At 43.3% G+C, this 119,981-nt stretch overlaps 4 protein-coding genes across 5 annotated transcripts; 2 read left to right on the plus strand and 2 right to left on the minus strand.

Annotated features, from left to right (window-relative positions):
* Positions 1-1,317: 1,317 nt before the first annotated feature.
* On the minus strand, positions 1,318-31,182 carry OSGEP (O-sialoglycoprotein endopeptidase). 2 transcript variants are annotated; one of them, XM_066603727.1, is made up of 12 exons: positions 31,079-31,182; positions 28,837-28,960; positions 26,529-26,648; positions 25,419-25,594; positions 23,572-23,667; positions 23,370-23,419; positions 19,300-19,378; positions 14,211-14,276; positions 13,067-13,157; positions 5,708-5,783; positions 5,094-5,192; positions 1,318-1,652 (listed from the first exon to the last, which is right to left on the minus strand). In XM_066603727.1, exons 2-12 carry the CDS (start codon positions 28,949-28,951, stop codon positions 1,613-1,615), a joined length of 1,008 nt encoding a protein of 335 aa, XP_066459824.1. In that variant the 5' UTR covers positions 28,952-28,960; positions 31,079-31,182; the 3' UTR covers positions 1,318-1,612. The 2 variants fall into 2 exon arrangements, with proteins under 2 accessions (XP_066459824.1, XP_066459825.1); XM_066603728.1 differs by having other exon boundaries at positions 30,991-31,089.
* APEX1 (apurinic/apyrimidinic endodeoxyribonuclease 1) lies at positions 31,073-39,523 on the plus strand. The gene is made up of 5 exons (XM_066603730.1): positions 31,073-31,213; positions 35,923-36,048; positions 36,128-36,297; positions 36,463-36,655; positions 38,683-39,523. Exons 2-5 carry the CDS (start codon positions 35,985-35,987, stop codon positions 39,195-39,197), a joined length of 942 nt encoding a protein of 313 aa, XP_066459827.1. The 5' UTR covers positions 31,073-31,213; positions 35,923-35,984; the 3' UTR covers positions 39,198-39,523.
* Positions 39,524-49,875: 10,352 nt separating this feature from the next.
* Positions 49,876-66,782, minus strand: LOC136626997 (solute carrier family 12 member 3-like). Its single transcript, XM_066601952.1, has 26 exons — positions 66,372-66,782; positions 66,120-66,263; positions 64,311-64,386; positions 63,776-63,871; positions 63,065-63,204; positions 62,829-62,939; positions 62,612-62,723; positions 62,071-62,201; positions 61,858-61,942; positions 61,570-61,724; positions 60,188-60,295; positions 59,956-60,079; positions 57,739-57,840; positions 57,382-57,537; positions 57,169-57,268; positions 56,969-57,080; positions 56,150-56,266; positions 55,062-55,168; positions 54,772-54,854; positions 53,757-53,816; positions 53,547-53,651; positions 53,330-53,441; positions 53,123-53,209; positions 52,537-52,654; positions 50,642-50,709; positions 49,876-50,017 (listed from the first exon to the last, which is right to left on the minus strand). The coding sequence occupies exons 1-26, from the start codon at positions 66,780-66,782 to the stop codon at positions 49,876-49,878; spliced, it is 3,162 nt and encodes a 1,053-aa protein (XP_066458049.1).
* Positions 66,783-105,079: 38,297 nt separating this feature from the next.
* Positions 105,080-106,090, plus strand: LOC136628841 (olfactory receptor 6N1-like). Its single transcript, XM_066604934.1, has one exon. The coding sequence runs from the start codon at positions 105,080-105,082 to the stop codon at positions 106,088-106,090; it is 1,011 nt and encodes a 336-aa protein (XP_066461031.1).
* Positions 106,091-119,981: the final 13,891 nt, after the last annotated feature.

The raw sequence follows: 119,981 nt of genomic DNA on the forward strand, positions 1-119,981 counted from the left end.
TTAGACTGTAACACTCACACTATATTTTAATTATGTACCCAAGCAGAAATGTATGATATGGTGCATTAATGATTAGCGGTAAGACCAAACACCTTTGCTTTACTAGTGCTATCTTAAAACCTATGATGCTGGTGAAGGGGTATGTTAAAGGGTCTATGCCAAGATATAAAGTTATCCTCGATCCTGTTGCTATTGTAACCCTTATTGTAGAAGTACCAGCATGGGTTATAAAAAGCATAAATTTTATTAGAAGTAAAAAAAAAAACCCAAAACATGCAACTTTACAACTGTATATGTTACATATATCTACAAACCGCAGTGTACAGCATAAACTAGCCAACATCTACCTCCCAATGGCATCTCTCTGTTGGGCATAAACTCAGAAACATAGCAACTGGGATGATTAAACATATACATGGCTGCAATTACCAAGTCCATCTTGTATTTTATAGCTACTGTTGGCAAAACAAAAATATACAATTACTCTGAAACTCTCGACCAGCCAGCATTAATGGGTATTGATTTGCAATATCCCATACCACCATTGCCGTTTTGTTAAATATAGAAACGGGTACAAGGCTTCATCACTCCAGTTCAAGAACATTAATCAAACTTTGTCCTATTTTGACATGACTGTTCCTATCGCTCCTCCTGTTAGTGTCCCGTCCATCTGATATCACAAGCCAAACAAGTTTACCATCTTATAAGAGTGTGTCTGCGCAAGATCTATAAGCCTTACCAGAGTTCTGTCACTTCAAACGATCCTCATTTGTTTTTGATTGGTGGTGCCAGATATTAACATATTACAATAAAATACATTGTAGAGACACAGCAATGGTTAAGACATATGCCAGCTTCCCTGCTAAAAGTGGGCAAAGGAAAAAGTACAGAAAACAATAAAAAGTTTAGCATCTATATAAATCTTATATAAGGGCATGCTATAACTAAGGCTGCATTCACACGAACGTATATCGGCTCGGTTTTCATGCCGAGCCGATATATGTCGTTCTCATCTGCAGGAAGGGGGGGGGGGGGGGAATGGAAGAGCCAGGAGCAGGAACTAAGCTCCTGCCCCTCTGCACTATTTGCAATGGGGAGAGGCAGGATGGAGGCGAGGCTAATTCTTGGAACTTGGCCCCGCCCCCGTCCAGCCTCCTTTCATTGCAAATAGTGCAGAGGGGCGGAGAGGAGGCAGAGAGGGGGCGGGAGCTTAGTTCCTGCTCCTGGCTCTTCCATCCTCCCCCCCCCCCCCCTGCAGATGAGGACGACGTATATCGGCTCGGCGTGAAAACCGAGCTGATATACGTTCGTGTGAATGCAGCGCAGGGGCGACAGAGCCTGAGACACGTAACTGGTGGTCTGTATGTGTCTTATGGCTTTTTAAAAAGTAATTAATAAAGCCCTATATGAAGTTTACATGGATGCTGGACTTTTTATTGTTTTCTGCATGCTTGAAGTGCTCCGGCGCCTCCTGTGCATCCAGTAGGTATACAATGAGCTAGTGGCTTGCATAATAAGAAAAGATCCAGGCTTCTAAAGTCTCATACTAAATTATTCAAACCCAGGTTCCCATATAAACATATGGTTTGGATATATTACAGTTGGCTTCATTTCAGTCTCTCCACGTCACCTCTACTTCGTCGGTCCGGTATCTGTGGAAACCATAAGAGAGGGTTAGACGGTGCCCTCTGAATAGGGCATACAGTTGTAGGCGTTTCCCATTATAACAATGCTTTAAGCTAGCATGTTGTAGGTGTCCTTCAAAACAAACAGCTTCCACCAATGACTATAAGGCCGGGTTCACACGGTGCGGATTTACTGCGGTTTGCTGTTACATATCTGCACTGCGGCAAAACTGCTACGTTTGTAGTGCAAATGTGTTTGGCCAAAAAGCTGTTTTCACAGGGCGCAATTCTTCCGCACTGCCGCAGTGCAGAAATGCAGGTGCGGCGCGTTTTAGAAGATGCAGTATGTCAATTCTTTTGGATTTTCCGCAGTGCTTTTTTGCCCATAGCCTCCATGGACGCAGCAAAATCTGCACTTAAATACGCTGCAAAAGTAAAAAAGCACTGCAGAAAAAAACGCTTGCGGACTTTCGGAGGTGGAAAAGCAGCCAAAATTCGCGAGCCATAAAGAGCCTTTGAAGCAGTTTTGCCGCAGAAGCGCAACGAAAAAACTGCAGCAAAGCCACCCCGTGTGAACCTAGCCTAACAGCTAGTTCTGGACAGAAATCAGGAAGAGTTAGGGCGAAACACATGTACTGGAATGAAAATGCAGATTTTACTGCAAATTTCATGGTGAATCCATGTTTTAGGCCTCATTCAAAAGTCATTATTTAATCAGCTTTGATAAGCCAAAATCAGGAATGGAACACCGATAGAGAAAAAGTATAATGGAGAGTTTGAATCTCTTCTGTACTGTGGAGCCACTCCTGGTTTTGGCTTACAAATACTAATGCTAAATACTGACCAAACGCTACAGTCTGAACGGGGCCTTATACTGATTTCACCCTATATATTGTTGTTGTTGTATGTCCAAATGAAAAACCTGCAGCATATCTGCTATGTGTGAACATACCCTTAGAGTAACCCTACAATGGGACTGCTCCATTTTCATAAGGCTCTGTGCACTCTGTATCAGAGCCCTATGTCTAGCGCAGCAGTGCACAACCTGTGGTTCATGGGGCAAATGCGGCCTGCAATGCCATTTTGTTTGGCCCCCAACCATCTAGACACGGAAATACTTGCTTGTGTGTGGCTACTTACATGTAGTTTCCGTGTCAGAGAGGAGAGGCATATAGTTCAGATGCAGGGAAGGGCATGTATTAATGGTGCATTGTGTAGTCATATGTGGATCCCCCATACTGTATATTAGTAGAATATGTTCCCTTGACCCCCCATTTGGCATTTCAGAAATGATTATATGAGTTCTCATGTGGAAATGCAAATCCAGCACATCTGATCTGAACACACCCTAAGGCCTCATGTCCACAGGCGGATCGGATTTTGTGGGCAGGAGCTCCGCAGCGGAATCCCACCCGGCCCGCAGCATAAGAACATTAATTACCATTCCAGATGCGTGGCCGTGCGGGTCGTCCGTCTTCTCTTCCATGGATGTGGGCCGTGCCCCCCTCACATGTGCAGTGGAGATTTTTTAAAAATCTCCTGCGGGATCCACGGCACGCCTGCAATGACATTTGCGGGTGTGCCGCAGATTGGAAGGCTTCAATTGACTTCAATCGAAGCCATCCCTGCAGGATCCGCGGCAAAATAGAGTATGCTGCGATTTGTTTTCTGGACCAGAAGGTCTGCAAAACAGATCTGCATGCTTTAATTAAGCTGCGGGCCCCAATGATTGTCTACAGGCGACTTGAACTGTGGATCATCTGCGTTGTTTACCCGCAATTCAAACCCGTCAGTGGATATGAGCCCTAACTCTAGCGAATTTCAGTGGAGACATGTCTACATGCATACATCTGTCCTTTAGAATCAGTGTAGGAACTGGGTTGATATGGACATTGGTGAATACATTCTGGCAGAGTACTGGATTTACACAGTTAAACGTGTTATAAAACAAAACGACTACAAGCTAGATTCACTAATGCAGTTTTTGGAGCCAAACACAGGAGTGGATACACCAAAAAATGTTTGCCCATAGCTGGTCAAAGGTTTACCAGGTGCAGCAAACCAAGAGCTTCTTAAATCTCTTTCAATCAGTAGTCCTACAGAATGTGCTTCACCGGAAACCAGAGAATGAAATGTCAGTTGAGAAGTGATCGTTGCATCAAGAACCTGCATGGAAGATTAACCCTTTGCAATCCAATTTTGGATTCAGGGTTTCCTAGGGGGCCTTTCTCTTTCTGCCATTATACAATGGCACCATCTGCTGGCTAGAGTCAGTACTGCAGTATGGGACATGCTGGAGAGGCCCCCGACAACAGAACGGCCAGTAATCTACAGTAAGAATACCCTGCTGGACGTCTTCGACATCGGAGCTGTATAGCCTTCAATCAGAATGTCTTTAGACGTCAGACAGTGGATTCGAAAGGGTTAATACTTGTGTGCCGGATTCTTGGAGGAGCGATCACTTCTCAACTGACATTTCATTCTTTCGTTTCCGGTGAAGCGCATTCCGTAATGTATGACAGCAGAGGATACAAAAAGGCCCTCACCGATCTGAAGAACAGTGCTCCCAAATGTTCCCGCATGAATGAAGAAGTCGTGCATGCGTGCCACTACTCCGTTTATTTCAATGAGAGTGTTGGAAAATGCCAAGTACAAATGCTAGGCAATCGGAGCGGCGGAGCACTTGCAGTCAGACCCCACTTATCATAAAGCTTTCCCCTATTCTGTGGATAGGGTATACCTTTATAGCTTGGCACAACCACTTTAAAGGAGCACTCTGATTTAAAAAAAACAACTAAACAACAGTCACTGACTTCTGCTGTGAAAAATCCAGTTCTATAGCTCATCCCCTCCAGGCTGTGTGTTCTGCACTTTTCTCCTGGATGCTAGGTCACATGACTAGCACTCTAACAAAGCTGTGTGTCCTGCAGTAATTAACTGGAGGACACAGAGCACTGCCAAAGTGCTAGTCATGTGACCTCAAGGCAACAAAAATGCAGAATACAAAGCTATAAAACTGGATTCCTCACAGCAGAGGCCAGTGACATGTAATGGATTTATCAAAAGAAAAAAAAAACAGAGTGCTTCTTATAGGCCGCCTGCAGAGGGACGGGTCGGATCCTGCTGCGAGAATTCTTGCAGCGGGATGCAGACCTGTGCCCCTGCAGAGACCTGCGGGTCACCCACTCCCGGCGTCTCCTCTTCTCTGTGCTGTGACGGCTGCCGCTCAGCATGCGCAGAGCAGAGCCGGCTGGACTCTACGAGACCCGCACAGAAGTAGGACATGCAGTGATTTGTTTTCCACGTGTTTTGACGCGGACAAATCGTGGCTGAGTGCATAGGACTGCGTGCATGCATGCAATCCTATGGCAGTGGGCACAGTCGGAGATTTTGCCGGAAAATCCCGACACTGAATTTCCGCCCATGTGCAGGGGGCCTAAGTCAAATGATACTGTTACTGAAACTGACCGTTGAGTTATCCAAGAATCTTGCAATGCTGTGGCTTGACCTGAACGGAACATTTCCCATCCTGCTTGGGCAATCATTGCACCATTATCAATACAGAATCTGTTAGATACAAAAAATGACCATATTAAAAAAAAATAATTTTTATATAATGGCAACATATTTCACGGCGCTTTACAGCTAGAAAAATAATGTAGTGCAGATATAAGAAACAAACAATAATGGTGACTGGCTTATCTGAATGTTAGAGAATTGGCTGTAAAAGTTGTGATTGAGTGATATGATTATTGTAAAGCTGGTGATATGCATGAAATAACTATCAGCTGAAGGCCAATGCCTGAAGTGACATTACATAAATGTGCCTAAATCCTGGCCAAGCAGCAAGTCATTCCCACTTTTCACTCTAGTTTAAAAAATGGACACACATGCCATGAAGTAATACAGAAAAGACAAAATGTTGGAATAAAATGAGCCAAAAAGCAGGCACAAATACAGTGCTAAATGTGGACTTCTGTTCTGACTGAACATTACGGGCGAAAGACATGATTATTTTATTACATTAAAATGGTACTTTAATTTAATTTGATTATCGAAATTAATATATCTATTCCTCTTACGTCTCATCTGTGGCAAAAAGTTTGGCACTTCGTTCTTTGCACATTATTCCCATCATTTCTTGCAGTCGTATGTTACCTAAGTGTTAGAAGTCAGTAGTGGGAAGCATTAATAGTCTATTTTCTTGCAGGACAATATATATTGTTTAGCAAAATTTGCAGTTACACAAGTTAGCGAAAACAGGATTTTTGTTACTTATTGTAAAATTCATTTCTCGTCGCATTTGTTGGGGGACACTGTGACCTTAGGTATAGCTGCTGCCACTAAGAGGCAAAACGAAGTACGAAAAAGTTTTAGTTCCTCCCACCAGCCATGCCCCTCCTGCAGGCAGTGAGCCAAATCAGTTTGTACACAAGCAGTAGGAGAGAAGAAATTAGCATAGAAGTAAATGGATATAGACCGTAACAGGTAAAAAACCAAAAAACACTTTGTCACAACCAAAAAAGTTTTGAGACAGGAGATGCAAACCAGTCACCTAAAGAACAAACAATAGGGTGGGTGCTGTGTCCCCCAATATATGCAAAAAGAAACAGATTTTACTGTAAGTAGCAAAAATCCTGTTTTCTCATAGAATGGTAGAGTTGGGAGGGACCTCCAGGGTCATTGGGTCCAACCCCCTGCTCAGTGCAGGATCACGAAATCATCCCAGACAGATATTTGTCCAGCCTCTGTTTGAACACTTCCATTGAAGGAGAACTCACCACCTCCTAGTCTATCATTTAGGGACACAAAGACCTTGGGACATCCTAAAGCACTAGCCAAGAGGTGGGAAAGGAAAGATGGTGAGCGCAGTCGGTGTACCGCAACCAGATTATACCAGGGTGTATTCTTGGGGAAGGTAGGCGAAATGAAAACAAATAGTAGACAGTCTTGGCAAGGCCCAATGAAGAATTCTCAGGAAGCATCTATCGCTCTGACAGTGTCAGCCTCTGACTAGGAAGATAGAAGCTCTGTCCTTCAACTTTAACACCCTGCCAAAAAATAATGTATTGACATAGCTGAGAGGAAACGGGTAAGGTCCACTGTAGAGTGGAAAGAGGGAGCAAGATCAAGCACCTTGTCCTGGTGGATCCCTTGTAATATATCCGGGATCAAAACCAGTTCCCATTGAAGGCCTAGACTGACTAAAGGTATGTACAGCATGGAAGAACTGATGCCTGAGAGGTAGAGAGAGTCCGCCCTAATAGAAGGTCAGAGAACAGCGGCAAAAGAAAAAGAAACGGCATCCAAACACATTTCAATTGCAAGACAACGTGAGACAGAAAAAAAAAAATAATACCACCTGCCAGGCGGCAGTGGGGCTTGAGAAGGAATAAGGAGGATTTCCCAGAATCGCACCATTGTCAACATATAAAAGGTACCCGGACAAGTGTTGAATGTTTCAGCTGAGGTTTAATGGGATATAATGCTTAGTTATGAGGGTAAAAAGTGATGTGCTCTGTACCGGTTATAAGTTGGCCCCAGACAAATATTCAACCTGTGAGAAAGGTCATAGTGGGAGACATACACCACTTGACGATGACAGTCGACCATATAAGAAGAGGACAAGAACTCTCTTTGGACTAGAAAGAAATGAGAATTTGCAACTAGCGTGAGTCTGACCCCCGTCCCAGGCCTCTCACTAGCAAAAAGCCAGACTCCTACTGTACACTGATGAAGGGCAATAACCTGGAAACAGCTGTATGTACATGGGGTCTGGCTTTGCTTTTAATTCCCAGTCATTGTAACAACGCTTGTATAAAAAGTCTGACTTTGACTTGAAGGAATGCTGCCTTTCAATAGGTGGCGCTGTGGAGGATTTATTCCATCTCCCTTATTTGCATATTACCCAGAGGAGCGTGCTTGGCCATTTGACTCTCCTCACTTAGTTTATAGTATATAGTTGCTCTCCCTAAGGAGAAAAGAGTGTTTCTGACCCCTGTCCCAGGCCTCTCACTAGCAAAAAGCCAGACTCCTACTGTACACTGATGAAGGGCAATAACCCGGAAACAGCTGTATGTACATGGAGTCTGGCTTTGCTTTTAATTCCCAGTCATTGTAACAAGGCTTGTATAAAAAGTCTGACTTTGACTTGAAGGAATGCTGCCTTTCAATAGGTGGTGCTGTGGAGGATTTATTCCATCTCCCTTATCTGACATTTTTGTTTAGTAGTGTCCGGAGAATGCTATTCAAGAGGAGAGAATATCGGCAACAACTGTATTAACCGAATTTTGATTCTGTAGATCCCAGACAACTAGAGTTCCCTTGATCACCGGGTTACCAAAGAGACTTCACAATCTAGTAATAGAAGGATAATTTGCATGAAACTGAAAAAGTGGCCAAAGATGTTTAGCCTAATGCAAGTAGCTGTGCATGGTGAGCGACCTGCTGTCCAACCCTCCACATTCCTGGGAACATACTCATGTAGCTATGTAAAGTACTGAGGAAGGGGCACCACAGCCCTGAAAATGAATTTATGTAAAGCTAAATTTAAGGTCTCGTGTTCTTTAAAAAAGGTTGCGCCTACACCCATCTTTTAAAATTTTATTTACTAATCCGAATCAACGTCCAATGTACCAAATCATGTGAGGTGTATAAAGAAGCCGGAAAAACACTGTTCCCCCTAAGGAGGGCGTTAGCAAGGCATCAGAACCAGGGTCAGGCAAAACACCCCAAAAAGTTCCTATAAGAAAGGAAGAAGGCATGTGGCTTGGTATTTGCCACTACTGTGTAAATCAACCAAGACATAAGATATAGCAGTTACCGACAGTAACTAAAAAACCATGACCTCCTGGAAGAGGGTAAGGAGCAAGAGTGTGCTTGCAATAGTAGTCTAACCATGTCCTGATATTTGCAGTAACTATGCAGTCACATCGGAATCAGGATCTAGCTACAATAATTACTCCTCCATGGATGAAGTAAGGCGGATGTCTGTTGTTTGCGATCCGCCAGTCATTCTGATAATGAATAAATAAATAATGAGTCTGCCTGAAAAAACTCTTGTATAGCTATGTCGATATGTGTACTGGCAGTAATGGATTACTCCTCGCATGGAAGTAAGAAAAAAGACTTGATTAATAAACCTACTCCAGTTGTTGAGTAGTTCTATTGGATTTCTAGCTTAAATAGATGCAATCGGTCTATCGGAAATGATGCGGTGACTTATAGTCAAGTTGGCTACCGAGAAAAACGTACCCCCTCTCCCAACAGGGAGTTGTGAGGTGGCATATACTAACTAACAGCACAGGCATGTGAAAACCAGCAAATAAGAAAAATACACCTACCCTCCGATGAACAAGAGGGGGGATAAGTAAGTCGATGTTAACCCTCATAGCGTAGTCACATCAGATACAGTGTCTAGCCCTAGTGCTCTTACCACCCCATGGAAGAAGGCAATAAGGCGGCCGATACCTGCCATAACTTGCAGCTATCACAAAGTACAGAAGTAGTCCTAAGATGATTATCTTTAAATGAGATGGCTGAGGCTCTTTGACCTGTAGGATGTCAGGTATAGAGTATGGTGGTACTACACTTCCTCTCCATGAAAAAAGCAATGAAACCATTGGATTTAGGTGTAACTGTGTAGTCGTGTCCGATATAGGTTCTAGCAGTACTCTTATGGGAAAGGGAATGCGGTGGTCTAAGCTCCTTATAACCTGTAAGGCTGTCAAGTAAACATTCTAGCTGTAGTAGCCTTACCCACTATGTAAATAAATTCAAGCTGTAGTACACTTACCCTCCTGTGGGATGGGACATAAGGCGGCTGACGTTTCGTATGGCTTGCTGGCAGGTGAGCTACCGGTTCCAAACATTCTACACTTACCCTCCTATGTAAAGAGTAACTGGAATCTGTAACTGTGTAGATGTGTCTAGATAACGGATTTAGCTTAGTGCTTGCAGGAGGAGCATAGCTTGTGGGAGAACTAACCCTTTTTTTGTACTTAGTGTCACCTGCTAGTGGCACCAGCTATACCCAAGGTCTCCGTGTCCCCTAATGACAAGGATGAAAAATTCTCAAAACAGGCTAGGAGATAACTTGCTGTTCGGTGGGGTGAATACTGGAACCCATACTAATCCTGAGCATACAGCCCCGGCACATCTCGAAGTGTGTGCGGCTGGGCTCAAGGATGTGGTCTCCGTTGGACTTCCATGGAATGTTGGTTGCAAAATCTGCAACCTATATTTTCACAATTGCATCATGCACCAATTATCTGTTGTTGATTTATACTACTGATTTCGCCTTCTGCAAAACACTGTGTGAAATTCCTGGTCAAGTCTGAGGCAAATTCTGATTGTAACAAAAATGGGTTTTCATCGTGGATTTTAATGCTAGTTCCATAGTGTACATTTTGTGCTGCCAAAGAATTCAGACCTAAACACTATTAAAGGGGTATCTGGGGACCACAACCCCCATCTCCCACAAATATCTGTATACACAGAAAAGGAGTTATCCAATATGTAAAGGGACACTGGCAAAAACACATTTTTCCATGCCTCCCCCCACCACCCCCTAATTGCCTGTCACACTCTGGAAGTCTCGTCTATGTATTGCAGCCAATTCCATGCAGTGCAGCCCCCTGTCTGATGCTTATCAGGCACCATCTTGAGAACAGGAGTTTTTCCTTTCACTTACAAATTAATCCCATGATGCATCAGCACAGCATTAGTTAGGGGCTGTATCATTTCTGCCTCTACCATTACCATTTATATAAATAAATGGATAAACTGTGATCCCTCTATTATAACCTTGTGACAGAAGTAACTGTGATAGGAGATTCAGTGTCCCCCTCAATGCAGTTTCTGTGGTAGGATTTATGTAACAGCATAATACAAACTAAGAAACTGACTAGTTTCAGGCAGTATAAACCCAAGTAGATCTGAGCTGGTAAGAATTGAGATCACATGACCATATGAGGAAAAAAGATGATAATGAATGAAAAATGTAAAAAAATCACCAGTGTGGCTCTTAAAAATTGATAGCCTAGTACGAAATAAACATAATTATATAATTTAAGATTTCCCCAGCATAATTCATTTTCTGTGTAACAACAGTGTAATGGTTGTGCTCCAGTTGCTTCCTTTGGTCCAAATAGCAGAATCGGAGGGCCCCAGGAACCCTAGACCTATTAGGTTATGACACCCTTGTTTAGTAATGATATATTGCTAAATTTATATACTGAAATATAACGGTCATAGTTTCTCCATAGGAGCTTCCTACGTGGAAGTATGACCAAAATAAGAATTATGGCTGAAGTATGTAATCCTGCATGTACACTGCCTGCCCCTATTAGGTGGACTGGAGGAAGATTATGGGGGTGTAGCTATGAATGTTAAAAGTCTTGTCCAGACCAAGGGACCTGGTTAGACTCCAGGTGATTGCATACATCTACAAGCCATAAGCAGCACGTCTCCTTGCATCCACCACATTCCACCGATCTAATCAGTGAAGGTCTGGTTTACACTTTTATTTCCTTTTATTTTAGCAACTATTTTTGCTTCGTACTGTATGTTCTTTTTTATATTATCCTTTTGTAACTTTTTATAACCATTGCACCTTTCTGTATTAAAGCTTTAACCCCTTAAGGACCAGGTTGTTTTGTACCTTAAAGGGGTTGTCCCGCGAAAGCAAGTGGGGTTATACACTTCTGTATGGCCATATTAATGCACTTTGTAATGTACATCGTGCATTAATTATGAGCCAAACAGAAGTTATTCACTTACCTGTTCCGTTGCTAGCGTCCCCGTCTCCATGGTGCCGTCTAATTTTCAGCGTCTAATCGCCCGATTAGACGCGCTTGCGCAGTCCGGTCTTCTTCTTTTCTGAATGGGGCCGCTCGTGCCGGAGAGCGGCTCCTCGTAGCTCCGCCCCGTCACGTGCCGATTCCAGCCAATCAGGAGGCTGGAATCGGCAATGGAGCGCACAGAAGCCCTGCGGTCCACCGAGGGAGAAGATCCCGGCGGCCATCTTCACAAGGTAAGTAAGAAGTCACCGGAGCGCGGGGATTCAGGTAAGCACTCTCCGGGTTTTTTTTTTAACCCCTGCATCGGGTTTGTCTCGCGCCGAACGGGGGGGCTATTGAAAAAAAAAAACCCCGTTTCGGCGCGGGACAACCCCTTTAAGGACCAGACACTTTTTAGGGATTTTACCCATGTGGCGGTTTTACTGCTCCATTTTTTTTCTTTTAGCTACCAAAATTATTTTTGCAGCGTTTTTTTTCTGTGACATATAGAACTATTTTTCGAATATCTTTTTCACTGACTTTTTTTTCCGTTTTTTAGTTTTATTGGGGGTAAAATGCTAAAAAAATTGATTTTTTTTAACATTTATAGTTTTTTTTAAAATTATTTTTATATTTACACTAAAATAAAGTATGGGAATGGGTTCCTCTATTTATTTCGGACGTTTTGATATATAGTTTGTATGGTTTTGGTTTACAGGGCGCATACGGCGACAGTTTTTGTTGGCGTCTGCTTTGTGTTATTCTCTTTCTTATGTATGTATTGTTGTTTTATTGTGCTATTTTGTCTTACTGATGTATGTAATTGTGTTTTTTACTATCTGTGTCCCTCATGACGTCATACAAGACCTCTGGGGGACATTCACCTTTTTTTTTTTTTTTTTTTTTTACTTTATTTGACACTTTCCCACTATAGCTAGGGCATTCATAGGAGCCCTAGTTATAGGGGAAAGCAACCCCTGTAGTGACATTAGTCACCTGCAGAGCTGCCAGGGTCTAAGTCTGACCCTCCAGCTCTGCAGTAGCAGGGAATCCCGGGAGGTCACATGACCCCCCGAGGCTGCGCACTGTATATCGGGGAAGCAGAAGGCAGGGAGGGTTAAAAACCCCTCCTGCCTTCTGCTCCGGGTTATCAGCTGTCACTAACAGCTGATAACCGGTTCAGTGCCTCTGACTGATTGCAGAGACAGGAGACTTGAAGCACCGCCGTAATTTTACTATTGGTGGTGCTCTAAGCCCAGGACCAGCCGCCGTAAATTTACTGTGGCTGGTCCTAAACGGGTTAAACTTTAGTAAGTTCAGTCCTTGCTGCTCTATAAAAACCTATAGTCCCTGGTAAAGTGTTAACTTTGAACGGTACATTACCACAGCTTAGCGATCTGATCTGCCTTACAATAAAATGATCAGTGGCGGCTGTGTGCATTTTTGGGGTTGTGATCTATGCTCCATCTTGCAAAGTGCGCGGGATTTATGAACTAGAAGTAGATCAACCCCTTGCGGTCGCACCCATGTCGCATGCTGAAAAGGACCAGTTCATGACATTGTGTAATATACACATTAGAATTTCCTTTTTTTATGCTGGATAACCCCTTTGAACTAACCATAGAGAGCAGGATAGATTTACTTTTACAGTCAGTTACTTACATCCAACTCCACCCACTATTAAAACTTCTTGTGAACCGCAATGAGCCATAGCACGCTCAGTTATCTCCACAAGCATAGCGAAGAGGGTTTCCTGTCAGGAAAAAAATATGTCCTTGTATTACACTAAACTGGAAAGACAGGCAAGTATCAAGGGGAATCAATTATACTTATTTTTACTAATTGTATATATTAATCATTCTACCACCTGTACATGATTTATGGGGGCAGTCATCTTGCCGGAGGTACACACAATAGCTTACAGATTCCCTTTTACAGCAGCTACATGAACATAGGGAACCTTGGGCAGAAGATAACTATGGGAGAGTATTGTGTGTAGGCTCTGTGTTATGTGCCAAGGTCATTGTGCAGGGAAGTGGAGGAGGTGAGCTATGACCATCACCTATGGTGTATCCTGTGTTATCTACCTCCAGCTCTACAATAAAGGTGTTACCTTTCATTATAATCCTGCATGTGATCATAATGGAATGACTACTGAGAAGTCTTCTCTACAGAACAGCGAGTGCCAGCCTAGTGTGAGGGCTATTAGTACAGTGTGAATACAAAAAGATTTAAACATTTTTAAAAAGTTTAAAAATCTATGTTTACATTAAAAAGTTTATTTACATAAACCTTAAAAAAAACCAACTTGACATGTCATAGGGAAATGTCATAAATACTGATCAGTTGGGGTCCAGGTGTCAAGACCCCATCAATCGCTAAAAGGAATAGGCGGAAGCTCTCAGCAGAGTACTGCGCCTGTTCCTTCTTGATAATAGCTGAATGAATGGGCACAGTGCTCAGCTGATTGCTTCTGCTTGTTTCTTTTAGTTATCAGTGGGGGTCTCAGCACCTTGATTCCCACCGATCAGTACATCCGACAAGCCAATTTTAGTTACACTTTAAAATATAAGTAATTTTCTGATTTGCAAATTATATTCAAGATCATGATATCTACCACATTTAGAGATCACGTATGCTATAGGAGAAAGTTAGTTTATAGATATAGGGTGTATAACGGAACCACTATGACAATACCATGTGCAACTATATACCTTCATCTAAGCATAAATAGACATAGTAACTGTAAAAACTATAGGTAGGTTTGTTCTTAATACGGGTATTACAGATATATCGCAGCATTAACCTGCAGAGAGAAGCAGAGATCTTCAGGTGTACAGTCTCCGGATGAGAGCATCTTGTGTGTAACATCCTGCCAAGAAAATGGGAAAAACATACTAGAACATTAATCTTTCAGTTACAAATAATGCTGTATGGTGGATCTGTCATTTTAACAAACATATACTGAAACTAGTATAAAGGTCCTCATAGACATTAGTCATCCAAACCAATTAATAACGGCGGGGCCAGATGACTACCTAATGTATATAGGGGTGGCTCAACTTCTCTATGACAGATGATGGTCACCGGGAGATAAGCCAGAGCTGTCTGACTGGGGTTTACCTCCCTAAAAACATGAACTTTCATCGGAATGTTGATGCAATTAAGACCCTCACTGATATGTTATTTTTCTGATATACACTCATTATCAAAAAAATGGCAGTCCCATTGAAAGGAATGGCAGAACGGATTAATGCATTTTCCATTTATTTCAATGGGGAAACTGGTTTTGACATACGAGTGTCTTGGGTTAAGAGCTTCGTCACGGAACGAATTAAACTCTTAACCTAAGGCACCACTGTATGAGAAAATGAACAGCTCAACATATAATCTACCCCTGTATCTAATCAGGACGTTGGTCCATTAGCTCTCAAATGTTTATCTGCATCTGGATCATGCAGATATTTACTGTCTTCAGTTGTGTTGATTACAAGGAGATACGTGCATATGTGGTATGTGATATGTATGAACTCTGCACATGATGTCTTCTTTCAGAAAATATATGAATATGGGGTATAATATGATTATGGTCGCCTGCAGACAGCCGGGTCGGATCCAGCTGCGAGAATTCTCGCAGCAGGATGCGGACCCGTGCCCCTGCAGAGACTTGCGGCTCACCCGCTCCCGATGTCTCCTCTCTGCGCTGTGTGCCAGCTGCCGCCCCAGCCGGCGCGTGCGCAGAGTAGAGCCGGCGGGTCACTAGTGACGTTTCTGTGCAGACCTCTGCGAGACACGCATAGAAATAGAACATGCCAGGATGTTTTCACGCGAACAAATAGCGGCTGTGTGCATAGGATTGCGTTATCTAATGCAATCCTATGGCAGCGGGCATGGGCGGTAATTCTGTGGGAAATCCCGCCCGTGTGCAGGGGGCCTATATAAATGTCAAAATTGTACACGCTGTCAGCAAAAGGGTTCCACGAAGGTACAGAGCTTCTCATTACTGAGGTCATACAAATCAGCAAGCAACGTTTAGAAATATTAATTTTGTAGTGTTTCAACAGACATGATTCTTGTTTCATCGCCCTTGCAATACCCTTAACAAAGGTATGAACAGAAATAGAGCAATCAATAAGAGCGGCAGTGGCGGGATATTATATGCTGTGGTTAATAATAAAGCAGTGCAATCTGTACATTTCCAATACAGGATCCAGTCAGACTACGAAGAATAACGTTAGCATTTTTCATTGCTCCGCAGACGAAGCTAAGTGCGAAACGTGTGCTTCGGGGCGCAGGGATTTCCAGATCCTCGGTTACGTGGTAACACTTTACTATATGCCTGACATTGAGATTGGTTGCGCCTATGGTATGTTTATATAAGCATTAGAGGCAAGCTACTCGAGCGAGTAGTGCCTTATGCGAGTACCTGCCCGCTCGTCTCAAAAGATTCGGGTGCCGTTGGGGAGAGCGGTGAGTTGCGGGAGTGAGCAGGGCGGAGAGAGTGAGATCCCCCCCGCCCCCGTTTCTCCCCGCCGGCACCCAAATCTTTTGAGACGAGCGGGCAGGTACTCCCATAAGGCACTACTCGCTCGAGCAGTTTGCCTTAGCGAGTATGCTCGCTCATCTCTAATAAGCATGATTTTCTTTGGGAACCTCCTATATGTGTGACCTAGGGGGATGGATCTCCTTGTATTGATGCTGCATTTCCTTTATGTTCTGTTTTTTAAATGCTTTTATTATATTTGTAATTCTCAATAAACTATTTTTAATGATAAATTTCTGCAGGCGTGTCTTGGACATTAATTTTTGGGTTTTCTAATACAGGATCCAGTCAGACTATGAAGAATAAAGTTAGCATTTTTCATTGCTTTGCAGACTGACTGAATCTTCTAGATAAAATGTCTGGAGTACATAGCCAAGGTAAGATTGACATGTACTAAATGAGAAAAAGTTCTATATATACTCAGTCCTCGCTGGAAATGAAACACACTCTTTCATTAAATTACTATTATGCAGCGCTCACGCTGACAGTTATAAGTACCACATCATATACTATACAAGCTGTCTATTAAAGTTATGGCTCCATTTCCTTAAATGTTAACATCTTCCTTAACCATTTTCTGATTGTCCAGGGCTGCTCGCACCCGTAGCTCTGGCTAAGCAGAGCAGTAAATCGATTTAGGAAATAGATGCGGGTGTCCCGCACGCGTGATCCGCGCCCATAGGGATGTATTGGACACCCGCAGGTGAGTAAATACCTATGGTATTTGCTCTATTTTCTGTGGGTCTCCCGCAGGCTTCCATAGAAGCCTATGGAAGCAGTCCATATTCGCGGCACACCCGCAGCTGAATTTCTGCTCTCCGATGCGGGAGCGTGGGAGAGCAGGAGTTAAAAAAAAAAAAGTGCACGGCGCATGCGCTCGGAACGCTGCCAGCCCGAAGAAAGAAGATCCGGCTGTGATGGACGGCAGATCCGCAGCGTCTGGACAGGTAAGTAAAAATCAATTTTGAGGCCTCATGTCCACGGGGAAAATCAGGCCCGCCGCGGATTCTCCATTAAGAATCTGCAGCGGGTCCCTCCTTTCCCGGGGACATGAGGCTGAAAATAAGATTATACTCACCTGTCCGGACGCTGCGGATCTTCCCTCCGTCGCGGCCGGATCTTCTTTCTTCGGCCCGGCGGATGTTCTCGGCACGCCGCACGCATGTACCTGGCACATCCGCAGGGCCGAAGAAAGAAGATACGGCCGCGACAAAGGAAAGATCCACAGTGTCCGGACAGGTAAGCTTAATTCAGGTACGGGTGTTCCGCGGATTTGGACGGCTTCCATAGGCTTCAATAGACGCCTGCGGGACCGTCCCCGCGGGAGACCCGCACGAAAATGGAGCATGTTGTGTTTTTTTTCCCCGCCACGCAATCCGCGCCTGAAGGGGAAAATGACATCCGCAGGTATTTAACTACCTGCGGGTGTCCAATGCATCCCTACGGGGCGCGGATCCGCGTGCGGGAAAAACTCTGCGGATTTAAAATGACAATTATCCCGTGGCCATGAGGCTTTACAGTGGACAACTGTTGGGTATGTAAGCACCTGACAGCTGTCCTACGGATTACCACCTAACATCGCTCCTGTCTTTTACTGTGATATTCGTTCTGGAGGAGGTAGGGGAGTGGGGCCTCAAATATAAGCCCTCCCCCATAAATAAGCCCTAGCTACACTACATGAAAAAAAAAAAAACAATACTTACCTAGCAGGCACCGTCTGGGTCACTCCCACCGTGCACTGCACTGCGATGGGCTTCTGTGCAGTTACCAGCCGCAAACAGAACATCACTTGCTGGTAACGGTGTTTGTAAACCCCGCTTCCAGCAAGCAATTGCTCTAATTGGTTCTCGAGCGCCACGGCTCAGCCAATCACTGCGGCGCTCGATGAAGCAATCACAGCCATCTCATTGAATGGCTGTGATTGGTTCATCAAGTGGCACAGTGATTGGCTGAGCCACAGTGCTCGAGAACCAATTAGAGCAATTGCTTGCTGGAAGCGGGGTTTACAAACACCGTTACCAGCAAGCGATGTTCTGTCGGCGCTGAGAACTGCACAGAAGCCTGCCGGAACTGCGGGAAACAGCGGGAGGGACCTGGACAGCGCCTGCCGGAACTGCGGGAGACAGCGGGAGGGACCTGGACAGCGCCTGCTAGGTAAGTATTATAAGACATTCCCCGAAAATAAGACCATGTGCCTCTTTTGGGGCAAAAAGTAATATAAGACAGGGACGTCTTTTCGGGGCAACACAGTAGTTGAATGCCTGCCTATTTACAAGGCCTGACAGTCGTTTTGTTTTCAGTTCTGCTAAAAGCCAAGCAACTCTGACAAGTGAGCAATGTTTTGCTCAATGCCCTGTCGGAGGCCTGGGTTTGCAGTTTCCAGCGATAACGGTGCCGTGTGAAGTTACCTTTACACATTCTGACTTGATCTACAAGTGAAATACTTGTCATCTGACCTATATAAACATTTCCCTGATGAGATTGTCTGGTAAACATTATCACAGCATGTTAAAGGTGACTGGAAGACAGTCCTCTACTTCCTAAGATGTTACAAATCACAGAAAAAGGGGTAAATCTATTAAAAAATCCCAGATGGCGGCCATACGTACTGATCCAGAGATACCAGAGCGGGTATGAGCACCACTTAGCAGCAGCATATAGAGCAGGTAAAATGCTATTAGCAGGAGGCTGCATGGGTGCAAAATACTGATCAACTACTACTCACAACATGTTAAAGCCAGACTGCTTCCTGCAAAGATTATGATAAATGCCAGGCATTAGGATAGTATTTGGCCAAAATATACCAGCTCACAACCCACCTCAAAAGTCCAGGTAGATCTGCAAGTTGCTGTTCATCAGTAGTTTGCGCATCTGCAAGCTCCTCCGCATTTTGCCTATTCTACAATGCTAGTGTAGGGACTTGCAAGACAAGGACCCTAAACGTGGCTCTTCTCAGGCTGTAACATCACTTTCATTGGTCACACGGCCTGAGAGCAGCTAAGTCCGAGCGCCTGCACAGCTGCTATGAAATGCACAGCGTTATGCCTGGCATGCAGTGAAGGAATAGCAATGCTCACACCAACTCCGTGGCCGCTTTAAATAGCTGTTTGGCGGTGATCCTGAGTGGCAGACCCCCCACCCCAAGGATATGTCATCAATATGTTAGTCCTGGAATATCCCTTTAATGAAATACAGTTTTGTTAAATCCCTTGAATTAAAAGCTAAAAGTCAACGCCTCAATCCCATACAGATAGCTTTGTATCAATGATGGTGTACAGAGGCAAAATTATGGCCTAATGCTGTTGACACAAATGTATGTTCATTTCTCAGAAAATATGGAAACATGTTTTACCTCAATATACGACAGAATCCCGGAGAAGGACACGTCCATTCCTTTCACAGTGTAAGGCAACTCCACAAACTTTTTGCCCCTAAGACGAAAATGAAGCGAAACCTTTACATTTACATAAGTAGGTAATCTTAAACTGGTCACACACAGTTACAAAGCTATTGGCTGCAGCAATTCCTCCAGACCCCCCCATACAAATATATGCTTGGCTCAGCCGAGCTTCTATGTGTTCTGGATAGGGAGAGGCAACTAACTTACCGTCACACTCCTCTGACAACACGCCAGACCCATTCCAATGATGGCAGAAAGTCAAGACAACCCAATACTCATTAGATGATCATCCAATAGTCATCTAAGTGTATGGCCAATTTAAAGGGCTTCTCTGCTTTAGACAATTTTTTTTTTACAGAAGGGTGCCTTGACAATAAGCTGAACACAAAGTGTCCCCCTATTGAAACCCCCCAAAATCACCTGCAACCTGTGGGTAAACCTAGCATTAGATGTTCAATTTATCTGCAGCGCCACCACAGGGAAAAGAAAGCATTACACAGTTCTCATTCAAATCAATGGGCTGTCTGTGTAATGCAGGAGAGGACAGGTCCTCCAGAGCGAGAGACACTCTTTGTAACCGCTCTCCACTCTGGCCAAAAGCCGAGGATTCCCAGCTCTATTCTATTAAGGCCCGATGTCCACGGGTGGATTTGAATTGCGAAATCCACGCGGACGATCTGCAGTTCAAGCCACCCATAGGGAAGCATGTGAGTCCGCACTTCAATTAACACCGGTGGATTTGATTTGCGGATGACCCATGCGGAAAAGAAATCGCAGCATGCTCCATTTTATTGCGGATTCCGCGCAGATGGGCTCCATAGATCTCTATGAAAGCAAGCGATCCGAAATGCATCTGCAAACCAAATGCGGATTTGTAGGTAGATACCTCTCTGGTTGATTGGAGACCAAGAAAGGAGGTGGGAAGGAAGGGGAAGGCAAACACTTGGGCTTGTGATTCCCCCCCCCCCCCCCGCAGACGATTTGGAGTTCATCTGCGTACATCCGCGCAAGAAAAAAATGAAATAAAAATCGCATCTGCGATCGCTGGCAAGCATTTAAAAATAATTTTCGCACTGACACGCAGGTCCTACGCTGTGGAAATCCGCGTGCCGTGGGCATGAGGCCTTACTCAGAATTATCTAATAAGGTATGTGAAGATGTGTTTTCTAAGCTGGACAACCCCTATACGTTTCTAGCTCGGGGGTCAGTTTTAAAGGTCAGATGATATGAGACTGTATAGAAAGGAAGCCGCCTCTAACGATAATATTTCGGCTCACAGGGCAGAGTCTAAAGGTTACATTTATACGGGCCAATGACTTGGAAAGCACATCAGTAGGCACATTCATTTGCTCAGTCGCCGGGCCCTGTGAAGCTGTACCAGATCAGCTAATGAACAAGCTAATGACCTTTCACAGGCTGATGACAGCACATCTCCCTGTGTGCCAACAACGATAATATTGCATTGGGGTACAACGACTGCATTAACAATTATTCCATCACAATATAAAGCCCAACGGCCTGGGTAAAGGCCTTTTAAATTAGCGCTGATCTCATCAGTGCTTGTTATGCAGCTCTGGTATAATCGTGTAAAAAGACCTTTACTAGAGATGAGCGAGCACGCTCGGATACAGCAGTTAATCGAGCAAGCATCACTCTTCTCGAGTAACTGCTTACTGGTCCAAGCAGGCTCGGAGGGGCGGTGGGTGGTGGGGGATAGCGGGGAGGAGAGAGATCTCTCTCACTCACCCCCCCCACCACCCCTTGCTGCCTGCCGCTCACCCCCACCCCCCGCCGAGCCTCAGACCAGTAAGCAGTTACTCGAGAAGAGCGATGCTCGCTCGAGTAACTGCTGTATCCGAACGTGCTCGCTCATCTCTAACCTTTACTTTTTTTTACCCTGAGGTGAAAAGTAAAATGGCATCCTATTCCAAAACTGCAGGTAGGAAAGAGGAACTAGTAAATGCAATGCACACGGATGGGGGAATTGATTAGTGGTTGTACACCTCAGAAATGGAATACAGGAGTGGCAGGAGCCTTATTTTTGCAAAAATTTGTAATTTTTGGGTGTTTTGCATTTCTCTTGTCACTGACAAAAAATGACGAGAAAAGTGTGTAGGATTTAGCGGGAAGGGTGGACCTCTGTGGGCCGACAAACTTAATTCCCACCAGAAATACGCTGAACTGGATGGACGTGTGTCTTTTTTTTGGCATTACATACTATCTTACTATGTTACTATATGTATGTTACAAATTAACAATGGCCCATAGCAGGCATAGACTTTTTTTCACATATACAAATAACCAGAGGTGCGACAATTTTATTAACAAGCCAGTACCTCTTGATAAATAAATCTGCTACAATTTTCCAATCTTGCGATAACTTGATTTCTTGTACTACAATATTGCAGTAATAAAGTAAATAGTAATTTTCATTGTTTCCTAGGCATCCACGTTATTTAATGCTGTAATAGTGGTCTACACATGAAGGCCCTGGGAGCTTTCACTAGGCTCCGAGCTGCCATGCTAAACCCATCAGCACCTGAGAGTGCATCCTGTGGGAGTCAATAGAATTCTGGAGGCCACCCTGGCTGGCTGTTTAGATGCGAGATCGTTTGACCACGGCATCTAAATAGTTAAAGGGGTATTCCAGGCTTTTTGATCTAATAACCTATCCTCTGGATGAGTCATCAATAGTTGGTGGATGGGGGTCTGCTGCTCGGGACCCTCGTGAGTCAACTGTACGTCCAGGCCAGATGTTGTCATCAGCAGTCAGCACAGGAAGTGGAAGTGCTGGCTTCATTCCCATTAAGCTTCAATCCCCTTTAACTTCTGCAATTGGAGCCAACTTTGATTACAGCGGTTGCCTGAGGCTATCAACAACAGCGAATAACCAGGTATCGAGTGCGGTTTGTTCCAGAACTAGTTTCATACACCCCTTCACGACTGCGTGATGTAGTCAGGAAGTGGTTAAAGGAAGGGACAATAGACTATTTCATTTCAGTGATCCTGATCCACTGCAAGAGCACCAATGTCGTTAGGTTGTTAGCGCTCATGCAGAACGTTTAGACAGGCAGATCACTGCTGACTTCTCGCTCAGCGCTTCACATTCTTCATTTTTTATGCTGGTTCAAAGTGGGTAATAACGAAAAGTAAACGAATAGTAAGCAACATTTTTGCATTTAGACGTAACGATTATCGCAAATTTTTGGTCGTTTGAATGTATATTTGTGTGATAATCGTCCCGTGTAAATGGCCCTTTAGCTACTGGTGAGTGATCCTCAGTATTAGGGTGCGTTCACACGAGCGCATAAACGGCGCGTTTTTGCGCCCAATCGTATAAACGTGACCATCTGAGGCATTGGTTTCCAATGTATTCATTCGCACGGGCGATTTTACGGCGCGTAAAAACGGCAACCCGAAAAAAACACGGAACATATGCGACCGAAATACGCGCCAACGCATATTCGATGGCCGAAAAGACCGTTGGAAAAGTAGGAACAAACGAAAATACGCTTTCTAGCTCTGGTCGTGATAGGCGAAAAACGTTCTTTCCGGCGATTATACACTGCGCTCGTGCGAACGTAAATACGCCTACGCTCGTGTGAACGCACCCTTAAGGTCATTAGTAGTTGATCAGCGGGGTTCCACTATTTGAGACCCCTGGCAATCAACTGTTATCGGACCCACTGTCAATTCGGATGGAGACAAAATCTGACAACTCCGGATCCACCTTGTTATGGAATTCAATGGGAGGTGTGCCTGAATTACCAACCCGGACAGTTGCAAAGTGGACAGAGCCATCAGTGTCTGCACTGGCAATGTCCCCATCACAGCTGATCACTGAGGGTTCCAAGCGGTACATCTCTGCCAATCAACTATTGATGTCCTATTCTGAATCAACAGGTTATTAACAGCAAAGTCTCGGAAAGCCCCTTTAAACTACAAGAAAATAGTTCCCTCATTACAGAGGGCAGTGAACAATTATAGTACCAATGTGCCTATACAGCTCAGTGCATACTCACTTCTTAGCCATCTGCTCAATGTTATAGCCAGGGCTCGGGTCATTGGAAATCTTGGACAAAACCAGAAATATAAAACAATTTAGTATTAATTCTAATAAATATTTTCATTAGGCAATTAGTAAATAGTGTGCATTTTAAAGGGTTAAATGATTGTTCATCCTAACAGTAAGACGTTCTGTATGAGATGTTCTCATTATCATACCTTGAGAACCCTGGCAAAGCGGTCCAGACAGTTTCCTACAGCAATATCTATGGTCTCTCCAAAAATCCGGTAGCGGCGCTCCGAATATGCAATGACCTGTGACGACATTGAGTTTGACAGATGTAATAATGACTTTTATGTTAATGTTACATAATTCCTATTTATCAGTACCAACTTTATATACACACTAACTTCTACAATCAAATGCATATAGATTCTTCTTTTTGGCAAAATATAGTTAATAATGGCAGTAAGAAACAGTAAAGAAGCGTTTCAATCCTCCCAAGTCTCACTGAACCTTCTCTGCCCTTAGTTTGGTAATAAAATCTGTCTTTTGAATTATCTGAGAAACACTGGTTGTTAGAGATAGCAGCAGCTCAAAAAGCACTCTGTCATGAATAGATATAAAAACTATTCTTTATTCCAACACCCAAAACATTAAAAGTATGCAGCCATCTTCAAGTTTATCCTTCTCATTTCTGACAGCACTCCCGTCCTTAGTTATGATTGCTAGAGATACGCTGCCTGAAAACTGAATTAAGGTGCATTTACACACAAAGATGATCACTCAAAAGAGGGCTTTGGAGCGATCATTTTGCATAATCTACTAATTGGAACTAATGCCTATTAGTACCAATTAGTAGCCTGTGAGCCACCCGAAGCTGAATCTATTCAGAGCACCACCCACTGTTCTCTGAATAAATTCTCATTGATTTGCCACAGGGCTGACAGCTGAAAACAGCTGAGACAATGCAATCAGCTGTAATCAGCGCTCCCCGGGCAGAACACGGCGTGCGGTCTGTCTTATCAGCTGTTCTGCTGAATGACTGATTTCAAGCCGAACTGAAATTTATCGTTCGGCAGAAAACTGAAAGATGGGCAATTTTACACGCAACAATTATCACTCAAAAGCTGTCTTTTGAGCGAATTTTGAGTGATAATCGTTGTGTCTAAATGGGTGTTAAGACTATAGTTGTTAAAGGGACAATGTCATCATCTTTGAGCCCCATAGACTACGTTATGGGGCTCAAAAGGTGAGGGAATGAGGAGTTCAGGGCGGTAGCTTTCACACTCACTGAGCGCACCCTGAAATGCAGGCACAGAAGGAGGCAAGCTGCTAGAACATAGAGCTGGAATGGGGCACTTGGTGAGCATGAAAGAAACCTCTGCAAACTTCTCATTCAATCCCCTTTATGCCCCAAAATTAGGTTATGGGGGTTCAAAAGTGATGACATTGACCCTAAAATAGGAGGAAACAGCTTATTAGCAGTCAAGCCATGCAGCCATTTATGTTCCCCTAGATCACACCTCATTTTTTGCTTATCATCTGTTTATATACTGGGAAATACTCTGATGTATGCCACACAGCTGTAAGGATCGCACATTGATTCCCATCGTATGGGAGGTATGACTGCTGGTACCACCTGAACGGATGCCAAAAGGGGCACTCTTGACATGTTAGACCCATTATATCTTATGGACACTTTCTAAAGCATTTTCTGAAACAATATGTGCATTTAGCCAAGCATGGGGAAAGGATAACAAAGGTCACCAACTTAAAGGGCTTGTGTCATGGAGATATCTGCCCATAAATGCCCTATATGCCCATTCATGAACACCCTTTATGGTGGACTCAAGCCATCCATGTATTACATTTTTCACCATGTAATTCTTCACTATGGCTGTTGCAGATGAATTGTCTGTTGTTCTCCAGCTAATATGGAAGAGGTGGCTTCTGACAAGACAACTCATTTATATGCACTTTTTGCAATATTGTTTATGATGAGGTATATACGTTTGACATCTGTAAGAAAGCCCTGTGCGTTACTCTGCCTTCAAGGACTTACCTGCGTATTGCCTCCACTTACATACAGCACAGTGGGATTTAGGGCTCCTGTAATTAATCGCCCCATTTCTATGTGCCCAATGCAATGATTCACGCCAAGCAGTGGCTTCTTCCAGAGTTGAGCGACTGTACGTGCCACTATGGCTACTGACAACAGAGGAGCTCCCATGCCGGGCCCTGCATAGTAGGAAAAGTTAGAAGTTATTGTAGAACTTATTAAACATTGCTTAGCAGCTATTATTTCTATTTACTCAAGACTAAAATGCTGGCTACTTTAACATGCTGGTACTCTGGTGAATCTCATCCCCTCCGCGACACAGCCAGGGGGGGCCGCAGCACTTTTCTGATCCTCAGCTTCCAAGAGGATATAGCCAATTGAGGGCCTGTTTGTTTTGCAACACGGTGATTTTCAATGGCAGCATTAATATACTACATAACGTACTGAAAAACTTTAAAAAGCCCCAAAACGATTGCACCATTGTTTCTGGGGTTCCGCTTTTACAACGTGCAGTATTGTGTGAAGAGAAGCTCACACAACTTTTTATGTAGATTAATTCCGCATGTAAACTTTAAAATAGTGTTCAAAGGTGAGCAGAAACTGTAAGATTGGCTTAGCCCATATAATTGTTATAAATACTATCCGGCTGCACAAGAACAAGTCGGATTCCACATGACCCCAGCTGGCGACCCCGCGTACCTTCTCTCTCTGCCTTGCGGATGACCATGGACGCTCGCCGTCGGTCATGCGCAGTACAGTTTTTAATATTTTTAATTTTTCCCGTGCCGTCGCTAGGCAATAACGCTGGTACCAGCAGCCTATCCACTAGATCAATTGCTGATGGGCTGCAGGTCGGATGGCTTCCATTGACTTCAATTGATGCCGCCCCTGTGGACTCCACACAAGAATAGAACATGCTGCAATTTTAAATCCGCTCGCGGAAATCGCACTCACTGTCCACTCATCTGAACATGCTGCGAATATTCTATTTTTTCAATAGGTGTGGAATACCGTGTATCATCCGCACGGGTGACAATCGCGGATTCCACAAGTGAAATCCGGTCGTGTGAAGCCGAGTATACACCTTTGGACACACAGCTACTGCCACTTTACCTTTTGTGTAAGCCACGCAGTCTATTTCCTTGGGTTGTATATTCGCCTCTTCAAGAGCCTCCTTGAGTACATCTAGAATACAGGAGCGATGGTGGCGGGCCGTGTCACCGGGCAGGAAACCTTCAGTATTGTACAGAAACGTAGTGTTATGCAAAGATTCCGAAAAATGTTTCAGCATATAATGCAAAACAACGTTTTTCTACTGAGAAAATGGTTCAGACAGTTAAAAATATTAGCGATCGGCAATGCTCCACATAGATGTTTCTGAAAGATAACTGATTAATAGTAGTGATTAATTGAGAAAAAGACCTAAACCAGTTAGGCTAATTTCACACGGGCGAGTGTGATATCGCGCAGTGATTCCTGGCCAGATATTGCGCCCGCTACTATACGATTTCCCTGCAGATGCAAGGCGTTTTTAAATCAAAACCATCTCATATCACTTCGGGGAAGTAGCGACCCTCTGCCATGGCTGTCAGCCGCGGCGGAAGATCGCAGAGTGTCTCGTTTTTTTTTTTTTAATGCGTAAACCTTGTATCGCCTCGCGTGCATCTAGCATGTGGTGCGATGCTGTTGCTGGCCCCATTGAAAACAATGGGTGATGCGAGGGCGCGCGCAAAGATAGGATGGGCCGCGATTTGTTTTCCACATCACGGTGTGATGTGGGAAAAAAGAAGAATCACTCGTGTGTATGACCCCATTCAAAAGAATGGGGTTCATAGTCGTGCGAGATTTGCAACACACAAATCTCCCCGATTTGCTCGTGTGAAAACGGCCTTAAAATCAACACATAATTTTTTGGTATTCTTCAGACTTTTCAGCGATTTTTAAGACAACAGAATAGAAAAAAAAGAGACATTGGAAGGGGTCAACGCCAATATTGCTGGTGTAGAGAACTGTGCGGGAAGTTTAATAGCCACAGCGTTTTATGAGTGCTGTCTGATAAATAAGGGAGTGGTCGGGGGGACGCAGAAGAGCTGGATGGTAATTTCATAAACATTTCAGATTTTGGCCAGAATTTCAGAAATGATTTAGCTGCCTCCCCTCCCCAGCAATGCTTCTCATTATACATGGGAGCGGGTGCTCCTGGGAGACGCGTCTAGCTACCAAACTCCTTGAATAGGCAGAGTGCACAGAAAGGCTGTACTCGCTAGAGCTGCTAGCTTGTCTTTTCAATAGGTGAGTGAAGTCCAAAGCAGCAGTGAAAGGGTTACCTTGAGAGCGGCCCCGCCCCTCCTGTGTACACAGACTCATCTACCTGTACAGGTGTGTATGGCTGTAGCTGTGTATAAAGGTTATCAGCATGATATTAGCTGCACAGGAGGGTGAAATAGGGTGTCTGCTGCTACACACTGGAGTGTCTATAGAGATATGTAGACTGCACAATGCCCAGGTGTACCCCTCACCTGATGACGGATCTCTTGCTGACTGGGCACAGAATGGGCAACAGATTCTGACTTGATACACAGAGATCTGATAGACGTAGCAGTTTTTAATACTACTGCTGCCAGCTTACTCGTTGGCATCTCATCCCACATTGGACCCTTGCCAGTCTGTCTCGTTTTTACATGAAAGTATAACTGTCATTTTTTTTCTAATGTGAGGATCAGGCAATTGGATGACATTTTTACCACATGCTTTTATGTGAAAATCCCACATCAGGTTTTGGCTTGCCCCCATGGCAAGTATTCAGGATCTATGCAGCTGAATATGGGCAGTAGGTGCATCACTCAACAGGATAGGTGCAGCGATTCAGGAAGGATATTCGGAAAAAAAGAAGTCCCTCAATGTGCGATTTAAGGGGTTTTCTGAGATTAAAAAAGTGGAAAGAGGCGGATAAGGGTGGAAAGTAAAGTAAAAAAATCCACACTCACCTGTCCAATGTCCTTCCCTGTCCAGTGCCACCACTCTGATCCCCACCAGTCTCATCCCAGAAGTGACTCAACCGGTCAGGTGCGGTTCATCACTTTCCGGCCTCCGTGGACAACTGTGCATACCGCTGAGGCCAGGGATGAATGGCACACGACCGCTGCAGTCATTTTGGAGATGGAAGCAGCTGGACAGGAGAGCACACAGACCCATTACAGCTAATTACGCTATTCACACGGCCTTTTTTCTATACGGACAAATTGTCCATGTGCAAACAGTTGCTGCATGTCCTATTCTCATCTGTTTTCACAGACAAGCGTATGGCTAGTGAAGCAATAAATCAGACCGCTCACGGGTGGCGATCACGCACTGTCTGGATCCTCAGATGGATCACAACGGCTGGGTACATAAGGACGTGACTACTTTCAGTCCCTCTCACCTTGCCCCGGAGGAGTGATGTAGGTTCTTCGTGGATTGCTTAGAACCTTCCCATCCTGAACAATGCCCACTCCAATCTTGTTGGCACTTCCTTCAAACCCCAGGACAATGGTCATTGTGGCCGCCTAAAACACACAAGGTGGAACATTACAGTTATTTTAACTACAATGTAATTCCCTGTAAAGATACCACTAGGGCTTTATACACTAGTAATAATAGGCAATACTAATACTGGATCTGAACACCTTCAAGAAGCGCTCTGGTTATTTGTTTTATGCCCCTATATGCAAACTCCATTAAAGTGATTGCCCAGGACTTTTCCTTAGGATAGATCAACAGATGATCGGCGAGGGTCCACTGCTGATCAGCTGACTCTCTTCACCTCTGTCAGTAATGCGGTGGCCGGGGTTGGTATTGCAGGTAAAGCACTCATTGAATTTAATAGGAGCTGCACCTGCAATACCAACCTGGGCTGCTGTACTACAGACAGCACGAGCTGCTTCCTGCGCTGTCCGTACTGACAGCGGTGCTATGAACCAGCTGATCAGCAGCGATCCCAAATGGCGGTTTCCTGACGGTCATGTACTGATGACTGATCCTGAGGATAAGTCATCAGTATAAATAAAAATAACAAAAGTTCCAAACTACCCCCTTAACTCTTGTCACTGGGTCACCATATGGAAGCAGATTACCCACCACTGCTAGTTGTGACTAGAGGCAGTTCTACAGACCCCTACAGTTATGTGTCTATGAGAAGAAGACAGGAAGTGTTGTCATGAGCACAACAGCTTCAGACTTCGAGACTATGAAGAAGGGTGGGTTCACATACTGTAGATTTCTTCTGCAGCAAATCCCTTTTAAAAATACATTAAAATACAATTTCAATATAATGGGTGAAATCCTAAATCCTGCAGTGTGCCCCAAGACCCGTGTGGATGGTTTTCGGTTAGGGGTTCTTTTAAATGGCCATGAAATGCTCAGGTCCGACTTGACTTGCTGACTGGCGGCATGTGATGCGGTTTTACGGGCAGTTTTAGATGCACTGCTGGGACTATTACTATCAGCCTGTACTGGACCAGTCTCACCCCAGCACATTACAGCCGCGTGTACCGGCCCGACGGCGGAATATACTACTTCAGGGGCTTAAAAAAAATACAATCAAAAAAAGTTCAATAAAGTTTAACTGAATAAAAGAAAAAATATATATTTTCCCCACCTAAACCTTTAAATGGATAAAATACCCCCCAAAAAGTCAAAAAAGCAACACGTAATCGATATTACTGCATTCACATTGGGGTAATAGGCTGAACTGGATGGACATATGTCTATTCAGCCTTACTATAGAATGAGCCAAACAAGGAAAAGATTCTATTTATTGAGCATGGTGAGCACCAGAAAATCATTTTCAAAAGTAAATTGCTATTTTTGTGTTGGCCTCCAAAAAGAATGCAATAAAAAGCAAAACCTGAAATGTACCTCAAAACGGTACCAATAAAAGCTACAACTAGTCCCACTAAAAAACAACTCCCAGAAAAATAAAAATGTTCTGGGTCTTAAAACGCGGCCATGTAGATTCTATAGTTTTTTTCTTTAAAAAAAGGTTTTAACTGGCAAAAGTAGTTTTAAAAATACATAAATCTCTATAAACCCGGTATGGTAGTCATTGTCCACTAAATAACACATTTACTGTTATTAACAAAACCCCAAAACAGTGGTGCAATTTTTGGAGGAGGGTGGGGGGATGAACTTAGCCCCCCCAAAAATGGACTAAAAGTCCTGCAACACATTTTATGTACCCAGAGTGATGCCAATAAAATATATACAACCCGTCCCACGATAAACAATCAAGATTTACGGTCTTGTAACGCAACAATGGAAATTGGCAAAAAATAGGTCGGTCACCAAGGGGTTAAGGGCGCAGAACCAGGGCTGTAATACACTGGTGAGAGCCTGGCACTAAAGGCCTCCTCAGGCTAGAACAGCTGATACTGTGGGGGACCTGTGGCCCAACAAGCTTTACACAGACGTGAATTCTAGTATTACATGGCGCCATTCAGCTGATGTGCCGACTGGGGATTACTGAACGGGGATCATTCTGCATTCTACAGCAGGGACCCCCTCCATGATGGTCATATATATACTCAGGGGGGCTCACCGTGAGACCACCCCAGTGTGTGGCTGAGGGATCCCCCTACTCCCTGCAGTCTGGGGTCACCCCCGCCTCCCACGTGCCCGCACTGTACCTGCGCCGGAGCTCCGCCCCTTCCCGCCACCACGTGTCTCTGTTGTCCCCGCTCCCCACGACGTGTTTCCGGGCGGCCTCGTGCGCAGGGTCTTCTCCGGTGTCTTTGTGTGGAGCGTCCCGGCAGCTGCAGGCGGTGTGTGCGGGTACACGGGAGGCTGGCAGGGGGTTGGCACGCGGGATGCCCGGGAGCTCAGTGGGTGCATGGAGAGCAGCCACTGCAGGCCGCAGGCCAGTGAGACGTGCACGGAGGGCAGCGGGATGTGGCTGCTGCAGAGCGCAGTGCTAGCGGTGACCTTCTGGGGGCGCTGCATGCACCAGTGCAGTGCACTAGATCTGTACTATTATGGTGAATGCATACGGGTGGATTTGAATTGTGGAGTCCGGATTCCGCAGCAGAGACCGCCCGTATCATGCAATGCAGAAGTGACCCTTCCTGCACCCCGATTAGGGTTTCCGCTCGCGGATGAAAAATTGCAGCATGCTTCACTTTCCTGCAGATCCTGCACGGACGCCTTCTGTTGAAGTCAATGGAAGCCGTCCGCCGCTGCAGAATCCGTGGGAGAAGCGGGAGTTTAAAATAAAAAATGTGTACTGAGTATGTCTGACGGCGGGCCGTGCGGACCATCCGCGGTACAGGGGAGAAGAAAATACAGGTACGCATGGCTGGGCATAGCGTCTGATTCCGCTGCGGGCGACCACATGTGGAATCCAACCCGAGGTGTGGGAGCGATTGATGGTTCACATGAGCCCGCTGCTGCAGCCTGTCTACAGGTAGATCGGCCATGCAGTGGCTCATACTAGCAGGCGTTTGCAGAAACGCAGCGCTTTTTAATGCTGCACTTACTGCTGTTTTAGCACCGCTGAATCACAGCCATTCATTGACAGGCTGTGATTGGTTCATTTAGCGTTGGCTGTGATTGGCTCTTGAGCTCCGCGCTCGGCCAATCAGAGTAATCTCTTGCTGGAGGCGGGGTTTTCAACCCTGTTAGCTGTAAGAGATGGTCTGTCGGAGGCTGACAGCTGCACCGAAGTCGGCAGGGACCCGGGCGGCACCTCCTAGGGGGGTCTTCACACGTAGTGTAGCTAGGGCTTTAGTGCTGTCAAAAACGTGGCATCAAGTTGTGCTGTGCTCTCAGCGGCGCTGAAAACTCTGCCCATTCATGTCAGTCGGCGACGCACAGCGTTTATAAGCATTCAAACGTCCATAAATAGAGCCCGCACCGCTTGAAAAGAAGGGCGCCATTAAGCGTCTGTCTGCGCCTATGTGAGCGGTCCATTGAAAACAGTTGAAGCGTTGTACCGTGATTAGCGCCGGTATAAGGGGAGCTTTACTGAAAACCACTGAACGGTCGGCATTTAATCGGAACAATTGGTGAACGAGCCGCCGAAGGCTATTCTGCTCGTATGAGATGAGCGAGAGGCGAACACGTTATTCTGCATTCTATCGTTGTTTACACGAAACAATTAGCATTCAAATGCGAACAGTCAAGTTTTTTTTTAGCAATCACTCCGTGGAAAAGCACAGTAAGGCCTCCTGCACACGGGGAGTCCGCGGCGAGAGCTGGCTCCGGACTCCACAGCAAATACAGCCCATAGTATTCAAGGGCAAAATGCTATTTCATCTCCGCGAGTGGAAATCAATTGCGATTTTCCGTGAGCGGAGAATAAATCGCGGCGTGCCGTGATTTTATTTATTTTTTAAAATTTTGTGCAGGTTACGCACGGCCGGCTTCCATTGAAGTCAATCGAAACCGTCCGTCCCGCGGCGCTTCCGCAGTGAGCTATGCAGTAGTATCGTATGATATGCATCGCCCCCCACCCACCCCTATCCATGCGCCTGCGGCTACTGTGCATGCGTGACGGAGTGCCGCTCGACACATCCGCAGCATGTGCAGAACCCGCCGGACAGGTAAGCTGGGGTCATCGGCCCAGCACCGGGTTGAACATGCGGGGTCCGACCCAACCGTGTGCAGGTGACTTAACAAGGGTGTTTAGGGTTCAGCACATAAAGGGTATTTGTATAATACAATATACAGTTTGTTGCTGTTTTAACCCCTTAAGGACATGCCCTCCGCCCCCTTTCTTCATCTTCTGAAGGCTTGTTTCTTGCGGGATGAGTTGTATCTGTCCGCAGTTCTGGAATGTACCACATAATGTACTGAACATTTATAAAAAGAATTCTAAGTGGAGGGAATTTAGGACCCCCCCCCTCCTCCTTACACACACACACACACACACACACACACACACACACACACACACACACACACACACACACACACACACACACACACACACACACACACACACACACACACACACACACACACACACACTTTTGCCATCTTTGGGGGGTGGGGGGAGGTCTTGTTTCTACGGTGTGCACACTTCAGCAAAAATGACACAATAGCTTTATGGGTACCAATGCGATGATACGGAATTTGTATTTTTTTGCTGTACTAATTTAAAAAAAATTAAATAACGGAAAAAGAATAAAACTTTCTGACGCCATAACTTTTTTAAATTTTTTCTGTCAATGTAGTAGTGTGAGGGTTGTTTTTAGCGGGACCTACTGTAATTTCTATTGGAAATACTCAAGAGTACGTTCAACATTTTAATAGCTTTTTTTTTTTTTTCTTGAAAAGTGGGGTGGCCAAAAAAAATGATGTAATGCCATAGTATTGCATTATACTGCGATCTGACAGGCAATCTTATCAAGCCACGGCACGGGCATGACTTAGGCCCCCTGTGCACGGACAGAAATTACGCGGCGGAATGCAATTCTAGGCAGACGGCTGCGATTTGTCCACGCGGAAAACAAATTGCGGCATGCTCTATTTCTGAAATGTCACTCCCCGGCTCCGCTCTGCGCATGCGCATCATTGAGCCAGAGCCGCGGGAGAAGTGAGTGTTGCGCTGGTCCCTGCAGGGGCTTGGGTCTGGTCCCGCTGCGAAAATTCTCGCAGCAGGATCCGACCTGGCCATCTGCAGGCGGCCTTAATAGGCAATCTGCAGTGGGAGCCCCTGGGGGTTATGGCAGTCGAACAGCTTCCGCAATGTCGCGCTATTCCTCCAGACTTTCGCATAGATGCTCAGCTTGACACTCCTGGCAGCTACTTATCTCCCACAGGAACATTGAATTAGGGGTGTTGTACTCTAACGCGCCTTACTACCCTAGGATCTGGGAGTTGGGACATCTCCATACACATTAGATATTCAGCCTTTTGGTCCTGATCTAGTGTGTGTGGGCACCTTAAAGGGGTTATCCCAAGATTGACTTTTATCACCTATCCACAGATGAGTGCCCATCGGAGGCTGCAGCATCGCCGTCAGTGCTTAAATCCTGGGTGCCAAGATGCCAGTAGTTTGGGACAGAGAACGCTGCAGCCTCTGATTGGCCACCAATCTTTGGCTGGGCTTCACATGTGGGAACCGAGGAGAGGTGAGTATACTGTATTTTTTTTATTTTACACAAGGATCAGCTGCTAGAATTTTTTGGAAAGAGACAAAACCCCTTTAACATTTCAGTTATTGAACACTTTGGGGGAAAATTTTGTGCACCGGATTTGTGGCGTAAAAATGTTTCAAATTGTGGTGCACTCAACATTTGCGCAATACTTTACAATACTTTTATCTTTTTTGTGCAAGCCTTAGAAGAATTGGGCCTCCGATAACACATTTACTATAATTTCTGCCACAAACTAGTGTAAATTGTAACGTAAATCTACACCCGCTCATAGCTCCACCAGGGACATCAAAAGATGCCTCAGATTTAGGAGGTGTACGCCTCTTAATAGAGTTGTTCCATCTTTCCCCGGCTCACTTCCTCTCAGCCAGTCTTTAGTAATCTCTCCTCTGTCTTCCTCTACTATCAACTGGATACACTTCTGTATCGTAGAACAAGGAGCCATTGCTAGGGATGAGGAAAGCTGTGGGCTCAATTAGGCTATACACGTGGGACCGATGGGCCATGTGAAAAGAAAAAAAAAACAAAAACGCACCCTGTCCTATTTTCATCCATAACACAGAGGAGAATCGGTCAATGTCCACTGCCACTAGTTATCGGACAGCACACGGACATGTGACTATGTGCTGTCCAATGCAAGTTGTGCCTGAGAATCTCCGGTGCATCTCACAGTTGTGTGAATCCGGCATTAATTTCATCTTTGGGTTTCTGCCACAGTACAAAAGCTGAAAGCGTCACTCCAGCGAAAACACTTTTTTTTCCTATCCTGCCCCCATCACCTGATTGCCTGTCATGCTGTAGAGGTCTCCTCTGTATATTGCAGTCACTTCCATGCAGTGCAGCCCCCTGTCTCATGCTTATCGGGCAACTTCTTGAGGCTGAGAGTTTTTTAACTTTCAGTTTCACATCTATCCATGATACATCAGAACAGTATTAGCTGAGGCTATACCATTTTGTCTTCTGGGTGGACAGTTTATCATTACCTTCTATATTAGCTTAAATAAGCTACAGACAATAAGTATACAGTTATGAGGATGAGCTGTGATCTCCTCTATTAGAACTGTGTGACAGGAGCTGTCTGATCAACCTCAATAACTATGATAGAAGTGTACATCCCCCTCTAGGCAGTTGCTGTGGTAGGAATTATAGACTAAGAAATTGACTAGTTTCAGACATCATAAGCCCAAGTAGATCTGAGCTGGTCAGAATTGAGATCACATGACCATCTGAGGAAAATTGGCCGGGAGTTTCAAACAGAAACAAAAAAATAACCAATGTAACTCGCTTATATAGACATTCTTTTATTGATTTGTGGTATTTTGTGTTCTATAGCCACTATATGGGTTTAATAGACAATTTTTTGTTGTCTTGAACAGGTGCAGAATTCAAAACGCTTCGATTTTTACAATATTCGCGTCTGATCGCTTCGGTCACCAGAATGCCTAAAAGAGCAAAGAAGGACGACAACAAGTGTGAGACAGAGGCTTCTGTGCAAGATGAGGGTAAGTGCGTGCCCCATGCGGATACTCCTGCGGTTTGTCGCAGCCTTTAGACGTCATAGTTTGTCTCTACCTCTCTTAGAACCTGGGAACAAGAAGGGAAAGAAGGGAGGCAAGGAAGCTGAACCTGTGATCCTGTACGAAGATGGCCCTGACAAACTGACCACTGAGGACGGCAAGGACTACAAACTGAAGATCAGCTCCTGGAACGTTGATGGTATTAGAGCGTGGGTCAAAAAGGAGGGTTTGTCGGTAGGTGTCCTACATTACTAATCTATGGTATCTGAGGTTTGACTATTGTGTATAAAGCTGTGTGTTCTGCAGTCGCCATACTTTTTTCTGTCTTCTATAGATCCGTGACTCCCATTTATTGGTATTGTGTCAGGAGTATAATGTGTTCTTTTGTTTCCTGCACAGTGGGTACGAGAGGAGGATCCGGACATCCTCTGTCTTCAGGAGACCAAGTGTGCCGAGAAATCTCTCCCTGCGGAGGTTAAGAACATGGAGGAGTACCCCCATAAGTATTGGGCCTGCTCAGAGGAAAAAGAGGGTTATAGTGGAGTGGCAATGCTTTGCAAGGAGAAGCCACTTGATGTCACCTATGGTATTGGTAAGTACTTTTTTTTTGTCATTTTGTATCCTCAGTAAGGGCAACCACAGGTTGTCAGATGTCTGCATGCCCTTACAAAATATGTAATGCCAGGAAGATTGGTGAACACTTTCTCTACAGTCAAGGATAGGGTTCATTATATGTTTGAATGGAGAATTTTTAGTTAAGTCACTCCGGCAAAAACAAATTTTTCCAATGCAGCACCTTTCATCTGATTGCCTACCACACTCGGGACGTCTGTTATGTATATTGCAGTCACTTCCATGCACTGCAGCCTCCTGTCTGATGCTTATCAGGCATCATGTTGATGTTTAGATTTCTCCCTGCTTTTTCTTCCTCTGTACTGTGCTAGCAATCTCATGATGCTCCAGCACACGACCACATGACCAGCTAGAGCCAATACCATCTCTGCCTGCTGTGAGAACACTGTAGTTATTGTTACCTTCTATATTCTCCTAAATAAGCTAAACACCAAAAGTGTTTAGGGATCAGGGAGGATGATCTGTCATAACTGTGTGACAAGAGCATCTAATCATCATCACTAACTGATAGGAATTTCTGCCCCCCTTTAGTGGTCTCCTTGGTGACCTTGGAGCTCTTGCCTTCAGCTTGGTTTAAGGTTATGGCCTGGGATATTCAGACATAGGCCCAATGTCCACTTGCTCGCATTGATTCCAATGCTGAATCCCGCAGCGGAATCCATCCATGCCCGCAGGCATGGACCGAAAGAAACATATTCTCACCTGTCCAGCTCCAGCGCAGATCTGCTCTGTGCCGGCCAGATCTTCTTTCTTCAGCATGGCGGATGCGTCTGGACGCACCAGTGACGTGCCGGACACATGCACAGTGAATTTTTTTTTCTTTTTTTAAATCTCCTGCTTTCCCGCAGATTCACAGCACGTCCACAGTGACAGCTGTGGCTGTGCTGCAGATCGGACGGCTTCCATTGACTTCAATGGAAGCCATCCCACGGGATCCACAGAAAAATGGAGCATGCTGCGATTTCTTCCCGCGTGTGTGATCCACATGCTGGGAATAAATCACATCCGCATGCTTTAAATTGTCTTGTGGATGCTAATGAATCACTTTGGGCAGCTAGAGGTGCGGATCTCCCATGGAAATCTGCCCGTGGACAATGGGACACAGTTTTAGGGTTACCATATGTAAATTACTGACAGCTCGGGCAATGGCTTGCACTTACAGAAGTGTGGATAAGTTCTGAAGGTCTGATTCTAATGTCCCCATGCACATTAGACTTAAGTTGACTAAAGTGGATGCTTTCGACCATAATAAATGAACGTTGTCTGAAATGTAACCACAAGCAATCATTTTGGCCTACTGATGACAAACTGTCATCTTCTGGAGAGCAATTGACTGTTGGAAGTGCTTCGCTGATAGTTGGACAGAAAATCTTTTGAAAGATCTTTTCTGAAAGAACCTTCCCAGAAAGATTGTACATCCTTTGCCCAGTATCATTAAAATTAGAGATGAGCGAGCACCCAAATGCTCGGGTCCTCGTTATTTGAGTCAAGCTTTTCGTAAAATTTGAGAGCTCTACTTGAGTAATGAACCCCATTGACTACAATGGGAGACTTGAGCATTTTTGTATGTGGGCCACCGGGTGCCGAGCTTTTTTTTTTTTGAGAGCCTTTCTATAGGCCAAGGGTGGAACCACTTTTGGGGCCTCAGGTGGCAAGACACTTCATCTAATCACACCACAACTCCAATCATTTGCATATCTGCCTGAGATGTAACTGCATGCCAGGTTTTGTGGCAAAACGACAACTCCTCCTCTATGGGCTTGATTTTGTTTTTGACAAAGCGTGTACAAGGAGCAGAACCTCCCAAGTCACTGCGGGACAGCAGTATATTTTGAATTGAAGCTCCCCGTTGGTTCCATCCTGTACGTAAGCTCCTGCTGATTTATTGCCTACAAACTTGACAGCCAAGAGTTCCCATTTGCTAGTTTATGAATTTTCTATTTTAGGAGTTCAATCTAATTTATTTTTCTACCATTTTCCTACCAGGAATTGAAGAGCATGATAAGGAGGGTCGTATAATCACCGCTGAGTTTGACTCCTTTTATTTGGTTACTGCTTACATTCCCAACTCTAGTCGTGGCCTAGTACGCCTTGATTACCGCCAGCGTTGGGATGTAGACTTCCGTGCCTATTTAAAAGGATTGGATGCTAAGAAGCCCCTCATTTTGTGTGGTGACTTAAATGTTGCACACCAAGAGATTGACTTGAAGAACCCCAAAACCAACAAGAAAACGGCTGGCTTCACTCCTCAGGAGAGGGAGGGTTTCGGAGCTCTGCTGGCTGAAGGCTTTGTAGACAGCTTCCGTGAGCTATACCCCGACAAGCCCTATGCTTATACCTTCTGGACTTACATGATGAATGCACGGGGCAAGAATGTTGGGTGGAGGTTGGATTACTTTGTCCTATCCAAAGCTTTGCTTCCAGCCTTGTGTGATAGCAAGATCAGAAGCAAAGCCATGGGAAGTGACCACTGCCCAATAACCCTTTATATGGCCATATAAAGGGAACTGGTGCTTGGTTTTAAATTTACTGTATGGAATCTTGCCTTGTACTATGCTTCTTAGGGCCTAAGCATAGCACTTGGTAAGCTGCGACACAGCCCTCAAGGTGATCATGACAATAGAGGGCTTTGATACTCTATAAAGGTTTCTGAATAGCCCTCTTAGACTTGCAAACAAATGTCCATAAAGTTTAATGTTGACCGTCATGTAAAGAGCTTGATCTATCCTGGCCATCAGATAGGACCAGTTTGGTGCTTTCCTTTTCATTGGGTTTTTTACCTTGTCGTGTTTTGATTATGAAAAAATAAAATGGTTTTGTTTTTCTATTTCCCAAAGTTTTTTTTTACAAGAGTTGGGTCATGTTGATTTAGTGAAATTGGGTAACTTATTACTGTGAGGAAACGAACTGCAAGAACTTTGTGGCTACCTTCCCTAAGCTAATCGGGCTTTCTCTTCATGATGATGATGTGTTATTCTGTAACGGACATGGTACACTTGCTGCTATACAGGCATATGTAATAATATACATGACTTAACACCTTGGCACCACCTGCTATATACCTTGTTTTCCCCAAAATAAGACAGGGTCTTATATTAATTTTTGCTCTAGCTGCCTGGACACTTTTTAAATTGACTTTTTTTATTAACTGTAGGGCTTAATTTTGGAGTAGGGCTTTATATTTCAAGCATCCTCAAAAATCCTGAAAAATCATTCTGCATTCTGAAATCCTGAGGAATCAAAATAGGGCTGATTTTTGGGGAAATGGGGTATTTATGGCAGAAGGTGTCTGGTAGTGTATGGAGCGAGCTCAGGAGGTGAGTCCATTCCCTATGCAGTCGGTGTTGCAATAGTTACTCCCTTAGCCACCGTCCTCAATAGTGACCATGGCATCCAAGGCTTTGTTTACACAGCGTAATTTTGCACCCATATCCACGGCAAAGTCAGTTCTGTTATAGCTTTTTTTTTTGAATGGTATGATAATTGCTCAGTAGTTCATATGGTGTGGATTTTGAAATTTGCATTTCTATTGCGTTTTCTTGGTGTGTTTAAATTGAAAGTCGCATTTGTGCGTCAAGAAGTGAAATGCCAGACATCGATGGTAAAATCTGTGTGCAGATCCGCCCCAAAAAGTGCGTCAGAAAGCCATGGAATTTGATGCCCCTTTTTGAGGCAAAATTCCATGACAATTCCGTTGTGTGAACGTGCCCTGTGGCTCAGCCTTGGAGTCCTGCCATGGATTAGGGCTCACAGGAGCATATTTAGCCTGCGTATTACACGCACGTAACACACAGTGCTAAAGCCCCTTGGATTTACATTGGGTCACTCAGACCTGCATTTTTTATGCGTGTAAAAAAAACAAAGCAGGTCTTATTTTGGTGCTTATTATGCGCCATTATCGTAGTCTGGTACATAAAAAATATGCAGTAAATACACGTTACACGCATATTTGCTGCATAATGCGCAGGCTAAATACGCTTGAAAAACGGTTATGGGCTCAGAATGACGAAAGGAAGCAAATCTTCTTTTGTTTTTATTAAGTAATAAGACAATACAAACTAAATGAATTTGCTATTGCCATAATCAAACTACAGAATAACGGTAACATGTCATTTTTTACCACACCGAACTGTGTAAAAAAAAAACAAAAAAAAAAGAGAATCCCAAAAAGTTCTGCACCTGTTTTTTTTTCTTATTTCACCTCACAAAATGTTTTTTCAATAAATGATATGGGACATTAAATGGTGCTATTAAAATGTTAATGTTTCCCACAAAAACAGCAAAGGCTTCTACCACTATGCCGGGAGAAAAAAACGTTATGGACTTTGCAAGTCCAAGATGAAATGAGTAAAATGCTGCTTCTAAAACTGGCCGCGGCACCGAGGGGTTAAGAAGTAATGGTTTATTTTTCTGCAGTACAGTTTTTTTTAAGTATCTGCCATTTAGAACTGACATTTGACATTGCTTTGTAGTGATTAAGGGCTAATGCCCACGAAACGTATTTTCTGCGCCTCTCCCGCGGCGGAATTCCGCTGCTATTAGGTTCTATTGAACCTAATAACTCAGTGCTCACATGCATGATTCTGCCACGGATTTCCACCACGGGAAAAAAAAAATCGCAGCATGTTCAAATCCACCGTGTTTTTCCGCTGCGGGAGGTCTCCATTAATTTTGTATTAATGGAGACCTCAGGATTTCCGCAGCGGAATTATGCGATTGCTCGTGAGCACTTGCGTTTTTAAAGGTGGAAATCCGCAGGCGTATCCTGCTCCATCCATTGGCATGAGGCCTATAGGGACACTACATAGACAAACTGAAGAGGTGTTCTATCCAGTGCAGCCCCTGACTTGTGCCCTGCACTAGGCATAAGACGGCGTCCGTTTTCCCTGGAGTGTTTCAGGTAAAGGGACCTACTGCTATTCAGCAGTTGCTAATAGAGAATACTATCCCCCTTCTGCGTGGCAATGCTTTTCTAGTAATGTACAGTCTTTATAGTATCTCCATACTATACTTGGCTGTCAGTAAAAGAGCTAATAGTAATGTTAGCCATTTATTTAATGCTATATCTCGCTCCTGTAAACTGACGTCTACGCCATAGATCCTGGACAGACAACATATTATAGACTTTGACCCCACACTCCTCCTCAGGCCTCATGTCCACGGGCGGGTCGGATTCTGCGTGTGTGAGCAGTTCTTTTTTTCTCCACTGCGGATGTGTGTGGCAATGCCGGCCGCCGCACATGCGCAGTAGAGTTTTTTTTTTTTGTTTTTTTTTCTCAGAACTTCTGCTTTGCTGCGGAATCTGCGGCCCGTATGTTATTACAGTAAATTGCAGATCGATGGCTTCCATTGACTTCAGTGGAATCCGCACTAAAATGGAGCATGCTGCGATTTGTTTTCTGCACCAAAAAGTCCGCAAGACAAATCCGCGTGCTTTAATTCAGCTGCGGACGCCCATGCTTCCCTATGGTCTGCTTGAATTGAGGATCTTCCGCAAATCAAATCCACCCGTGGACATCGGGCCTTAAGGTTCATTCACACAGAACAAGTATCGTTCAGATAGACACTTGGATGAAGCGTGTAGACGACGGTCATTCCTTGCCTTTACACATATCCTTCATAGAGGGGATCTCCATGCAAATTGTTCAAATACGAACGACTGACTTTACACCACATGCGGAATCCGGATCATTCATGTGAGCCCGGCCTTATTGCTTATCACCCTGTTGGTGGTCATGTTCACATTGAACGACTATTTTTGAGCGACTATTCAGCCGATAGTGGTCCTGTGTAAAGGTACCTCTAGCAGTGAACATACTCATTCATCTGAGGTGGGCGATATTAATTAGGAGCTCAGGGACATAGCTGCCGGTTGGGGGTGCGTTCACACGTCCCGGATTTGCTGCAGATTTTGACGAGGAACTGCAGCAGATTTCACCCTTCCAACTGAATTCAAATTGGAGTGAAAACTGCTGAAAATGAGTGGTGTGTGAACGCACCCAGGAGCAGCTTCTGGTCTGCAGTAGCATCGGCCTACAGGGCAGGCTTTCATGAGATCAGAATTTCCTAAAGAACTTGAGTCAACAGTCTACTAAAGGGCAAAGTTGCAGCGTCCGCAGTCTCACTTTTGATTACGGAGCGGTGCCGTCTCTAACCCTCAATTTCCCTGGCTGCAAGTCAGGAATGGTGTCTAGTCGTTGCCCAAATAGTCACTTGCTAATACACTGTTTATATAGTCCTTTGTGTGGGATACATTTTGGGCATTGCCATATAGGCATGTGTATATTTTTGTTTTTGCGATTTTTGGCAGTTTTTCGTGTACCATTTAGCTGGATAGAATAAGAAGCACTTATGTTACCCAGTAAACAATGTTTTACTGGTCGCTGTGTAGTCTCTCACTTCTAAGCTTGCACTGTCCTGTCTCTGGCTTTGTACAGATTTAGTGACCAGTCTTCCCTTACTATATCTTTACATATATTCAGCTCTGATCTACTTGTACGTTGTTTCAAATCCTGTGCACCAAAGGAAGTGTATAAAGTATTTCAGATTTAGGCTACAAAGTTCGGTTTTCCAAGGAAGACTTTTGCATTAAATGGATTCGGCCACTAGGTTCGTGACTTTTAGCTGAGCTCCGCATCATGGAGGTGGTCCATGCTGGCTTCTCCCCGCCCACATCATGCAGATTGACAGCTTTCTCCCCTTTTATGCTGTAGGTGGTGAGAGGCGAATACAGAATGCTTCCATGACTTGGAGCTCAGCTCCGACTACTACTTGATGAACCTGGTGACAGAATCCTTTTAAAGGGATTTTTCCTTATCCACAGTAAAGGATATAAATGTTTACTCACGGGAGGTCCCACTGCTGGAACCCAAAGGCTGGGTCACACGGGGCGGATTTCGCCGCGGCAAATCCGCCTGTGGCCGCTAATCCTGGGATTAGCCAGCCGTGTGGACAAGATTTCTCAGAAATCTCGTCCACACGGGACGGCAAATCCGCCGCGGCAAAGCCGTTGCTGCGGCGTGGATTAGCCGGCCGCAGCATGTTCATTTTTTTTTTCCTTCCACTGCGGCCGCGTTCTCCTCTATGGGAGCGCCAGCCGCAGCGGAAGAGCGAGTGGCCAGGCCGCTTCAAAACTTAGCCACGGGATTTGAAGCAGCGCTTCTCCCAGCGGAAATCTCGTGCTTTTTCGCTGCGGCCAAACCGTGAAATTTCCGCCGGGATTCTGCTGTGTGTGAACCCAGGCTAAGCAATCCTGAGAACAGTGCAGTTCAATTCGCATGCATGACTACCGCTTCATTCACTGCTATTGGATGCAAGAAATCCATGCTTTTGGCAATTTTGCTACGTCCCATAGAAGTGCATGGAGCGGTAGTCATGCATGCGCACCTCTGCACCCTTAACTTGGGACATCCTAGGTTTGCTGTTACCAGGATAGGGGCATACATATCTTTAGTGGGATACCCCCTTTTGTCTTGTCCTTTGGCTTTTGAGCTATAATTAGGATGATTTCACATCTGCATCGAACCCTTCGGCCGGAAGTTCCGTCACAGATGCAGCTGAAAATACCAGAAGAAAAAACTCTTCATGCAGCGCTTTTTCTTCCGCCCAAACGCCGGGCAGCTAGGTTGAAAGTGGGTGGACTCTATTATAGTTAATGAGGTCCTCTCGATGCTGTTTGGTTCTGTCCAGAGACGGAGCCGTTCAGCCATGGGGATTCCCCTTTCCTGCTCCCGCAATGGAGCAGGAAATCGGAATCCCCGGCGTAAGTGTGAAACCACTCTTACCCAACTGGATTAGGATGTGATTGGCTGTTGGCTTTGATGAATTGTGTTCTTATTATCGCAATGGCTGAAAATCACCTCCCTTGCAACTCTCACACAAGCTTTGTACAGTCTGCTAGAGGAGTACTTGGCACTGCATGCGGAATGATTTTTCACTTAAGCACTGGAAACAACATTGTGAAGGGTACTTTACTAACACTGTACCCCAGGAGCACATTTGAGTTGTGCCCCTGGATTGGACACACTGTATTAGACACTCCAGTATTTGTTATTAAAGGTCAGTCAGTAGGTTGTATATTTAGTTTTTGTTCTACAGACCAAAATGTAAAAATAAAGTTTTACTTTGACTTAATGTGTTCATTTTGGGAACTGTAATCATTTCATGTTTTTTTGTTTCCTCCTGTTACATACTTGTCTTTTATCATTGTAGGTTTGGGAAAAGAGTAATTACATAGAATCTGAGGCCATGTCTACCAGTAATAAAATGTGATCTCTTTTTTTATTTGTAATTTTTTTTCCCCTGCTTGTATTGATGCAACAGCAGTATATTATAGGAGTTTTCAAGCTGCTGCTCCGACCTCTGTGTAGTGGCCGGTGCTTTTAATTGCAAGTGTAGCTGTCATCGAAATCAGTGGAAGCTGTGCCTGCAATTACAAGCGTCGACCACTAAACAGAGTCAGAACAGTGGCCTCCGCTCCGCTGACTTCGGGCACTGCCTGGAGAAGCCCTTTTAATAGAATTTTTTTTTCAACCTTCAACAAGTGAAATGTATGTTCTGAAATGGATTGTGGCCATTGCAGAAAATTCCAATTATTTGTCTTAAAGTGGTTGTCTAGTTTACAATATCTATTTTCATATATAGTGCTAAAAAATGAATTAAAGGGGTTTTTCAAGTTGTCTTTTTTTTCCTTTTTAATAAGCTGCCAATGATGAAAAACAATAAAACAGCCTATACTCACCCATGATGCTTTAGTGCTGCTCTCTGTTCACTCCGCCACGACTGTTTTACAAGCTGCGAAGTCAGTCTGTTAAGGGAACATATCAGGCAGATGCAACCAATCGCTGACCTCAATGGGTTGCTGATGAAGTCTGTGATTGGCTGCAGCAATCTGTGACATTCCATGGGCAAAACCTAGTTTAGAGACTTGTTCTTGTTTTTTGCTGGACAAGTTGTACTTTCTATATGTACCCTTTTTGTATAGTTTAGCATGTAATCTGGGAGTGGCTATCAAGGGAAAAGGGTGGAGGTGAGCATGAGAGGGACATGTCTGTACTTGGCTAGCTCTTTTGAGCCCATACCTTTACTTTAGGGGGCTCATAGGAGTTGGCAAAGTTCATAAAATTTTTGGGGGTTAATTTACAACCTACTAACATATAGTGTATTGTGTAGAGTCAGGTCTAGTTGCAGCACTGAAGGGATTAAAGGGTTAAAGAGGTTGTGTTCTCATTTTTTTAAAAAAACCTTTTTCTTTTTAAGATATTTTTTTTTATCAGTCACAATCTGTATTTCAAAAAAAACCCAAAAACCTTCATGTTTTTACACTGGCCACACAGCTTAAATGCGATGTGTCCTCAGAAAATGACCTTCAATATAAATTACATTTTTGTATTAAACATATTTTTGATGTATTTAAAAAAAAAAAAAAAAAATCCTAAAATTCTGCATTCTTCACTCTGACCGCACAGCCTAATACCTTCTGTTCTATAGAGAGAGTTTTGCAGGAGTCATTTCACTAACATCATACTGGATTACACTGAAAACTAAACCTCTATATGTAATTAACACAGGGTTCACCAGTAACAATAGTTTATAAGCTATCTACTCCAAAAAACTTTTAATACTAGTCTCAATTCCTGATCCATAGAGAAAACTTAGCAGTAGTTATCTCACCAATGCACCTTCTCGTTTTGAGCGAGTGACATCACCGCTAACTCGTTCGCACTCGTGTAAACTGTTTAGACTATAAGATCATCGTTGAGAATCGTTCAGTGTTCCACATTCGTATGTGAAACGCCAACAATGATTTTTAGTCCTGATGAAACTGATGAATAAAAAGTGCACGAATCTCGTTTGTCATTCGGCCGTTGGCTCATGTTTAAGCTGAACCATTATCCTTTACTTTCACTCGTTTTAACGGTTTATTTGCTCGATAATCATGATGTCCAAATGCATTTTAACATCACAGGCTGAATTACACTGACGGGTAACACCTTTGTAGATAACACAGGATTCACCATTCACAATAGGTTAACAGCTGGGATTATTCTCCTTCCTCTAAAATGACCTCTGCATGGATTATTGATCATGAATTGAACAGTCTCCCGTACAAGTCAGTGCGTCCTCTCCTGTCCATCATGAGAATGGCCCATGAAACTGCTGTAAAACATATGTTCTTAATGCTGTTAAATCTAACTCAGGAAAGAGGGCTGTCCCCATAGTAATGTACAGAAAACAGAATTAAAAAAAATCTTCATTCAGAAAATCAAAAACGATTAGAAAAATGTTTCTCTGTCTGGTTTTAATAATATAAAAAAAACTCCTAGGTAATATATTTTCTCTTTAAATGTTGGGATTCTGCTCTTCTCTCATCCTGCCACTATTGCCACAAGTACCCACCAGTGATTATATAGATATAGTGACGGTGTCCTTGTGAGCACAGTGATACAACACTACATCAAGGTGTCTAAAGTACCTTGAGTCCTTGATGTAGTACTATAGCAAGATGCAAAATGGGGTGGATGTTACATCTAAGTAGTGCTAAATATACTGTATGTGATCTGTTGTTTCTACACACATGGCTAATACTGGCCATACAATGGCACGATTCCGAGGAGAGTGTAATGAACATGACCCCTGACTCCACTGTAGCATCTTTAGAGGATAGCATGAAATATTATTTTTCCCCATAATGTTCCTCGTGATTTTGGAGGAAACCCATTTGTAAAAGTGTGTGTGTGTGTATATGTGTGTATGTATGTATATATATGTATGTATATATATGTATATATATATATATATATATATATATATTTTTTTTTTATATATTCTCCAAATATCCATGCTCTAAAATGGCAAAACAAATTTTTTTTTACCACTGCTATGTATTAATTACAAGACTTCTTTTATTTACAGGATATTTTACAGGTTTACATTAGACAACACCCTTCTCAAAAATATTTGGTGCATCCTAGAGTATAATAATGGTACTAGATGGCTGTATGTCATAAGAACACCTAAGGTTATGTATCTGTTGTCCCAAACAAGTAAAAATATTAGGACACCTGAATCCGTGGTCGTGGCATGCAAAGTGCCACCAGTTTTGGTAACTAAAGTATTAAAGCAGATTGATTATACATTAAGTATTATTACACACATACATATTTCTTGGTCTACATGATAAATTCTTTTACAATTTAGCCCTCTTACAATCAGTGTAGGTAAAGTATAATCATTTACATACAGTAGGGACGTACAGGTTTCGGCTCGCTGAGATTTGCCAAGAGATGATTAAAATTCTATTAGTTGCCTCTCAATAGCTCCTTATAAAAGGTACTGATTTTCCTTGTTGAGATCCTGTTGGTGGGGAGAGGTTAGGGCTATGCTTTGTGGGGACAAGTAGAGCCTGTAAGGGCGGGAGCACACTATTGCATTCTGGACAGTTTTGCATCCATAATATGGAAGTGCCTCCCGATCAGAACTCTGATCTCCTGGCCTCAATTCCCAGCATTATACGTTCCTATGATGATCGGAGTTCAGGTCAGGCAGGGACACAGTTTTGTATTATGGACAAAAGACGGTAGTGTGCTCCTGGCCTGAAGTAGCTCTTCCAGAATGAAGAAAAGTTTACTGTAGTGGCATTAGAGAGAGTTTTCTTGCTTTGGAAGAAGTACTTTAGAGCCTATTTACTATTGAAATTTGAGTTTTCTGGTGCCAGTTGCAGCAGAGCATCAATGGTACAAGAGTGGGCATTGCTTGCCCTACAGCTTGTCTTGTGTAAATGGGGGTATTAGTCAACTAACAGGTGATAGACTTGACAGTCATACGCTAGATTTCTCATTTAGCAGATTTGCTATGATAAATCAGACGCATTTAAAGACTGTCTAGTCTTAGGGTGGGTTTATACGGCACAACTATCGTTTGACTAGTCACTACAGCGAATTGTTGGCATACAAATAACTGTGTGCTTTTACACAGTAATTGTTCTTGGTCAAGGAAGCATACACCTCCCTGCAACATTTATTGGCTAGTCCTTGAAAGACAAACGATTGCCATTTTACACCAGATGATAAATAATCAACCAGTGACTACTTTTAGGTGAGTTAAAACAAAGCATTAGTCGAACAATAGTTCCATATAAAGTCCGCTTAAGTTTGCACTTTCTATGCCGCCTGCACACGACCGGGTCAAATTCCTCTACGTACCTGTCCGGATTCTTCTACACTGCGGATGTGCCGACCGGAGCAGATGCGCAGTACAGATAATGCTGCACTTTTGCTAGGCAATGACGTGGATCCCGCAACCTTTCCGAAATGATGATTGCAGAAGGGCCGTATGTCGGATGGCTTCCATTGACTTCAATGGAAGCCATCCTCACGGAATCCACCTTCAACCAGAGCATGCTGCAATTTTTCCCCCTCGCAAGTGGAAAATCGCAATTTATTTATGCTCGTGGGCAGGAAAAAAACTGACATGCCATGCTGTGGAAGGTATTTGCTGCGGAATCTGGAGGCGGACGCCCACTCCGGATCCCACTTTGCAAATCTGGCCATGTGCAGGCGGCCTAACTATTAGACACTATTAATAAATCTGTTCCGTTATCTCCTTAATGACAGATTGCAGTCATTTACTGTAAGGCTGGGTTCACACGGGGCGGATTTGCCGCGGAAATTCCGTGCGGAATTTCGCCGCGGCAAATCTGCATGTGGCCGCTAATCCCAGGATTAGTCAGCCATGTGCACAAGATTTCTCAGAAATCTCGTCCACACGGGACGGCAAATCCGCTGCGGCTAAGCCGGCAGAAGCCGCCGCTGCGGCACGGATTTGCCGACCGCAGCATGTCAATTATTTTTTTTCCGCTGCGGCCGCGCTCTCCTCTATGGGAGCGCCGGCCGCACCGGAAGAGCGAGCGGCCGGGCCGCTTCAAAGCCGCCGCGGGTTTTGCAGCAGCGGTTCTCCCGGCGGAAGTCTCACGGTTTTTTGCTGCCGCCAAACCGCGAGATTTCCGCCGAGAATCCGCCCTGTGAGTACCCAGCCTAAAGGGGTACAGTTTATAGACTGTTGATATGCATAGGACAGGATTTAAAACATCACGTAGGAAATCTCAGCCAGCCGGTCCTACGTTTTAAGAAATATTAGCGCAATTCCTTTTATCACTATAAAATCGGCTTTGTGCCGGGCTCACTGGCAGTATATTGTGAGCGTGTCTTCCTGATTGCCACGAATGAAGACAATGGGTGGGACGATGTCTCGAGATAAGCTTTCAAGCCAGGCCATGTAGAGGGAACTGGGGCAGGCTGCTTTGTTGGTAATGGGAAGGCTTCTGCAATATGAAAGAGGGATACAATATTAGCACCTGCGCAATATTCACCATCATAAAAATACAAAAGGTGGCATTTCACTTTTATTTGCTATTATCTGTTAAATAAGTGTACATGAGGTTAACGAGGGGTACTCTGTGCCATAGAATGGTTGCGTATGTATTGTCGCCCATATGCAATGTATGTTTTGCATATGGACAGCGTTGCATACGCTACCCATATGAAAGAATAGGGCTCATGCTGCGTGATACATGGTGAAATAGAGCATGCTGGGATTTTTTCCCACGCTTATCTACATGCTAATGTGAACAGATCAATGAAAGTCCATGAACTATAACTAACTCCATTCACCACGGCCGAGCATCTGGTGCGTAATACGCTCCAAATCGTGGTTGTGTGAATGAGCTCTTACAGTTTTCAGACAAGACATTGTGGATAAAATAAATTAATAATTTGAAAAACAAAAAAGTTAGAGAAATGCATGACCAAAAAGCTGCTGCGAAGAGTCCTTATGTAATACAACATTACTGTGTATATGGGTCTAATCAAGACATGTATGCAGCCAGTTTTCTTAGTTAAGACTAGAGCAGCCTGAAATAACCAAAAATAGTTTTTAAATCACTTACATTGCAATAAGAGCGGCATCCTGGGAGTTTTGTTGGAGGACCTCATTTATTCTGATGTATCGTTCCGACTGGGAAAATAAAGTCAGATTAATAAACCTCCTTCCTGAAGTAGATCTCTAAAATGGAGCCAGTTTACCTCAGTTTGGAGAATTGGCAATTTTGTTTTCTACAAATGTAAATGGGTGCAGGATGTGTAAACTGTAGAATACTCACTTATCTGTACATTGAGCAGAAAGCTATATAATGGACAATCTTACTAATGAATTTAAGTAGATCTCATCCCATTTTCTGTGGAATTAGAATAAAGGGTCTGTTTTTTCCCCAGAAATAGTGCCATTGACTTGGGGATAAGTTACAGTGTAAACGTAAAGGTAATCACACCAGTTAAAACCTTTGATTGTTGTGTCAAGACCAATATCCTGCTTTTAATTGCATATTACAGCAAATAGACTCTCAATGGTTAAGTCTAAATAGTGCAGGGCCTGAGGGCTGGGAGCATTGCACATTAGTTCTCTCTATGGTATTTTGGGGGACCATGTACCACCTCATCAGGCTCCGCACTAGGCCTTACACACTGTATATATTTTGCCCAAAGTGTTACTTGAATTTAAATAGTGGATTTATACATGGCTTTCACTTTTCATTATAGATATGATAATATTGGAACTTTTCTGCTACATGGTGCTAGCATATGCTAAAGGTCTAAAAGTCCCCTGGGGCAATCACCGAGTCATGACTGACTCCTAGGGTGGCGTCACATTGTGACGTTTTCTTGGCAGACTGTTGTTGCAGGGTGGTTTGCCATTGCCTTCCCCACTCACCCACTCATCTTTACCCCCCCTCCCCCAGCAAGCTGGGTACTCATTTTACCGATCTCGGAAGAAGGAAAGGCTGAGTCAACTTGAGCTAGCTACCTGACCCAAGCGGGGATTGAATCCGGAACTTTCAGGTTGTGAACAAGAGCACAGGACTGCATTTCTGCTGCCTTAACCCTTTCCAATCCAATTTGTATCTTGGTTTTCCTATGGGACTTACTCTTTTTCTGCCATTATACAACAGCGCTACATGCTGGTTAAAGCCAGTACTGCAAGAGGTGACACGTTGGATAGGCTCCGACAGCAGAGAGGCTAGCAATATACAGTAAGAGAACCCCGACGGACGTCTTCCAACATCAAAGCTGTACAGCCTTAAATCATAACATCTTCAGACGTCAGACAGTGGATTGGAAAGGGTTAACACTCTGCGCCACACGAGGCTTTTGCTAGCACATGATGACTATTAGAGATGAGCGAGCATACTCGATAAGGCAAACTACTCAAGCAAGTAGTGCCTTATTCGAGTACCTGCCCGCTCCTCTCTAAAGATTCGGGTGCCGGCGGGGGAGAGCGGAGAGGAACGGATGGTAGATCTCTCCCCCCCCCCACTCCCCTCTGCTCACCGCCGCAACTCACTTGTCACCCACGCCAGCACCTAAATCTTTAGAGACGAACGGACAGGTACTCGAATAAGGCACTACTCGCTCAAGTAGTTTGCCTTATCGAGTATGCTCACTCATCTCTAATGACTATGCAATTTGCTGGCATATAAAAAAAAAACGGAAACACCTACGGTAACTTTTTCATATGCTTATATATATGAAGCTGTCAGATAATTTTAACCCAGTCCTGATCTTATAAAAACAGCAAAGAGCTTGTATAATATAAAATACAGACATATACAAAATGATGAGGACCATAGGAAATTATATGACATGTCAGAAAGTCTAGAATTATGGAAGGACATCAGTTTGGTTGAAAGTGAAAGAGTTACAAGAGGCAATTATCCAAAAATCTTACTAAATCATAGAGGTAATTTATGCGACTACTATAGCAACATAGATAAAACCGGACACTTACCTTAGCTGTGTGGTTTAGAAGGTCCCTTTCACTGATACACCAAGGAGGGATCTCTAGTTCATTCCCACTGTGGTCATCAATGTTATATGGAGCAATGAGGTCCTCAAACAACTGCATGCTGTATATACAAAGGCAAATCAAATTGAAACCCGGTGAATTCTCTTGACAAGCATGAATAGGACTTTTATTGGCGGTATTCGCCATGTCAAAAAAATGGTTAACCCTTTCCAATCCAATTTGTGTCCTGGTTTTCTTAGTGCGCTTACTCTTTTTTTGGCCGCTATACAACGGCGCTATATGCTGGCTAAATCCAGTACTGCATGAGGTGACATGTTGCATAGGCTCCGACCGCAGAGAGGCTGGCAGTATACAGTAAGAGAACCCCGACGGACATCTTCCGACATCAGAGCTGTAGAGCCTTAAATCATAATGCCTTAAGATGTCAGACAGTAGATTGGAAAGGGTTAAATGTTATCCATACCATAGCGATATATACAACCATTATTTACAGAATATAAAAATGTAATACTCATTGCAATGGTCTTCTAAGAAGCTAAGTAACATTATTGGAAAGTCATGTTCTTACTTTTTTGGATGGGGCTTCTGCTCAATGTCTGTGAGCACTACAACATCTTGGAATCCCAGCCTGAACTTTTCTAGCAGTAATTGCATTCTGCAGGAGGAAATTGGATACAGAACATTAAAAGGGTGCTCTCACTGTTTTTCTTTCGGTCCACCACATCACCAGCCACTTGTTCTTGCCCACTCATATAGCATACCAATAATAACTTACTCTTTCCTCTCTTCTTCTGCATTTTCCTGTGTTCCTCTTATATAGACTCGTACTTTGCATTGGCTCCAACGTTTTCTCCGAGTCAGCAGGTAAGGGATGAGAAGGGTGAGGCCTTGGACAAGAAGAATAAAGAAACACAAGCAAGAGTTTTTGGTTAATGCATTATATAAACACATTAGAAAATAGATGAGAAAAAGTATAATAACATTGTGCTCACCTCCATCATCATACAGCCAGTAAATATGGATGCTTTTCTTGCCCTGACAGCTCTGGAATTCAGTGTTGGTTTGATTCATGATATCTGGCACTATGATCGGAGGTTCTAGAAGCAATGAAGAGACAGGAAATTAAATAATGATCGGTTTTATCACACAAAGGGTAGTCGAAACTGCTGTATGCCCCATATTATAGAATAGAAGGCTCTTACCTATTTCTGTTTCTTTGTCCAATATCGCCTCATCATCAGAATCCTGGAATGCTAAGTTATCTGACGAAATAGAAGGCCATCCATAAGCATTTATGAATCGAGCAAATCATGGATATTCATGTATGGATTTTACAAGCAAAGACATGGCAAAGCCACTTTGCAGCTCAGACGATATGTAGCCCATTTTTGTGATGCTGTAATGTCTAAAGTTCTGGTCTTATAAAGCTATTGTCACAGAATTAGTTTTCCTACTTCTAAAACACCAAAGCTCCGAAACAATATGTTGCATTGAGGATCAATAGATCTACCACCATTATGTACTTAGAATGCCAGTACATGTAAGCACATCATATGTCCGAAAAGTGCCAGGTTTAACATCTGTACAAGGATTGTTCATTAAATATGTTTGATTGATATACTTTGAATATACTGATTTACTAAGATACGTTGCCTTATCTTAACCCTTTCCAATCCAATTTAGGATTCAGGGTTTCCTAAAAGGCTTTCTCTTTTTGCTGTTATACAACGGTGCCATCTACTGGTTAAAGCCAGTGTGTGTACGCCAGAGAGGCTCCAACAGCGGAGTGACTAACAATAGACAGTAAGAATACCCTGTTGGAGGTCTTCTGACATTGGAGCTGTACAAGCTTCAATTAGAATGTAGGAAGACATTAGACAGTGGATTGGAAAGGGTTAATATAAAGTGCACTAGCAAAAGGCTCACACAACAATTTTATGCCAGAAAATTTGTACATGTGCCTTAAGAAATCCCCTCCTATCTTTACATGTTATAGGCTGAATACAGCTATACAGATGGAACATGGGCTGATTGAGATGGCTTGAGGTTGGAGCTGTTCTTGATTCAATACTTCCAAAATTGATCCTGTAGACAACTACTACTTCACTAGGACACTGTATACTATATACTCAACTTTTCATACGATAACAATGGGCACCTATAGATTACTGTAAATATTTTCTTGCTCTCTTTCAATATACCCTCTTTTCCACTTACATTGCCCTTGCATCTTTTGTGACACATCAAAGCCCTCCTTTATGCGTAGAATGCACACTCCAAACTGACAGTCAAAGGAGTCGCTGTGAAGTAGAGTAAGTGTTATTCGCTTATGCAGTTACAGATAAATCAATCACAAATTATTGAATTAAAGAACCAACAGCTCAAAACCAAAGACATAAGTCAAAGAAGGAAGATGTCTGAAGATGGTAGACTGAAATAGAGAAGGTTCAGAGAGAAAAGATACATTACATATTGAAGAAGTGATTTTAAATCTAGACTCCACTTACTTAATGATTCCTACATATTCTTCTAAGCTCTGCCCTGGAACCTTTTGCCAATTACTCTTATAACCCAGCACTACAGTGTTTGGCTTTAAACGACCAAGACCAGAGACCTGTATGGACAGAACAGATGATTTCCTGTAGTATGTATAAAGAATAGAAGTTCTTTCACAAGCCAGTACTAATGGCACATGTTTACTGGTGACTACAACCTTATCCTTCCAATGGGCCAACCAACAGGATGATTGCATTGTGACCTCTCTATATTAGCAAGTGTCGGAAATTGTTAGTGTTAGTTACTCAAAAGGATGAAAAGGCCTTTAATGTTAATGGGTTTTTCAAGACTTTAATATTGATGACCTATCCTTAGTATGAGCCATTAATATCGCATTAGTGATGGTCTGACTTGCCTGAGAGATGTGGCCCCTTTCTAGAACAGGCTATCAGTATTAAAGTACTGGTAAATACCTTTTAGCTTGATATTAGAGTCATTTGAAATTTTTAAGGGGTCAGATAAGAAAATAGGAACATGGTTTTCATAGCATTGCAGGTTTTGGAAAAATGTAGGAATCTGTTCTTAGAAATTGTTAATCAGATACTGTAAGTAATAAAAAAAGGTTTTCTCACACTGGGCAATCATGGGGGTACAGTAGTAAGATTCCACTGTTGGGGGTTCAGCTGTGAAATCTTACTGCTGAACCCCCATAATTGCCAGAATAAAGGAGGAATAGCGCTCTGTGGACTGCCAAGGCCCCTTTGTAATTCTTCAAAGCACGCAGCCAGCCAGTAGGTGCTGCAACTACTTTCCATTTGGCCACAGTGGCATTGTGTAGTCATCAATTGGGGGTCAATGTGGTATCACATTATAGTTATATTTCTTTACTGGGTAAGTTTGAAAAGCATCGTTTAGTAAAGTCATAAGTTTTAGAAGCAAACCAGGCATTCAACAACATTGCACATATCATTCGTCCTATGCAATTATTGTGAGGTAGTAGTAGTAGCAATGCCTTATAAGTAGGGTTGTAAACCACCGTGCAACATGTTTGTGTTACGTAAATAAAGTTTATTACTATTGTTAATACAAGTCTCTGTACCTGCATGAGACTTTTAGCTCCAGCTTGCAGTGACTTCTCCTGAATCATACTGTAGAATGATCGCACTTTCCTAGTATTCAACCACTGAAGATGATCCTCTGCTACCGTGTCTGAGGCCTGTTAAAAAAAAATTAAATTAAAATGCACCTATTTGTTTTTGCAACATTTTTTTCTTTGTTTATCCCTTTAAATTCATGGCACCAAGACCAACTTTTAGGCCCGATGTCCACTGGCGGATTTGATTTTCGGAACTCAAATGAAATCCGCCCATAGGGATGCATTGATTTGATCCGCAAATCAAGCTGCCTATAGGGATGCATTAGTGTCCGCAAACGATTTAAAAGCATGCGGATGTCATTTTCTCCCATCTCGGATCGCACGCGTGGGAGAAAATCACAGCATGCTCCATTTTTCTGCGGATCCCGCACGGATGGCTTCCATTGAAGTCAATTGAAGCCTTCCGATCCGCGGCACACCCGCAGCTGGCACTGTGGACATTCCGCGGGAAAATAGGAGTTTAAAAAAAAAGTACCGTGCGTGCGCGTGGCACGTGGGCCAGCATGCCAAGCGCATCTGCAGTGCAGAAGAAAGAAGATCCAGCCGCAGGCAGAGAAGACCCGCACAGCAGCCGGACAGGTAAAAAAATGCCTATGGCTGCGGGCACAGGTGGGTTCCGTGCGGGATTCTCTGCACGCAATCCATGGGTATCTGTGGACAATGGGCCTTAAGGTCTCGCTACCACTTCAGATCCATTGTTGCATTTTCCATACTCATGTATATGATGCTTACTGCCACAAGTTTACAATATATAACACTCACAGTTACAACATTCCCGCAGATCATCAAACTTGTATTCTTAGTTACAGAACTAACAAAGTCAACCAGGGCAGGGCGGACATTGGGGGGTCCAGTCAGTACAAGACACTGTGGCCTGGGAGTAAAAGAAAACAGTAGAAGTTAATGCAATGTACAGGATTTCTACTATAAATTATTATTCTGCACCATATCAATCATAATACCTAAAGTTCTTGACATGTTCTTGTACCTCAGTCAGGCTCACACTGTAGGTTAGTGCCATGCTGTAAGCTCCAGCCTGGACAGAAGATCCCCAGTTCACATCTAATGGCACAGAGGAGAACTTTGTTAATACTACTGTGTCGATAATCTATTTGAGAACATCTTCCAACAGTTCAGTTCCCTTTTAGCCATGAAATAAAGCGCATCAGTCTCACCTGGCTTTTTGTAATTGACATATCCTAGGAGTATGATAATGATCGCTACAGCAATGATTGCTGCCCACCAAGTTAGGAGAAACATAATGACTACTGACACCACAGCACCAAAAAGGGAGGTCCACTTGCTGTAGTAGCGGAACGATGGCCGCCATCCTATGAGGAGTTAAAAATAAATTGTGAATTAGTCTGGACACAGCGTGAATAACGCATCATAACTGTGACAATCACAATCCACATTGCAAATATTCATGTAAAGACTGGTGATATCGAGAAAAGATATTAAGGGAAATGGAAGAAATGTTAAACAGTTACTGTAAGTCGAAACTATGGAAGGAAATAAAGTATTGTCCATACCTGGGGAATTGGTGATGGATGCATAGAAGCAACTAAAATTGATGAGGGCATAGGAGCACAAGAAGAAATTGGAAATAATGGGTGCGATTGTGTTTAGTTCAGCTGTGGAGAGACAAGGATGCAATGATAAATTACACTATTTCCAGGAAGGATGATATATGCAATAACTGGAAATTGAAATTTCATAAAATTACTATAAAATAAGTCACTGTACAGAAATAATGTCCAGCTACAAATCTGCCAAACTGAAGCTTTAGATGTAACTTTACTTTTGGGTAGATCTTTTGCCTTAATTTTCTCAGTTACTCTTCAGTATGTTTCTGCATTATCTCCTAGTCTACTTGCACATAGATGTTTTTTCTGTCTGATTTTTGTACTGAAAAATAGGTCCAAAAATCGGATGCAAATATGACCCATTCATTTAAATAGATGTAAGCACTCAAAAAAATCGCAGCATGTCCTCATGTATTCTTATACAATTTTTTTAAAACGAGAATAGCACATGTCAGTGTACGGTCTTCAGCACATGGAAGGGATGTCCGAGTGCTGTTCAATGCGAGATACACCTGAGAATTTTGGACGCAACTTTTAAATCGCCCGCAGGCAAGTAGCCCAAGGGCTTAGGCCCTTGACGTAGGCGCTTTTACATGCGCCCAACGGCACCGTAAAAACATGTGAACGGGTGCACAAGTCTAACGTTTGTGCCCTCATTCAGACAGCATGGGCCTGGCACATATACGGTGAGCCCACAATGCCGTTGGGCGAGGGGAGACAGTTCAGCTCTGCTAAGCTGTTCTCCCCCTCACCGGCTATCTGCAAGGGGAGGGGCAAGATAGGGTGGAGCTAGTGTGCTAAACTCCTGCCCCCTTGCCCCTTGTGGTCAAGCCAGCAATGAGAGGGGGGCGGACCGGGGTGGAGTTTAACTCCACCCCTGTCCCATCCCCTCCCATTACAAACAACCGGAGAGTAGGAGGGAAGGGGGTGGGAGTTTAGCAGTCACGCTGCTAAACTCCCTCCCAACTCCCTTCTCCAGCAGCTATCATAGGCTCCCATAGGAGTCTATGCAGCCGGCGGCGGTGTAAAAGCGTCCGGCTGAAATGCACTATTATGGCCGGCCAGGCGCTTTTACGCTGTGTAAATACACCCCTGTGCACTGATGCATTATAAACCAATGCATCAGAGGGGCAGTGTATATTAGCCGGTTGTGAAAACCTGTCTGATATACGCCCGTAAGAATCCACCCTAAGGCCGCATGTCCACGGGGAAAATCAGATCTGCTGCGGATTTGTAATGCGGATTTGGGCTGCGGATGCACTGTAATTGTCTTTTATTTTTCATGTGGGAGATCAATTGAGCTATGTGCTCTATGAGCTCCTGGATGCGTGATCCACACGAAAATGGAACATGTCCTTTTTTTTTCATGCTCCAGAAATTTTTTAATTACCATCCGCGGGTATTTATCTACCCGCGGGTGGCCAGTGCATTCCTATGGGGCGCGGATCCGCGTGCGGGAAAAATGCTGCGGATTTTAATTCTTATTTTCCCCGTGGACATGAGGCCTAAGGCTGTATTCACACAGGCAATTGCAATCCATGAAAATGGGCAGATTTTTTTGTGCAATTTTCTTGAAATTCTCATGCGTTTTTTGCGATTTTCACGTGAGGTTTCCATCTGTTTTGCATCTGTTTTTCACAGGTGTTAAAAAATGCCTAAATGTGCAAGCTTCGCATCTCCTGGTTCTCTTTATTTTTCTTTGGCGCCTATGGTTACATGTATTAAAACAGATCGGACTCGCATCATGTGATTGCAATCCATTCTTTTAAGGCACCCATAACTTAACTGGGCAATTTTTGTCAAATAAGTATACAAAAATAGGACATGCTGCATTATTCTTTTACTTGGACTGTCCATGTCAGTAAAAAAAGAAACGTCCATACGAATAACCCCTTTCAAATTACTGTGTTCTATTATATTCAGTTCAGTAATATAACATATGTATTCTCAAATGTTGTGAGTAAAATGATTTTTCTTGTTTCTATGTATCACATATGAATACACATTGAAAATCAGCCTGCAGGTTACAACATCTTTTCATTTGTCCACACTAGATTTGATAAATGAGGCTCATTATTAGATATTGTATCTGTTATCTCCAGGCCATTTTATCATTGCAGCAAATCGTTGGACATCACTGTATGATTTGTACAAAACACTTACCAATAAGGATAAATGCAACGGCAATAATAAAAGCCAAAAGGTATCCACGGATAGGCTCATTGTTCTTCCCATACCCCTTCCCAAAAAATCCAATAAAGGGGTATAGCTTATCCTTACATAGGCACTGCAAAAATGGATTCTTGGGTTAGAAGCAAAGAAATTTGCACAAGTGGGGCATGTTCTAGCACCTAATCATCTTACAAATCAATGGATATTTCAAGTATCCTTATACCTGGAAGACTTTGGGCGCAGACACCAGGCAGGCCAGTGCAGAGGACAGAGTGGCTGCAAAGATCCCGGCTGTGATGAGTGGGCTGAATGCTGATACCATGCTCATTGCCTACGTAGAAAGACAGCAATTTAATTCAAAATAATAAACATTTTTTGTACTCGGTATGACTATTACTAAATTCCAGATTTTTTTCTCATCAGATCCTAAATATTACAGTCATTATATCCACCTTTAAGCCCCATTTAGACGGTACGAATGTCGGGCAAATGATGCCCGACATTCGTCCCCAAACATACTCACTCCCATGCTCCTGCACGGGAGCTGGTATCGCTGGCTCACAGTGGGGCGGGGTGGCTGCAGATTTCTCTCCTCGCTCGCCACCACCACTCTCCATTCACTTAAAGGGGTTGTCCCGAGAAAGCAAGTGGGGTTATACACTTCTGTATGGCCATAGCACTTTGTAATATACATCGTGCATTAAATATGAGCCATACAGAAGTTATTCACTTACCTGCTCCGTTGCTAGCGTCCCCGTCGCCATGGTGCCGTCTAATTTCAGCGTCTAAGCGCCCGATTAGACGCGCTTGCGCAGTCCGGTCTTCTGGCTGGTGAATGGGGCCGCTCGTGCCGGAGAGCTGGTCACCGCGTCGTCATCGTAGCTGCGCCCCGTCACGTGTGCCGATTCCAGCCAATCAGGAGGCTGAAATCGGCAATGGAACGCAAGGAAGGAGAAGAAAATCCACGGTGCACCATGGGAGAAGACCTGCGGTCCACCGTGGGAGAAGACCAGCGGCGCCATCTTCACAAGAAGAAAAGAAGAAGCTGCAGACGCTGATGCAGGTAAGTGCAATGTGCTTTTTAAAAACTAACCCATGCTTTCTTTTTAACAGGGCAGAATGCGGGGGTAAGTGGAAAAAAAAAATTTTCACTTTCGCCGCGGGACAACCCCTTTAACATAGCGGCCATTCAGTACTGAGCGGCTGCTATTTACACTGAGCGTTTATTGGTCAGCTCATCGTCCAGGGTTTATGCAGCATAAACGATGGACGATGAGCTGAACGATGATCGTTCAGTGTAAATAGTGGCCTTCAGTACTGAACGGCCGCTATGTTAAGTCAATGGAGATGGGCGGTGGAGAGAGAGGAGAGAAATCTCCTGCAGTCACCCCGACCCCCTGCTGGCCCCTCTGTGAGCGAACCAGCGATACTAGCTCCCATGCAACAACACAGGAGCGAGTGTATGTGGGGACGAGTGGCGGGCATCGTTTGCGTAATATTCGTCCTATCTAAATGGACCCATAATCTTGGCAAATAAAACATTATATTGAAACACAAATATGCCATTCCCTGTAACTTATTTATATATCCGTCATATCTTCTTACCTGATAATGGTTTGCTAGGCCATAGTTGCACGTTTCATTTTGTCGACATTCATTGAAAGCCCAACCAAACTGACAGCTGAGTCCCTCACAGTCTGTGTCATTTAGTGGTATAGTATCATTTACAATGCCAGAGGCATCACGGATGACACAAGAACCTATTTAGTTATATGAGGAAAAAATGTTTAGAGTAGACAAATATTAATGTAAATGAATAACATTCAGTTTTATTAACTCAGCTAAAGTTTTGAGCAAAGAATATTTTGACTTTAAGAAAAGAATATTGCTCACCTATGGTAGCTGAAATAGCAAGGTAGGACACTGTAGTCCAGAAGATGGCCATTAGTGTTCCTTTGGGTATGGCCACTGCTGGGTCCTGTAATATGTGTTAAAAGGTACATTGAGTCTTGAGAATATGCTGGAATGGAATAACTGCATCTTGAAATACTGCAGATGTATGTCACGGTGAACTACATTAGTAAATATATAAAATCAGAAGGATACCTTGAGGTCTCCTGAGATGTTTGCTCCAGCAAGGATGCCAGTAGCAGATGGAAAGAATATAGAAAACATTCCAAAGAAACTTCCAGTTTCCCCACGCCAGTTGGGAACAATGTTTTCTAAGAAGATTGACCCTGTAAGCACACCAATTGGTAGGTTACATTACATATAGAGATATTCACGGTCAAGGGCTCTGATGAGGAAATGAATGGTTAGTGTCCTATGGATTGGTGCCCATTGAGTCCAGGAGTTGAAAGTCCATTCTTAATTTTCCTTTTTTTATAGGGGAACATTATTTTATTTCACAATTGTATTCATCTCTACCTAACACATAAAAAGGGGGAATTTCAGATAGAGATTAGCTAATAGTTTTGAGCTATGGGAAGAAAACTAAGGCTAAGTAGCAACTCAGATGGATGCAGATGTCATCAGGCCTTTGGAAAATATGCATTTCTTAGGAACAAAGAGCCGTGGTTTTGATTCATACGTTTAAAAATTCCTCTATATACCCATATCTAGCAGATTGTTTTCTGTAGCTCCTCACCTTGGTAACTGAAGAATCCTTTAGACTGTTTCTCTTCACTGGGAGGTAAGATTGTCCCCACTAGGTAGTTAGCAAAAGACACCATGATGACGATGAAGAACACTACTTGTGCCTGAAAGACGTTGTGGAGAAAAATATCAATTCACTTGTAAAGTTAATATCAAGTTTGGAAACATCTAGTAACTCAAGCTTACAAAATGTATCCTAAGATACAGACCTTTGCTTCCCACTCCATTCCAGCTAATGAGATAAGGAGAAGAACTGTGACGGTAAGGACACCTATGATCCTGATGTCATTCACGGGATCAACAATCACAGCATTATATTCCTATCAGATCAAAAGATCAGTAGACAATTAGAAACATGGGCTTCAACAATGCACATTTTCTTGCTGATTTTTAATATTTTTTTGGCTTTGTATAGCAGGTAGGATAAAGACACAACTAAACTTACTATAAGGAGGTCTCGAACTGTCTCTGCAAAGCCTACAGTGTGCATAGCAACTGCAACTGCATTGGCAAAAGCAAATATGAGTCCAATAGAACCACCTAGTTCTGGGCCTAAACTTCGAGAGATGAGGAAATATGTTCCACCTGTAAGCCAAGGAAATAAAATATAAGACAGATGAATTGCCACAAATTGCATGAGGAAAGTGTATGGAAACAAGTTATTGTCAACATTTTTATTCTGCTGTTATCTGTCATGTTCTACACCATCCAAGATCCATGACAACTGGACTATCCAAGATCCATGACAACTGGACCATCCAAGATCCATGACAACTGGACTATCCAAGATTCATGACAACTGGAACTGTGTTCTGCCCAGATATAGCTGCACAGTGTACCTACACTTTCAAGTGACTTTTTAGAATAAGCACCCATGTGTGTACATGAGAAATAGCACTATATCTTGCCATTACATGACTTGTATTCTGCATTTTCACCAGTTTTCCCCTCTACAGGCTGTATCTTTAATTTTCGGTTTTCCCTGAGCTGGTACGTTGAGGGTAGCTGCTATGATGTCTCCCATACACTGCACACATTGAATAGCAGGATATCTTCTTCTCTATTATCTCATTGAAGTGCATGAGACTAAGCTGCAAAACCAGCCCCTGGACATACTATTTCTTGAAAAAAAGCAGAGACTTTTGATAAAACGTACCTGATTTAACTTTACCATTAGTAGAAATAGCAGAAATGGACAAGCCGGAGATAGATGTCACCACCACAGACATCAAAATGATAGCCCATGTCAGACCTAAACAAAAAGGAAACATGACTGTTTCTTTAGCCTATATATATATAAAGGTGCTTGAATATATTATCTGGTCTTATTTAGTAATGCAAGAGACAATTTTAAGATTTTCAGAGTTAGGGTACCAAAAGCATGGAAATAAAGGGATCTTTCATATAAATGCTAACAATTATATTATTTGTTGCTGAATGCTGCATCTCTTTTATAACATGAGTAGTCTGACTATGCCAGTTATTTTTGTATAATAGGCCGGTGTTAAAAAACATTAGCCTTTTATTAGCTTTTTTCCTAACAACCCTCTTTACATTGGTTGACATAAACCTTATATACCGTATATGCTTAGTATGATGTACTATCAATAGTGAGTTCAGCTAAATTGTCTACTAAGAATGCTTTTTTACAATGACCCTAATCATAGAATTTTTTTTACATACTGCCATACCTATTCCAGCTTGTGCTGTGATCCATGGTAACCTCAAGTACAAGATGACTCCCCAGATATTTAACATACACCGAATCTGTTGAGAGAAAATAACCAGAAAGTATTGTGCAGTTTTTTAAATTAAGAAATATTTTGGGCCTATTTACTATAACTTGGTGACAGAATTCTGGAGTCTAAAATTAGCAATTTTTGTGTATGTCCCCAAACCCCGACTTATTGGTCAGTTAAGCTGCACCCTAAAACTTTTTTGAAAAGTAGGCAGGGCTGGCTTTAGGGGGTTTGCCAGCGCATGGCCCATCACATTTAATATAACCTATGCTTGAAACTTCCGTAAATTCGAGTGAACCTACTCCAGCTAGAGATGAGTGAGTATACTCGCTAAGGCACATTATTCGAGCGAGTAGTGCCTTAGCTGAGTATCTCCCCGCTCGTCTCTAAAGATTCGGGGGCCGGCGCTGGTGACAGGTGAGTTGTGGTGGGGAGCAGGGGGGGCGGGGGGGGGGGGAGAGAGAGATCTCCCCTCCGTTCCTCCCGGCTCTCCCCCACCGCTCCCTGCCCCCGCCAGCCCTTGAATCTTTAGAGACGAGCGGGGAGATACTCGGCTAAGGCACTACTCGCTCGAGTAATGTGCCTTAGCGAGTATACTCGCTCATCTCTAACTCCAGCTCCTAGCTGGCTTTGGTTTTTAAAGGTGCCACCAGATGAGATAAATCCATTAACCCTTTCCAATCCAATGTCGGACCTGCCCCGACATCATAATTTCCCTCCACAGCTCCGATGTCTGGGCAGGCCCGACACTGCAGTGCAGGAGTGGATCTGCACCCGATTGTCAGACACATCAGGTGCAGATACACTTCTGCACTGGTCCTCATCGAGGACCCCCGAGGAGAAGGCAGAAAGAGTTTTTAACCCTTTCTGCCTTCTCCTTTACACATTACATAGCGCTCAATTAGCGCTATGCAATGCATAGATTCCGGCCGGCGATCATGTGACCGCCGGTGTTACCTGACCTCCAGCGGTCACATGAACGCCGAGCCGGGAGCCTGCACTGTGGGAGGACCTGCTTACCTGTCCGGTGTCTTCCGCATTCTCCCTTCTGTCTCCCGGCTCGGCGATCATGTGACCGCTGGATGCCACCTGACCCCAGCGGTCACATGATCGCCGAGCCAGGAGGCAGAGGGAGAATGAGGAAGACGCCGGACAGGTAAGCAGGATCCCCCATAGTGCAGTGAGCACCTGCACCCTCCTGAACTCTGTCAGTTCAGGAGGGTGCAGGGAAATGTATTTTTTCTCACCCATTCTCCCCAGCTCCAATTTATTTGGAGCTGGGGAGAATGGGTGAGAAAAAATAAATGGATTGGAAAGGGTTAAGAGGCTTGACTGGCCACAGAGTTTACTTAGACCGGCATGTGAAATGCTGTTCTAAGCAAATAAGCCCCATAGACAATACACTAAAATAGGTTCACAGTTAGAAAGTGTAAAATTAGACTAGATAGCCTTAAAATGCACAAGATTTATTACAGTGACTCATGCTGGATGATAAATTTGGTGTATTTTTATACACCTTAGTCTAACTTTATAACCACCTATTAATTGGCTTAATTTATGCCAGCTTTTGTGTCAGAACTTTAGCACATTTTTTCCGACACAATATTGCATTTAGGCCACTCCTCTTTCCCACAAAAAAACTTTTGACCTTTTTGTGGTGCAAATAATGTAAGTTAGTTTTCTGGTGTAATTTGCACCAGAAATAGGCACATTTTCAATTTGTGATTTCTTAAACTGCTTCATCTAAAGAGTTATTCTTACCATTACACCTTTGATCCATCCAAAGCGAACAGGTTCTCCATTAGTCGTTTTATTTTCATCAGTCTCTTCTTGTAATTCAAGGTTGTCTTTGTCACAAATTTCTGCATCTTGATCCAAGTTGATTGGAACCATTTGCAGTTCATCCTGAGAAAAAAAACAAAGGAAATGACCCATTAATGTGATGAAAGGAAAGGGAAGGGGATAGGACTTAAAGAGCACTTCAAAATATGAAAATACAATTCGCTGACTTACCACTATGGCATTGCGAAGAACATCAAGGGATGGGCGACTTCTTTTCAGTTTTCCGGGGGCCAAAGAATTGACATAATGTTCATGCCTTGGTGTGGCATCCAGAGTATTGTAACCCATTTGTTTGCCGGTGATCAGTTTATTACACACTGGTAGATTTGCAGGATTTAGGCTAATGCCAGCTGACAAAGAAGTGTCAATCTCTGTGCAACTGCTAACCTCTTCATGTTCCTGGTTCTCTGTAGGACATGGGATCATCTGAAGACCTGTACTAAAGGTCTCAATTGACTGGTTAAGGTGATTTAAAGCTTCCTGTACCTGCTCTTCTGGCACCTCCAATGCTAGCCCATCAGTAGTGGAGGTGTATCCAGAAGAAGTTTCATCACTGCTAGATGAACATTCTAGAGACTCCATACTATCAGATGTGTTCGGAAATGCCATCTTAGTATTGTTTCTTGGGGAAGATCCTGGAGTTTGACAAATACAGTTCTCATGTACATGGGCATGGTCATGCGGGACATATTTTACTTCATTCTCAGGATCATGACTGCATTTATTATTTTGGGGACTTGATTTCATATATTCAGAGCAGGAAACCTTATAAGGAATTTGCTCACAGGATTCTAGGACTTTTGTTGGAGCCAAGCTTCCTTGGTGGCTAGACATGGATATACTCTCTATAGTGAATCTGCCAATTGAGACTGGAGTCCTTTGTAGGTGATCCATAAGCCCCAGACAGAAGGACAGATGGAGCTGTATATGTTCTCTGTAAAACAGAATTTAGCTATTAATGATCGTGTATCAACACTGAAGGACAAGCATTTTAATTACAGCATAACTCAATTACAAAGAGTCTTTTTGTATCCTTTGACCACTAGCAACAGACCTCAGCCTTAGGTTATATGAGCTGTTACTCATACAAGAAGATAAGGTCTGTTAGAACTATGTGTTAAAATTTTTATAAAATGTAATATGGATTTCATTTCAAAAACTATATTGAAAATCAGTCTCACATCTAAATAGGGTTTATAAAAATTTATGGAGAGGATTTTCAGTAATATATGTGGAAAAGTCCAGATTTTTGAAAAATATGCAATCTTATTTATCTCATTTTCTCAAAATACATGCTTGTATTTACCTTATACATGCTTGACAAAGGCCTTGCATGGCTGAAACGTGCGTTACTGTGCATTTTGAAAGGCTGAGATAAATCAAGACTGCATTTTATTTCTAGTACCTTGGACTTTTCTCCATGTATTGCTACCGGTATCAATGTTTTGGTTGAAAAACCACGCAGAGCAGCATAGAGGACCAAGTGGTGCATGGAAAACATCTTGCTTTCACGGAGAAGAATATTCAGTCACGGAAATTTTAGAGGTAAATCTGTTGTGTGTGAATTCACCCCAAGAAAGTTCTAGAGTAACATAAAAAGTTGTCCAATGGAAATGAATTAAGGACAACTGCAACAAAAAGCTTGTTGAGGTCAACGTGACTACATAAACATTTTTAGAAGAGTACTGGAGCTGAAATAGTCAGGGAATAGTACACAAATATTAATCAAGTCATGATGATAAGTAACAATTTTCTGCTATAGGAATATCATTCATACATACTAAGGAACAATTTACCTGTGGAGCTTTTGATGTTCTTCTATGCAAGATGAAAACCTTTTTCTGTAACAATATAAATGTCCAAAGTTGAAAACAGAAGATGAAGCACAAACCTGAAGGCCTCTTCTAACTGAGTCCTGGTCAGAAAATGGAACTTCTAATCTAGAATGTAGATGATGTACCTCTTCAGCCTCGTTGGTGTGGATCACATGCCCAATGTGTGGATCTTATATCCCATGTACAAGACAATACACCTTGCATAGCCCTGCCCCTTGTCCTAACCTAATGAAGTTAGACTAGATGCCACCATCAAAAGCCCAGCATCCTCCCAAGTCACACATTTACTTTTCTGGTGTCCAGATTCTAGGACCCCTAAGAGTAATGTAAATGGGTTTCTGTACAGTCTGAATTGAACAATACCTAATTAAGTAGCAAACAAGGTCTTAGAACAATTACTCTCATCCACATGCGATGGTATACAAACCTGACAGCACAATGTAGACAATATATATGTTTAGCAAATTAAGACAGAGCATTATTAAAGCTCACCACAGATCTTGCAGTATTTAGCATGTTATGATCAATAATGACCCCTCATTATGATAACTTTTGTATTTGTTTCTCTACAACTAGTGAATATCATTGTTGGAGTCCTTTAAATTAAGGGTATCCACACATGAAAAAATTTCCACTGTCAATTTTCCATTACATATTTTGTGCAAATCCGCTTTAAACAGAAATGGTTACATCTATGGCCGCTATAAACAAAGACATCTACAAAGATGCAGTATTCAAATAATTACATAGGGAGATTTATTAGGTAGGACTCACACACAGCTTTTATGACGGGTTTTTACATATTTATGTTTTTTACTTTTTTTGGGCTGCTAAAAATGCAGCGCCCACATATTTATTGGGAATCATTCAGATAATGTCGAGTCCTCCACACACAATAGGATGCATGTACCAAAGTATTTACCTCTGTCTTCTGGCTTATGCCCCTTTTACACGAGACGATTCTTGTTTGAACAAGCGCACAAGCGAGTGACGTCACCGCTAATTACGTTCGCAGTTGTTCGCGCTCGTGCAGAGTGTTTAGATAGGAAGATCATTGAGAGTTGTTCATTTCTCATACACTTCTTGTTCAGTGCTTCATATTCTAAATGAAACACTGAGTGGGAGCGTTTAAACATAATGGGAAGTGAGCGAGCCGGAGATGATTTTTATGCAGGTTGAAACTGAGCGACAAATGAAAAGTGAACAGAAAGTGCACCATGTCTCACATGTAGACGTAACGATTATCGCACACTTTCGTTTGTTTGAGCGAATTTTGAGCGATAGTCATTACGTGTAAATGGGCCTTTACACACAGTGGAAAATATGAAAAATATGTACTAGGTTTTTTATGCCAGTTTTCTGGTGTACAAAGGGTATATTTATTGAGAACAGCGTTTCATATTCTAGCCTAAGTAAACTGTACACCCATTTACCAGGGACAAATATGTTAGGAGGTGCAAGCCTCTTAATACATTTGTTTCATCTAGCTGTACCTATGTGCGCTAGGTGAAAAGCTTACATCAGCTAATAGCTGGAGTAGGTTTTTTGTATAATCTATGCCAGATTGTGGCATAGATTATAGTAAAAATGATGGGCCATATGTGGCCACACATACTAAAGCCAAGCCCTCCGACTTTTTGAAAAAGTGTCAGAACGCAACATGCATGCCAAAAAATTCATAGTTTTGCATATGTGTCAAAATTGTAACTTTTGAATGCCAGAATTCTGGTGTCCAAAATATAATAAATAACCCCCAAAAGTCATATTTTGGTGCACATGCCAGAATTGCAACTTTACAGGCCCTTTGTATTCAAAAAGTGAGCCGAGTCTATTTGTAAAAATTTGCTTGCACACGGCAGGTCACATTCAGTATAATGTACTCTAGCTCAGACGTGACAAATGTATTAAGACAGGGGCGTCAAACTCATTTTTACCGTGGGCCACATCGGGCTTATGGTGACCTTCAAAGGGCCGGTTGTAAGACAGTACAGTAAGGGCTCGTTCACACAAGCGTATTTGCGTACATCATATGCAGTGAATAGAAGCCATTGATTTCAATGAGTCATTCACATCATGTATATTTTCACACAGCATGACCTATTTTGTTACATACTACGCACCGCAAAAGGCCATTGAAGTGAATGGGCCACGCAAATACGTGGTGAATGTGCAGGAAACCTATGTATTCACTGCATATTTGCACACTATTTCAGTGGGCCCATCTGTGTTATTTTTTGCGTACGCAAATATAAAGGCATAAGCGATTTTCGATTGCACAAATACGCAGCGTATTTGTGCGACCGAAATACGATTATGCCCGTGTGAACGAGCCCTAATAGTAAACCCTATAGTGGTTGCAGTAGTCATAGTGACTCTCATAGTGGCCCGAGTAAAAATATTGACCCCCACAGTGGCCCCAGTAGTAATAGCGAGCCCCACAGTGGCCACAGTAGTAATAGCGAGCCCCACAGTGGCCCCAGTAGTTACAGGGTACCCCATAGTGGCCCCAGTAGTAACAGGGTATCCCACAGTGGCTCCAGTAGTAATAGCGACCCCCACAGTGGCCCCAGTAGTAATAGTAACCCCCACAGTAATATATACCCCCTCACTAGTAATAACCCCTCCGCAACATCATCCCCAGCAGCAATATTAACCCCCCCCAGCAGCAGTAATATTAACCCCCCCCCAGCAGCAGTAATATTAACCCCCCCCAGCAGCAATAATATTAACACCCCCCCAGCAGCAGTAATATTAACACCCCCCCACAGCAGTAATATTAACACCCCGCCAGCAGCAGTAATATTAATCCCCCCAGCAGCAGTAATATTAACCCCTCCAGCAGCATAACCCCCTCCCCCAGCAGCATAACCCCCCCCAGCAGCAATAATATTAACCTCCCCCAGCAGCAGTAATATTAATTAAGCCCCCCCCAGCAGCAGTAATATTAACCCCTCCAGCAGCAGTAAGATTAACCCCCTCCAGCAGCAGTAATATTTACCCCCTCCCAGCAGCAGTAATATTAATTAACCCCCCCAGCAGCAGTAATATTAACCCCCCCAGCAGCAGTAATATTAACCCCCCACAGCAGCAGTAATATTAACCCCACCCCAGCAGCAATAATATTAATTCCCCCCCCAAGCAGCAGTAATATTAATTAACCCCCTTCCAGCAGCAGTAATATTAACCAACCCCCCCCAGCAGCAGTAATATTAACCCCCCAGCAGCAGTAATATTACCCCCCCCCAGCAGCAGTAATATTAACCCCCCCAGCAGCAGTAATATTAACCCCCCCCCCCCAGCAGCAGTAATATTAATTAACCCCCCCCGGCAGCAGTAATATTAACCCCCCCCAGCAGCAGTAATATTAACCCCCCCAGCAGCAGTAATATTAACCCCCCCCCCCCCAGCAGCAGTAATATTAATTAACCCCCCCGGCAGCAGTAATATTAACCCCCCCCAGCAGCAGTAATATTAACCCCCCCAGCAGCAGTAATAATGAACCCCCCCAGCAGCATTAATATTAACCCCCCAGCAGCAGTAATAATAATTTCCCCCCTCCCAGCAGCAGTAAAATTAACACCCCCCAGCAGTAGTAATATTAATTAACCTCCCCCCCAGCAGCAGTAATATTAACCCCTTCCAGCACCAATATTAATCCCCCCCCACAGCAGTAATATTAACCCCCCCAACCCTTATATTTACCTGCTCCCTGCAGTCAGCGCTGCTCTCCTTCTGCTCGCGCTGATCCCAGCTGCACACTGATGTCAGTGTGTAGCCCGGTACGCTTTCTCCCTGAGTCCTCTCCTGCGGAACTGAAGAGCAGGGGACTCAGGGGAGGATGATCCTGGCTGAACACTGATGTCAGCGTGCGCTGGGAACAGCGGTAATAGTGCAATTACCAGCGGGGAGCTGCGGCACCCCAGCTGGTAATCACTTCAGTGGTGAGCGGCGTCGGGACGCCACGGGCCACATAACATGAGGCAGCGGGCCGGATTCGCCCCTCGGTCCTTGTGTTTGACACGTGTTTTAAGAGGTGCAAGCTTCTTCTTACATTGGTGGCATATGTAGTTATTTACTTTATATGCAGGTCTAAGTAAACTATGTGACAGCTCGGAGCCAGCATATTTTCCAGCTATTAATGTACACTAGTTTGTGGCATGGTAAAGGTAAAGTCTCATGGTGCAAGCACCGAGTCATGACTGACTCCACATCATGACGTTTTCTTGGCAGACTGTTTTGCACCTGGTTTGCCATTGACCTTCCTAGTCATCTTATAGCCCCCAGCAAGCTGGGTACTCATTTTACCAACCTCGGAAGGATGGAGGGATAAGTCAACCTTGAGCCGATTACCTGAACCATACGAGGATTGAACCCGCAACCTTCAGGTCGTGAGCAAGAACTTAAAACTGCATTTCTGCTGCCTTAACACTCTACGCCATACGAGGCCCAGTTTGTGGCAATTTGTTTGTACAGTATATTGGTTTGTTCTTCATACGCTCCTATATAACTTGATAGATATCAACCAAACTTGGTATACATACTCTTCATGATCCAACTTAATATATTGGGGGTTTAAGCTGTTTGTTGTTCATAGCAACCAATCATTGCACAGTTTTAATTTTACTATAGCAACTTACAATAACATTGTGTAATAATATATAACATTGTATAATAATATTGCATAATCTATGGTAAAATCAGATGCTTTCTGATTCAGCGTGGTGAACAATTTAGACATGTAAAGGGTCAATAATGCCTCCAAAAAAAGGAAACCTATTGGACAAATACAGCCAAAAACAAAGAAAGTAAAATTACTGCGAGCAAGTGAGGCAAATGAACAATGTAACCAATAATTTAAGAATGAGCAGGAAAGAGCCAGGGGATCAAGAGCTGCAGAGACCCCGCAACAGCATGAAGCTTGAATTCGAAAAGAGAAGAAAACATCCAGGACATCAAGATACAGAGATACCAGAACAGCATGAGGCCCGAATTTAAAAATAGAGGAGAAAAGCCAGGAATCACGGGCTGGAGGGTCCCTGGAATAATATGAGGCCAAATTAAAAAAGAGAGGGGAAAAGCCAAGCCAGTGCAACAAAGGTATCAGAAACCACAGAACAGCATGCTGTCCGACATTAGATTTTGCAAGAAAGAGGCACTACATCAAGGGCTTCAGAGACCCTGAAACAGCATCAAGCCCAAAAAGAGAAAAACAGAGCCAGTCCGTCAAGGGTGGTAAGTAGAGATGAGCGAGCATGCTCGGATAAAGCAGTTACTCAAGCGAGCATGGCTCTTCCTGAGTAACTGCTTACTGGTCCGAGCAGGCTCGGGGGGGGGGGGGGTGCAGCAGGGGGCGGTGGGAGCAGGGGACGGTGGGGGGTAGCGGGGGGGGGGGGGGGGGGGAGAGTGAGAGAGATCTCTCTCTCCCCCCCCCACTTCCCCCTGCTGCACCCCCGAGCCTGCTCAGACCAGTAAGCAGTTACTCAAGAAGGGCAATGCTCGCTTGAGTAACTGCTTTATCCGAGCGTGCTCGCTCATCTCTAGTGGTAAGACATTCCAGTTTCAATTTGATCCTCAAAAGGACTAAGATCAACATCTGAATGTTATTACTGGATCAATGGAACAAATCTGTAGCTACTGTCATGCCAAGACATTTTAAATTGTTTATTGCTGCCAGATAATAAAATGTTCCTTGGACTTCTATGTCATTTGGTTGAATGACAACAGGCATGGCCATTTGCTTAATGGATGTGATAATGTTTGATGAATATCTATCTATCTATCTATCTGTCTATCATTGACCCTATTCCTAGGTATGCCTATTGGCACAGTTCCTGAATACGCTCCCATCTCTGGATCTGTGTAAGGCCACAACCTAATTTGGATCAAAGAGGAAGATGAATCGAATACAGTTAGTCCCCGACTTGCGAACAGGTTCCGTTCCAGGAACCTGTTCGCAAGTCCGTTTTGTTCGCAAGTCGAACAAATGGTTGTATGGAGGGGATCGCGGGTGGATCCCGCTCCATACAACGTCGGGTGCCGGCTGTTCTTACAGCGGGCACCTGGCGGCAGCAGTTCCGACGAGCCGTGGCGCTTGTCGGAACTGTTAACACTTTAAATACCGCTCTGACAGCGGTATTTAAAGTGTTAACAGTTCTGACGAGCGGCGCAGCTCGTCGGAACTGCTGCCGCCGGGTGCCCGCTGTAAGAAACAGCCTGCACCCGACGTTCAGGGGGCCCATACAGCGTCCCACGATGAGATCACGGGACGCTGTGTGGTTGCTAGGCAGCCGGGGACCTCCTGAAAGGCCCCAGGGCTGCCTATGCAGAGTGCCTATCAAGCGCACGGCTTGCTAGGCGCTCTGCATAGACAGCCCTAGGGCCTTTCAGAAGGCCCCCGGCTGCCCAGCAACCGCGATGTGACCGGACAGGCTTCTATCAGGCTTGATAGAAGCCTGTCCGGTCCCTGCACAGTATGATGTAATGCCATAGCATTACATCATACTGTGCAGGACAGATAGTTCGTATCTAGCGAAATTCGTAAGTCGAATGTTCGCAAGTCGGCGACTATCTGTACTCCAGATGGGCTCTATGAGTACTTGGAGATGCCATTTGGTTTATGCAATGCTCTTGAAATGTTTCAACAATTCTTGATCAACATCTTCAAAGATGTTCTTTACAAATATATCCTAGCCAATCTGAATGATATTACGATCTTTTCTTAAGGTCTGTGAACCCTTTCCAGCAATCCCATTCTTTCTTGATGGGGTTATGAGAAAACTTTCTTTATGCCAAATTACCGAAAACACTTAGAGTAAACAGGCAGTCATTTATAGATGAAGGACTGCCTACTTACACAGGCCGATGCTGCAGCAGAATAGCAATGTTTTTGGTCTGTATGAAAGATTTGATCCGCAATTCACAGTTGATTGTTCTTTCACTGCATGCGTTTACACCTAACAATTATTGTGCAAACCGCTTGACTCAAGGGGCAGTTTGCAGGATAATCCGGTCATGTAAAAGGCTGCTTTTACACCTAACGATTTATCATTCAAATGAGTGGACAATGTCAGAGTTCGCTCATTCGCTCATGCAGCCTGTTTATACAGACAGATATATAGTTTGCTAATTCACTTGTTAAATCATTCAGTTGTTCTCATTCACGGTAAAGTGAAGGAGAATGATGGAATGATCGGTATTTAAAGCGCATGATTAGCGAACAAGCCAACCATGATTTTTATGTTTGCATGAAATGAACAATGAAAGATAAGTGAACAAATTATCGTTCATCGCTGGATGTGTTTAAACTGAATGATTATTGTTCATTTTCACTCGTTTAAATGATTTTTTGAACAACAATAGTTTTGTGTAAAAGGGTCTTTAGAAAACTCCAAAAAGTGTATATTTTTGGCTTATCAACAGCAAGGTTTATCACAATACTAGATAACGAACAATGGTTTGGACATTTATAGCTAGACTGGATAAGAAGCTTTTACTTGTAGGGTTATCTGTCTGATGGAAAGGTGAGAAGCAAGTATCTGCTGTATTAGTATTATCTGTTTGATTTTCAGTGATACTCTGCAGGTGGATCTAAACATATCGGTATTGGGGTAATTAGAAAGCCAGACCTCACTACAAATATTAGCATAGATCCTGGATAAATGATGGAATAGCCCTTCCTGATTTTCAGATATATTATTAGGCATCACAACTCTCTTATGTTCTGACCTAGTCAATTCCCTATCCTCTGCCAAGCAGACAGACAGGGAGTCATTCTTTGGACTGGGGGGTACCAAAATTAGTCTCCCTCAAGCATGTTGAACATATGGCTCATTTTTGACAGAGCATATCATATGACTTTCCTTCTCAGTAAAGTGCTAGGAGGAATCTAGAACCATTTTTCACCTGATGTGATCCTGTCCTCGAATTGATAGATTTTGGGAATAGGTAGTAAAATTATTAAATGGATTTTCCAGCTCTTAAAAACTGATGACCTATCCACAGGACAGGTCAGCAATAGTGAATCAGTGTGGGTCCACTCAGGACACTAGCTGATCAGCTATTCTGTAGGCTAGTCGTCATCCCGTACAGAAAATCAGATAGCACCATATAATGTGCAATGGCCCAATATGATATTGCAGGCAAATCTCCTATTCACATCAATGAAAGCTTCCTGCTCCATACAGGGTGGCCAGTAGAACCGCTGATCAGCTGGGGTCCCCAAGTGGTGGAGCCCTCCAATCGGCTATAGATGACCTGTCCTGTGGCTAAGTCATTCATTTTTAAGAGTTGAAAAACTTTAAATGATACTATGGGTATAGCAGTCCCAGATATTCAAAAGTTTGCCTATTACTAGTAGTGAGTTGACTGCTCTTTTTTAATTGCATCACTTTTCCATGCCATAAAGACTGTTGTGAAGCCCTGGTTGGCTCCTCAAAAAGTCATCATCTATGATTGGATGTGTTCAGTTAAGGTCCTTTTAAATGGCCCAGTTATTGGGTACAGATGTTCCTCTGAACGTATCTTTGCCTAACAATTGGGATGTGTAAAAGAGCCATCGCTCAGCCAACAAAGAAGTGAACATTCGTTTGTCATCTGATCATTGATTTTATATATGATAAATATGCTCGCTGATCAGCTCTACTTCTCCCCGTGTGAACATTTATTGGGTAAGCTGATTCTCAGCTCGGGTAAAAGTAAATTAAATGAGCGCCGATTAACATGTGTGTCATTCCATTGCATCAGGCTAAGAATTAGTCCACTGTGAAAGCACCCTTAATCTTCCCTTTTTTATGATTAAGAGCAGCTTCATATAACCGGATGCGCAAAAACGGCTCTCCTCAGCGTGACGTATTTATGCAAGAACGAGGTTGGTAAGGTTGATTTGCGCATAGTACTGTCCTTTTTGCGCACACAGGGCTGGTTTTCACGCACATGTGATGCACCCATTCCTTGGATTAAAAGACCATTTAACCTAATGAGGTTCAGATGTGTTCTTTTTTTTTGCGGTTTTCTGCAGTGTTTCACGCATACCCTTTCGTATTTGCGCACTTCCAATAGACTTCTATAGGCACCTTTGCTGTGCAAAACGCAGAAAGATAGAGAAGACAATGGAAGCCGTCTGACCCGTGTCCTGTCCGCAATTAACATTGCGGACAGGTCACAGAATCTACATCATCGCCTAGCGATAGTGCGGGAAAAGTAAACATTTGAAAAAAAAAATCTGTACTGCGCATGCCTGACCACGAGTCGTGCGGACCATCTGCAGTACAAATAATAGGTACTCAGGAATGCCACTGCTGCCAGAGCCGGATTCCACTGCGGGCGCCTGCATGCGGAATCCTGCTCTGCAGTGTGCAGGCGGCCTTAACTACAGGTCGAAATAACAATTGGCATGTTTCTTGATATCCATAGACAGTCTTAGCCAGGCCGTGAAGATAGACAATCCTCATACTTCAGTTTAAAGTGATAGTATAGTGGCCCCTATTTGAAAACTGCAGTCTACAAGAATCATCGAATCAACTAGAACTATCAGGAGCAAATCTTCCAGGAAGAGTGGGTGAAAAATCACTCTCTGTTTGCAAAGCTGGTAGAAAGTTCCTCCACCAGACTTAAAGCTTTGGGATGGCCCATCTAAAGACTTATGCCATACTTCCTTATAGTCTGGCTTCTAGGTAAGAATAATTCATAATACTGTGATGAATGCAGCAGTATTAAGCAGCACAGAGAGTGCCTATGATGGTGTACTGAGCTGCAGGGACTCCATGTGCTGCCATACCACCTCCAGAATCCAGGGACTCCATGTGCTGCCATACCACCTCCAGAATACAGATCTGCCATGTTCACAAGACCTTACCAGCAGAAAAGTATGGAAAACAAAGAAACAACTCCTTGTGTAAGAGAGTTTATGCATCTCTGAGATACTTTAATCTACTCTTTCCATTTTTAAAGGAAAACTGTCACATCCCCACAGCATCATAAACTAAGATTTTTGGCTGTTAGGGGAATAACAAGGAGCCTGGTGATCCAGTGGTATCCCACTCTGAAGTCCGTGCGGCACGAAAATCGGACTCTTTTGCAAAGCCCTGCGTGCGCGCTTCTATACTAATCAATGGGAGAGCACGGCCACGGGACTCTGAAAAGAGTCAGATTTTCGCACCGCGGGGACTTCAGAGAGGGATACCACTGGATCGCAGAAGCAAGAGAGTATAAAAAATACATCCCCGGCTCCTTGTAATGTTCTCTAACTGCACCATAACTTCCTTTAAAAACTGACTCACTTCTAGTTTTACTCCTAGTGCTAAATGCAGCTCTTGTTGTAACTTATAGATAAAGTGAAGTATAGTGTCAGGATTGAGGCAGTCTTAAACTGTGTTTATATACCACAATGCAGTTATAATTGTCCATACAGTGGAAGAGCCGGTAATATGCACCAGTGTGCCAAAACCATTAGACCAGTTTCACACAAGCATGTTACGGGCAGATTTTAGCATACAAACAAGTATCCTGATCGGACCACAGGTCTAGTGACCTGAATTCACAGCATCAGTGAGATCTATGAATTGCTCTGAGGTCGGGTCAGTAACCTTGCAATTAGCCAGAACACTTGAAATATGCTCAACGAGGATGGTTTCACACAGTGTTTTGCTGGAAGAGCTACAATTTTTGTGGGAGTTTTTTGTGCAGTTTTTGTTAGTTGAAGCCAGAAGTGGATTTAAAAACTAGGAAAAATATAAAGAAAAAACTTCCTCCTTCCTTCTGGCTCAAAAAATTGCATCAAAAACTGCAATAGCATTTTTACACAAGACGCTGTGCGTGTGAAATCACCCTAAACTGAGATCCTTTTTGTAATGGAAAGGCTTTGAGGCTCCACATCTCTCCATTTGAGGTTGTTTACTCTCCATTAGAATTCAGTGTGGAACTAGAAACAAATATAATATAAGTAGTGACCACATTGTCTGGAGCGCTGGAATTGTCTATGCGCCTATTAATGGTCTGAGAGTGTAACCATTTGTTTCTTGGAGGCCCAAGTCTGTTTGTTTTTTTGCTACAGAATAGAACAGAAAGCTCTTTGCTCTTGTTATCTGTGCCCAGTTTTACAACTTTTATTTTAAGGGGTAATGGAAATGGGTGTGGGCTTGTTTGGGTAGGATGTTCCAGACATATTTCTGATCTCTAAGTACTACTACTAAAATGTATTTTATGAGCTGCTGTGACATCATAAGTCATGTAGTTGCAACAACTAGTTTTATGCACGAACACACACACATATATATGTATATTTAAAAAAAAAAAATATATATATATATACTGTATATATATATGATTATTCGTTCAGTCGAGGCCAACTTTCATTCACTTCATGGATCATCGTTCTCCTTGCTTTCCTATCCTTGTCCGGCTGTGATCCATGAAATATTTTGGCCGAAATAGTGGAGTAGCTACAAGGCTGTATATATATATATATATATATATATATACACACACTGTTTTCCAAAAAATAAAAATTAAGCCCCTAGACGAAGTTGTCATTTTGCTGCAAAACTCAGCATGCAGTTACATCTCAGGCAGATATGCAAATGATTAGAGTCACGTGATTAGATGAACGGTCTTACCAGCTGAGGCCCTAAAAGTAGTTCCACCCTTGGCCTACAAAAAGGCTCTCAAAGGCCGCGCTGACCTTCGAGCTTGACAGCGCTGGATCGGGGAGTCAAGTAAGTATAAGAAATACCTCCCCAGACTCCAGGGAATCTGCTGTATGAGCATCATAACTCAGTTTATGGTGCTCTTACCTGGTGACAGATGCCCCTTAATGGGATCTTTTGACTGGTAATTCGGTAATTTGAATGTCGATGGCACAGTCTATAGTGTCACTGTATATTTGCTGCTAAAAATCATAAAACCCTAACTGATCACGTTAAAATTAATAGGATCCAAAATTTCAAAACAGATCTCTAATGTACATACATCTTAGCCTGATGTGGTATGGCTTGTTAAAAAAAAACAGCTCTGCCCTCATGTGTATGCATTATGTAACTACACGCTATGCCTCACACTCACTCTACATCACCATAGCATCTACAGCGTGGGCCATAGAAAAGTAGTCTGGCATCACACTCTTAGGCCGGCTGCACACGGCCGTGACGGGCTCCGCCCCCCAGGAGACCCCATACTTACCTGCGGATCCGGCGTCCTCGCTCCCGCATGACGCTTCCCCGCCCACCTCCGGCGCATCATGTGACACGCCCACCGCGTCATATGACGCGGCGGCGGTGGGCGGGGAAGCGTTTTCACGCTATCTTCCGCTGTGGTACAGCGGAAGATAGCATGAACGGACGGCTTCCATTGACTGCAATAGAAGCCGTCCGCGCGTACACCCGCGGCAAATAGAGCATCCCGCGGGTGAGGACGGGTGAATGCATGGTGCGGAATTCCGCAGTGAAATTCCGCACCGTGAGCACTGAGCTATTAGGTTCAATAGAACCTAATAGCTGCGGGCAACGCAGCGGATTTCCGCCGCGAATTACGCAGCGGAAATCCGTTCGTGGGAAGGAGGCCTTATGATAGCTGTCTAACAGAAAATCTGTCTTTGTTGCCCATAGCAACCAATCACAGTGCAGCTTTAATTTCCTATACAGCAGAGGTAAAATGAAAGCTGTGCTATGATTGGTTGCTATGAGCAACAAAGATTTGCACACATACGTTCACACACAGCGAAAATCTTGTGCATTTTCCGCATTGCAAAATTCTTTGGCAAAATCAGCAGAATTTCTGCATCAAAAACCAGGTCAAGATCGGCACCATTGTTGTGGATTTTGACTACGAATTAGCTGTGTATCCGCAGCTGGTTTCAGCAGCTACAGCGCTCACCCTCATCTTGCAATATTTTGCGCTGTCAGTGCGCCCTGGTCAGGTGATGCCACGTTCACGTTCCGCATCACCTGACCAGCAGGGCAATACTCACTAGAGGCAGCTGGGTGACGCAGTGCGCTAACAGTGCGAAGTACTGCAAGGTGAGGGGGCGCTGCAAGCTGATGAAATCTGCTGTTGATACGCAGCTGATTCCTAGTCAAAATCTGCACCGATGTTGAGGATTTTCAGACGATTCTTGGTGTAGAAATACTGCTGATTTTCCCATGGAATTTCTGCTGTGGAAAATCTGTAGCATTCTCGCTACATATGAACCTACCCTTAGGCAGCTTCCATAAGAGGGTGGTGTCGGGCTAATTTTCCATGGCCATTATGTTCATGTTTGCAAAATGCATTATCATTATGTGTAATTTACATATCTAATTTTTTCACATTTTCAACTGCAATATCTCAAATATGTGTGAACATACTCTACACATTTTTGATAAGATATATATTTCCATCTCCTTGATGTACAGATAGTCCCTGACTTGCGAACGTTTGATTTACGAACTTCGCAAGATGCGAACAATCTGTTCTGCACAGTATGATGTAATGCTATGGCATTACCTCATACTGTGCAGGGATCGGACAGGCTTCTATCAAGCCTGATAGAAGCCTGTCCGGTGAGATTGCAGGACACTGTGTGGTTGCTAGGCAGCCTGGAGCCTTCTGAAAGGCCCTATGGCTGTCTATGCAGAGCGCATATCAAGCCGTGCGCTTGATAGGCACTCTGTATGGGCAGTCCTGGGGCCTTTCAGAAGGCCCCCGACTTCCTAGCAACCACACAGTGTTCCACGATCTTATCGCAGGACACTGTACGGGCCCCCTGAATGTCGGATGGCGGCTGTTTCTTACAGCCTGCACCCAGCGGCAGCGGTATTTAAAGTGTTAACAGTTCAGACGAGCGGCGTGGCTCGTCAGAACTGCTGCCGCCAGGTGTCCGCTGTAAGAACAGCCGGCACCTGACATTGTTTGGAGCGGGATCCACCCGCGATCCCGCTCCATACAAACATTTGTTTGGACTTGCGAACAAATGGACTTGCGAACAGCCTCCTGGAACGGAACCTGTTCACAAGTAGGGGACCATCTGTACATTTGCAAAACTTTTTTTAACTATTTAGGAGACGTACAAATTTAACATTGATTATCAACATTTTGAGGAACACTTTGTCTTCCTACACCAAGCCAAGATTCCAAAGGCTCATAGATGTCAGAATGATAGATACCCCCACAAATGATCCCATTTTAAAAACTACACCACTTAATGTATTCACTGAGGGGTGTCAGGAGTATTTTGACCCCACCGTTTTTTTCAGAAATTAATGCAATTTAGACGAGAAAAAAATTCATATTTTTGCAAATATGCCATTTTAAAGACAAATTTTTTCCATAGTGCACATGAAAATGAGAATTTGCAACCCGAAATGCATACCCATGTTTGTCCTGTATTCAGAAACATACCCGCTGTGGCTCTAATCTTCTGAATATTTGCACAATGGGGACCCAAACTGAAAGGAGCAGCCGGTGGCTTTCAGAACAGACATTTTGCTTGAAGGTGATTTAGGCCCCATTGCCAACTTGTAGAGCCCTTAAGCGGCTAAAATGACAGAGAACCCCCACAAATGACCCCATTTTGAAAACTAGACGCCTTAACGAATTCATGTAGGTGTGTACTGCGTATTTAGACCCCACAATTTTTGAATGAATCAAAGCAAAGCAAAAGAAAAAAATTACGATTTTCATTTTAAAAAACGTTTTTTTGTACAGCACACATATGAATGAAGACTTGCGCCCCAAAATGGATCCCCCTGTTTGTCCTGTGTTCAGAGACATACCCATTGTGGCCCTAATCTTATATCTGTATGTGCAATAGGGCCCAAACTGAAAGGAGCATTACACTTTAACTGTTTTTAACTTATACGTGATCGCCATTATCCATTGAATAACAGCGATCACGTGACCAGAGACTGCTCTCCGCGGCCCTCGGTCACTGCTCCAGGAGCAAGGAGATTTTAAATTTCCCAGGGACTCCCCAGCTTCTGTTCTTGCGTCTGCCATTTTGGCGAAGGGCGCATGCGCTAAAGCTGGGGAAAGGTCCGTGGATAAAGATCCCATCAAGGGACATTGTCGGAGGCCTTAGGTAAGTAATTTCACCTCCCCTCACAGATCAGATCCGTGATGGGATGTGAAACTGTTACGTGATCGCAGTTATCCATTGGATAACGGCAATCACGTGACCAAGAACCCAATACCGTGGCCCCACATGGTGAATGTCATTAAAAAAAAAGCATAATGCTACAGTTGCGCTTTTTTGGAATAATAATGTATTGTAAAATGGTACCAATTGAAACTGTAGGCTGCCCCGCAAAAAACGAGCATTCACCAGGTACATCAACAGAAAAATAGAAAAACTTATGGGAGTTAAAAATTGGCAACAGAAAGCTTTTTTAAGAGGTATTTTATTTTTTTAAGTAATAATACATAAAAACGATATCAATTTGGTACCATCATAATCATACTGACCCACAGAATAAAGCTAATGTAATTTTTAAGTCTTTACATCTATTACTAGTTGTAACTGTGAAAAGAATCTAGAAAATCTCCAGAGAAATCTTCTGTTCATGATTATCCAAAGTGACCCATCTCCACTAATACTTACACAAGGGGTTATACTGCCTTCCCATTCTAAGCAAAACTACAAGGCAAACAGTAATGCTCAGGTCTGCTCACCTTCAAAGCCCAGATTAGATGTCTTGACAAGATATCTCCTCACTAGGAAGGAGGTTGTTTGCTGAGCAGGAGGGGTTCCTATTACATTTTATTTGCATGTGGTTGATTTTAAGAGTCCATTGAATTCTAAACACATCCAAGTGTCTATAACCTGTAGTTATACAATTCTCCCATTTCCTCCTATTTGCTTTAAATGACTGTAATACTCAGATACATTTGGAATGTATATACTGTAGTATTGTTATGAATGGTAGTGACATTGGGAGATCTTTTTCACCAGTTTCTGCAGAAATTTGCAACTTTTAGGCCATTCGCAGCGGCCTCACCATTCTTTAAAAACTGTTTGGGGCTTTTGAGGTCGGACCTGGCGTGTATTTCTGAGAAAGAACACAGGAATGTGCCTCTTCATGTATTACATGCACTGAGTGCTAGGGCAAATTGTACAAAGCCCGGCTTCAGAAATACTTGGCTTATGGTCCTTTTACACGGAGTAAGAAATTGTTTGCCTAAGCAAACAAGCAAATAATAACAGAGTAATTTGCTTTAAAAGTTTCAACAAGCAGATTAATCATTTCACCCGATCGTCCAGTCGTTTAGTTGCTGTACCAGTTTAGTTCGCTGTGTAAACCAATTTGCAAACAAACCATGACTTCTATGCCTGCATAAAATTAATGATGATCGACAAGCAAATTAATTATTGTTCACCGTTCAATCCCTGGCCAGGGGATTTCACCCCTGAATGACGCGGCCCCCCTCCCTTTTTTCCATTTTCGTTTTTTTCCTCCCACTTTTAAAAAATCATAACTCTATTATTTATCCATTGACGTCACTGTATGAGGGCTTGTTTTTTGCGGGACGAGTTGTATATTCCAATGGTGCTATTTAATGTGCCATATGATGTACTGAAAAACTTTTACAAAATTCTAAGTGGAATAAAATGAAAAAAAAAACAGACATTCTGCCATCTTTCAGTGCATCTTGTTTCTATGGCGCACAAACTGCAACAAAAATTACATGATAACTTTATTCTTTGGGTCAGTATGTTTACTATGATACCAAACTTGTATAGTTTTTTTTTTTTGCTGTACTACCTTTATTTTTTTTCAAGGACATTTAATTTTTTTAAATTATTTTCTGCTGCATCTTCTGCACACAATAACTTTTTAATTTTTCCGTCGACGTAGTTGTGCAGGGGATCATGTTTTGCGAAATGTCCTGTAGTTTACGTTAGTACCAATTCTGAATATGTACAACCTTTTGATCGCTTTTTATTGCATTTTTTCTGGGAGACAGGGTAACTGAAAAAGTGCATTTCTGGCATTCTTTGTTTTTTTTTTCAGATGAAGTTCACCATGCGGGGTAAATAATGTGGTACTTTAATAGATCAGACTTTTATGGACATGGCGATATCAAACATGTATTTTTATTTTGTGATTTAGATTTTTTTATTATAGATACGGCAAAAGGGGGGTGATTTAAACTTTTACTACTTTTTTTTTACAATTCATAAAACTTTATTGATCCTATGTTTACTTTATTTTTAGCCCCTCCTGGGGGACCACAACTAGTGATGCTTTGATCCCTCCTGCAGTATGGCGTAATGCTGTAGCATTACATAATACTGTGATTTGACTGGCAGTCTATCAAGCCGCTTGATAGGCAGTCTGCTAAGGCAGTTTCAGCCTTTGGACTCCATTTAATTAATCCAGAATCTTTGCCCTTTGTCAACTCAGTCAAAGCGACTGCTATATCTTAAAAATTTGGAATAAACTGTCTGTAACAACTGGTAATTCCCAAGAAGGTTCTTAATTGTTTCTTGGTAGCAGGATGGGACCATTTTTAATGGCTTGAAATTGCTCATCTTGAGGCTTCACAAGGCATCTCCCTATGAGATAACATAAGCATTTGGTTTTCTTCAATCTGATGTGACATTTTTTTCGATTGACTGTCAGACTAGTGTGACCCATTAACCCTTTCCAATCCACTATCTGACCTCTGAAGACATTATGATTTAAGGATGTACAGCTCCGATGTTGGAAGACATCCGTCGGGGTTCTCTTACTGTATATTGCCAGCCTCTCTGCTCTCGGAGTTTATCCAACCTGTCACCTCATGCAGTACTGGCTTTAGCCAGCATATAGTGCCGTTGCATAAAAGCAGAAAAAGAGTAAGCCCCATAAGAAAACGAGGATACAAATTGGATGGAAAGGGTTAACAAGTCATCAACAATTTCCTGTATGTGAGTCAGATGTGTTAGTCATCTTTAGCTCGGACTGAACATGTTGTCCAAATAAACAGAAGCATAATGTCGATGGGGTCTCAATATTTAGTCAATCAATCTCTGAAATGTTGCTAGGGCCTCCTGCAGTCCAAATTGCATATTCTTGCACTGAAAAATTCTACATGACGTAGAAGAACCTGTCTTTTCCTTTGCTGTATCAGTCATAGGGATCTGCCAGTAACCTTTTGTCAAATCTAGTGTCATAATGGGCTGTACCAAGTCTCTCTATAAGTTCATTTCCTATGCCCCAGGTAGATGAAACTTAGATACCGCATTCAATTTCCTAATGACATTACAGAACCTGATGGTACCATCCAGTTTTTGGACCAGTACTATTGGCCTTGACCACGTACAGTGTGATTCCTTGATCACCCCTAATTCTAACATGGTTTCTATTTCTTTGGAAATAGCTTCATGCTTGGCTTCTGCAGTCCTATGGGGTTTCACATTGATCTTCACTAACTGGCCTCCTTCTTTTGAATATCTGATAACTCCTTGGTAATCTAACCTTATGGTTTGCTCATAGATTAAGCCAGTTCCACAGACAAAGATGGCTGATCTTTCCAAGGTTTGATCATTTACGTGGTAAACCTTTCCAATTTTCTTTTTGCTGGTTGATATACCTTATACATTACCTCAGTCAGTTTTTCTTTGATTTCAAATGGTCCCTGCCATTTGGCTAAGAATTTACTTTCTACTGTCGGAATAAGAACCAACACTCGATCTCCAGGCTCAATAATAATAATAAACTTTATTTGTATAGCGCCAACATATTCCGCAGCGCTTACATAGACAGGGGATACAGAAAGACAAAAGTACAAACATTACAGAACCACAGTTACATAGTAATCAATTGATGGAAACAATAGGGGTACGGGTCCTGCTCCAACGAGCTTACATACTACAAGTAATGGGGTGATACAGAAGGTAAAGGGGCTGGAGATGTGCACTGTATGGCGAGGTGGAGAGTGAGGGGTGATATACACATAGACAATGGTCAGACATTTAGCCGTGTGACGGCAGAAACAGTATGACTGCAGGAGCGGTTTATGATGGCTAGCAGGGATTGCAGTCAGTAGGTCAGGGAGCATGTTATCAGGCGGAGTACAAAGGGGTTTGTTTAGGGAATTCGGTATGCCTCCCTGAAGAGGTGCATTTTTAGAGCACGCCTGAAGTTCTGCGAGTCCTGGATTGCTCGGGTAGCCTTTGGTAGTGCGTTCCAGAGGACCGGTGCTGCTCTGGAGAAGTCTTGGAGGCGGGAATGAGAAGTTCGAATTAAAGGGGCGCTCAATCTGGTTTCGTTAGCAGAGCGGAGAGCCCGGGCTGGTTGATGGATTGAGATGAGGGAGGCGATGTAGGGGGGCGCTGCACTGTGGAGGGCTTTGTGGATGAAGGTGGCGAGTTTAAATTGAATTCTGTATTTAACGGGCAGCCAGTGCAGTGACCGGCACAGGGCAGAGGCGTCCGAGTAGCGGCTGGACAGGAAGATGAGCCTGGCTGCCACATTCAGGATGGATTGGAGAGGGTAGAGTCTGGTGCAGGGGAGGCCGATCAGCAACGAGTTGCAATAATCGAGCCGGGAGTGGATGAGGGCAACAGTAAGCGTTTTTAGCGTGTCCACAGTGAGAAAAGAGCTGATTCTTGCGATGTTCTTGAGGTGCAGCTGACATGTTCGGGCCAGAGATTGGATGTAGGGGGTAAAAGAGAGATCAGAATCAAATATGACTCCAAGGCAGCGGGCATGTTGTTTAGGAGTTATGTTGGTGCCACACACTGAGATGGAGATGTCAGGAGGAGGTCGGTTAGTGGAGGGTGGAAATACCAGCAGGTCAGTTTTAGAGAGGTTTAGTTTTAGGTAGAGAGAGGACATGGTGTTAGAGACAGCGGACAGACAGTTAGTGATGTTTTGGAGTAAAGGTGCAGAGATGTCACGGGAAGAGGTGTATAGCTGGGTGTCATCAGCATACAGGTGGTATTGGAGGCCAAATCTCCTGATGGTTTGTCCAATAGGGGCTGTGTAGATAGAGAAAAGAAGGGGGCCGAGGACAGAGCCCTGGGGGACCCCAACAGCAAGGGGAAGAGGAGGGGAGGTAGAGCCAGCAAAGGAGACACTGAAAGAGCGTACTTTTGGCCCTCTATCATAACTCGTCTTTTAGGTTTGCTGAGCGTGTTCCATGTGTTGTTTAACAAGGGGCATAACAGCTGCATAACAACTAAAAAATTCCACAAGAGCATGCTGAAATCAATTTGGAGAAGCCATACTGGTGCACCATTGTGAAGCCCAGTACACCCTAGGAATTTCCACACCTTGAGTACTTTTAGAGGCAGCATTAACCCCTTAGGGGTGAGTCTCCTACACTAACACTTTCCCCCTTAAGCTCTTTTGTTGCTGATTCTACTGAATAGTGCATCACTGGGTGTTCTGTCAAAGGCTATACCAGTAAGACTGTAGTGCAAGTGTTCTTGTGAAGACCAATGGGACTGTTCAGTCGAGGACCACTTGCATGTATTTATCAACCAATGACCATTTTTAGGTGAGCAGAAACAAAGCAACTAGCAACTAATAAACAAATTATTGCTTGTCATCCAGTTGGTGGCTGTGTTTATACAAAACAACCATTGCTTACATTCACTCTATAGAGCAATTTTCTAGACAGTAGTTGTCCCATTTGAAGCTACTCAAAGACCATCTAATCTAAATCTAAAGTGATGAATGAAGGTGGATGGAATGTATCTATGGAGATAATTATCATTATACTTTGTGGATCCTCTTGTTTAGGGTGGTTTCAGGTGTGGTGAAGTGTTTCCGCTGTAAATGCTGCAGCAAATAGACAGGAAATCTGTGGAAAAATCTAATTTGCTACAGATTTCTTTCTATATAAGTGTGACTATCCCTGTATATATGGTGTGCAATGGAGGTTGTGTGCATGAGCCAATAGTAATGGAGCATATCGTAACTATATAGTTGATAAGGTTGAATAAAGACATAGGTTCATTAAGTCCTACCTATATTCCTAGTGTTTATTGAGAGAAAGACAGAAACCTATATGAGGCAGTTGGAAATAGCCTTATATCACATAGAAATATTCCTTCCCAACTCCAAATATGGAAATCAGAAGAAATCCCTGGATCAATGATCTGCCTCCAGGTCATATTAGTATTTTCAAGAAATGCATCTAGGCCTCTCTTGAACTTGTTCAATGTATCAACCCTAACAACATTGTGTGACAGAGAGTTCTACAGTCTCACTGATCTTGCAGTAAAGAAGCCCTGTCTATGATGATGGTGAAAACATTTTTTCCTGTAGACATAGTGGATGCCAGTTTGTCAAAAATACAGGAGTAAATATAAAAAGATCATTACACATATCTCTGTCTATTAATATATGCGTACATAGTAATTGAATCTCCCAAAGTCATCTATTTCCTAAACATAAGCAACCACAATATTGGTACTGCACTTCATTTCCTTGTTTGACCTCTGCACTAACAGCAGGTTGGGCGATCAATGCACCGCTGGGCCTTAAGAGTGGCTGGTCCCCTATAGTTTGACGATCTATAATGAGGATAGGTCATAACATTTTTTGTGCAGAAAACCCCTTTAATATCATAAGCTATCTATAAGGTAGTTAATGAAAACATTAAAAAGAAGAGGGTGCAATATTGACCTTCATGGTATTAGTGATCCAATCTAAGTATGTCCCATTAATAATGACTCTCTGTATTCCATAACTTTCCCAATTATTTACTCCATTATACAACTTTCTCTGCAGACCTATCAGTGTCATAAAAATTCTAGATATACAGTTGCCTATAACTTACCCAACTCTAGTCTGGAACTTATTTCTTCATAGAAACTGATCAGGTAAGTTTGACAAAACCCATGATTCCCACAGCCCAGGAGTGTCTCACCCTCTGAAAAGACCCCAACCCCTAAAAATCCCCATAACAAAAACAGAGAGACTCAAATTTTATGGTGGAAAAGGACAATCAAAAATTAGAAACAATCCCCTCTTAAATTGCCCCTGGTTGCCACAGCATATGATCCAGGTAACTGTTTTGTTCCCAGAGTTTTCCCACCCTGGTGGGCAACCCCTTCACAACAACTGAAGCAAACCCCCAGGAGTGTCTACCCACTTGTCTTGACAAAAACAACTTCCCAGAGCCCACAGGGATTAACAAAACATTACTGCATAACAAACGAACCATAGCTCACCAATAGCGTTATATTAAAAACAGCTAATTGCGTTAATCATTGTCCTGAAAATAGGGGAGCAAAGTTTTCTTACAATCTTTAACCTTTTATGATTTTTCCGTCTTATTTGTCTCTTGCTGGATATGAAACTTTTTTTAAAATTAAATAATTGTACATTAAACATGACCTCCATTTTTAATTTATTTGTTTTTATTAAACACAACATTCATGTTTCCTCTTTTTTTTTCTTATTTTTATAAAACTTTCTCCTGTTCTTTTATGTTGGACCCTTAAAAAAATGATTAACTAGGTAAATTAACCAATTTTTTTAAACAAAATGTTTATTACGTTTGTGTGGGCAAATAGGCACCGGGCCCACGCGAACATGACCCAAAGACACGGGTAAGGACAAAGGGACCGAAAACGAACAGAGACTGGACAGAGAACTGCATACTGTGGACTGGACTCATGGACAGCCATAACCTCGGACAAACAGCCAACACACTTGCCAAACATCCTCACACGCTAAAGCAGATGGAATAGCTGAAATATAAATATGAGAGATTAGTTCGTGAATTGACCAAGTAAACGCCCAGCGATGAAGGGTACTCGTGTCTCGCGGTCCCTGCTTTAACAAGACACATGATCCAGCAGCACCAGACACAGTTCACACCGCTAGCTGCAACACCCAGGCAACATCACACAAAGATAACAGAACACAAGCCACACAGAAGGAAACATAACTGTTCTTCCTTGACACCAAACAAACACCAAAGAGGCCTGTATTTATATATGAGCTCAGACCCTGTGGATTGGTTGGCAAGAGCAAACCACACCCTGCCAGCTAAACTATCTGTCATGTTTGAAGGCTGTGCTCCTCAAACCCTGTAGAACAGCAAACCAGACAATGTTGCTACATCTAATTTCCCACTCCAACCTCTAACCCAGTTAAGGAATATTCTCCAAAAGGACAAACCACCACTCAAATAAGCAGCATGCCCATTGGGCAGGTTGCTTCTATTCCTCTCCGCAAGCTACTAACCTTGTGCATCCTCCCTTGCAGCCTGACGCTCCTCCTGGCACATCATCAATTACACTCCTCCTCTAAGCAGTCCAGAGCTCACCATGATTCCCGCAGCCCAGGAGTGTCTCACCTTCCCCAAAGACCCCCACTCACAAAAAAATCCATAACAAAAACTGGGAGCCACAAATTGCATGGTAGAAAAGGCTAAAGTGGGGTTATTATTGTAACCAGCAATCAAATGACAGAAACAGGTTACCCCAGAGTTTTGTCCCTTTCAAAACAACTGAAGAGCCCCCTCCCAGGGACTTCTACCCATGTGCCATATGTCAGCTGGTTGGACCCCTTCGACCAGCTGCGACCCCCATACACAACCTAAGGCCACCTTGATGGCCTCCTGTAAACCATTATTAAAAATGTCCATGCCTATTTCTGTTAGATGCATGGCATCAGAGCAAAAGAGCTCCATAACTCCCTTTTGCAGATCATGATGCTGCATGACTACCCCACCCAAATTCGGAAGCCAAAAGAAGCCATATCTTTCTTGATCTTGCCTCAGGACTTGAGAAGTGCTGCCGTTAACACATGTGGAAAAATCAATATTTGATCATTTCGATGGTATATACAAAAGTAAATAAAAAAACTGTGAGTTTTTCAAAGAAGAACAGCAGAAAGTGTCTTAACCTCTTAATGACATGGTCTATCTTGGGTTTAAACGGTACCTGTCATGTCCCCACAGGACCATAAACTAAGTTGGTGTGCGATTTTTGTGCTACGCACCAACTTCAGAGGGGGACTCTGCTGGATTGTGGGAACGGGTAAGTATTAAAAATACCTCACCCAGCACCCTGTCATGTCCCCTAACAGACGCGTAACTTAGTTTATGGTTCTGCGGTGATGTGACAGGTTCTCCTTAAGATTTTTATCTCAAATTTTCACAAGCCATTTTTTTGATACATAAAAAGCAAACTTTTAATTAATTTTTTTTGGAGGGCGCTGCAAAGTCCCATACGTTTTTTATTTTTCCATCAACAAAGCTCTACAAGGGCTTGTTTTCTGCATGATGACCTGAAGTTTTTAATTATTGGTACCATTTTGGGGTACATACAGCTTTTTTATCAGATTTTTCTGTGTTTTTTTGGGAAGCAAAATGAACAAAATAAGCATTTTGGTTCTGTTTTTTAGTTGGTTTTTCCTACAGTTTTTGCTATGCTGGATAAATACTGTGTTCAATTTATTGTATAGGTCGTTACAAACGTGGTGATACTAAGGCCTTAGTCAGACGGGCGTTTTTTTTGCGAGATTTGCGCATGCGCCCGGCGATTTTTTAAAAACCATTGCTTTGCAATGGTATCGGACACATGAGCGCTTTTTATGCGCTCGTCCGATAAATTATAGAACAGAAATCGCAGATCGCACCTATCTGCGATCTGCGATTCCTGTTCTCTTCTCTATATGCGCTCAATGGGGCCGGCGGCAGCAGCGCCGACCCCACTGAGAACATATAGAAGACAAATCATTCTTCTCTGCCACAGCTGTAACAGCTGTGGCAGAGAAGAACGATGTTTGCCCATTGAATTCAATGGAGCCGGCAATACAGCCGCCTCCATTGAAAGCAATGCGCTGCGGGCGAGTGTGGGATGAATTGTCGGGAAGGGCTTAAATATATAAGCCCTTCCCTGCAATTCATCCAGAAATGTGTTAAAATAAAAAATATATACATACTCACCTGCTCCCGGCAGCCGGAGTTCCGCGCGGCCGGCCTGCAGTGGGTGTGAAGGGGGTGTGAGTCAGACCTGCGCCCTGATTGGCTCAGCGCCGAGCTCCGGTGACTTCTTACTTACCTGCTGAAGATGGCCGCCGGGATCTTCTCCCTCGGTGGACCGCAGGGCTTCTGTGCGGTCCATTGCCGATTCTAGCCTCCTGATTGGCTGGAATCGGCACGTGACGGGGCGGAGCTACACGGAGCCGGCATCCTGCACGAGCGGCCCCATTGAGAAAAGAAGAAGACCCGGACTGCGCAAGCGCGTCTAATTTGGCCATTAGACGCCGAAAATTAGGCGGGCTCCATGGAAACGAGGACGCTAGCAACGGAGCAGGTAAGTGAAAAACTTCTTATAACTTCTGTATGGCTCATAATTAATGCACAATGTACATTACAAAGTGCATTAATATGGCCATACAGAAGTGTATAGACCCACTTGCTGCCGCGGGACAACCCCTTTAAACATAATAAATATGGTGCAAACATGTATCCCATCTTTTTGGAGCAAATTGAAACAGAATTCTGGTTAATTTATCATTTTGGTTTGTGCCACTTCTGTTCAATTTTGTTCCCCCCAAATTTAGCATCCTTCTTTATAGAACTTGATTACTGACTATTATCAGAATGTAGCCATTTTAAAATATAAGATCACCGAAGAAAAATTAGATTTAACTTTTCTTAGGCTACATTGATAAAATACAATAAATAAAAAACGTGTCCTGTACTGAAACAATATACTGAATTATAAGAACCCTTATAGTATACTCACACCAAAATAGTGCAAAGAAAATATTGAAATATAATAAGATCCTACGCGTTTCAACAGGTTATGTATCTTCAGGGTTCAAGTATACCAAAATTACCTCAGGGGTCAAATAAGCCCCAATGCCTATTTTTTTTCACACACTGATAGGTTTACCAAAATATCTGGTTTACAAACTGTGTATTATTTATATATTTTCCTTTTGATAGGGAATAGGACTGCCAGCATTATACAAGACTAGCTGATATACCCGGCTTCGCCTGCGTTACTTTGGTACAGGTGTTTACCTGTTGTTCGCACAGAAAATTTTATAAAGTCATGATTACTTCAGAGGAACGGAGGAATAAAATATGTATACACATAGAGGAGCATTAGATTCTCATCAGGCTGCATATACCAATGTCCATCTGCAGAATGTGCAATCCCTCCCATTCGCCTCACTTTTTACCCTTAAAGGTAACGCCCTTTTTATTCAAATTTACCACCAGTACCTTCTTAGCCTTAAAGGTATGCTCCATCCCTGCAGTTCATGGCTGCTTCCTTATGTACTTTACAGCCTTTCAGTATATACACACACAGAGGTCAGTTATATTCTCCTCAGTATATACACATAGGGGTGGGGTAGACTCTCTTCAGCATATGCACATACAGGGGAGGTAGATTCTTCTCAGTATGCAAATCATTTTCCTAGTTAAATAACACAAGGGGTCACTTACTTTTGCACTTAGCATTAAATAATCAAGTTGTGACCCCTTTACTTTTTCCATTTAGAACCTAAAGAATGCTTGTGCCAAATTTCAAGTTTGTATGACACCGGGAAGTTGGAGAATTAGTGGCGAGTCAGTCAGTCAGTGAGGGCTTTCACCTTTATATATATAAATAACCTTGACCAGCATGCTACTTTACGTTTTCCCACATCAGCTAGGTGTTTCAACTGGTAATAGTGTGTTTTTTTATTATTTTCCTTTTAATAGAATATAAATACACCGGTATGGCACAAAATGATCTTGCCCAATATACTGCTCTACTGTTTTATAGAGCAGCTCATAGACACTGCAGGAATAGGAGCAGAGCATCGCACTAACCCAATGCTAGATGCAGTATACAATACTATACATATAGGGGCAGTGCTGTTAGTCTGTCCTTACTTCCAGCACCAAGAGAGAGTGTCCTAGCTGTTATTGCTGTATACTTTTCTGCAGAGCGATTTTCTATGGATTTTAGAGCATGATATCACGCTAATAACAAGCTCATAAGCCACGGCCCTCTCACTTCACCCGTACCTGCCTGTCTATTATTTATTAAAAGTTATTCATTCTCAACAAAGCAGTCTTCTGTGAAGTTTAAAGCAATTCAAGCATTTAACCCTTTCCAATCCACTGTCTGACCTCTGAAGACATTGTGATTTAAGGCTGTACAGCTCTGATGTTGGAAGACGTCCGTCGGGGTTCTCTTACTGTATATGGCCAGCCTCTCTGCTGTCAGAGCCTATCCAACATGTCACCTCATGCAGTACTGGCTTTAGCCAGCATATACCGCTGTTGTATAACGGCAGAAAAAGAGTAAGCCCCCTAGAAAAACCAGGATACAAATTGGATTGGAAAGGGTTAAATGAATCTTATAACTTAAAACCATTCTAGAATCTAACAAACAAGTTTTTTTTAATATCGATAACTTGTTCCTTTACTGAATGTTCCTATGTAACATATTAGTAGGAATCTCTCTCCAAACATTACCGGAGCCTTTGAGCTAAACTGTTGTCATTGTAAAGGGAGTAAATACATTTTATTTAAGTGGAATCAGATGAACTTTATGGCACCTCAGTGGACAAGAACATAGAAGAGAATGTGTACCTGATACTATAACTGTCAAGGCCATCCAATCTATAACTAAACTCCTTAAGACGCCAAGAGTTTAAATGCCTGATAAATAGATACAAGCCTGACTGTTGATAAATTGAAGGTCACAGAAAAAAGGGAATGTCTCGCTGGCTTATTACAGGGGTTGTCTAGTTAGAAATACACTTTTAAACTTTACAACATCACTTAAAGCAATAAAACAAATAGGTATTTACCCTTCGCAGCCCCGGCTATTCAGCACTGCAGTCCCGCTATTCACCCAGTCTCTACTGACAGCGAAAGCTAGATAATCGCAACCAGCCAATCAGAGGCAGCAGCATCACCATTCCAAACTCATGACATCATGGCTTCCTGGATATGAGCTCTGATGATAGAAGAATGAGCGATGACGCTGCTGCCTCTGATTAGCCACAACTAGAGATGAGTGAATATACTCGTTTCGAGTAATTACTCAATCGAGCACCGCGATTTTCGAGTACTTCCGTATTCGGGTGAAAAGATTCAGGGGGCGCCGGGGGGCAGGGGGAGGCGTGGTGGAGCGGGGGGTAGCAGCGGAGAAGAGGGGGAGCCTTCTCTCTCTCCCTCCCCCCCCCCCACTCCCCGCTCCTCGCTGCAACCCCCCACTCACCCACGGCGCCCCCCAAATCTTTTCGCCCGAGTACGGAAGTACTCGAAAATCGCGGCGCTTGGGTGAAAAAGGCAACAACGGTCACCTGACTTCCATTGCAAGAGAGACCTGGTGAATTGCAGAATTGTAGTGCTGGATTGCCGGGGCTGAGGAGGGTAAGTATCTATTTGTTTTAATCTATTTGTTTTGAAGTGGTGTCCCGTATTTTTATAACTTTTGATCTTCTGTTCTATGTATAAAACTTCTTAGCAGTCATTTCATAATCATTGCAGGCAGGATTACAATGAAAGTTGACACCTACAGTATATATAATAACACAGGCTTCACCATTTAAATTGGAGATGGTCCAAACTTATCTACTCCCCTTCCTACACAATGGTTTCTGTGCAGTTCACAGAGCATCAGTCTCCCATAGAAGTCAATGGGTCCCCTACTGTCTATTGTGTGCATAGTCCATGAGTTCTGCTGTAAGGCACATCTCTAAAAGCTCCTGTAAAGCATATCTCTGCAGCAAAAGCAGCTCCCATAGTCATCACAGACAATATAATAAATAAAATCTACAGTATGAAAGTAAAAACAAATTAGAAGAATTGAATATGTGTCACTATCTGGTTTAAATTAGTAAAAAAAAATAGATGTTATATTCCCTTAGGTTTTAGTATTTTCTTTCTAAATGCCTGAGCTCAAGCTGAAAATGTCTAAACACAGGTCTTCAGTCCAGTTACCACTAAGATTTCTACTTAAAAATCATGTTGATAGATCAAAAGAAAGTTTTAGGCATTAAACTTAAATGCACTATAAGTGCATTGTATCTGGCCCTGTGGGCCCAAAATATCCTGGACCTTCACTGGTTAAAGTGGTTTTCTTGGCAAATACTAGTGATGACATATTCCCAGGATAGGTCATCAATAGTTGATAGGTTGTGGTCCGTCACTCAGGTCAGCTTTGCCTAAATGTGGAAAATTAGCTTCTACCTCATTGTTTTTTTTTCTGCCTTCCTCTGGATCAACACTGGTTGCGGGGGGGGGGGGGGGGGCGTGATTGATAGGCTGAACTGGATGGACATATGTCTTTTTTCAGCCTTAAATACTATGTTACTATGTCAGCAGTACAACACAGCAGTTAGCTATGACCCTGTGTAGTAGCCTTCACTCGTAATTACAGGCACAGCCCTCGATAAGTTTAATTTCTATAGACCTTTATGCACCCATCTTCACTAGCATGAGGAGCCAGCAAGTAATGAAGACAGCCAAAGGAGAGTAGCACTTGGGTGACCCCTGCAGCCCCCTCATTCTAGTAATCAATGGGGGTCTCAATAGCGGAACCCCCACTCATCAAAACATTTGACATGTCTCTATGACATGTTAAAAGTAGGTTAGAAAAGCAGTTATTCTTTAAAGAAAGGAAATGTTACATTATTGTTCTACTGTACAAACAGAAACAAAGTATTATTGTTATACTTCTATGTATTACATTTAATTGTAGTGAGCTTGGAGGATTATCAGATGAATTAGGCAGAAGTCTCAGATGTATTTGGATTCAGATATATCAGAAGAATTCCCTTTGCCAGTCTCTAAAGCAGCATGGATTGTTCTAGCATCGAGTGGGTAATCACACACATGGTAAAATATAGCCAAATGTGTTTAAATATGTTACTAATAGTTCAATATCTTTAAACAATTTATCATTGTTTATTGCTGCCAGATAATAAAATGTTCCTTCGACTTCTATGTCATTTAGTTGAATGACAACAGGCATGGCCATTTGCCCAGATGAAGGTTCTGGTTTCTTGTTTTTGATTTCCTTTCTATAAAGTAATATCATCACAAAGGTAATATATATTTTGATATCTATCTATCTATCTATCTATCTATCTATCTATCTATCTATCTATCTATCTATCTATCTATCTAGCCATCTATCTAGCTGTCTGTCCCAATCAGCCATAACGTAAACCCACTGACAGATGAAGGTAATAACATTACTTATCTTATGACAATGGCAACTGCAAGAGGCTAGCGTATATTTGGCAGCAAGTAAACAGTGAGTTCTCAAAGCTGATGTGCGGAAAGTAAGAAAAGTAGGCAATGGTAGTAACTATCATTGGCATGCCTAGACAACTGGGTCAGAGTGTCTCCAAAACACCAGGTCTTGTAAGGTCTTCCCAGTATGAAGCTGTTAGCATGTACCAATTCAAGTGATTCAGGGAAGGACAACTGGTGAACCTGAGACAGGGTCATAAACAATGAAGGCTAAATTGATGTGCATGAGGATGAATGTTAGCCTGCTTCGTCTGATCCCACAGAAGTGCTACTATAGGTCAAATTTCTGCAAAGTTCAATATTAGCTATCATGCAAACGTGTTAGAGGAACAGTGCAATGAAGCTTGCTGTACATGTGCTGCATAGCAGCATACCAATCAGAGTGCGCATCATGCACAGCACTGCCAAAAGTGCCTACCTTGGGCATGTATGCATCAGAACTGGACATGGAGCAATTGAGTGGGGTGGCATGGTCGGATGAATCACATTTTCTTTTACACTGTGTGAATGGGCTGATGCGTTTTGATGTTATCCCTGATTGGTGAATATTCTGCATTAAGGAATGTTAAAGGGCCATTTCATGCCATATCATCACAGCTCCCAACCCGACTGTCTCAAATTTTCATGAAATTTGGTAGGATGTTAGTGGGGATATAGTAATTTACAGATGTAAAATTTTAGCCCTTAGTGATATATTGTATTCATACAGCAAGTTTGCAAACATGAGAAAAAATGCAATATTAATGCTTACTAGATCAACAAAAAAAATCATAACTTTGCTTCTAATTCTGGCAGAACATTCATCTTAGGCTCATTTTGAAGCTAATGGAGCACACTTTCTTATTTTCTACTGCTGCTGTGTCCTTTAAGCCCCCGGGAGCAGGAGCCGCAGACGGATCTCCACTGTCAACCTAATCTAATAGATAGGCTGATCGTGGAGAATCAGGGCAATTCGCAGCATGCTGCGAATTGCCGGCCCCTGAGCAGAGAATCACAATGATTCTCTGCTCATGGACACGGGGCCAGCGCTTTCCATAGCAGTGCTAAAATCAGAAGCGTACTGGCTTGATACAGAGCATTGTGTCAATCTGGTACCTTTTGTGCACAAAACTTATGAATATCTAATTTGGCACCCACAGTGAACGTAAGAGAAGCTCTAATAGCTCCAATAACACATCCTAGCAAATATCATGCAAATCTAAGACGGTTGGATTGAAAAATTCATTTTTTTGTGATGCGTTTGAATGAATTTTGAGTGATAATAGTCCTGTGTAAATGGCCCTTAACTCTACATTGTAACTGGAGGGAAACTGTTCTCTAAAATTCATATGGATTTGTTGCCATGATGACCACAGGATTAATACTAGTGGCTTTTAACAGCCATGGGATCCTATAGGAGAAAAGATATCAGGGCAAATTATAGACATTGAGCCCTGCCTGGTATCACATTCAAACCTCCCCTAAGCTCTCGCTCATAACCTGAAGTTTGCAAGTTCAATCCCCGCATGGCTCAGGAAGCCAGCTCAAGGTCAGCCTTCAATCCTTGAGTATCTTGCTTGGTAGAGGGGGTAATAAATAAAATTACCTGGAAGTGCTGCAGAATAAGTTGGCGGTATACAAATAACAAGATTTATTTTTATTTAAATGTACAATAAAGATCTACTTTGGGGTGCAGTATATTTCTTATTGTTAAAAAGGGCCAAAGCAGAGGTCGTGGGTGGGGGCCCTCATGACAGGGAGATGAGGGGTTAAGTGTTACGATGGGGGGTGGAGTTTTTATGGGATAAAACTGCTGCTCTCAGCATAGTCACGACCCTATCCCCTTTTATCCCAAGCGGTCCTTACCAGCCATGGCCAACATTGAGGGGATACTGGAACAGCTCCGCACTGCTGCTGGCATCCGTGGCCAGGATTGGCTTAGGGCTCATGTCACTGGAGCCCTCGGCAGTTTAGTCGTTTTAGCCATGCCTTCCTCTCCTTTAGAATGGCATGCTTATCGGGCTAGGCTGCCAGCCTGTCTTAGGCCTGATGTCATCCCCCCAGGCTTGGGGTCTTCCAAGAAGCCCCTCCGAGGATCCTCAGGGCAGGACCTCACACCCTACTACACTGGGACGCGGGGGTTTGCCTGGGAAGAATCCTACTAGATAGACTGATTCTAGGATGGCGGGCAGGACTTGCTTCGAGTTGGGGGTGGGATCTATCTTCGCTGGGACCGTATTTCTTCCCAACCCAGCAGCAAGTTTCCCTGGCAATGTTCTTGTTGGGAGATTACCTGTCCTAGCAGTCTAGCAGAGCAACATGCAAGCTTTCTGGCCATGAGATCTGTACTACAGAGGCCTGAGCATGGTGGGCAGAGGAGGGTTGGCTGTACCATCCTCATGTCAGATCATCAGAGGCAGGCATTACAGGCCTTCCATCTCCAGCAATGAACTCCGCAGGGCAAAATTAGAGCTGTTTTGGGGCCCCTGCAGAAGAAGAGGCTATCCAAAAGAGGCTGCATATGTGGCCGCATAGCAGAGTGTGCATCATTCACAGCACTGCCAAAAGTGCCTACCTTGCCTTCGTCAAAAAATGATCGAATGGGCAAGGGTTGTTGAGTGTGCCAGGGTTGGGTATGTGTCCTGTACGTTGTTTAAACACTTACAGGAATCTTAGGCCAGCCGAGTGGGGCACTCTTTTTCAGCAGGATGATGGTTATTTTCTCTTGGAAGCAACAGATTGGGGTCTGAGTCCGGAGGTCAAGAAGCAGATTGGTCTGTAGGAATCCCATCAATATCTTTTGTATGTCCACCCACAATTGCTGTGAGTATGGTTTAATAGGGAGGTCCTTTCAGTTCTTTAACAGTAAAATTTGTTGTGTTTTTTGTATCCTTAGGACGTGATCCCATGCTGGTTTGGATATTTGAACCCTCCTCATGCATTGGGGATGGAGCGAGTGACAGTATGCCCCCATGAGAGGCAGCTTGGTTTTTCCAGGAACTCGGTGGTTGTCTGGTGGCTTGGTCTTCAAGATATGGTTTAGAGCTGTGTGTTGCCAGTATTCCAGCATTTTGATCTATTGGACAGGCTGCCCGATGTTTTCGTTTTACACATTGGGGGCAATGACATGAGTGTCCGGCCTTTCAGAGAATTGATTGAGACATCAAATATGAAATACTTCAGCTTTGGTTCCTTTTACTTGGCGTGATTATAGTCTAGTGTGACATCATACCTTGTAAAACCTGGTGGAATATGTTTTAAGTGTATAAGCTGAATAAGGCCCATGTGAAATTGAACAGAGCTGTCTCCGCTTTTGTGGCCACAATGGGGAATTAGGAGTGCGTTATGTTGATTTTGAATTGGGGCATTGGAATTACTGGTTGGCAGATGGAGTGCATTTAAATGCTGTTAGCATTGATCTTTGGGCCTTGGTGATTCAGGGAGATATTGAGTGGACCTGGTTTTGTGGGGTGCTTTGCATCCTTGAGGAATCAAGGTGTGCTAGCAGTGGCAGGTGCTTGGTCCTTGAAGTTGGTTAAAAATTGGGGGGGGGGGGGGGACTCATGGTGGGGATGGGGCTTTTGGGACATAGATGGGTTGAGGTATCCAGAAATCAGCAACCTGTAAGGTAGCCACCAGTAGTGAAGAATGGTGCCCCTGAGCCTGAGGTGTCAGCTGTGGAGAAAAAAACAGTCAATTACAGATATGTGGCACTAGATTTCTGTGGCTTCAATCTTCACCCATTGTGTTATACTTTAAGTATTCATTCATGTTTTTAAGTTCTGATTAATACAATGGCTGCTGTGGCCAAATTTATCCATACATTTCAGATGTTCATGTCATTATTTAGGGGAAAAGGGACAGGGAGAAGGTAGGGAATACAAGTTATGGTGAGGTGTGGACATGGATAGCCTAGACCAGTCCCTACAATACCCATTCATGTACATTTACATGCATCTTTAATGTGTACTACAGAAATTCAATTGATGTTTCTGAAATCAGCAAACTTTGCATGTTACTGCCCTAGCCTACCAAGGCGTTAGGTATATTAATACATTTATGGATACCTAGAGGTTTTATTTTAAAACAGGACATTGCTCTATTGAGTGCACCATGAGATAATCATTATGTTAATGGGCTATCAGACAGAACCATGTGAAAGAAAAACAGGACTGTGCAATTGGAAGTGAGTCGAGGAACACCCCTAAGAAGACACAACCAGTGCTGTTCTGAGCTTCTGGAGGAAGACTGTCACCAGCGCAGAAGACTAGATAGGGAGAATTGGAGGCTAATTTGGTAACTGTGATGACTTGGAGGAAGAGCTAAGATATAAGTGCCTGTGCGAATCATCTTTGGATACCTAGAGGAACGTGAGCCATGTGAGTGCTTGCTTCCCCCTGAAGGTGTGGGTCTGCCCTCCCCTACACTTGGCAAGCAGAAAGGGGAAACTATGTAGAGCCCTGCTGCACCATGGGAGGTAGCAATGGCCCAGATAACCAAAAATGGTGAGAAATGGGAGAACAGGCAGCAGAGAACAAGATAAGTGTTACTGGGCCTGACGAGGTGCTAACTTACTGGCTTGTGTGTCAACCCCTGGGAGTAATGAGCATAGGCTAGGGCAGAAAACTCTGAGATAAAGGCACTTGTTCTTTTTTCCAGCCGGTGCTGAGAGTCGTCCGCACCTGCAGTGGGGCCGTCTTACCGTCCAGAAACACGGGCAGATCGGCGCCCGTGTGACTGAGCCCTGAAGGTGTCGTCTGTGATAAGAGACTTACCATATTCTTGGTGTACTATTCAAAAAGGGTGCTTTTACACTGAATGATTGCTGAGCGCTTAAGCACCTGACAGCCATTTCATACAGGAGCGATAGTCATTCAGTGAATGGAAGCGGAGAGTGCCAGAGATCTCTTCCGGCTGCCTGTCTCCATTGACTGTGAACAGGTAGTCATTTATAGATGAACGACTCTTTTTACACTGAGAGAGAATTCGTTCATTAATTGCTTTGTTTCAGTGAGCTGAAGCGACTAGAAACTAATGAGTGATTTCTTGTTCAGTACCCTATCGGATCCCGCTTTTACACGGGATGACTATTGGTCAAAATCGCTCATTTGAGTGAATTTTTGGCTGATAGTTATACCATGTAAAAGTATCCAAATTCTTATGCATCCCATGTTGCCATAAGACCTGATTAAGAACGGTACTTTGCAACTTTTGCCTCCATTTTACAAGGTGTCTTTAGAACATTATGGTTCTTAATGGGTTGAATAAACACTCAAGGACATATTTTTCTCCAAAATAGTTGTTCACATGTGGAAGACTGTAGTGTAGGCCACATATTAAGGCCACATATTGAGTAGGTGTAACTGATGCAAATTAAAATTGAATTTAGGAATTCAAATTAGGTGTAAACTTCCAGTTATCTTCATCTGGGATCAAAGCAAGAAGTAGTGAGTAAATAGTAGCTGCTGGTTGGAAGAAGACTTGGTCTGTTTTTTAAGAAGGATCATATACATAAATTATAAATGAAAATCAATTACAGAAAAACATTTTTAAAAATATGAGGAACGCGTTTGGACAGGTTTGTACTGAATGTTATATATTTTTATTCCATAGCACATACAAAACAAAATAAAGGATTTACTCTAGATCAGGGGTGTCAAACTCATTTTTATCAGGGGCCACATCAGCATTATTGTTGCCTTCAAAAGACTGTTTGTAAGGGCTGATGCACACGGGCGTATTTTTACATGCATAATATGAACAGCTTTAAGGTGCATTCAGACGAACATATATCGGCTTGGTTTTCACGCCGAGCCGATATACGGTGTCCTTATCTGCAGGGGGGAGGATGGAAGAGCCAGGAGCAGGAACTGAGCTCCCGCCCCCTCTCTGCCTCCTCTCCACCCCCTCTCCGCCCCTCTGCACTATTTGCAATGAGAGGAGGCGGAATGGGGGCGGGGCTAAATTACGTGAATTAGCTCCACCCCCGTCCCGCCTCTCCTCATTGAAAATAGTGCAGGGGGGTGGAGAGGAGGCAGAGAGGGGGTGGGAGCTCAGAGCACTGCTCCTGGCTCTTCCAGGCTCCACCCCCCTGCAGAGAGAGACAACGTATATCGGCTGGGCGTGAAAACCCAGCTAATATACGTTCGTCTGAATCCAGCCTAAACCCCATGGATTTGTATTGGGGTAATCAGACATGCGTTTTTCACTTGTGTTTTTTATGTGCAATAAAAAAAAAATCACAGAATGCCCTATTTTGGTCTGTATTACGGATCAAAATTGCCCATAAAGCCAATGGGATTGTGTAAATATATGATACATGTATATTCACTGCATATATATGCATGAAAGCAGAAGAAATTATGGGATCTTCTTCCCTTTTTTTTTGCACATGTGAAAAATGCAGTGCATACATAATCAAAAAAACCAAGTAGGTCCAAATACGCAGTGAAGAAGCACAATTTCGATCTGTAAAAATGTTGCATATTTCATAGACCAAAACTGCATACGCCTGTATGAATGATCCCTAAATGTAACTACTCCTTAACATGGCTATGGAGTTCTTTCCACTATGATGGAGTTTCTCCACTTCCACCTCTTTAGCACCGAGCTTCCTACTTTGCAGGGTGGTTAGGATGCTTTGGTAGGGATATCAGAGCTGAGCCACCACATGTGAGTTGCTGAATGGAGCGAGGTGGAGGTTCGTTCTGGAGCTTGGAATCTAAGATGGCATCTGCTCCTTGTGCTTGTGCCACCCCCTCTGCCAAGCACTGCCTGTGTTCTTCAGGGAAAGTGGAAAGAAGATCCTGGTGTTTCTGCGTCTGGACCTCATCATAAAATGACGTGGCGGGCCGGGTCTTGAGTTTGGCACACATGCGTCAGAATATCATGTTTATGCCACACATTTCTCTTCCAGATATGGAGTTTTTGAACCAGAGTGTCCTTTCACACTTTATCCTTTTGGGATTTCCAGTTACAAAAGGCATTCAACCATTTCTCTTCCTTGCATTTTTTGTAATCTATTTTATGTCTTTAACTTGCAATCTTCTCATAATGGCAGTTGCTTACTGGGATCAGAAACTCCATTGCCCCATGTACTTTTTCATCAGCATATTCTCTTTTTTGGAGATTTGCTATACATCAGTCACTATGCCTAGATTGCTTAGAGATTTACTATCCGATGATAAGATTATTCCTATCCAATTTTGTGTTGTCCAGTTTTATTTCCTATTTGTGCTTGGGTCAACTGAAAATTTCTTACTTTCTTCCATGGCATATGACCGGTATGTGGCCATTTGTAACCCCCTGAGATACAATAGTATTATAACACATAGAGCTTGTGTATTTTTAGTTTTAGGAGCGTGGATGGGGGGTTTCTTGGCTCCATTGATGCCACTTATATTCCTTTCAGTATCTGCTTTTTGTGGTTCCAATATAATTGATCACTTCTACTGTGACTTTTCTCCATTGCTCCACCACTTTTGTATCACTGATGGTATCTATATTATTGAAACAATCTTCTTCCTTTTAGCATGCATTGTCATTTTAGGTAATTTTGTTTTCATTAGTACATCTTATGGACTAGTAATATCTATTATTGCCAAAATACCTTCTCGAAAAGGAAGAAGAAAAACTCTCTCTACATGTGGATCTCATCTCACAGTTGTCTGTTTGTTTTATGGATCCATTATCTTTATGTATGTCAGATCTGACCACAGTACTCCAACCCAAGTAGACAAGGTGGTGTCACTGTTCTATAGCATCATTACTCCTACTTTAAACCCTCTTATATATGGTCTCCGAAATGAAGACATAAAGCAAGCCCTAAGAAGAGCTGTGAAAATGATAAAGAAAATCCAGATTTCAAGTATAACATTTTTATAAAGCATTGCAAAACTACATGTATGATGAAAGAACTTTTCTTACAATCATAGAAAAAGCTTAAGGGGTTTTACCACTAATTTCATCTATCCCCTGTCTACAGGATGGGGAATAAGTGTCTGATCGCGGGGGGTCCAACTACTAGGACAAAGGAAGATTGATGCCCTTTGCAATTTTCCTCCACCCCACAGAAGTGAATGGAGGGCTCCAAATTTCAGGAAAGTTGGGGTCCCAGCAGTCAGACTTCCAGTGATCAAAATATACGACCATATTCAAATCTGCACTTTCGGAACCTGTTGTCTGGTCCTGTCTTATGAGCCAAAGAAGGAAAAAAGCAGAAGCAGATCCGGCAAATGCTGACCTGAAGTGTTCCTTATGGACCCCATTCATTATAATGGAGCCTGTCTGGCAGCAGGCATTTCCCAGATGATTCACAAATAGTTTGATACAATGTTAGGTAGTAGGTCATAATGTGATTGTTCTCAGTGAGACAAACACAGTAAACTTGTAGATATGATACCTTATAATGACTAACAAAAAGTCATGATGTTATAGTGAGCTTTCAAAAGTATGATATATATTTAGAAGATTATTTAGCCCATTTAGGACCAGGCACTGTAAATATACGGCGACTGGTCCCGGGCTTTAAGCCCAGATGTATGTAAAATTACAGCGGGGATTTAAAGGGGTTGTCCCGCGCCGAAACGGGTTTTTTTTTTTTTCACCCCCCCCCCCCGTTCGGCGCGAGACAACCCCGATGCAGGGACGTACAGACAGCTTACCGGAGCGCTTACCTTAATCCCCGCGCTCCGGTGACTTCTATACTTACCTGTGAAGATGGCCGCCGGGAACCTCTTGCTCCGTGGACCGCAGCTCTTCTGTGCGGTCCACTGCCGATTCCAGCCTCCTGATTGGCTGGAATCGGCACGTGACGGGGCGGAGCTACACGGAGCCGCTCTCTGGCACGAGCGGCTCCATAGAAGATTACAGAAGACCCGGACTGCGCAAGCGCGGCTAATTTGGCCATCGGAGGCCGAAAATTAGTCGGGCTCCATGGGAACGAGGACGCCAGCAACGGAGCAGGTAAGTATAAAACTTTTTATAACTTCTGTATGGCTCATAATTAATGCACAATGTATATTACAAAGTGCATTATTATGGCCATACAGAAGTGTATAGACCCTCTTGCTGCCTCGGGACAACCCCTTTAAGCCTCCTGTCTCTGCAATCAATCAGAGCCAGGATGGGTTGTCAGCTGTTAGTGACAGCTGATAACCTGGAGGAGAAGGCAGGAGGGGTTTTTAACCCTTTCTGCCTTTTCCTTCCCCGAGTACACAGCACTCAAAAAGCACTGTGTACTTAAAAAGTGAAAGCGGAAGTATAACTTCCACTACGGGAGTCCGGGGATCATGTGACTGCTAGGATTCCCTGCTATAGCAGAGCTATAGGGTCATACTAATCCCTGACCAGCTCTGTCAGTGACTAGTGTCACTACTGGGGATAAAAAAAAACACGTGAATGTCTCCCAGAGGTCTTGTATGAAGTCATGGGGGACATAGATAGTAAAAAACATAATTACATAAATAAGTAAAAAAAAATTGTAGAATAAAATAAAAATATATACATAAGAAAGAAAATAACCCAAAGCCGATGCAAATCAAAACCGTCACCGTATGCACCCTGTAATCCAAAACATACATATTATAAATCAAAACATCTGAAACAAATAATAGTAATTAAAAAGTAACTATAAATGTTAAAAATCTTTTTTTTAGCTTTTTACCCCCAATAAAACTAAAAAATGGAAAAAAAAGGCAGTAAAAAAGATATTTAACAGATAGCCCTATATGGCACGGAAAAATAAGAGGCAAAAATAATTTTGGCAGCTGAAGGAAAAAAATAGGGCAGCTGATCAGGGTCTGCTAGGACCCTGTAGCTATGCTGTAGCAGGGAATCCCGGCGGTCATGTGACTGATGGCTCATGTATTGGAAATTATATTTCCACTTTCACTTTTTAGTACATAGCGCTCATTGAGTGCTGTATACTTGGGAAAGGAGAAGGGAGAAAGGGTTAAAACTACTTCTGCCTGCTCCTCCAGGTTATCAGCTGTGACTAACAGCTGACAACCCGATATGCTCCTACTTGATTGCAGAAGCAGGGGCTTTAAACCCGTGCCATATTTTTACAATCGGCTGGTTAAAGCCCAGAACCAAGCGCCATACATTTACAGTGCTTGGTCCAAAATGGGTTAAAGAGCTTCTTTGTTAGATTTTAGAATGCTTACAAGGTTACTATACCTTATTCATTTAAATTCTTACTCACTCCGGGCTTTGGAGTCTAGTGGGCAGTCCTACCCATGATTGACATTCTTTCTTATATAACTGTGTATGCAGAGTTAGCTGTCAGTCACTAAGTAGGTCCCCCCATTAGACTCCTAAGCGTACACTGAGCAGGCATTGAAATAAAAAATACTAGTCAGGCTACATGCGCAGATTTGTTTTCTGTCCGATTTTTAGACCGAAAACCGGACAGTAATAACACACATTCATTTGAATGGGTGTATTCACATGGGCTTTTCTATACTTGGACAAACAGTCTGAGTAAAAAAAAATTGCAACATGTCCGATTTTTATCCGATTCTCTATTTTTCTTTGCCCGAGTTTCTAGAGTGCAACTTTTTAACAGTCAGTGTGCATGTAGCCTTATACTGAATCTTTTCCCACAAAACTATGTAACAATCTGCTGAACTCCTCTTGCTCTATTACATGCTATGTGTTCAATATAAAAGGTTCTCTTTAAGGAGGATGTAGGTAGCCAGTGTCTTGATGAAACAACCCCTTTAGGGTAGATTCAGACGAGTATGTTTATGTGCGCACAATTGTCTATTAGAACCATTGATTCCCTATGGTGTGTTCACATAACTGTGTTTTACAGGCATGTACCTACAAAACATAGGACATGCGTGCATCATAGGTCCAGGGTGCATGCCAATATTCCCCAGCGCGGAGTCCCCTTGTCACTAATTACTGTGACAGCACTGTCACAGTGTTCAGTGACAAGGGTACTCCGCGCAGGGAGTAAAGAATCTCCTGAGTGCTGCCTGTGATTGGTCACAGCACTCAACTATTCACAGGCAGTGCTTGGCCATTCCTTGAATTCAATGAATGGCTGAGTGCTGCCTGTGATTGGCTGAGTGCTGTGACCAATCACCGGCAGTACTCAGGTGTCATTCAATGAATGGCTGAGTGCTGCCTGTGATTAGCTGAGCGCTCAGCCCATCAGATACAACCCTTTCAGCAGGCGGGGATTTTAAATCCCCGGCTGCTGAAACATATTCAGAGCAGTGCAGGGAGAAGACAGGCTGGATGCACCTGAGCTCCGGCAGCTGAGCAGAGGTGAGTATATATATTTTTTATTTTAACACATTCTAGGGATTATTTTCAGGGAAGGGCTTATATTTAAAGCCCTTCCCCGAAAATCCCTGCAGAACTTGCAACCTATTGCTTTCAATGGGACTGAAGAAGCGCCAGTCCCATTAAAAGCAATGGGAGAACATCGCGATCCTCTGGCACAGCTGTGGCAGGGGAATTCTTCAGCCTCACGGAGAGTCCCCTTGTCACTGAACACTGTGACAGTGCTGTCACAGTTTTCAGTGACAAGGGGACTTCCTGTGGAGATGAAGAGTTCCTCTTCTACAGCTGCCACACACACACACATATATATATATATTTTTAAATATATATATATATATATATATATATAAAATTATGCTTTTTTTTCAACACAAACCATTGCTGATTTTCAGGGAAGGCCTTTGTTTCAAGCCCTCCCCTGAAAATCAGTGCAGGGGTGTCGGCATCCCATTGCTTTCAATGCGGCCGCTGGCCCCATTGAAAGCGATGCTGCATGGACCTGCATTCACGCGTTTGCGCACGTACATGTGTGAACCAATGTATGCATATGCACATGCTCGTGTGAATGCACTCTTAGGCCTCAGTCATACGGGCGCATCGGCACCCGTACACTGGCGCCGATGCGCCCGTGTGACTGACACCAGCAGACGGACGTACCTGCGGACGGCCATCTCTCTGCAGCGCTGGAGGAAAAAACATGTGACCGGCTTCATTGCCGGTCATGTGTTCTTTCTTCCGGCGCTGCAGACAGACGGCCGTCTGCAGGTGCGTCCGTCTCCTTCCTGCAGTCACACGGGCACATCGGCGCCGGTGTACGGGTGCCGATGCGCCCGTGTGACTGAGGCCTTAGACATCTAGGTAAGGATCAGATACTTTTAGTAGTAGGAAGCAATATTTGCTTACTGCCCTATTTGGGCCTTTTTCTAAAATAATGGTAAATGAATTGCCTCTTATATACAGGATGCAAAGCCAGTAAAAGTGTTTGAATGGGTGGAGTGGGTCGTAATAGGTCATACCTTTATCAGATGGGAGCAACTTTTATAGACATGGCCCACAGTGAGTACTAGTAATTATTAGAACACTATAGTGCCAGTGTTTCTGGTGGCACATCACACTCACAGTAGCTTGATTACCACAAAAGACAAACACAGCTTGGCTCCTCCCACAGCAGTGACATCACCACAGATCCTTTAGCCCACTGGATCTCTGTCGTAGGTCAGTGTCTTCTGCCAGGACTGCTGAGTTGAGTCTTCTGACATAATAACGGCTTAGTTGTATTCTCAGTGTGTTATTTTTATCCTCTCCTTCCAAGTGCCCTAACTGTGTTGCTCTTATGTCGGTCAGACTCTGTATTTTATATATGTTGTTGGACCAGGGGGCGGAGCATTGACGTTACCAGGGGTGGAGCACGAGAATCACTCACACACAAACATACAGACAAGTGGTCGTTAGTAGTTTGATTAGTGTTAATGGTTAAAAGTCTGGCACATTTTACTTGCTTGTGGGACAAGACAGGGTTGTTCTCTCTCCCTTGCTTTTTGTCTTAGCAATTGATCCTATGTTTGGCGCAAAAGGGAGAGAGAACAAAATTTCCCTGTATTCTGATGTCCTGTTATAAAATAACACCCTTAGGCTACATTCATAATGGCAAGCACTATATAGTGCTAAGAAACTTACCAATCGCACTTGCCAATGTGCAATTTTCATGGCGATGCGAAGCGTGTTTGATCAAAAATTGCATAGCTTCTGTAGAATTGCAATCACGCGTGTGATAGGATTGCAAGTATTTCCCATTGACTTAAATAGGAAACATCAAATTGCACTCTAATGCGAGTGCTATGCAATACCTTTGAAGGTCCCATTGAAAACAAAGGGCGAGAGGTTCTGAGGGAACACCCAAACATGGAATGTGCTATAATTTCTTTTCTCGCAGCAATGGTGCAAGGAAACTAGCGTTTGTCTGAGTGAATCCATTCAAAAGAATCGATTTCATATTCGTGCAAGTTTTGTGCACATTGCGTCAGACAAAACCCGCGTGAGAATATCCCTTGTGTGAATAAGCCCTTAGATATTGTAATGTGATAGGTTCATAAATTTGGTTTGCGCTTAGGCGTAGTGCCATGTACCAGTAGCGGGCCCTCAGCCCAGGAGACAGCGGGGTAGAGACTCTACCATCTCTCTCTCGTAGTGAAGCTAAGAAACACTACCTCGCGACAAGCTTGGGGAAGCCTTTTCAATAGTAACCGGGGGTTACCTTAAGTTCAGTTGTCACTCCTGACACCACCGTTCCTTCTCCGATGGATCTCATGGATGAATGAATATATAATCCAACACCAGAAGAGCAGTTTTGGAACAAAACCGGGAATGGTCGATTTTGCCAATTTACCTAACTTCTTAGAAACAGTCCGTAACAGTTGCAGAAAATCACAGCATAAAAAAAAGTTATCTCACGGTGAAGCTCACAGGGTAATGAACAACCGACAGGCCAAGTTATGTGCAGGTTCTTTCTCTCCTGGCAAATATTTTCTCCACTGGCAAAACACACTTGCTCTCTCGCTGTTAAGCGGTTTCTTTCTTAGTAGTTAGAAGCGGTATAGAGAGCTCCTCAGAAGAATAGGCCCAGGCCAAGCAGCAGGCAGATCGCTCGGCCTCCTCCATTCTCCACACACACTGACCGACCTGGCAGCCTTGCTGTTGGGTGTCCCAGACTCTCCTACTGACTGTACTACACTCCAACTCTCCTCCTCCTCTCCTCTTGCATCTCTCTCTTCTTGCATCCCCTGCTACTACTTTATTGCATTCTGCAAACACATGTATTTTACATTATCACGTGACCATAAAACGATACATTTTCCAGACAGGACAGAACATACCAAACATTAACCCTCTCAGTCCTGCAAACAGTATTAAACATAGATCTAATGCACTCCACAAACAAGACAGTGACAAGACAGTGACACGAGACAGACAGAATATTCTGGAGGGGACCCCATTAACACTGAGCCACTACACTAGCAATACATTGGTTAAAATCCATATGCCACCTTTGTGAAAATGTTAATATATTTCATGGTTTGAGCATTGTTCCTGTGATAAAATAAATTAAAAGAAAAGAGAATAGCGATATGAAGCAGTCTTCCCACTTGAAGAGCTGATAGAACAGAACTGTTACTGCATCACTACTGAGGATTGAGGACACACATTTTAAGACAATTGTTTCCATGTTAAATAATTTGATAAGGGGACACAAGATGGTAGAGATTAGAAAGGATTATTTGTATCTTCCAAGATGAAAAGGTGGATTAGCTTTCACAGATATAAGAAGCCTCACAATTGTAATGTCTTATCTGCTGGGAAAGGGTAGAATTTCTTCAATACATGGTTAAAAGGACAATTCTTATCCAATTTAAAGGGATTGCCCTATCGATGACCTATCCTCAGTATAGGTCATAAATAGTTGCTTGGGATTCCTGCAATCAGCTGATTTTGGGCAAGCTATCATTGCGGACAGAGATGGAAGCAGACAGCTCTGTCTGTAGTGTACTGTCCCAGGTTGATTTGCAGGTGCAGCTCCCATTGAATTCCATGGGATATTCTGTCATACGTACTGAAGCTGCTATTGTTCATCATTCAATGTTTTTTGGAATCAGAGCTCACAAAGCCAGTCATTACCAAAATGCAAGCAGATTATTTCAGCCACTGGACTCCATTCTTGCTAGACCTTCACATTTTAATTGACCATCATGGCTTTACTATGCTCACAACCATAGAACATTGCCTAATCTAATCTAAACACAATGACTCAGTGCTATATGGAAGCTATATGAATTGCTGAGCGTGAACAACAGCAAAATAATTACATATATTATAATTGTTATACAATAAATGGATATTACATTGACAATACTATGCCAAAGTTATAAATCAAATCACTATTTGGCGTGCCCTACCTTTGCTTTTAAAACAGCATTCATTTTTTTATGTACGCTTGCACACAGTTTTTGAAGGGACTAGGCAGGGTGTTTTTTTAAACACCTTGAAGAACTAATCACAGATCTTCTGTGGATGTAGCCTCCTCAATCCTTCTGTCTCTTCATATAATCCCAGACAGCCTTGATGATGTTGAGATCAGGGCTCTGTGAGGGCCATATCATTACTTCTAGGACTCCTTGTTCTTCTTTGCGTTGAAGATCATCTTTAATGACATTAGTTGGGGTTGTTGTCCTGCTGCAGAATACATTTGGAGCCAATAAAACTCCTCCCTGATGGTATTGCATGATGAATAAGTACCTGCCTGTGTTTCTCAGCATTAAGGACACCATTAATCCCAACCTAATCCCCAACTCCATTTCCTGAAATGCAGCTCCAGACTTGCAAGGAACTTCCATCATGCTTCAGTGTTGCCTGCAGACATTCATTATTGTAGTGCTCTTCAGCCCTTCGGAGAACAAATATTATAGCCAAATATTTCAAATGTTCATTCATCAGTCTAGTGTACCTTCTGCCATTTTTGTGCACCTAGTTCCTATGTTTTCATGTATAGCTAAGTCGCTTGGTCTTGTTTCTACTACAAAGGAATGGCTTTTTGGCCACAATTATTCCATGAAGACCACTTTTGGCCAGACTTCTCCGAACAGTCAATAGGTGTACCTGAGTCGTACTAGTTTTTGTCTATTCTGAGCTGATGGTGCTGCTGGACATCTTCTGATTTCAAAAGGAAGTAAGCATGATGTGTCTTTCATCTGCTGCATTGTTTCCTTGGCTGACTACTGTGCCTACAGTCCTCAGTGTTTCTTGTTTCTATTGTGCTTCCTCAAAAGAGCTTGAACAGTAGATCTTGAAACCCCAGTCTGCGTTGAAATCTTTCCCTGTGAGAGACCCTGCTGTTGCAGTATAATTACCTTGTGTCTTGTTGCTGTGTTCAGTCTTGCCATGGTATTTGATCTGTGACACGAAACTGTCTTCCACAACCTCACCTTTGTATCAGAGTTTGGCTGTTCATCACCCAATTTTAAGCCTCTTGTACAGCTGTTTCTGCTTGAATTAATGATTGTGTTTAAACCTACATATGAAAATTTATGATTATTATCATCTGTTTGGTATAATTAGTCAGTCATACATCTGACTATAATCCTACAGAATCCTTGACTTTGTGCAAGTGTACCTAGAAGAATTGATGTTATTTTGAAGGCAAAGGGTGGTTACACCAAGTATTGATTTGATTTAGATTTCTCTTTTGCTTATTCACTTTGTATTTTGGTAATTGACAAAAACGGTTAACACTTCTATTTTTAAAAACATTCTTACTTTGCAGCATTTTTACACACATACCTAAAACATTTGTACAGTACTATATATAGAAGGATGAGTCATTGACAGCGATACTGTAGTAGTGCAGTTTCAGAAATGGTCATTAATGGGCTTAATGTCAGGTGACTTAAAGAAATGGTTGGCAGAAAAAGGATGTTTTCTGCCCATTAATCATGAGACACCTGACTGGGTGTTTCTCCAGGACAGAAAAGCTCCTGAATTCCTGAGCTCTGCGAACATCATGGTCTATGTCTTGGTCCACTACTGAGCTCCTGCTGCCAGGACTGGAGGTACCAGAAGTCTGACAGGGAAGGATGCCCCCTAGACTGAAATCCTTGTGGGTATGAGTTATGGACATTACTATGTTGTGTTAAGGCACTAGGCCTTGATAGTTAAGTTTCAAGATCCTGTGTTAGTTAGTGGCCTGATGGCCAGGTATTATTTTGGCATGTGCATTGGGATGTCTGAAACAACAGTGTGAAAGCTGTTTGATTTTACTGACCTACTGAAAAAGAAGGCTGGTATATCCAGATTTTATACCAAAGTTACGACCTGGATGTGCTTTTTTGATGTGGTGCCATCCATCTGATAGCGGATAGATAGCGGTCGCAAGACGGGACTAATCCTCCATTGTCACAATACAAATATGTAAAAATAGTTGCTGCTAAATAGACATGATGTTTCCCAAACTTGCACAAATTCATTGACAGTTGTTGCTGTAGATAATTCATATAGAAAAACTTTTTTTTTTTTTTACAAAAAAAGTGTTTTTATTAATTTTCAGTTCTCAGTGGTACAATCAGTTTTGAAGACGTTTCAACAGTTAACATATCTACTATTGGTTTCCGTACCGTTGCTGTTGTCTATCAGTCTCTTGCTTTGTAAACTTTTTAATTAAACTAATAAAACTTTTCATCCCACCCACCCCTGCTTTTTTGTGCTAATAATTGCTTCCAGTAAACTTTTATAATCAACAATGCTGAGGCTTTGTAACAGTAGGGAAGGTAGGGGGGCGTGAGAGGGGGCTAAGATGGGTAAGAGATGGGGGGTAGTATTTAAGACCTGGGGGAAGGGTTCGGAGTTTCCTGTCTTGCCTCGGCATCCCCTGGGTCCATGGAAGGCCGGTGGCACAGGGACGGGGGGGAGGGGGGTGTGGTTATGTGTCGCGTATGCTTATATGCTTGTGATGCTTGAGGTTCTGTGGTGGGGGTGGAGGAGATAGAGGGGGGGGGTTCTTGGCTCCGGGGTTGTCTCATTTTTTCTATGTTTGGCGCTAATTAGAAAGAATTCCACTTACCAACCATTGGTCAAATCCTGGGGATCTACGGAATGAAAGCCAGGGTTCCCATGCGGCGTGGTACGCTGTGTATTTCGTGTCATCTTTTGCTTTCAGTTCTTCCATATGGCCTATTTCATCTAAGGCGGTCACCCACTGCACTTTAGTGGGGGAGTCTCGGGACCTCCACAGCCTGGGTATCACCGTTCTCATCGCTAGGAGGTAGAATCTAAGTGAGCTTTTCCTATTGCTTTTTATTGGTCCCGGGAGGATCGACAAGAGGGCCATCTCGGGAGTCCACGTATGTGATCCTTTATTCAGTGCATTATACAGTGCTTCTATTTCCCTCCAGAGCGTCCTGACCTGGGGGCATGACCACCATATATGTGAAAGTGTGCCAGCCTCCTTTAAACAACGCCAACACAGGTCAGATGCCCCCCGCCGTATTTGGCCAGGCGCACCGGTGTTCGATACCACCTCGTTAATAATTTATAATTAAGTTCCTGGTGGCTGCTTGAGACCGTCATTTTGTGGGTCATGCATATGGCTTTGCCCCATTCCTCCTCCGATATCTCCCTCCCTAGTTCTTTTTCCCAAGACCTCCCGTGCCCCTCTCCAGAGTCCAGTCCCTCCCCGGCTATCAGAAAGTCATAGATCGCGGAGATCTCTCCTCTGGTCCTCTGAGGTTTCTCACATAGCTCTTCAAATTGTGTGTTTGGCGCCGTTAGGTCTGACGTTGGTCCTAAGGAACGTACAAAATGGCCTATCTGGTAGTATTGGAACCACGCACCTGTCATCTGGTTCCTTGTCCCCAGCAAGTCGCTTAGTGGTCTTAGGCCCCCTCCATCCATCACATCTTTGACCCTGGGGAACTCTACGTCCAGGTCATCTAGAAGGGGTAGTCCTGCGTCTCCCTGAGGAAAGTCTGGGTTCCCTCTCAGTGGTGTCCACGGTCCTGGTACTTTTACCAAATTGTGTCGCGTTACAAAGCCATCCCACGTTTTTAATAAAGAGTTTATGAAGGGGGAGACTCTAATGCCCCTCCTACCCAGCCCGCTCCGCAACCACACCAGACCTCTGATCCTCCCGGTGTTGTCTCACTTTCCAGTTCGACCCACCGTTTAGGAGTCCCCTCGTGCACTAGGTCTAAGATAGTCTTGCATATGGCCGCTCTATAGTAGAAGAGTAGGTTTGGAAGACCTGTTCCTCCTCTCTCCTTCCGCTGGGTTATCAACCTATAATTCAGGCGTGGTTTGTTTCCCCCCCACACAAAGCGTGTCACTGCTTTTTGAAGCTTAATGAAAAAGCTCCGCGGAACCCGTATGGGCAAGGTTTGGTATAAGTATAGCAATTTGGGTAGGGAGTTCATTTTAACCGAGTTTATCCTGCCAAACTACGAGAGTGTTGTCAACTTCCATCTCTCGAAGTCTTTCGTTATGGTGGTAAACATGTGCTCGTAGTTTAAGCTGTATGTCTTTCCAGTGTCCGCAGGGAGAACCACCCCTAAATACTTGATGCTATCCTCCCTCCAACTCATGGGGGTCAGATGTTTAAGTTGGGCAATTTCCGCTGGCGAGAGTGTGATGTTTAGGAGGTCTGACTTACTCAGGTTAATCTTGAAGTTGCTGACATAACTGTATCTTTTAAATTCTTGTAAGATTGCGGGTAGGGCCTGTCTGGGATTGGTGATGTATATTAGTAAGTCATCTGCGAATAGGGCGGTCTTGTGCTCCTGTCTGTTTTTTGTATATCCTTGTATTTCTTTGTTCTCCCTTAGCGCATTAGCCAGTGACTCCATTACCAGGATATATAGCGTTAGTGAAAGTGGGCAGCCCTGTCGTGTTCCGTTTTTTATATTAATTGGTTCAGAGAGCTTCCCATTGACCCGTATCTGCGCTGTAGGGTTGCTATAGAGTGCCATTATCCAGCTTATTATCCTGTTGCCCAGCCCTATTTTTTTTAGCGTAGCTTCTAGGAACCTCCAATTTACGCGGTCAAAAGCTTTTTCTGCGTCGGCCGATAGCAGACATAGTGGTGTTTTTTCCTCTCGTGCTCTCTCTATCAGGGAGAGAGTCCGTATCGTGTTGTCCCTGGCTTCACGTCCCACCACAAACCCCACTTGGTCTCTATGGATGAGTCCAGGGACAAGAGGGCGAAGGCGAGAGGCTAGTGTCTTGGCAAATATTTTAGTGTCAACATTTAACAGGGAAATTGGACGGTAGTTGCTACATGACATGGGGTCTCTGCCTGGCTTTGGAATTACTGTGATTATTGCTTGTAGGGCTTGAGGTGGGAATGGGCAGTTTCTGGATATCGCGTTAAACGCCCTGCTTAGTATGGGGGTCAATAAGTCTCCGCATATCTTGTAGAACCTGGGCGTGAAGCCGTCTGGCCCCGGGCTTTTACCGATCTTCAGGTTTTTGATTTCGTCTGATATCTCCTGGACTGAAATGTCCTCCTCCATCTGTTCCGCGTTTTCCGCCGGTATCTCTGTCGGGGCATATTTTTGTAGGTATTGTTCGATCGCCTGGTTTTCCCCCATCCCCTCTATGTTATATAGCTCCCCGTAAAATTCCCTGAAGCACTCCAGGATGTCATTAGTGGCGTGGGCTTTACCTTTGTCTGCTTTGTTCAGTGCAAAGATGTATGACTGGTTCTCCCGAGGGTTTAACGCCCTCGCCAGCCAGGAGCTACATTTGTTGCCAAATTCGTAGTATCCCCCTTTTGTTCTGTCTCTTATGTGTAGGTATTTTTGATCCATGATCCCTAGTATTTGCTGGCGTATTGTTGAAATTTCTGCTTTTAGGGTCGGGGAGGCGCTGGCTTTGTTAGCCAGCTCCAGTTTTTCTAGCTGAGTTATTAGGCCGGCTAACTTCGCTACTCTGTCTTTTTTTAATCTTGCCCCGTGGGAGATGAATACTCCTCTTAAAACACATTTTAGGGCCTCCCATTGGATAGTCGGGGAAGTGGCGTCTGTCCTGTGGGTCTCCACAAATGTTTTTATTGTCCGCTTTATCTCCTCTAGGCAGCAAGTGTCGTTCAGGAGGTTGTCATTAAGTCTCCAGCTATTTAGGCCTCTTATTGTCTCCCCCCCGCGTAGGGCCCCGTAGACAGGTGCGTAGTCCGACCAGATAAAGTTGCCTATTGAACATCTGGGGCTCCAATCTAGAAGGCCATGCGAGACAAATAAGTAGTCCAATCGTCCATAGTTGTTATGGACAATGGAATGGTGGCTATAGTCCTTGATCTCTGGGTGAAGTGTTCTCCAGAGATCAACGAGTTTCAGTTCAGATAGTTTTCTCCGCAATCTATGCAGGGCCGTGTGGGATAGACTGGACTTACCCGTTGAGGCATCAAGAGTGGGGTCCAGGGTCACATTGAGATCTCCGCCTAGTATGATGTGCGAGCCTTCAGCGAACCGGTCCAATTCTCGTAGCATATGGCAGGCGTATGCGATCTGACCTGTGTTGGGAAGATATACATTAGCGACTGTAATTATGCGATTTCCCAGATCTATTTTTAGGAAAAGGTATCTGCCTTCCGTGTCCACCCTGGAGGCCAGTACCCTGTGGGGGAGGGTCTTGTGTATTGCGATAGAGGTTCCACAAACTTTCTTATCCAGGTGTGTGCTATGGTACCAGTTTGTATAGTATTTATTGTTACTCTTCGGGATGTGATCTTTTTTATAGTGTGTCTCCTGAAACATAGCTATCGCAATCTTTTTTTTATGCAGGTGTGCAAGTACCTGGCCCCTCTTGGCTGGAATGTTTAGCCCTCTGACGTTATAGGTGCAAAATGACAGATTAATCATGGTTGTTCACTAGTGTGCGCGTATGGCGCCTTAAGATACCACAGCTCCCGGAGCCAAGATTGGAAGAGAAGGAATGGGCGTAG

The sequence above is a fragment of the Eleutherodactylus coqui genome, chromosome 5 (genome assembly GCF_035609145.1).
Source record: "Eleutherodactylus coqui strain aEleCoq1 chromosome 5, aEleCoq1.hap1, whole genome shotgun sequence".
NCBI lineage: Eukaryota > Metazoa > Chordata > Amphibia > Anura > Eleutherodactylidae > Eleutherodactylus > Eleutherodactylus coqui.

What these genes read in the sequence shown, in the direction of transcription:
- OSGEP (XM_066603727.1), bottom strand. Translation starts at nt 28,951, where the DNA reads ATGACCATTGTCCTGGGGTTTGAAGGAAGTGCCAACAAGATTGGAGTG. An exon ending in TAAGTGGAGGCAATACGCAG is followed by an intron (nt 23,668 to 25,418) that starts GTAAGTCCTTGA and finishes ATGTCGTCACAG; the next exon opens with GTCATTGCATATTCGGAGCG. An exon ending in ATTGAGCAGATGGCTAAGAA is followed by an intron (nt 19,379 to 23,369) that starts GTGAGTATGCAC and finishes TTTTCGTCTTAG; the next exon opens with GGGCAAAAAGTTTGTGGAGT.
- APEX1 (XM_066603730.1), top strand. Translation starts at nt 35,985, where the DNA reads ATGCCTAAAAGAGCAAAGAAGGACGACAACAAGTGTGAGACAGAGGCT. An exon ending in GGCTTCTGTGCAAGATGAGG is followed by an intron (nt 36,049 to 36,127) that starts GTAAGTGCGTGC and finishes TACCTCTCTTAG; the next exon opens with AACCTGGGAACAAGAAGGGA. An exon ending in TCAAAAAGGAGGGTTTGTCG is followed by an intron (nt 36,298 to 36,462) that starts GTAGGTGTCCTA and finishes TTTCCTGCACAG; the next exon opens with TGGGTACGAGAGGAGGATCC.
- LOC136626997 (XM_066601952.1), bottom strand. Translation starts at nt 66,782, where the DNA reads ATGGAGTCTCTAGAATGTTCATCTAGCAGTGATGAAACTTCTTCTGGA. An exon ending in TAATGGTAAAGTTAAATCAG is followed by an intron (nt 63,205 to 63,775) that starts GTACGTTTTATC and finishes CTTGGCTTACAG; the next exon opens with GTGGAACATATTTCCTCATC. An exon ending in CAGAAGCCCCATCCAAAAAA is followed by an intron (nt 52,655 to 53,122) that starts GTAAGAACATGA and finishes TTGTATATACAG; the next exon opens with CATGCAGTTGTTTGAGGACC.
- LOC136628841 (XM_066604934.1), top strand. Translation starts at nt 105,080, where the DNA reads ATGCGTCAGAATATCATGTTTATGCCACACATTTCTCTTCCAGATATG.